Source organism: Diospyros lotus, chromosome 3 (assembly GCF_014633365.1).
Source record: "Diospyros lotus cultivar Yz01 chromosome 3, ASM1463336v1, whole genome shotgun sequence".
In the NCBI taxonomy this organism is placed as follows: domain Eukaryota; kingdom Viridiplantae; phylum Streptophyta; class Magnoliopsida; order Ericales; family Ebenaceae; genus Diospyros; species Diospyros lotus.
Window position 1 is genome coordinate 28,079,622 of NC_068340.1, and position 123,153 is coordinate 28,202,774.

The window sequence follows — 123,153 nt, forward strand, 5'->3', positions numbered from 1 at the left end:
GCAAATACCGGGACAACTCGCCAAATCCATCGGTCACGTCACCCCGTGCCGTCATATCTCAACCTGCTCCTTACCTGAACTGCAAGTCTCAACTGAAACGTTGAATGTTCCAGGGACATAATCCATTAGAAGATGAAACTTTTAGTAAGGGTTCAAAAATATATATATGGATGCATGATATAATAATGTGAACAACTATTTGCCCTAGTATAACTTCCTTGGCCCACAAGTCTAGCATGAAATCCTAAGCAGAATCTTGGCACCTCGGATCAAGATAATCCTAACGTTATTCCATCAATTACCCTCGGAGAATTATGGCTACACTATTGGGCCGACATCCCATTCTCATATACAAATATCAATATGTCAATAATATCGTGCCATGCAACATCATGACCTTCCATGCAATATGACAAAATAATCATAGCATTCATAAATATCATGCATATATAAGCAATCATATCATAAATATAAGTTCTTGGGATAAAACCACTCACCTCAGCATAGACTTTGGGTTACCTCGAAAAATGTGCATAGCCTCGATTTGCGTGCCAACCTCGAAAATAACGGAAATCATCAAGATCCTTGGTCAAATCATTTCCTGACCAATTATTTTCAATGAAAATCGATAATCTAATTTTTATAGACTTTTTCCTATTTTTTCTCTATTTTTCTTCTATTTTCCATAGTCATCAATTCTTCAAACAATTAAAAATAAATATCCAATAAATAAATTTCTTCAATTTTTACTCATAAAAATTCCTAAAATAACATTTATAATCTCCATAAATTTTATGGGAATTTTTTGAAATCTCTTCCTTTTTTTTCTAATTAACTTTCCTTTAACAAATTCTCAATAATTATTTTATCATGAAATTTCCAAAATAAAAATTCATAAACATAAACTATTCATTTTTTATGTATTTCTGGATATTTTTCCAGAATTTTATCCTTCCTATTTTTATTTTTACTCTACTTTCCTTTATTTTCAGTATTTAAAAAGAATAAAAATTATCTCCGGTCATCTTCTTCGGCGCTGGTAGACCAGAAAATTAAACTGACTATACCAAAAGATATCTTACCTTGAGTGGATCACCTTGGCCAAATTTGAGCTTGAAACAACACCCGAAAGACCTCCATCCGAGCAAATATCAGTCTGTTTCCGGCGAGATTCGATTTTTCCGGCGAAACTCTGATCACCCCTCAAATGAACTCCAAAATTCCTCAAAATTTCTAGAAATGATTATAACCTCATGGGCAACAAAAACCCTATGGTTTGGTGCCTCAATTTGTTCAAAAACCAGGTCGATTTGAAGTTCAAATCTTACAAAACCTTCGGCCACTATATCCTTTATTTATAGCCAAATTCAAATCCCAAAACGACAAATCTCGAGCAACCCAAGGCCTCTGATGTCTGCTCTTGCATTTAATGAGTCCAAATCCCATCGAAAGTTGCCTCAAAAATTGATTTTCAGTAGGTAAAAATCTAGTTTCTTTCAATCGAAAGTTTGGCCAATTTCGACCAGGCCAAGGCCAATTGCTGGCCTAGACTCGACCAAAGAGCATCCTAGATTACTTTTCTCGAGTCCTTTGCCATCGAATTTGGTGATAGGAGGTGGTGGAGGAAGCTTGGTTGGCCATGGCAGAATCACTCTTTGTGCAATTTTGCAAAATTGCACTTTGACCCCAACTTCTTCCTATTTTGAACTTTTGATCATTTCATTAAAGCCCTTGAGCTTCCCAATAGTACTATTACGACCTACAAGTTCTATACTTTTCATTGCATCCCCAAAAATTCTAAAAAAATGTCATTTCAACCTCTCTCCAGTAAAATTAAGAAATTGCACTTAGACCCGAATCTTCATTTTTGGCCGTAAATCCTTTTGTTTCATCCTGAAACCACTGAAGGGTTGTTTCTTATGAAAAATCGAAACCCCCTCAAGCTTCCGTTGACTTTCTGGAAGTCGTCTATAACAATTCGGTATTGCAGTCTAATTGGCAGCTGCATTTTAGCTGTACCGAAAACTGTTTCCGATTTCATTTCTTTCGATACCATAAATCATGCCTCAAAATACTCATTACGGCCATATCATTTTCCTTTGGCATCTTGACTCCAGACCACTCCATGTAGTCGATTCGGTCAATTTTTCTGGCTATTTAGATACCAATCTTTCTCAAAATTTTATTTTTCTAATAAAACGCTTATTTTCAAATAATCCTAATTCCTTGGGTATTACATCTATTTCTCTGGTTTTGGAATCAATTTCCAAGTTCCATTGGTCATTAGAGAAGCCATCTCTTCATCCATAGCTTACTGTTACTTGGTGCAGTCCTGGGAGTTGACAGGTTCCTCATAACTGGGTGGCTCACTGTTCCTCATTTCCATTCATGTAACCAAGGCACAAAAAAATAAATCTGCATAAGCATATCTTGCAGGAGGTCTTACAGCTTTCCTACTTTTGTCTTGGGTTAGTTGGTAGTCCCTTAGATCTTGCGAAGAAGAGTCATGATATTCCATCTCAATTTTAGGATCATCATGCTCCTCCTGATCAATTTCACGACTAGAGGTTTGATCTAGGTTGGATGTTGGTAAGGGATCATCTCTTGTGTCAAGTTTTCGAGAGGTGGGAGCAACTGGCAGGTTATCAACTCTTGCTGATTTCTCCACCTCAATTTGAGTACCACATGTTATAACATAATCATCTGGGGTTCTGGGTTTAGTGCCTACATCCATGTTTGTTAATTTGCAAAGAAAGACAACCTCATTAAATAAGATATCCCTGCTTATAATTATCTTGACTCCACCTGAATGTTTATCCCATAGCCTATAACCCTTAGTTCTTTCTTGATAGCTAACAAACACACATTTCATGAATCTAGGCTTTAGCTTTCCCTCAAATTGGTGTGCATAGTCTTTGCATCCAAACACTCTAAGGCAGTTTAGGTTCAGCTTAATTCCTACTTGTCCATTTTTCCTCCAGGCATCTAAGGGTTAAAATTGTTGAGAGGCTTCTATTTACTAAGTGTGCAGCAGTTGGGATAGCCTTTCCCCAAAAAGATTTTGGCATACCAGAGGTAAACAGTAACCACCTAACTTTTTCTAACAATGTTTTATTCATTCTCTTGGCCACCCTATTTTGTTGGGGTGTATTCCCTACTATTTTATATCTAAGTATATTATGAGAATTACAAAACTCATCAAACTCCCTACTGTAAAATTCTAATCCATTGTTTGTAACATCCCAAAAATTGGGAAATAAATAATTAATATTAATTTTGGTGTTTGAAGTCATTATGGAATATTTGAGCAATATAGGGAAAAATAATAATTTATGTTGTTTTGAGGAAATAGGAAATTACGGGTAATTAATTAAATTACTTGGGAATGGTTAATCATTATTAATTATCGTATTTGTGGTGATAATTAAATAATTGTGGGTTAAAAGGAAATATTAATTCATTTGGATATTTGGAGATTTAGGAAAATGTTTATTGATGTTATTTTGAGAAAATAATTAAGTTAATTGGGAGTATTTATGAAAATAGTAAAATAAATTAATTTATTAGATTTTCTAGAATATTTGGGGTACAAGTGTAATAAGGGAAATGGAGTTTGTGGTGTGTGTGGAAGTTTTTGGAAGTTGTGGGTTTAAGTGTAAATTTTCGAAAGTGGCTGAGTCATTTTAAAGTTAATTAAGTGTGTTTTCAAATTGAAGGAAGCAACCAGCCTAGCTGGTCACGTGCGTGCATAGGATGAAGGAGGTCGCGAGTTCGATTCGCTGGGGAAGCCTTCGCGCATTGAAGAAAGAAGAAATTATTTTGGGCAGAGAGGCGACCAAAACGGCGCCGTTTTGGGGCGCCAGTGCTGGCCCATTTGCGTGGCCACGTGACGCGCGTTGGCGCGCCCATGCGGCTGCTCTCCCACGCCTTTAATTTTGCAAATTTTAAGGCCAATTTAACCATGTATTTTAGTTGATTTTTTTTTTTTTTTGTATAATTAGCTGCTATTAAAGGCTTAAATTGAAGCTCAAATAGAAGAGAAACAGTGACCAAATCGGGAGAAGAACAGGGCGCGAAGGCAGCGTGAAGGAAGGAGAAAATAGGAAGAAAATTCAAGAAAATTAATTTTTTTCCGTGCAATTGAAGATTTGAAGGGCGAGGTAGGTTAGTCAGCTTGCCTTAAACACTTTCTACGGATTAAATCTTATTTTTTAAGCTGTATTTTGATTTATTTTAGTATTATTAATATTTTGCAATGCGTGAACATTTAGGGCCAAAAATCTGTGAAACAAGGCAAGTCCTCTTCACTTTTTAATTTTTAGTGACCTCTTATACCCGTAATAGCCTCGATTTTATATGGCTAGGATATTTATATTGCACGGTTAGATTTAATTAATGTGAGTTACGGTTTTATTAATCGCTATTAAACATTTTACTTCGCAGCGGGAATGCGAGAAAGGCAAGAATCAGTCATGTAAAGGCAAACTCATAACCCTCTCCTCATGTTCTTTAATTCTCGTGAGAGACTCCGTGGTTTCTCGTATTTTATCCCCTCCTTTACTCTATTTCAGCGCCTAACATTATTTATTGAGTTATTATTCATTTGTTTTAATTTAAATTAAATCTAGGACTTCAAGAATTTTAATTGTTGAAAGCCTACGGGGGTTTGTACCGCCCCTACTCCTTTTGGGAATGATGTTGAACTCAGCTTGGGGACTAGGTTCCTAGTGGTGCAGATTTATTTATGGTTTTCTCAGGTTTATATATGGTTTGGTTAGAGCTATCGAGCGGTGGGGCAGGGGTCGGCTATTTGGCGATGTGGAGTAGATTATTGTATGACCCTAGAGTGGACCACCAGGCAGACACTCCTAGTCACTGACCGTTGATTGGTGCCGGATACTGTTGATTAACTCTGTCATTATGTGATTTATTGCATGACTCGATATGTTGTATTATCGTTCATGATTTGATATGCACATAGGTACGGGATGCATGTTGGGGTATTCATTCATTGAGTATACTTAGACACAAACATTCTAGTATGGTTAGATTGCATCTGGCACGGGCATATGCATTGCGTATGGTTTACTATGTGGGCAGAGCATGGCCTAATGCCTGGATGTATGAGCGCCAGTGTATCACGTTGATGCTCACTACGCCACTGCATTTTTATGTGCATTGCATGGTTACTGGCAGTTCATAGGTCTCGGACGAGAGGATCATTCCGAGGGAGCTTATGGCTAGGTTATTCTTTAGCTCGGGTGTCGGGAGGACCGACGCGAGCACATGAGTGGCGGGAGCACTGACCCCAGATGACGCGCACAAGTTTGCTGGAGGTATTTGTTGCCTTCCAGGGCAGCGGCAGGTTGGTATGGAACTTGGGTGTCGTGTGTCTTGTGTGGGCCCCAAGGACCGGTATGTGTTTTTATTATGCTATACTGTTGTGTTGTAGTGTGTTATGGCTTGTGTGTGCTTGGGGGTTAGAGTTCTGGGGAGAGTTTATGGATTTATACAGTCTTTAGCCTTTCTTTCCTTTTGCTTGTTGAGTCTCTCGAATTACTTTGCTTTCCATCATTCCAAGTAGGGGCAGCGTGGGTCCGGGCAAAGGAGTCAGCATTAAGCGACAGAGTCGGTATAATGTACAGGTAGTCCTGTCAGTCCTCGTCAGTCCTATCATTCCTCGTATCTCATGTGTGTTGGCATAGGAGTCTGTATTTATTTATTTATCTTGTGACCGTTGTGCTAGCAGAGTCCCCGTAGTGCATGCATGTGTTTAGCTTCGCTTCTGCTGTTCTTATTTTTGAGTATGCATGCTAGGGTAGTTGTTGTCTTGTGTTTCATTCTTTCTCCTTCCGTAAGCGCTCTCGTTCGAGTAGTCCGGGTGGTTGGGATATTCGGGCGGGGTGCCTACATTGTTAGTTTTTAAAATTTTAATTTTCTTATCAGTTTGGTTTTCTACTAAGGTTTTTCAAGTTTTAAATCTTTTTAAAGTCTAATCCTTAGTTTTAAGCAGAAACATCCAAATTTTCTTTGTAAAATCATCAACAATGGATAGAAAATACCTGTTACCACCATGAGTAGGCATTTGTGAAGGACGCCACAGATTTGCATGTAGGTATTCCAAGCATGCCTTCGCTAGGTAAGTTCCTTTATGGAAGCTTAACCTGTGTTGCTTGCCCAGAACACAAGGCTCACAGAAATCCAGGGGTTTTATAGACACTGAACCAAGGTAACCTTGGTTTGATAGAGCTTGTAAACTTTTTTGGTCATATGACCAAGTCTCAAGTGCCATAGCTCTATCTTATTAGATTTAACCACACAAGCAGAAGATGTATTAATAGGAAATTGACAACAACCATTCAAGACATACAAACCATGCTTCTTAGTACCAGTAAGAATCATATCATCATTTTAAATTCATACATAAGGCCATTTTCAACTTTGTAAGAGAAGTCTAATTCATCCAAGGTACCAAGAGAAATTAAATTTCTTTTTAAACCAGGCACATATCTCACACCAGTAAGCATTCTAATTTTATTATCATGCAATTTTAGAGAGAAATCACCCATACCTTGAACACTACAAGAATGATTGTTTTCCATGTACACAGTACCAGTTTCTCTATTATTAAAATTTTGAAACCATTCAATATTTGAACACATATGAAAAGAACATCCAAAATCCATTATCCATTTATTAGTGATAGAGGAACTAGATATAGTACGAACTTTTGCCAAACTATTAGAACTACCAGCAGCTAAAGTCACATTTCCCCCTTGTTTATGTTTTCTTATGAAATCATAGTAATATTTCTTTATATGTCATTCCTTTCCACAATGATAACATTTTCACTTAATTTGTTTATGTTTTCCCTTCTTATATTTCTTTTTACCCTTAGACCCTGACCCACCAAGTTGAGTAATGTTTCTAGCATTACTATTTTTATCATTTTTTCCCTTTACAAACAAATTAGTGCCAGGTTTCTTAGAAGTATTTAGTTCTAATTCCCTAGCCTTAATCCCAAAAATAACAAGCTCTAACCTAAGAACAATACCAGTATATTGTAAAGCATGTTTAACAACATTATAATCCTAAGGTAGAGAATTCAATAATATCATAGCTTCACTAGTATCGCCTAAGGCATAATCAATCAGTACCTCTTAACAGTAAAGTAAGTCTAGTGAATTCATTAATATTTTCATCCATAAACTTAGAAGCATCCATTTTAAAATTAAATAACATTTTTTTAAGATAAACCAGATTAGGAGCAGTCATAACAACATATAAGGATTCAAGTTTATTTTAAAGATCAATAGGGTTATCCATACCATCAACCTTACGTATTACATTGTCACCCCAAATGAAAGAATATGAGATTGAATGCCTCTTTTCTCTTCTTAGCAGTTCTTCAAATCTGCTCCACGGTGCATTTCCTATTATCAAGCTCTAGTGTTATAAGCATCTTGTGATGAGAGAGCAAGACTCATCTTTTTCTTCTAGCTTCCAAAATCGCCTTTACTATCGAATATTTTGATTTCAAATTGGGTAGACCCCATCTTCGCCTTGCATGAAGGTAACCTAACTTTCTAGACATTGATTGAGACTTACATAGTAAAACACCCAACTGATCGAGGTTCACAGTAAACCCTAGAAAATTAGATTGATACTAACAATAAAAGATAACCCAAGATTTGAACAACCCAGATTTAGATTGGACCTAACCCTAAAACACGAACGCCAAAATCATGCTCTGATACCATTGTTAGGATGAGTAATAGGCTCAACCACCTCTAACACTTATACCCAAACAAATCTAAAACATATATTCAAAGGCTGGAAGCACAAATATATGCATACATAAAGCAATAAAGAAAGCGAAAAAGAACATAACAAAATTTTATCGTGGTTCACCCTAAAAAATAGAGCTATATCCATGTTGAGCTCTGGCGAGAAGAGCTCACTGTACTAGTCAAAAAATGTTTAAACCTTCATTGTACAAACTTTCACCCTCACTATACACTAACTAGTTCTCTAACAAAAAATACCCAAAGATTACAAACAAATCAGAAGGCATACCTAAGAAACCAAAGGAAATGAAGATAACATGTACATAAAAATGAGAGGAAGCCCTAAAACACCTTGACTTTTTTTTCTTTCTTGCTTTCACAAATCTCGAGAAATAGAAGGATATAAATAGGTAGGGTATGAGGCAAAGCAATGATGGAGATAGGCGTTGGGAATCAGATCAACGGCTTCCATAACAACAGGTAAAATGACAAAAATGCTACAGGAGAATCAAACATGCAACAAACCGAAACGACAAAGGAGGTTGCCATTTTGGCCATCCAAGCACACTGGCTCCAAAATGACAACGTTTTGGATCAGCTAGTATGTGGTTGCCACCTAGCCTCCAATCCATGGTTCAAAATGACAATGTTTTTGAGTTGATGTTTCACTATATTCAACATGGAGAATGCTAAGTTAGCTTGTGAAGACCACCAGCTGTGTCAATCCAGAGCTCAAGTTTCCGTCGATGTCGGCCATACCAAAGACTATCCCCATCGATTGTCAAGAAATGAGGGGAATGATCCCCAAAATTGCTCCACAAGCAGCTTGAGCGTCGACGAAAAAGAGAATAATGATGGAGACAATGGTGGGAAGTGAGTTGGCTTAGCCGAGAAGGATACAGAAGACCCTCCTAAGTGTTTGGAGGATTTAGAGAGCCCATAACTTGTCCCTCATGCCAAATCTTGGAGAAGCCAAGTTGGAGGTGATTTAGCCGAATGGGTGGGCCACGATGGTTTTGGCAATGTGGAGATTGAGATTGAAAATGTTGCAGGGGAATCCATTTTCAGTCAATTCATTATATACGCATAGAGGCTGGAGGGGTGGACACGTTAATACAAGATTTTAAATAAATTCTAACTTGGAGGAGATACCCTATTTGTTGAAATTAATGGGCCTTAAATGTGTGAATTGGAAGAGTTTCCAAATTGTAAAGTGTCTTTTAATATGGGAAAGTAATCTCACATTGAAAAACACCTTATGGTGTGCTCTAGTCACTAAAGTTGACTTCTAGAAAGGTGGAGTCGACTATCATCGAGTGGGAGTCATCGGTTCAATCTGGTTCTATGTTCTTTTTCCAAACCTCTTTTCATTATACAATTGCATTTATGTTTTATTATTATTGTGCACATTTTCTAATCAAATTCAAATATAAAACAAGAGACCCTTGGGTGTAGATTGTGGAAGAAAGAAATAATTAACCTATCATAAAAGTATGAAATAAATAAGATTCATGTTCTGTAGTTTGTGATAACATCTGAAGTAACTCAAAGAAAACATGAAGCCAACAACCCTAACATAATATGGCGCCAACCAAGCACCAAGAAGGCCATTCTCCAAGCCATGAACGGAGGGGACCCCCAGTTCACTATCACATCATATAGTGTTATTTTGTTTGAAAGCAACTTAGTCATGTAAAGAGATTCTAGTTTAGACCATACCTTTGCGGTAATTTCTTTTTCATTTACTTGCTTGAGGACGTTGTCTGATAGGTTCAAGATCAAGAGGCTGAAAGCTAGCTCGTTCATGTCTTGCTTCTCTTGAGTAGTTATTTTCGCCGATGTCTCCTTATCTTCCTCCTATTCTACCAAGGCCTTCTGTAATACCTCGTTTCGACATAAGATTGCCACGTAATTTAAGAGAAATTAAAATATCAAAAATTAGTTTGATAGTAAAAACAAGTCGCCGAATTGATTACAGGGAGTACCCTAGAGCTTAAATGTTAAAAGAAAAAGGTATGTTAGCAACAAGCATCTCGAGGCGAGATTTATGACACCGAAAGAAATCGAATCGGAAACAGTTTTCAATACAATTATGATTCAACCTGAAAAATCAAATTGTTGTAAAGGACTTTTGGAAAGTCAACGGAACTCTAAAGGGGCTCTGATTTTATGTAAGGATCAACCTTGAAATGGTTTCGGGATAACATAAAAGTCTCGTGAGGACACTAGGCAAAAACATACTTATCGAGTAACTTGGAGTTATTAATCTTGGATTTAAAATATCTCAATGATTATTAATTTGATATTTGAGGATTTTGCAAATTCTAAAATGGGATTATGAAGTTAATTGAGAATAATCATGAAGGTATGGCTTTGGTTAATTATGTAGTGAGGTGAAAGGTGTAGGAAAAAATGAAAGGTATGATGATGAGTAATGAGGTGAGGTGATGTGAGATATGGTGAGTTAGTAAGAGTTATGATTGTGGATTCCAAAGGTTAATCCATTATAGATTTGGATCACTTTGGAGTCCAAGCCTATAAATAGGGCCATGGGGTTGTTCTCAAAATCATTCCATTTGAGAGATTTGAGGTGAGGGATTTGTGCTTGAGAAAGAGGAGAAAAACCGAAAGAAGGAAGGTCGGAGCAAAAATGAGGTTGGGCACAAGAATCGAGGTATTCTGAGTATGTTCAAGGTGAGTAGTTCTACTGAAAATTGGTTTGTTGCATATGAGAGTTTCTACTTCAAACTTGATTTTTGTGAGTGGTTCTACTATCAAAACTTGGCTTGTTTTATACAAATAGTTTTGATTTGTGAAAGTTTCTACTTCAAACTTGGTTTATTGTGAGTGGTTCAACCTTATACTTGATTTTGTTTTATGCAATGGTTTGGTATATGAATGGTTGATTTCATTTGGATGGTTTATTCAAAATGTTTATTTACACGTGCATTGAAATACGTGCATTCAAAAGTTGTTTTATGTAATTCAATATTACATGTTGTGGTTATGGCATTGGCATGTGTGTTGGACATTGGTATTGTTTCGGGATGCTTTTGAGTGGGAACGTAATATCTTACGTGATTGTGATGAGCTGGGTTCCTGCGTTGATATTGACCCTTCCATATCGAGAGTGATAACGATTATTCCTGAGATGTCAGAGAGATGCGTTGATATTGCCTCTCTTAAGCCAGGATTGTGTTATGCCAATGTGTCGATGTGATTATGTGCCTATAGAGAGATTGCTCTTTTCCCGTGGTATGGGTTAAGCGTTGTGTTGGAATCTCTTAGGCAAAAACATGTCAAGATATGTCAGTTTGTTTCATGATCTTGCATACATTCATGAAAATATTTTGAACCCTCACTTAAATGATTCAACATCTAATTTGGACTGTCCTTGGAATATTCAAACATTTCAGGTAAAAGTAGAGGCACTAAAAGAAAGAAAGTTATTAAGATGTAGCTGATAGTTACATATTAGATCTTTTGTAGGTCTTTATTTATGTACGACATATTCAGCTGTAGGTATATTATTTTGATGATGTCATGTTGAACATCGATATGGTATGAATTCTATATTATGAATAAAAGAATTATGGATGTGTATATTCGAGGTTTCGATTCTTTCTTCCGCTGATGTGATGATGTATCTGTTTTAGCTTATTCATTTTAAATTTGATATGCTGAAAATGTAGAACAATATTGTTGGGAAATAATTTATGTGTATTGGATTGATTGTATATACATTAAGTGTATGTTGAAAAAAAAAAAAATTCTCAAATTCCCGGGTTAATGCATGCCGGCCATTACACCTTCGCACATCTATGTTGGACCAGCACTGTCTTCATTTTTTTCTGCCACATATGGAAGTTGTCTCTGCCATCAAATCATTCAAACTCCATCTTCATTGGTCCCATCATCTTTACTTGTTCTTGAAGTGTTCTTCGGAGATCTATTCCAAGCTTTGATACCACTTGTTATTCCTACTGTCAATACATACAACCAAAACCTCGGTTGTACCAAGAACTAAAAGAATTCCAGAACATAATCAAAAGAAACAAAAATACGAACACAATGCACACAAAAACAATGAACATAACATTTACTTGTTCGGATCCGAAATACATCCTACTCACAGCAAGGGTTTTGCCACTAGTCAATCCATTTAAAATGATATCAATAGATTTATAGAGATTTACAGCGATTACAACAAAAAATAAAACCAAGAATTGAATCAAGAAGATGATACAAGTAGAAAATACAACGCTTAAATCAACTAGTGGTTCCTGCACTCTCAAACACAATCATATATATACCTCTCACACACAATTCCATGGAAAAATCGTGAAAGAATAATACCTGATTGTCGATTTAGGGTGGGTTCCAATCGCTTCTGCTTTCTCTCTTGCGTGTTTGGCTTTCTGTTCATGAGAATGATGATTGGAATACACAAGGGCCTTTTATACAAAGGGGGTTTTGATGGTAGCCCTTGGATCAAGGGTTTTAAGGATGATATCAATGGCTTACAAATACACAACAATTTATCATCAAATAAAATATCACATGCCACATGTCACACACATGAAATAAGCTAATAAAATTCATATGAATAAACATCAATTATTTTGAATCAATAAAATAACATATAGCAAAGGCATTATCAGCTGAGTAGCTCCTGCCCCCATTTTCCCCACCCAGCCGCGGCTTCATTCACAACTCCTATGATCTTTCCGCTAAACATGGTGCTCATCCAGTACTGGCATGACACAAAGGTTTCCAAGCAGAGCCCTATCAACCTTACAGCCATATATAAACCCCAGAAGCAGAGGACACAAAAGACATTGACAACACAGCAGGAGCAGAAAAGCACAGTCGTACCTTGGCCCCAGAAGGTCACAAACTGCGCCCATTGCTAGCCTGAGAAGATGCTGCTGGAGCCGGAGGCGACGCCCGCGTTTCGACTTCGGCTTTGGTGAGGTAGAGGTTGTCGCTGATGATGGGGACCAGCGGTGCAGCTGCAAAGAGGAGATGAAGCAAATGAAGAAAGAGGACCAGCAGAGGTGGAAGACTCTCATGTGGGGATTGGATATGGAGAAGATCTGAAAACCTTGGCCTAGTGCTCTGAGTCCACTGGCAATGCAAACCCTAAAGCTGCATCATCAGTCTGCTCTTTGTCCGTGACTCCTTGGATGGAGCTTCCTTCAAAATCACCCATTATAGAAAATAGTAAAATACAGACGAGAATAATGAATCAGCTAAAATTAAAAGTGTGTATACAATAAAGAATCTCTTGTAAATGTTAATCTTGGGAAATAAGGCGTTTATATACATTTCAAGAGTTGAAAAAGTAGTGATGCGTTGTGTTATAGCCTGGAAGGAGCTGATGGAGATTCCAATACTAGCTAGCATTATGCCCTCATGAGATTAAAATATGTTCATGGAATCCATTTCGACGCATCTGAACGTGAAGGGTTAGCTCCATTAGTATATCCCAAAGGATCAAATACTCTGATTCAGAGCTCAGATTCCTATCAATTTCCTTCTATAACCTTGGTCCGTTGAGGTAAATTTATAGACTTTTTCTTGGTTTTCTTGCTTTGCGTTGACTATATCAAAGCAACTTTATTGAACAACGTACTGTTCAATCTACAAGTCCTCATTATATTGTTCAAAAATGGTGATGGAGAGTTTAGGTCAGTACTCTGATTATATAGACTACGCCTGTATCTAAATTTATTTGGGAGTACATTAGAGGGAAATGTCATCCGTGGGAGTACATTAGAGGAAAATGTCACCCGTCCTAAGAATTAGTCGAACGAATCTCAAACAACCCATGTGAATAAAAAAAAAAATGGCCATGTTAATGCTTTATCCTCTTATTGATTGGTAAATAGTTGAGCGATGGGGCCATAGGGGTATTCTTGGTATTTAACATCTCTTTGGATATCACTTGGGGAATCTCAATACATAATCAGGGTTGCTTGATCTAGTTAGGAGGGCAATTAAGAATCAGAAAATGGATTCAGTTTGCTCTGGGGAGTGTAAGAATCGGAGAGATAGTTCCATATCACATAGTTTCCTACCATTAAATTCCTTATTAATTCAATCCAAACCTATATTCTATTTTTGTGTATTGGGTGGCACCGAGAGTGGCCGAATAGCATTACTCTTACACTATTATATCCATGCTTGAGAAGAAAAAATTCCCACAAATAATTTTGGTAACATTTTCTGAACAAAAATTGATAAGAATATTGATTTATAGTGTTAATGAAAATCTATTCAGACAATAGTTTAAATTAACATTGTTGATGCACAGCTTTTATATTAAATCAGCCATCTTCCTGTGATAACTTCTCCCTCAGTCTCTTACTAGTTCCCTTCCCTTCCCACCTTTATATTTCTCTGCACAAAAAGTTGTGCTGTTAATCTTTGCCTGCCAGTCTTTAGACAAACTGTTAGGGTGTTTATGTTTAGAGCCAATTCAGTTAAAGAAATATGCATAATTTGCCAAGGTGGCTTAATGATCTTCACCGTGTGGATTATTCATTCTGAAAAGGCGATGAGCCAGATATCAGTGCAAAAGGATGAACAGAAGCAGCTCCAATTAATATTGATATATGAGCCTGAGAATAAAATGGCCTTTATTCTGTCAGCATTCATGAAGATGGTAACACTGCTTATGCAATTATGTGATGTGATATAAATATATATTGAAGCATACGTGCACAATAAATAAATAGAAGAGCACTGAAAATTCACGAAAACATTGTCAGAAGCAAAGAAATTAGTGCTAAGCATATTGATTCATATTACACTTTAGTATACGCACTTGAAAGACTTGGGAAGTTCTGCAATGACAGGAACATCAGAAAAGAACCTGCAAAGCAAAAAAGCTGCAGACAGTAGTAGAGGAAGAGACTGAAGCCTTTACCAGAGAGAAAGTTATGAGGAGAGGAGCGGGAAGTTAATGACAATAAAAGGAGCAAGCCTTAACCCCCAAGGGTGGTAAAAGACTACAGTGATTCTTTGCACCCAAATTTTCTGTGTACTTACCCTAATGCATGTGATTTGTATACTATTGTGTCTGCCCTGTGAGTTTATTCAATACACACTTGAAGCATATATAGTAGTTGCATATTTCCAATGAGAGCACAAAAAATAAAAGAGGAACAAGCCTTATATATCAAATCTGAACGGTCGTGCTATTAGTATTAGGCCATTTTGCTTTCTTATTATCGCTGCGTACGTACTTTTACTAGATAGTGATCCAAAAGCCAAGCCCTCTCCTTCCAGGTGGGGAGCCCAGCCCTAATTACAATTACAGAAGGAAAAGGCAAAAGGTCAAGAGAGTAGAGAATAGGAATAATTATATATGTATGAGCCGCCGGGACATGAGTAATATGTTAGTGTTAATCTAGTGAATAACGAGTTTGATTTTCGTTATGTGCAAGAGTCAAAGATTTAATTTGTGATTTACCTCCCCTAACGTAATCAAGAGCACGAGCATCAAGGATCGTACAAGGTCAACGATCATCCCAAAGATAATTATGTACGAATAAGATAGCCACATAAAAAATAAGATGAAACGAATACAAGTGATGTGGATGGTCAGGTGGGAAAGAACACATGGGAGGATAGTTTTATCAAAGAATAATAATGATACTAAATTTGATATCATTTACACTTAAAATGTTTATTTATTATTAAATATATATGTTATTAGAAGTATCGGGTGTAATTTGTATATATTATTTTTCATGTGCCAATAACATTATAACTGAAAATAAACTCCCATCAACTCAACTGTTCACCGTTCTTTTCATCAAGATCTTAACCTAGACATTAATACATCTTAAAAAAATTAGGATTCTAAGCGACAAGAAAGAATCAAACAAGACTGGACAGGGGTAGAAATTAAGAAAGGCTAGCCTTCGGGTATGGCTATCTTATTTTAGTTTTCTATTTTCCATTTTTTTTTTCGATTTCTCTTTGGGGGTGATTCAAGCATTAAAAAACTCATCTTCAAGATCATTAAACTTTTTTTATTTTACATAAAAAAAGAGAGAGTTAAAATTACCCAATTCAAGTCAATAAAAATAAAATGATTTAATGAGGAGAAAGTAAATAAAGAAAATAATAACACATAATTGTCTACCGTACGTCTCCTCCAATAAGGAGGTGCTACATCATTAATTGCTAGAATACCATTAATTATATGTATTATCCAATTGCAAGAGATCGTGGACGTTGCTTTCACGATCACGATACCTTAAAGATCAAATTAACATCCTTAATTGTGGGAAGCTTTTCTTGTCTTCCATACTCATATATTATTATTATTATTATTTAATTATTATAGCAAGTAATTGAAGTCTATGATTCAGATTAAACAAATCATCACAGTACTCTAGCTCAGCGGATTAATTTACTGAAAACCTATTGCATTGCGATAAGTGTACAGCAACGAACGAACGAGAACACTGGTCGGTTAAGGGATTGGTTAAGCTGGGTCTGATGTGATAACTACGTTACTCTCAAAACTTAAGTTCATTCTTATCACCTGTTAATTTGACCGAATAATTAATTAATCCAATTAATTAAGCCCAGCTAGCTAGTAAAGTAATTCCTCCCCAAATTAATTTCCAAGTGTTGGATCCGAGTCATATGCTGTTTAGATCAGAACCTGCGCGCATGGTCGGCGGCCGCCCAACGAATCACAAGAGTCAATAAGGGAACAATTTTAATTAATTAATTACTTGAATATTAATTAATTTGATCCCAAATGGATAATTTATATACTTAATTAGCTAGTGAGATAATAATAATCCAACTTTTAATCAAGTCCAAGCGCAGTTCCCATGCATGCATGTGTATTTACGTAATAGCCCTCCGTTCAGTTTGTGTCCAGGGGAGGATTAATTGGGACAAACAATGTCCCATTTGCGCTGCTGTTTCATCAAATTTATTTAAAGGGTTATATATTATTATTACTATATATTATTATATATATTTTATGTTTCTTCCATTTCTGACTGATCTCTGGATCAACAGTCAGCCACGTAGGCCTGGCCTTTTAATTTGAAAGCGATGGGGGATGCCGGATGATGCCCGTGCCCATGATGATGTATGGGTTGTGATGTTTTTTTGTTTTTTTCCCACTTTAAAAAATAATACATACTAAGTGTAACAAACAGACTAACAGTTGTTTCTGAAATCAAAATATATATAAGAGAAGCGAGCGAATCCATTGTCACGAGAGCAGCAAACCCCATGCACGTGATGATCATGAACTATGAAGGAAGTTAATTGTCTTCAGACTGTATGATATTGTACACGTGTATATTATTTTTAATATTTACATGATCTATATATGATTTATTTTGGTATAAAATAAAATAAAATATTTTTGGACAAAGAAAACAAACAAAACAGGTAGGGTCGTGGGTTGGCCATGGGGGGTTCACGTGGCGCGGCCGCACCAGCCACTCGTACGCTCCGAAAGCCTCTCCAATCCTTCCCTCTCACGTGTCGCCCACGTGAACACCCCCGTCTTTTCTCTCTTCCCATTCCACTATATATGCTACTACTCTTTGCTTTCTTTGGATTTAGTATTGCCTGCCTCTTAAAATTCAGCCCAAATAAAAAAATCAACCCCATAAGTACTACCAATATTAATAATTGAAATACGTAAGCAGAATCGGATTTAAATTTTATGTTTTATGAATGAATATAAACGCTTGGCTATTTTTTTTAGTATATATATATATATTAATTAACTGGGAAAAAGGTAAGTGTATAATTGGAAGGGGTGAGTGCATTTTAAATGAAATGAATGGCGATGCCGACGTGGGAGAGGGGAATAATTGGGTGGAAAAGGAGGGAGAGAGAGAGAGAGAGAGAGAAAGAAAATAAAAGAAAATGGGTTGGGCAGAAAGGAAAGGAAAGTGAGAGTTCTGAGGTGGCCACATCAGAATGTACGGAAATGGGCCCTTTCTTGTCAGATGGTTTTCTGATGGAAGCAGCGAGTTCAAGCTCAAGCTCAAGCTCAAGCTCCTTGTCTTCTGCTGTCATCGTCAGATTTCAAAAAGTATCAAAAATATTGTTATATTTCTTATTTTAAACACACACACACACACACACACACACACATATATATATATATGGGGTTGAGTGGGCTTTGGCTGTCTGCTATATGCATCAACTTATTACCTCATCACATCATAAAGTCTTTCTTTATTTTTTATATATATGAATATTTATAATTCTACACATACCCATTAATGTTACATAAAATGGTAAATGATTTTATACTTGAGCATATATATATATATATATATGGAAAAAGTCAATAATGAATGTATAGGACTGTGCAGAGGGAGGGGGGTGGGGATGCATGTGTTCACTGTGCAGAGTGGTGGGCACTTGAAAACAGGAAACAGCAGCCTCGAGAGAGAGCTCAGCCCACCGTAGGGTGGAAATTAAACTTATTCAAATGTCTCATCCAAAGTTTGTCCAAAAAAAAAAAAGGGTTTCAACATACATGCTCCCGGGCGAGGGTCATGCTCAAGTTATTTGAGAGATTTTTTTATTGTGTATGTTGGTGAAATTAAGGTAATAATTTTTGTCTTTTTAATGACAACTATATATGATTTAAATTAAATATTTTTTAATAACAAAAAGCTTTTATAGTAATGCCCAAAAAGATTAGTACTGCACTAATTATCCCACCTCTACATGTTAATTTTGATGTGTGTAATGAATTTAATTCAATTCTTAACTTATGAAAAAACAGTGTTACTCTTAAATCTCAGTACTTAATCACTGCAAATCTCATGCAAAGCACAATAATTTTGTTCTGGTTAAATCTTACTCCCACAAGGCTGTGACTTTTGAGACCAAAGTTTTTGTAATAGCAAATGTATATATGTACGTACACATCAAGAGCTAATGTTGACTGTGGAGATGACATATTAAGATAGTGATTTCAGATTCTTTACTAGCTAGAGGAGATATTTGCCACTAATTAGGATTAACTAAAGAGATGATTCAAAGATTTTTTTTTTTTTTTTTTGATTGATCTCAGTTAATTGTCATCTGATGCGTGTTCCATTGAGAATTTTCTCTGGTAGAGATGTTTGATTTCACAGGATTTATTAAACAAGATACTTTTTTGAAATTACAGATGGCTAAGTGTAACTGCTGTGCTAGCTAGTACAGGACCATACAGCTAGCATCGGCCAATAATTAAATTAAATGGAAAAAAGTGCTAATAAAGCCAAATAACGAAGACCCATTTAAATAATAATAAATCAGGTCATCCATCCAGGTATAAATAAATACCATCTCTATCTCTGCCCCAAACAATCCCTCCTCCTCATCGCTTCCTTTTGTGTGAACTCTCTAATCATCTCTCTCTCTCTCTCTCTCTCTCTCAAAGCCACAAAGTTAGATCTTTGAGGCCTGTTTCTCTAGCCTAGCTCCTGCTTTCTTGCTTTCTATTGTTCATAATAATATCTTGCACCTACTGCTTAACTGTTTCCTATCGGTACTTGGGAAGTTATATCTGCAAATATTAATGTGTGGGCGTGTTCTTTTCTGTTCCTTTTAGCTTGGTTTTAGTCTTGATTTATTGATTTAGCTGATCGTACGTAGCTACCCAGAAATCTGGAAAAGAACTGATTGCGCAGTTTTTTGGCCGGAATCTGACCTGGGTGGCCTTTCTAGTCGCCGGAATATGACCGGAGAGGATCGGATCCAAATGTTAAGAAAAAATAAAAATCTTGTCTTGTTTTTCGGTGGTTCGCAAAACTTTCTTCTTTTTCTTTGAAGAAAGAAAGAAAGAAAGAAAAAGCCGTATGAAACTAATGAAGTTCTTGCTTGTTACCCTAACGTCATTGCTCTATGATCTGTCTACTGGTAATAGGCCACATCAGCTCATGCTAACCAGAATCTCAATTTCTCTCTCGTCTACCTATATTAATTTATACACATATAAATATATATTCATCTTGATTTTGGTGCATTCTAATTCGAGCTCTCCTTGAACCAAATTGCTCAAATGATGGTTTTGATGTGCTTGTGTAGCATCTCTCTCTCTCTCTCTCTCTCTCTCTCTCTCTCAGTCTTTGTCGACGCAGTGCATGGGGTTGAATAACAGTCGTAGTTTGCGGGTGTAGCATCATCAAGATTCACATGCAAATCCGCGGCGTTGATTGAATCTCTCTCTCTCTCTCTCTCTCTCTGTGCCGGGGCTTTTGGAAGGTGAGAATCTTGATGATGCTGCATCGGCAATAAACGACTACCTTACACACAATAGATTCTCCCAACATCGAAGGAACTGGGCACCCTGCCACTTCACATTCCAGCGACGAAATTCTATTTCTTTTAGGTTTCTGTCAGGTGGGTATTCTATTTTCTACCTATCCTTCTTTTTTTTCACAAGTGTGTGTATTATTTCTTGTTATTAGTTCTTTACCCTTTTTATGTGGCTTAAGTCTTTACCCCCTTTTTCTTCCACGATCTTGGAATTAATATGGATGAGCTAATAATCAAAAAGTAAGAATCATAAGTAATGTTCTCTCTGAAAAACATTCAAGGATTTCCAGGCTCTGATGAGTCCTGGACTTGCAGATCTGTGATTATTCTTCTGATATCTGTGCTGCAAAATGGGTTTCTCTTTGCTCAGACGTCTCTCTTGATATATTATCCTTATATATATATATATATAGAGAGAGAGAGAGAGAGAGAGAGAGAGAAATATATATATAGGCAGAATTTACAGCATAGAGGGCAATCTTAAATCTTTTTGATCATTATAATAATAATTCTGATTCTTCTTTCAGGTTTCATAAAAAGATCCACCATTGAACTCATGACAGATCCCTTTTCGTGTCTGATCTCCGGGAACTGGTAAATAGAAGATCATATATATAAGGTGAGAAGAAACTCGAGTCCCAATTAATCTTATGCTTTTGTTCTTATCTGGGGGCTAGTTTGGTTACTAACTCAATATAGCCTATCCACAAGTTTGGGCAATATCTCTCCAGAGGATTGATCATAAAGTAGATTTATCTTTTATTGGACATTCCTCCACGTGGATTTTTTTTCCCTTTCTAGATCTTTGAAAATTGCAACTTTTGAATGAATCAAATTCCTGGTGAGAAATATATATGTCATGTTGTCACTGCCTTAATTTGGTCGCTGTTAACATTTCTCAGCCATCAGTACTCTTCTAGGTGGACTAATACTGAGAGAGAAATGGCTAGCTAGTGGTCTCCTAAGGTACACAGATCTCTCTCTCTCTCTCTCTCTCTCTCTCTGAATGTTCACATATGTATATATCAATGATCGTACTATATATTCATTTTTGGTTCGTTGCTCATATATCGACAGCTAGCTATATATGTGAATCAGTCATTTTGCTACATTTAGAAATCCGTGTGCCTCCGTCACTATCCAAGTCTTGGTTCACCAATTTAATCTGGTTTTTGATGGGGTATGTGCCTTTGTTTTCAAGAATTATATTAGTTAAAGCATATAACTTAGAAGCTTTGTTTTCTACTCTAATTTCCCACAGCTGTGTGCATATGTGCCCATATGTGTCATTGCTTGGATTATGAGTTATATAATTGATTTGATATCATTTGATTCAGGCCTATATATATATGCTTAGTGATTCAATTGATTTTAATATTCATGATTACAACTAGTAATTAAGTGGAGTTACTAGCATCCTGTTAGTGATTCATCATATTTATTAAACTGGAGGGAGATAACAAAGAATTCTTAACGTGTTTTTAATAGCTTCAAGGTAGCCATAATCAAATTGGATCAGTTGCCTATTTTAAACTCATCAACAATTTTCTTTTTGACGAATCTTCAAGCTGTGCAAGTTCAACATGCTGGCATGTGTATCTAATTCATACAATTATAATACAAATAATTAATTAGCTTTTGAATTTTATACGTTAGATACAAAATCCTCTCAACGTTTTGTGTATAATATTATATATATATCCTAGCCAGTGGTGATCAATGATCGATGATCCTGCTGTTAAACTAATTATATATTCCTTGCTAGCTCAGCTCAATTGACCAGTACTTGATTAATGATTTCATTAGGGTATGCCACTTTAACAAAACTGTAAGCATTATTGAGACATGGTTTTTGTGAACTTGATCGATTGTCCTTTTCATGGCCTTTTGCTTTACCACGGTATCACTACACTGGTTGGATCAATTCTCATCATTTTGAAGCTCGATCTTATCTGAAGTTGCTTAATTTGATCAGAGTGTGTGGCTGATTCCTGTCTGATTAACTTCTATATATATTCACAATCTTAATTGATTACTAGTTCTTGTATCTAGCTAGCGCAATGTATAAGACATTTTTATCCTACATGCATGATGCATGCACCCCCTTAATTGCATCCTTATCATCTATCTATATATGTTAATAATTAATGGGTTAATTACAGAAGTTTTATGGAAGTTTCCTAGTCAAAGTTGATTGTGCGTTCACAGCTTCACTAATAATATAATTAATTAGTTTTGCTTAGAAATAAAAAAGAAATAATCTTTGCTTGAAAGCTAGCTAATTAATTAAGTAGGGATTTCATTTCAGACATGTGATAGCTTGGCCATTCTCCTATACATGAATTTGTTTATGCATCATTCTTTATTGACTATATATTCAAAAGCTTGACGAATTGGATTGTTTCACTCATGGCTGAGGGAATGAGAATTAATTGAGGCCATCTTTAATTAGTTGTTAGGTGCACATAGGGTGGTTTCATTTAATTTGAGAATCCATCGAAGTAGGTGAAGGAAGGAAGGAAAGGAGATTAATTAATGTGGGGAAAAGAATGAGTTGATGATATTGGTAATTAAGTCCTGATTTGCAGATGGCATGCATCATTATATATATGTTGAAGTTCTGTTGAGTAATTAATTAATTAATCTTGGGTAACGTATAGTATATATTATTAATTATTTGGTTTGGTTTAGTTTAGTGCGTAGTAATTACAATTTGCTACTAATGAATTTGTTTGTTTGCATATGGCACAGGGAAACCATCACTCATGTAAATCATGCATTAATTAATGCAGGCTACGAATTAATGCACTCAGATCTGAAGGGGATGAAGATGGAATTAGAGTGGGAAATTAATTAATACCCTTTTGTAGATCAATAAATCTTTGCCTCTTTTATCCCGTACGGGTGTGTTTGGATTGGAGAAGTACACAAACTTATAAACTTAATTATCATATATAAACTTATAAATTAACCAAGCAGCCAACTTAACTACATTGAAAATGCCCCTTGAAATGAAGTTCTCATATTACATCTATATATATGCCTCCAATCATGGACGAATGAAGTTTTCAAATTATGTTTTTAATTAACAGCGATCCACAACTTATAATAATAAATACAAATACAAATACTGTAGAAAAATTGTGGTATTGCACTAACTCAAAGATTCCAAGGTACGAAAACTCGCTTTGCTTGAAACTTTGTTTGTCTCAAAACACAATGCACAAGGAATCCAAATAAACTTCCAAGATACAATGGAATCAAGAATAATGTTTGTTGACGAATGTGTAATTTTCAACAATAAACCATAACATACGAAATTAATAACAAACACAAAAAGTTTTATACTCTAATTCTGCAGTAAAAGAATGCAGAGAGTTGGTTTTTGTATGCAGAAAAATTATGAAGTCTTATGTAAGAATATAGGAGAAGAATAAGGAGAGAGAAATCATAAAAATTCTCAAGTGTTTTTATCTAACATCACACCAATCTATTTATAAATAATGTTACAACTCTTCACCAAAGATACAACCATTCAGATGTATTATAATCCTTCACAAAAAGATATAACTAATTCTTGTTTGTTACAATCATTTACCAAAGGTACATCCCTTCACCAAAAGTTATAACCACTTAAATTAAATTAAAATAAGTGAGGTACAATCCTTTACTAAAGGTTACGACAATTCATGTGTGTAAATAGAATTTAAAAGGTTACAACCTCTAGTTCTGTTATACGCCATTCCCGCTTCACTCCTCGTGGGCTGAGCTCAGTCCAATGGGTCGATCCAATCACCAAAAGCCCAGAAAGTCCAGACGACCTCGTCAAAGGAAGTCCATACACCACCGAAGCCCGTAAAGCAAGCACCTTGCGAGTTCTTGGTAAAACCCCCTAGCGAGCTCTCAACGATCGACTAACGAGCTCCCAATAAAACCCTCAGTTAGCTAGACCGCCCAGGTCGCTAACCTAAAATCGCTAGCTCGCATATGTGGTAAAGCTGTTGAGAAGTTAGAGGTAGGGACTATTCACTTTGTCTGCAACAGTCCATGTCCCTCGTAATGAGGATCCCACTCCCGATTTTGTGTAGACGATAAGGGTTGTTTATCCCCCATTATGTAATCATTGTATTTCTATATGTTATCTAAATTATAAAGGCCCCTCAGTATAAATAAGAATCAGAAATATCATGAGGAACAGAGAGAATAATCAGACACCGCCATTCTGAGAAGATAATTAGAGTGTGGTCGTAGAGTAAATATCGTTCTGACCGAATCACGTAAAAATTCTAGTGTCGACTCACATCTGAAATCTCTGTTTTCTTCTTTTTGGTATTTTAGATTTACTCACTATGGCCCAAAACGAATCAGGTTGATTGAAATTGAACGTCAACAAATTGATTGACTTGAATTTCTTTCCAAACAAGTGAAATGTTGCGACCATTCTTTTAAAAATCTCTTCAACAAATACAAATCTCGATGTTAATTAATATTGATCCCTAAATCCATAATTAACGTTAAAATTAAGTAATAAATATAAGTTTCATTATAAATTATTTCTCCTCTTATAAAAAGTTAGATATATATATATATATATAAAAACACATGAATATGTATGAGGAGAAAAATTAGCCACGCGGCTGCGGCTTTTTCTCACGTTTTGGTTTGGGAGATGAAAAGATCCATCGTCTGGTCCAGAGAGAGAGAGAGAGAGAGAGAGAGAGAGATGCATATGGGTGGTGTACTGACGGAACCAAAAATTAATATTGCAGAACCCACATTCTCAATAAAGACGCCACCGCCACGCCTTTGGGTTTTTTTGCCGATCTACAGAATCTCTCGATCGAGTGAAAGCAAGCAGCAAAGGCCGGTCTTTAAACTTTAAAGAGCTGCCATTGAATTTGAAAGCACGCTTCATCTGGCCACAATGTCTCGTGCGTGGTCCCATTTGTATTTATATTTATATATATATATATATAGCTTTCCATTCCTTGGAGTTGTCATCACCAGATTTCGTTATTCAAAACCTAAATTTTAGCGAACAAAAAGCGTGTCTCCAATTCACGAGTTACGCGCGCGCACGCGCCCCACCCATTTTTGTGAGTGTTAAAAGATTGTTTTTTTTAACGAAATTTTTACTGTCATTCTTTGAGGGGAGAATATTTAAATATATAATTTGACAAGTAAAATGGCCAAATAATTCTAAACTGCATGCAGGATGCCCAGTGAACATGTGGGTGGGATCACTTGTAGGGATGGCATATATACAACTGATTTAATTATTTACAAGACAAATAAATATTAGTATGTTTAATGTGTTATTCACGTTTTGTAGTCTTAGAGATCAATATAATAAAAGGGTTCTACATCATTATCAATGAATGAATATAAATATTCTGACTAGTGCCTTAATTTAATGGTAAAAGCAAAACAAGTAAATCTTAAAAACAAGTAAAGTTTTATATATATATATATATATATATGAAATAAGCTTAGTGAATTCTTGCTTAATTTTTATTGAATGCATGTGAAAATATACTCAGGTTACATCCTAGTTTTTCTCCTATAAAGAATGAGAAGATTTAGCTAATCTATCTTTTAAAAACTAGGACGAGTCATCTCTTAAAACTTAGGAGATATACCACACTTTACAACAAACTTTATAACTCAAAATACTTTAAGATTATCTATCTAATTTAAACTATACTTGTGTGCTGATTTATCCTCAACCTCTATCACACTCCTTTTTAACTTTGAATCCTTCTTCATTCAGATCTTTTAATCTCATCCAACACTGCTCCTCTTCAAGTTAGAGAATAGATACAAGTCATTCTCAACTTGCCAATTAAGGATTCAAACATTGGTCTTGCAATAGCTTTTGTGAATTCATCAACTACCTGATTAGTGGAAGGAATATAATATAAACTTATCCCTCCTCCTTTAATCTTCCTTTTTTTGAAACGTCGATCTATTCTCACATGTTTCATCTGGTTATGTTGAATCGAATTTTGCACAATACTGATAGCTGATTTGCTATCACTAAATACTTTTATTGGTTGAGATAAAGGTATCCTCAAGTCTTCCATTAGCCTTTCTAACTAGATTACCTCATAAACTCTTTGAGCTACGGCTTGAAATTTTGCTTTAGCACTACTACGAGCCATTACTGATTGCTTCTTGCTCCTTCATGTAACCACATTTCCCCATACGTTGGTACAATACCCCAAGGTTGATTGGTTGTCCTCTCTAGAACTTGCATAATCTGCATCAACAAAGCCCTCAATTCTTTTTTCTTTTCCAATTTTCTGGAACATTAATCCCTTCGCAAGTGTCCCTTTGAGGTATATTAGGACATTAAACACAGCCTTCATGTGCCTTTGAGTAGGAAAATGCATGTATTGACTGATACACTTACTGCATAGACTATGTTTGGTCTAATAAGTGACAAATAAATCAATCTCCAAGACAATCTTTGGTACCTTTCTTTTTCTACTAGAGTATCATTATCTTTTTCTTCAACTTTCTAGCCTTGTTCTAAGGGAGTCCCAACTAGTCTGTAGGCTAACATTCTTGTATCCTTAAGTAGATCAAGTGCATATTTCCGTTGTGAAATAAATAGGCCTTCTTTGCTCCAAGCCACCTCCATTCCTAAGAAATATCTCATGATTTCTAGGTCTTTTACTTCAAATTCAGTCTTCAATTGTTTCTTCAAGTTTTCAATTTCCTGTAAATTATCCCATGTCACAATGATATCATCAACATATACAATTAATATAGCTTTATTTCCATTTCCAATGAGTTTTATAAACAAAATATAATCGGTTTGTTTTTGTTTATACCCTAATCGGTTGAGGGTCATGCTAAACTTCTTGAACCAAACCCTTGCGGATTGTTTTAATCTGTATAGGGACCTCTTTAGTTTACACATATTTCCACTGCCAACTTCATGCTCAAAACTTGGGGGAATGTTCATATAAATCTCCTCGTCCAAATCACCACTAAGGAAGGCATTCTTAATGTCGAATTGAAATAAAGGCCAATCTAAGTTCACAACAATAGATAGTAACACTCGAATGGAATTCAGCTTGTTAACCGAAGCAAATGTCTCATTATAATCAATCCCATAGGTTTGTATAAAGCCTTAGCAACGAATCTAGCCTTATATCTTTCAACACTTCCATCTGTATTATGTTTTATAGTAAATATCTATTTACATCCAACTAATTTCTTGTTTGGAGGCAATATCACAATCTCCCAAGTCTTATTTCGCACTAGGGCATTCATTTTTTCCATCATAGCAACTCTTCATTTAGGATTACTCATGGCGCTTTGAATATTTTTTGGAACTTCAATGCTATCAATTTTTGTAACACATTGTGTGAACTAGGGAGACAATTTTGCATATGTTAAATGGTTAGAAATAGGGTACTTGACACATGATCTTACATCTTTTCATACAGTTATAGGAACAACCCAATCCAAACCATTTTATAGTATTATTGTTAGTATTGTCTCCTCCTGTAGTAGTCCCCTTAATACTGTGAGCAACAATACGCTCCTTTGATGGACTAGCATCTGGGAGTGATGGTTGACTTTGCCGAGGTTCAAGTTGGCCTTTAGGTCGTCTAGAATAGACAAACAAAGGCTTGTCAACTGTTGTATGTGGGGGAAATGAGGGCTAGAACTTGTTATCTCATGCTTAGAGTAAGAAAGGAATTAGAAGCATAAGAATAAGAGGAATTAGAGGCAATAGGTTCAATAGGTTCTGCCAGTGTGTTGTCACAAGGTGATGCTAAGGATGCTCCCCCTTAAGAGCATACTGGTAGTGTAGGATCAAGAGGAAATACGGAAAGTAAAGGATCATTAGTTACTTCACGAGAAACATGAGAGGGATAAAATGGGAGATCCTCATAGAAAGTGGTATCGGTAGACACAAAGAATTTGTGGTTGGTAGGATAATAGCACTTGTATCCCTTTTGGGAGGGAAAATACCTAATAAATATACACTTGTGAGCCTTGGGGTCTTATTTTGTCTGAGAGAGAGCATTATCGTGAACATACACAATGTATCCAAATAACTTAGAATTAATTGAAGATATATATGGAGCATTTGGATATAGAGCACAAAGGGTGCTAAGGGAAGTTTGGAATTGCAAGGTTTTAGAAGAAAGACGATTGATCAAATAAGTTGCTGTAAGGACTACTTCTCCCCAATAGAAATAACGAACATTTGTAGTAAACATCATAGCTCTAGCCACTTATAGGAGATGTCTATTTTTCCTTTCAACCACCCTATTTTGTTGGGGGTGTATATGGACAAGAGTTTTGATGAAAAATACTATATTTAACCAAGTCAATTCGAAGGATTTGAATAGAAGTTTGGAACATATCCAAAATAAACTTGTGAAATCTTTTGAAAATGCTACTAGCTTTTGATTTTTCCTTCATTAAGTACACCCAACAAACTCTAGAATGATCATCAATGAAGGTTATAAACCATCTAAAACCTGTAATATTAGAACATTTAGAAGGATTCCAAATATCACTATGTATCGAATGAAATGGTTTTGAGGGCTTATATGGTTGAATAGAATGGTGTGATCTAGGCTATTTTGCAAGAGTGCACTGTTCACATAAAAAACTTACTCTTTATTGGTGAAAATTTTTGAATACAAGGATTTTAGATACGAAAAGTTAGGGTGTCCTAAACATTTATGTCATAACAAGACTTTAGCATTGGTTGTCACATTTAGTTTTATTTGAAAAGGTATTTGGGAGATCCCCTACCATATAGTAAAGACTGTCCATTACCTTAGCACTACCAATCATTCTCCCAAATGCTTAATCCTAAAATAAACAATAAGATGATAAAAGATCACACTGCAGTTCATATCCTTGGTAACTCTATGACTAATAGTAAATTGTGTTGCAAACCAAGAACATGTAACACAGATTTGAGCCTTACTTTCGAGATACATATTGTTTCAATTCCCAAGGCAAGGGAGGTTGTGCCATCAGCATTAGACATACATATATCAATAGAGGAGTTACAAGGTGTATACTTAGTCATTAAACATTCAGAATTTGACATATGATCTAATACACCAGTATCAACTATCCACATATTCTTAGGAAGCCTCTTTGAAATTAAGGAATAGTGTTGAGAGTTACCTTGCAAGGCTATAGATATTGTGGACTAAGGATTAGGTGAACTTGATTGGGTTGTACCTTAATTGAGTAGCCTATATAAGGCTTGGATCTGATCTTCGGATAGATTCAAACTTGGGTTGTTTCTGGTTTCATTGGATACCTCTGCAACATAGGTTGATTTTGGGGATTCCTTCTAGATTCGTGGCTTCCAATTTGTTGGTTTACTATGGATTTTTCATCATGTCTCCTTTGTGTGGTAGGGTTTCTTACAATGGTCACACTACTTTTTTTCCTTTTTTTGATTTTTAGATAAAAAAAAAAACTCCATGTTTGATAAAGGCAAGAGCCGAATTTTGATGACTTAAAACATGATCATTTAAGTGTTGGAGCATTACTTTACGCCTGTTTTCCTCCCTTTTGACTTCTACAAACACTTCTCTAATGGATGGTAAGGGCTTTGTGCCCAAACCCTTCCCTTAACTTCATCCAAATCGGGGTTAAGACCATGTAGAAAATAAAAAATACAATAATTTTTTATCGTCTTGTTGTATTTGTTATTGTCAACTGGATATTCCCAGTTGACCGTATAAAACATATCCATCTCATGCCATAATTCCACCAAAATATTAAAATATTCAGTCACACTGTTTATTCCTTGTTTTGTTGTTCTAGTGGCTAATCTGCATTCAAAGCATTGAGAGGAGTTTTCTATGTTAGAATACATTTCTTGAACTGAATCTCAAATCTCGTTTGCTATCTTATAGAATAGGTATGTTCTTCTAATTTTCGGCTCCACAGAGTTAATTAACCATGCTATGATAGTTGAATTTTCTGTCTCCCAAAGGCCATAGGTGGCTACCGTAGTTGGTGGAGTAGGGATTGAACCGGTTATATACCCTGTTTTGCCCTTACCTTTAATCACCGGCATTACCGATTGAAACCACTCTCTAAAATTATTCCAATTTAATTTGTGTTGAGTAATTTGAAAAGAGTGATTATCAATAAGGGTTGTGGAAAAATTTGATGGAGAAGGAGATGGAGGAAGGTGCTCGAAGAGCTTATGATTGAGGCTTCAGCTAGGGTAGGGTTTTGGTGTGTTTCAACTATGATCGAAACAACTAACACGTTATTGTTGTTTATGATTGAAACAGTAACTTTGATACCATAAAACAAGCTTAGGAGAATATGAATGTTTGCTTAATTTCTATTGAATGTGTGTGAGAATAAATATAGATTACATCCTAATTTTTCTCCTATAAAGAAGAAGAAGATTTAGGTAATTTATCTCCTAGAAACTAGGGTGAGTTATTAAGAGATATACCACACTTTACAATAAACTTTATAACTTAAAATATAACTCAAAAAACTTTAAAATTATCTATCTAATTTAAATTATACTTGTGTGCTGATTTATCCTCAACCTCTATCACACTCCTTTTTAACTTTGAATCCTTCTTCATTTGGAACTTCTAATCTCGTCCAACAATATATATATATATATATATATTTGATTATTTACCTTTTTAATTTGCATGCACCATCAGACAGTCCCCCAAAAGTATAAAGAGATTAACTAACTACACACTTCCCGGAGATTATATAACCACAAGTTCAAGTCCTTCCATGTCCAGAAACATGGTTAGATAGCATGAATCAAATTCTCTGTTTTTTGCAGAAACCAGAAACCAGAGATACAGTTATCAAGAACACATTAAAACTTGCGCAGCAAACAAAATTGCAAGCAGAAAGATACAGTCATGCATCAGCACTCTTAAGAATATTATATACAGACACCTGGGAAGGCAAACAACAAAACAAGAATTTTTACACTTATCTCTGGTTCTGATCTTTAGTTACTGACCAATTCTTTCCAAAACCTAATGTACTGTGGCATCTTCTTCTCATTTTCGCACTACCAGGCGATACCACTCTCTTCTCATTCTTCTCCTTTAGGGGAGAAGAATAAGAGCGTCGTAGCTCAGACTGCGATTCACTTCTCGTTTTCAAGGCACGATTAAGAGTAGTATGCCCATCATCCTCATTTCCATATATGCCAGAAACCTCGGATGTTGGTTTCCCTCCCGACACAGGCTCTACCTTATCCTTGATCTCATCTGGCCAGTAGCCGTTCTCTTGGACATCCTGCATTGCAAGATCATCATACTCTTCATCTGATTTAGTTGACTCCTCATCCACAGAGCCCTCCAACTGTCAAGTATAAAGTTTGACATGAGATTCATGCAGTACCATATATATTTATGGTAAAACTGGAATTTGGCATGGCAATTATAGCATACACCTACTAGAAAATTCAGATGCTCATTGTTAAGTGGCACTTGCATCAGCAATGGAGCAATAGAAGTACAGTTTCCAGTAAACATTATCGCCAAGGTTTGGCTACAAATACGTTACCCACTTCTTTCTATTTAAAGATTAACCAAACATCTGCCATGCAGCACAGGAAGTACAATTGTCCATCCGGTTTTGCTATGGAGGCAAAAGGGCAATAGGTAGGTAGATCAATAGTGGAGAACTATTAGTACAAGAGATGATGCATGTAATTATCAAGTGATCATAATCTTACCTCTTCATGGATCCGTTTTTTACCATCATCACTTAGATCCTCATCACTGTCCCCTTCAGGAGGATCATCAACCTCTTCATCACTGCCATGCACAGAAAGCTCCTCCTTGTGCTGAAAGTATGACAAAAACAATCAGAGTAGTACAATAACAACCAAATAAACTGAAAAGAAAGTGTCAGGCTCAGCATCCTTTGCTGTAAATGCCACTTATTAACTTCTAAATAGACCTTAAAAAAAAATTCTAAATAGGCTAAAAATATTTTCAGAATCGTTATAGTTTTGAACTACCTCTTTGGCCAATCCCTCAGGCATCCTGGGCGAGCTGCAGCTGGAAGAATAATGTCTACTGCCATTATCAGAAGTAAATCCCCTCAACTCATCAAAACTGCTGGCATGACTTGTACCACCAGTATCACTAGGCCAAGCACTGATCCCAAAGTGGCCAAACTGAAGATTAACGGGTTCAGCTTTACCAATTTGCAATGGCCCATACATTGGCGTCCCTATCCCATTCTCAGTATGCTGGCCCACTGTTGGCTTGCCATGGCTTTCAATTGACTCAACAGGCCAAGCCTTTGCCACAGAACCATCAGTATTCAGAAGAGCCATCAAATGCCTACTAGAACCCTGTCTTTGAATTAGTTGGAACATATACTTTGAGCCCAATGAATTGGCAGCACACTGATTCCTGTACTCCTCATCAACCACTGAAACTCTGTTAGTAGAAGGATCATAAAGCTGCTCCCCAGCCTCGCGTCTTCTAAGGCAGCTGAAGACAGTTGCATGGATGGCTGCCACACTCTTGTCAACATTAGTATTATTTATTTTGGGGACTAGATGCTTATCAGCTCGCTTGCAGAGATAGTCTTGTATTGTCCTGATGTTTCGAATATATTTCACATACTTGTTTTTAGCAGGGTCTAGGGTCATGTATTTTGCACGAACGGCAAATCTTTCCATGTGTTTGTCCTCATTTGTTATGTATATCATGAATGGTATGATTGAAGGATGTTTCTTCATAAGCCCCATCTGAAAATCATAATATAAGTTTGGATTAGAACTGACACCTAAAAGGACAATGCAAATTTTTCAAAGCAGAAGTAACATATTTCATGCTAGAAATAGACGTGCAGGTCATGATGCAAAACCCAAACTTACCACAAAATTAAGGCTTAAGTGGACACCTTCAACTACAACTGATTCATTCCTTTTTTCCCATGCAGTAATTAACCGATCAAGACTCTCAATGACCATCTCACTTTGTGCCTTGTATCCCTCAACAGCCATCTGCTTTGCGCTGATCAATTCTTCTGGTAGTTGGATATCAGGTTTTCCAACAGCAGAACCATCAGATACATCATCCTTTGGCTGCAAGTCAGCAACACCCGCTAATTTTTTGGCTTTCTTTTTGGCCTTTGCAGCTGCAACAGCCTCTGGATCCAAATATTCCCCCGCATGGTATGTGGAAGCCCAAAGCAAGGGATTTTGTTTTTCATCTACAAAGCTCCGCATCATGTGCCGAATCGAGTCAGTAGATATTACTGTTGTGATACCTAATCTGCTACCCTGAAAGATAAATTTAAGGTTCAACTCCACGGGTACATTTAATGGACAAGCATTAATCTGATATTTTACCAATTTAAAGGACATGCAATGAACCTCAAGTGCAAACATTTACCTTTGAATAATGGTTTCAAGTAAAAATATGCATGATCCTACAGGATTAAAACTTCCATAACAAATGTTGAGGGCCTAAAGACGGTGAGTATGGGGTATCAACGAAAAGGGTCCTTTACATTTGTCACAATGAAGAATTCTAGCTTAAAAGGCTTAAGTCCATACCTCCTATCCCTTCTCAGAGAGAAAAAATGCAATGCTTGTAGTTGGATCTAACTCTTTTCCAATGTTTAAAGTACCTATTGCTATACGGTAGACCTCTAACACACTCCCCTCCCTACTAATGAAAGACAAATTTAAGGTTCATCTCCATGAGTACATTTAATGGACAAGCACTAATCTGATAGTTCACTAATTTTGAAGGACATGCAATGAACCTCTGCTGCAAACATAAGTTACCTTTGAATAATGATTTTCAAGGAAAAACATGCATGATCTTAGAGGATTAGAACTTCCATGACAAATGTTGAGGGCCTAAAGATGGTGAGTATGGGGTATCAACTAAAAAGGTCCCTCAAATTTGTCCCAATGAAGGATTCTAGCTTAAAAGGCTCAAGTCTATACCTCCTAACCCTTCCTAGAGAGAGAGAAAATCTAATGCTTGTAGTGGGACCTAACTATTTTCTAACGTTTAAAGTGCCTATTGCTATACAGTAGAACTCTAATACCCTCCCCTCCCTACTACTAATGCAAGCAATCCAGATACCACCACACCTCTCATTCCAGATAATATGCTTCAACTAATTTAACAAGCTTATATTAATAAATTGTGGATGACTCTTAGTTTTTCAAATTCATTAAGCCATAGATGGGAAATGACACAAAAGTGTCAGATGTCATGTCAGAACACTACACCACACTAAAAATTTCCAAATTACTCCAGCACATTTGCTTCCAGCAATGGCCAGAAACCTAGGCAGCCAAAGTCTCATATTGAACAGATTCTTTAATTGAGATAAACTAAAGAAGACAGTCAAGAGGAAAACCCAGAAATAACAAATAAGCAAGGGTGTTCTTTAGTAAAATTGATAAGCATCACAATCAGCATGGATTATGATTATCTACTGAAAGTGATTCATGAATCATCTACAAAGAAGGCCATTAGTACCCAAATGAGGACACAAGTCAAACCACATACTCGCATTTGTTTTTTTGGCCAAAAAGAAAAAAGAAATGCAAAAAAGAGAGGAAACACAAAATGAGCAAACAAGGTAGAAGAACAACATAATTTCCAAATAATTAAAAGCAAAAAAGAAAGGAAAAGGATTAGCGTAAAATTATGGATTCCCCTAAATGTATTGGTGCATGAGTAAAATGTCTCATTATATATTCTAAATCTGCTGGAACAAAATTTAATGCACCAATTTGCTTTAAAAGCTTTGTTTTGTTCACATGTGCTCACAGGATGATCAAGTTTTAAACCATTTTTGACCATTTCTTGGGCATAAAGTAAAAATTAAACCCATCAAGTTTTACATGCATTCAAGGAAATATTGGTTTCTGGAAAAGAAAAAAAAATAATATATCAATACCAGCAGTGCTGACAATGTAGATTTGCCACAGCCACTGGTCCCACACAACAGCACGGTCACAGATTCCTTCCTTTCCCGGATTCTGGAACAAGATTATTTTCTCAGAGAGAAATGGGAAAAAAGAAAAAAACTGAAGTACAGAGATCAAATTTATTGTGAAACGGAGTTAGTACTTTGAGCCACAAGTCACAAATTCCTTTATATAGGCTACAACAACCAATCAACATCATGTAGAACATATAGCTGAAGCCAGTGCACCTGTCCAAAGAACTGGAGCTGGAATAACTTGCCAATTTATTCTCTTCCTCTCATATAAAAATTTGATGCATTAACCTCTATACAAGAACTCCAACAAGTATGCTACTGGTAGTTATGTGACAATAGATGTATGAAACTAATAGCAAAATCAGAACCCATGATACCATTCCATGAAGTGTCTAAGATACTGCGGAAAAATGACACGCATCATGAATGCAATGAAATATATAGCAACCTCTTCAACAATCTAAAGAATCAAGCAAGACATATCAAAACAAGGCAATAACCTAACTAGAGTACAACAAATATTTTGAGAACGGAGCAATAATCAATAGCTTCTAAGCACAGTGAATATCACTGTAATCAACAACTTGATCTCCCGTGGGGAGAGGGGGGGTTGGGGATTGACCCAACAACAACAACTTGGTCTATAGAGTGTCAAGTAGGCACTTTAACTTTATATCCCATCCTCAAGTAGATGACATGTGCCTTAATCATAACAATATGCAAACAATGTTAACCACAAGACTGCCTATTAAAAGAACATCAAACATAAAATTGAGGAAATAAATCATCCAGATGAAACACTCTACTACAGTCACTGCACATCAATATCAGAACCTCTGGATCTGAATCACAAGCTTTTTCTCCGTCATAGGTTAAAAATAATAGGGCAGTGATACATGTGACAAAAGTGTCGGCTGAATCAGTTGGCTGACACTTTCGTCACTTTTATAATTATCCAGAAATAATATCTTTGTCCAATCCTTATTTGTCTTGCTATGTAACCACAAATATAGCATTTTACAATCATAATGCATATGCAATAAAATCATGTCAGACTTACAATTCCACTTGAGACAGTATTCCACATTTCATGAGGTGATTCAACTAAAACTTCTTTCCATATCAAGAAAAAAATGGTTGAAATAAGAAGCAATTATCAACCTGAGCTAGTTCAATAGGAGATTTCAGGAGCATCAAGAGAATGGAACCATGCCCCATCACAAAAAAGGGAACAAACCCAGGTGCTAAAAAACAGAGCCACTATAGGTTAATTTAGGCCTTTGAACAACATAAATTTCTTTATCTAATAGGGTGCTGAAAATCCAACAGAAATTATTCCTTAATAGACAAAAAATTTTCCACAGTTTGAACCATTTTTACCAATTAAAAAGAGGAAAAAAAAAAGAAAAAAAAACACTTGAATAAACTTCATTCCCCCACCCCTATTTTCGGGTTGAAGAAATTGACTCATCATTTATTTTTCAGCATTATGGTTCATCATGGTTCAATAATTATATTATAAGCACTTCCATCACTTCTTAAATGGAAAAATGTTTTCCAAGAGTTAGACAATTTCCACAAAATTTATCCGAAATATTTGGTAAGCCGTTCGCTACTGAGATCTGAATATAGGGGAAGAGAAAAGAAGAAGCCACATAAAATTGGGATGTCATATTCGTAACTCCCCCACATTATCCCAGGGTTAACATAACATCAACAGGAGCCACTTAATATGGAGTTTCTTTGGTCAGTACATAGCATAGGAGTTAAATTCTGCCGCATAAAACTGCATATTAGACTGACCATACTGCTACCTATGGTTGACTATATGGGGCAAGTGGTAAACAGAGGTCATGCAAAGGTGGATTTTGTTTAAAAGGCAAAATTACTGTTATAGTCTTCATGGATAGGATATAAAAGACTGCATTTTGTTTAAAAGGCAAAATTACTGTTATAGTCTTCATGGATAGGATATAAAAGACTGCCACAATATTAGATAGCCACAACCTGTGGAATTCCCATGGATTAGCTGCTAACTGTTTTAAAGCAACCAATAAAACAACACAAGGGTAACTAAAGGCCATAGGCTATACAAATGCAGAAAAGATTTTGAGTTCAATGAGACTTCCCAGGCTAGGTTTGATGATGAAGTAGGGTCCATTCTAGGGCTATCAACAGAACTCCAGGAAGTTACACAGGTCTTATTTCTCTATTTCAAATTTAGACCAAAACCACAAGAATCTTTTGGTTGGCAAAGAGACAAAAAGGAAATCAAACATACAACGAAGGCCTTGACATATTAGCAGAAAACTTAAAATATATATATGAACAAGGCTAACAAAAAAAACAGTTCAATACCGCACATAATTAGCCAGCTTAAAAAATTGTAAAAATCCCAGATAAACCACATTGCAATTAATCTCAAGAAATTGCGAGAATGTCACTCAAGTTATAAAATTTCTTACTATGTCCTCGGACTTCCACTTTCTTTACGTGTCAACATTTATTTCAAAGAGTCATGTAACATTTTACCTGCAAGCTAAAATCAAATCCGATCTCTGGTTGGGACCCACATACTTGTATTCAGCCAGGGCATCACAGACAACATCTAAGAAAGTCTTCCTTATAACAATCACGGTTGTGCGCCTTTTGTACAACTCGAATGTTTTACTTTTGCCATCTTTCTCTATAATCAAATGCTGACCCCCATTGGATTTATAGGAAGTACGACTAGGAGTGCAATCATTTTCTTCCTGAGCATGCCCTTGTGAAACTTCCAGCTCCGACTTTTCTACCACAGGCAGAGCATGAGCATCCACAGAGCATTCACTTTTCATCAATTCAAATACCCTTTGGCTAATCTGATAAGAAGAAAGAGAGAACTTAAACACTGAAACCCTTGAAACAGGATAGTGTTAAGGAAAACCCAAAAACACCACAAGCTAAGGCAGGAAAATATTCAAGCATAGACATAAGAAATATTGTACTCAGAGTTGCTAACATTTATGCAATCACCTTTCATGCATACAGTTCAAACTTGAATGCCAAATATTAAGCTAACCATGCCATTTTAATATTTTAAATAACAGTGCATTGAATCCCCAACCCCAAAGGACTCAATGATCACATATGGAACCAAGATGGACATGACAAAAATAAAGAATTTCTTCAAAGAAACGGCAGTATCCATCCATAACAAGCTCACATAACAACTAAGAATGAGGGTTGACTGGCGTTTTAATTTCAGCAGAGAGGTGAGAAACAGACAGAAGAAAATACAAAGCAGCATTAATGCAAATAGAAAAAGAAAAAATCTCAGCAATTGCTTTTAGCTAACCAAGATTAAGATTGTAGCCCCTTCTAGCTCAAACACTGCACCATCTGTTTCTAATTCTGCTGGCAAAAAGCCAAAAAAGAAAAAGGAAATGTAATTGAACCAAGATTTTGGATAAAAAAGCCTGATAAGAAATGAACTGAGGCAAAAATTGAATTCAATAAAATCGTATTCCATATTGCAAAACTTGACAACTTTTTGCTTCACGGGATAAAACAAAATTACAGCCCGCACTGCAAACAGTCCAAATGTAAAACTGTCCACAAAGGGGACAACCGAGATCAAAAGGGTGACAATAGAAACAAGATCTAGCCCCTGAGTAATAAAATTCACAGTGGGTTTGACAGAAGGCGATCCAAGAGAAAAATTACCAAACAAGCGAACTTTAACATTCTGATCCATATTTAAAAGTAAAATAGAGGAAATAATCAAATGAAACAAATTTAATTTAGATTAAAAGTAGTACCTTAAACGCATGTCTCGCTTTGCATCCCATAAGCTGCAGAGTGCTTTGAAGAACAGATCGCGTGTACCTAAACGACTCTTTCCCGTTGTCTCTCTTCTCCTCATCATCCACAACAACTATATACAACAGTTTCGTCACCTCCGCCATTTCTCAAAGATAAAGCAGTTTCATGTCAACGAAACAGAAATTACGGAATTCACACGCAAAGCATCATAAATGCGAGTTCCTTTCCGGAGCTTCCTGATATCCTGTTTTCATATTCAAAGACCAGAGTCTTTATACTCGTAGTATAGAAACTCTTACGGAAGCAACTTAACAAAAACGCTATCTGGATTGTTTCGGGAACAGAAAACAGTTTTCTTCTGAAGTATCTTTTATATTTATAGCAGAAAAACTATTTCCAAAAACTATGAAAGCAAAACTGTACAAGTGTGTTCCAAGAACAATTTGCCTGCTATTCACGGATACAGAAGAGGAAAGCAGATTCTCGCAAACAAGCGCGGTCACTTGTGGGATAATGCAAATACGCAGACGTATAGGACTGAATCAGCGAAATTCGATGGTAAAAAGAGTGAAATTACAGGAGATGGAGAGATAGGAAAGAAAAAATGCGAAGACATGAGCAATGTAGGATTGAGATTTGAGAATAACACTTACCGAAAAAGAGGTTTCAGATTATCGTTACAAAATGCAACAGAGAAAAATGAGAGAGAGAGAGAGAGAGAGATTGGCACCTGTTTGAAGATCGAAGTCGAGTTGTTGGAAAGAAGATGCAGTGTTAGGGCTCAAACGGTGTTAGAAGAATTCGACATTTGAAGAGCTTCTTCCGAAGCGATCTCGCCATTCACAATTCACCGGCGCCTGCTTCCAGGCATCCAAGCCTCCGACGCTCCGCGAGTATTTCTCTCTCCCCCTCCATCTCTCTTTGTCTCCTTCTCTAAGCTGAATTGACCGCTTTGGCCTCCGTTTCACACGCGAATTTCAACTGCCACACCCAGCCCTAATGATTATATAGAACCAGGAAGAACCGGGAAAAAGGATCCCGGGTGGCAGATCTGTAATTTCCGGAAAGATGGGGCGCAAAGATATCTCCCTCTCCTTCTACGTTTTATCCGTGTTGGAAGGGAAAGTAATGTTGTAGGTAATGATAACTTCCCCCGACTAAAAAAACCCTTAATCACTGTTCCCTTTCCTTCTTGAAGCGCAGGGACAGAAAAGTAATTCAAAAACTATTTTTATTATTATTTTATCCTGGTTATTTGGTTACTGTTTTTCTTAGTGTTCATACGACTTTGTAGTTTGAATGCGTCGAAATCAACACAGAATCTTGATAGCTCCAACGTGGGACGTTAACGCCAATCGCACGGCGGGCTTCTTATAACAAACAAGCAAGCAATGGTTTACCAATTAAAACGACGTCGATGGAGCATTCAGATATGTAATTTTTAATTAAGATTTTGATGTATTTTCTAATTAACTTTTATCGCCTTAATTAATTTTTGTTAAAACATAAGTTATACGTACCTTAGAATTTAATATGACAAAAAAAAAATAGTTAAATAAGAGAATATATTAAAATTCGTGCTTTAACAGAAATTAGTGTCAAAAACGTGAAGTAATGTAAAAAATAATTAAAAATTATATTTAGGGCTGGTATTAACTAAGTCAATAAATAATTCAATAGACTTTATCAAATAACAATTAACATTATGCATGGACTTTACTTATCCTCGTTTAAAAAATTCTTTTTACTTAACATAAAAGTGTTTAAGTAAGTCAACAATTTGCATTATTTATTTAAGGGAAGGATCTCTTATCTATTAGATTAAGTTTAATTTTACAAGGTTGGTTGGTGTTAATTCTCTTTCACCATGTATGGGGGTGAGGTTTATGAAATTGATAATATTCTTTAGTCTTTATTAAATTTTAATTGAGACATCGTTAATTATTTTTTATCTTTAAATTTAAAATGAAGTCTCTATGGGGGGCAACCTATCAAACTACGAGAGAGAGAGAGAGAGAGAGAGAGAGAGAGAGAGAGAGAGAGAGAGAGCAATCGTAAAGAGACGGGAACTGGAGATTTTCCTCAATTACTTTGGGCGGTTTTAGTAGTACAACTTGAACATGCCTTCCCTGCAAAGGAATTCTATTGACCAACCCAAAGTTTCAAACCTTCAATAAATCAATTTGACTTGGATCTGCATCATATTCATGATCCATTATTTTTTTAGATGAATTGGGCAACAGGAGGCGCCGAGGAGGGGTTTGAGTGGGATTGGGGATTCCTTGACGCGTTAACAAATAACAATTAACGAATCGAAAATTCTATCCCCAGTCTAGTAATAAATTGCCCTTCACATTTCAATTCTCATCAAATTCTTTAATAATTTTAAAATATCTATTTTACCCCTACACACACAACCCACTCTCCCCTTCGATCACCCTTGAAGACCGGCTACCGCCTCACGTCTCCCTTTCTCTCCTACACCATATACATATACATACACAAACACATATACATATATATACACGTCATTGTTGGATTAGCCACACACACAGATATATATATACACACACTCACACACTTGTATATATATATATATATATATATACACACGAAAACGGGTTGTGGCCATGGGACTAACTCGACTGCCAGTTGGGGAGACGATGGGGTTCCCCAATTACTGATTTTCATGGCTACGATCATGCATGTGTATGTATATATATATATAGTTGTGTTTGTGTGTAGATATATATATCTGTGTGCAAGTCCAGCAATGGCATTAATATATATATATATATATATATTTATGTATATGTTTGTGAGTGTGTATATGTGTATATGGTGTGGGAAAGAAAGAGACGTGAGATGACAGCCGACGATTAGGGGTGATCGGAAGAGAGACATTTCCAAGGTGGATACGCCATGGCGGCCGACCTACATCGATCATCGCACCAAGCCGGTGCCTGGTGCGATCGTGACTACCACCATCGTGGTTGATGGCGGCTGCGATGCCACTATCATCACCAAGGGGACGAATCTTGGGGTTTGGATGGTCCTCGAACCCTATCACGCCACGGTGGGTCAAACGTCATGGCGACCCACCTTAGCAATGGCTGTGGGTTGGTCGTTATTGTCGACTCAATAATGGTCGTCGCACAAAGAGAGTGTGTGTGGGTTGACCATGGCATCTCATAGAGAAAAAGAGAAATAGTGTGTGTGGGTCAGCTATAGTGTTGCACAAAGAGAAAGAGAGTGTGTGAGTTAGTCGACATGACCTGCGGCCGAGGGTGGTCTAAGAGAGAGAGAGAGAATGGCCGTGGGTTATGTAGGGTAAAACAGAAATTTTTAAATTATTGGAGGATTTGGCGGGGACGTGGGATGAGTGGAATTCGGGTTTCCTGGACGCGTTAACAAATAACAATTAACAAATGTTGCCCGGCAAATCAGGTTGACGCCCACGTGCGAGGGCGATGGTCCGACAGTCTTTGACACGTTCTCAAATCAAATGCAGGACCGGCACGCTGTTTTAAGGCCCGGAACATCATCATTTAATAATAATACATGATATTTAAGATTAAGATTCTAGAATACCATTCCACTAAATTATCAATTGAAATTTTATAAATTTTAATAATGTATGATATTTAATAAATCAATCAAAAATTAATACTGAATCAAGCAGGACAGTCTTGCCTTGGTTTTCTGTTTTGGATGTGGGACCATGAAATTCAACGATGCATCTTCAATCAATTTTGTGCGCTATTATTTATGAGGTCAACTTTTGGGCACTGCTATAATATTTTTGGCATTTACCAATTATTATTCTCTTATATATTTATTTATATATATATTACCTTACATAATAAAAAAATATATTATATAACAAAAAATAAAATGCACAATAAAAAACATAGTATATATTTTTTATATTATATAAAATAACAAAAAATGTATTTAATATAATAACATTTCTCATCACAATTTCAACGTTTGCAGGGAGCGGGAGCGGGAGCGGACCCTGATGAAGATATTTCAAGAAATTGCCATCACCAACTACGTCCCAAATATTGATTCTAAGAATTTAATGCAATAGGACTGACTGACTGACTGTTTTCACGGGGCGATGTCATTTACTCATTTCTTTTTCAATCCTTTTTCCTTCCACATATCAGCACTCCCATTTTGGGGGTATAAATAATTGCGACGTGATGTTATGATTATTCAAAACAAATATTAAAAATAAGTCACAAAAATTTAATTTCAAAGACATTAAACTATAAAAATATATATATATAATTTATTCTTACTATTATTACATAAAGAATATTCTCTCTCTCTCCCTAACCTCACTCTTCAAATATAGGGGACATGCCCGCATGGACAATTCAGTTGGTCAAGAAGGGAGGCACAAAGTGCCTTTCATGGTAAATTTTGGATCAAAACCGAAGATCGAGTCTCGCAAGCAATAGTGTGGGGTATCTCTCTCTAAAGTGAGAAGGGCTCATTGTGCGCAGTGAACTCAAGTCTAGCCACTGTATCCGGCTGAATCACCATAATTAATCCCCACGTCCTATCGGGCCGGGTGTGGGGGACGCCCAGGATGAACGATTTCACTTTTTGGACCAAATATAAGGGACATGTATAATATATAAGTAAAAAAAAACTAATTTTTTTAATTAAATGAGATGTACTGATCTATCACGATTGGTTTAAAATTTTATTTCTTTTACTATAATTTACAAATCTTAATCTTCCTTTATTCTAAATTTCAATCATCTAAATGTAAAAGCATATGTAACTGAAAGAAAAATATTTCTAGTAAATTAAAAAAATAAACTAATAAGTAATCTTAATTTTTAAATAAACAAATCTATATATATCACATCAACGACGGATGGATTGGTCGGAGGAACCCATTTAAAGTGCGATTTTGTTCACTCTCTTTAATGAAGGTGAACGTAACCCACAGTGCTTTGGAGGTTAAGGGATCTCTCTCTGTTATTTTTAACTCCCTTTCTGTTATTTGTAACCCCCAAAGCATTGGGGGTTACATTCACCCTCGTTAAAGAGGGCGAATAAAATTTGATGACAACATTTGACAGCAGGATATTAGAACTTAATCCAGCACCGTCACCTGAGCGAGCACACTAACAGAACGAGATTGGAACAAATGGTGGCTGTGGTTGTTGGTCTAAATAAAAACAAATAAACACCATCTTTAATTTTTTTTTAGTTTAAGATAATTAAAAAAATAATGAAAGAAGATATTTTATTTTATTTTTTTTATTAAAGTGACTTTAAAGATCTAGGTATCAACTAGGCGCGGATGCATGTGTGAGCTGTCTTGGGCTTCAGCCCACGGCAAAAATTAAGGTTACGTTCTCTTTTTTGTTTTCAAATCATTTTTAGTTTTTAATTTTTTAAAATAATGAAAACGCGTTCTCTTTATTGTTTTTAAAAATATATTTTTGAAAATAAAAAAAATTATATAGAAAACTCAAAACAACAAAAAGTTGTTTTGAGTGTTTTCAACCAAAACAAACTTAAAACTCAAAACACATTTATTTATTTATTTATTCATATTTTATTATTATAATGAAAAAAAATATTATAAAATTCATTAACTTTAAAATATATATATTTTTAATAATATATTAACATTAAATATTTTTAACTTATTGAATAATCAAATTTATTGAATAAAATATAATTAAAAACTTATTTTCAAAATTTCAAAGAAAACACGTTTTCTAATTTTCTGTTTTGAGAAATAGTTTTTTAAAATGACAAATAAAACGTATTTTTAATTTTCTAAAAATAAACTAGCAAAACAAAAAATTTAAAATGAATTCAAAACTCAAAATAACAAAAAGTTATTTTGAGTGTTTTCAACCAAAACAAACTTAAAGCTCAAAACACATTTATTTATTTATTTATTCATATTTTATTATTGTAATGAAAAAATATTATAAAATTCATTTACTTTAAAATATATATATATTTTTAATAATATATTAACATTAAATATTTTTAATTTATTGAATAATCAAATTTATTGAATAAAATATAATTAAAAACTTATTTTCAAAATTTCAAAAAAAACACGTTTTCTAATTTTCTGTTTTGAGAAATAATTTTTCAAAATGACAAATAAAACGCGTTTTCAATTTTCTAAAAATAGGCTAACAAAACAAAAAACTGAAGATGAATTCAAAACTCAAAATAACAAAAAATTATTTTGAGTGTTTTCAACCAAAACAAACTTAAAACTCAAAACACATTTATTTATTTATTTATTCATATTTTATTATTATAATGGAAAAAATATTATAAAATTCATTTACTTTAAAATATATATATTTTTAATAATATATTAACATTAAATATTTTTAATTTATTGAATAATCAAATTTATTGAATAAAATATAATTAAAAACTTATTTTCAAATTTCAAATAAAACACGTTTTCTAATTTTCTGTTTTGAGAAATAGTTTTTCAAAATGACAAAGAGAACGCGTTTTCAATTTTCTAAAATTAGACTACCAAAATAGAAAACTGAAAATGAATTCAAAACTCAAAACTGAAAATTGAAAAACAAAGAGAACGCAGCCTAAATTGCTAGAGTAAATTTTTTTGATTATTTAGTTTTAGCCCAGCCCAAACTCAGTCCAGCCCACTCTAATTTTTCCCAGCCCAGCCCACTTGCCTGCAAACCCTTCTCATCTTCTTCCTCTGTCGAACTCGCTCTCGCTCAGGGCTCACCATTCGCTGCCTCTTGCTCTTTGCCTCCTCTTCTCTTGCTCGTCCGCTCGTGCTTAGCCTCGCTCTCTGGCTCTCTCTTGCTCTTGCTCGTCCTCGCTGGCTCTCTCTTGCTCTTGCTTGGGCTCGACCTCGGCCCTTCTTGCTCTCGTTCACCCTCGCTGCTTCTCGCCCTTGCTCTTTGCCTCTCTTTCTCTCGCTTAGCCTCAGCCTCTGCCTCGACCCTTTTCGCTGCCTCTCGCCCTCGATCTCTGCCTCTCTTGCTCTCGCTCGGCCTCAGCCCTTCTCGCTGCCTCTCGCCCTCGCTCTCTGCCTCTCTTACTCTCGCTCGCCCTTACCTCTACGTTCGCTTGGCCAGTCGGGTTCGCCCTCTCGCTCACCCTCCGACTCTCGCCTCGCTGCCTCTCACCCTCGATCTTTGCCTCTCTTGCTCTCGCTCGACCTCGGCCCTTCTCGTTGCCTCTCACCCTCGCTCTCTACCTCTCTTGCTCGCCCCCACGCTTGCTCAGCCAGTCGAGTTTGCCCTCTTGCTCGCTGCCATCTGATTTAGGTCTTCGTGTCCCCCCCTTCCCAACCCAAATTTACTTTATTTGAACCCAGGTATGTTTTATCTCGTTCAGTTCTTTGATTCTCTCGATTAACAAATAAATCTAAATAGTTTTTCTATTTTTCGCCCATCTTTTTTTCCTTGTTTGTGCTTAATTTGTTGTTAAAATCTCAATATTTTTCAACATTCTTAAGTGATTTTTTGCTAATTTTGTGTTTACTTGCCTATTTTACTACTGTATTTAGTTAAGAACTTAGAAACTAACTTAAGAACTGACGTGGCTAAAAATTTGAAATTTGTTATTATAAATCTATTATTAAATGTTTGAATTGAATATTTGCATCGACTATACTTTTGTCTTCTTACTCTAGAAATACAGTTATTGTATTACCTTGCATATGACTCAAATTTTGAGTTAAATATTTTAGTTGTTTAATTATTAAATTATGTTATTTTTTTGTTTATATATCTTAAAATTTAAAAGGAAACTTTTGATTAAGAAAGAAAAAACATTATTATTTTTTTTCAAAAAGAGAGATTATCACACTAATAAAAATACTTTAATTCATAATGAATAAAATCAATCTATCAATCTAGCACAAGTTTAATGAATTTTTTGTTTCAAAATTTCGTCGAACACAAGTTTAGTAAAAATTTATTATACTAATTTTTTGGTTACATAAAATTTTTATTTCATTAACTTTTTAAATTTCAGCCCCCCAAACTAAAGTTAATTTCAGCCCCCCCAAACTAAATTCCTGGATCCGCCCCCCTGGTGTCAACAGTGTCCAATCTAAAAGAAAACCGTAAAGCCGCAGCAGAAAACTAGCTTAGCTCACAAATTGACACCACGAGAAACTGAGAGAGCAAGTTGTTTACAAGAACTCACCTGCCAGAAAATTTGCACAGCTAACGTTATGCGAAGTGCTTTCCCTCCCTAAAAGATTTCTGTGGCAACAACAATTTGGTAGTACAAACTTCATGCCTTTACTACTACATTTGTCTTTTCCTCGATCACCACGTTCAGGCGCCAATCATTTTCTCTAACCATCCAGCAAGTTACAACAGAACAAGAGTTATTAAATAGTGAGGCCTTGAGGAGGAGCAGCCGCCGGTGCCTTTGGCTTAGGCTTTTCCACCACAATGGCTTGAGTTGTGAGGACCATTCCTGCAACTGAAGCTGAATTCTGCAATGCACATCTCGTCACCTTTGCCGGGTCAATTATTCCAGCTTCCACCAAGTTCTCGTATTTGTCCGTCATCGCATTGTAGCCGATCTCCCATTCGCTATCCTTCACCTTCTCCACAACCACCTCACCTTCAATCCCAGCATTCTGAGCTATCAAGGATGCTGGTGCGACCAGTGCCTATATTCAGCAAAACAATAATGAAACTCTTTCATTCATTAGAACATAAATAAACATACCACACCCTCACAGACAAAGAAACAACATATCCTACACTCCGGTCTTTTCTAAAATTGTATGCAATATGACCACAAAATTCATTTTTATTGGCAGTGCTACTCATCGTACATCTCCAAACCATATCGTGATCACAGCAAGTCATTTGTCATGACGTCTGCACATTATTGTTCTGCATCTGGAAAAAAGAGAAATCTTCCCATCCCGTGCAGTTTTACTTGCAAACACCATGACTTTGTGGTTTACCCATATCCTAATCAGATTTTAGTTGGGCAACAAGGCAGGATTCAGAAACAATGGATGACCAAAATTAAAAAAATGAAGAGATTAATAAAATCTAATTACATCTAATCAGATTTTAGATGGTAAGTGAATTACCAACAATAAAATTAAAAATATAAGCTTAGTAAAAATGTAAGTGCGGAAGATGATATGGTGACGGTGACACACAAGAATATATCATCCCAATTCAAATATCTCGGATAGACCATCCAAAAAATGAAGAGATTAGAAAAGGATGTTTCCCATATAACTAAGGAATGATAGCTGAAATGAAGAAGTGTGTCATGTACAAAATATGAATGTAACAGATACTGAGAAATGAGAATGATCGATAGACATGTGGCCGGCCATATCCACACACAAAAAAAGAAAAGAAAGAAAAGAAAAAGGCTTTTAAAAATAAAGTTATTCGTAATAAACTTGGTGAAAACTGTTAAGTATGATATGGATTATAAGGGCCAATAAAAGATGTGCCCATAAGTAAAAAAACTAGTAAGCTAGAATTCATGTAGCTAATCCCACCTGGTGGGATTAAAGCCTGATATGTTGTGAGGTTAAGTTAATTACTAAATAAGTATAAAAACCTTCTTAGAAGACAGCAGCAGTAACTTGATGACATAAAAACTAGTGCATTTCATACCTTCTGCACAATATCAGCACCAATCCTTTCATCTGCATCTTCAAGTTTGTCCTTAATAGCAGGTACACAAGTTGACAGATGAACCAATGCTGCACCGCCACCAGGAACAATCCCTTCCTCTATGGCAGCAAAAGTTGCATTCTTGGCATCCTCAATTCGTAACTTCCGGTCCTCAAGCTCAGTTTCCGTTGCAGCACCAACCTTTATAACAGCAACCCCTCCAGATAACTTGGCTATTCTCTCAGCAAGTTTCGCAGAGTCGTAGATAGAATCTGTCTCAGCCAACTCCTTTTTAATCTGTGCAATCCTAGCCTGGATCTCATCCTTGGTTGCAGCATCAGCTATAATAGTAGTGGAGTCCTTTTTAATGGTCACTTTCCTTGCTATGCCAAGCTGCTCAACTGAGGTATTCTCAACTAGCAAACCAAGATCACTTGCTTGGTACTCAGCCCCTGGGGAATCAATAGAAATATAAGATGTAGTCTTGTTCAAGCATGAATAAAAATGACTTCATGTTTCTACTAACAATATCAATTAAGATTAGCTTGTTTGTTAAAAAATAAAACTGACAAATAGGCATAACTAAAGGATATAATACTCCATTCAATGATAATGCACCAAACAGCATTGGCATTTGCTACAATTCCATCAGGTATGGAGGAGGAACTTAACAGATAAATAACATCATAACATTTTTCAATATTGTTTTCAAGTTCATTATTTGTAATACCTGTCAAAATTGCAATATCCTGAAGAAGAGCTTTTCTTCTTTCGCCAAAACCAGGTGCTTTGATGGCAGCAACATTAATGATGCCCCTCAGCTTGTTCACAACAAGAGTAGCAAGAGCCTCACCAGATACATCCTCAGCAATAATAAGCAACGGGGCTCGCAATTGAGTGGTCTTCTCTAGCAAAGGAATTATATCCTTTATTGCTGAGATTTTTTGATCTGTAATCAGTACTCGTGCATTCTCAAATTCAACAATTAACTTCTCGGGATTGGTAACAAATTGAGGAGAGATATAACCCCTGTCAATCTGCAAACAAGGGCATACTAAAGAGGTCAGCATGCAACATTCAGGACCAAGAACCTTAAAGAAAATGAGGGGGAAAAGAAACACAGAACAAGAAGCAAAACTTTTAAGACAACACACAAAAACTCCACAAGAAGACAGACCTCCATCCCTTCTTCCACATCAACAGTAGTCTCAAAGGAGGAGGATGACTCAATAGATAGGACACCATCAGGTCCAACCTTGTCAATTGCATCAGCAACCATGGTCCCAATAGTATCATCATTTCCAGCAGAAATAGAAGCAATGGCTGCAAAGGGCAAAGCTATATCAAGAAAAGGAGAACATACAAGCATACTAGACGAAATTGTGGACTTGCATATACTACCTTTAATATCATCTCGGCCTTTGACAGGTCTGGCTCTCTTCTCTAGCTCCTCTACCAATCCCTGAACAGTTTTATCAATCCCCTTCTTTACTGAAACTGGATTTGCACCAGATGTCACACTTAACAAGCCCAATTTAATAATTTCACGTGCAAGGACCGATGCAGTCGTAGTTCCATCACCAGCAGAGTCATTAGTCTTGCTTGCAACCTTCACGATAGCAGTAAGCATATTAAATAGATGAAGAAAATGAACCACCACTCCACAAAGCATTTCAAGTGATAAAGACAATAGGGCCATGTTCAGGTTCAAAAGGGGAAGGACGAACCTCCCTGATAAGAGCAGCCCCAGCATTCTCCATTGGATTTGCTAGCTCAATAGCTCTAGCAATTGTCACCCCGTCATTAACCACTTTAGGGGCCCCAAACTCATCTAGAACAACATTTCTCCCTTGAAATAGGAAGAAATAATTAGTTGATGGTCAGTGCAGTAACTAGGATCCAAAAGGCTGGGAAACTGCATGATACAATTTCTAGAAAGAAGGAAAAGAGAGTTGGTAGAAAAAATTAATAATACATAAAAACAGTAAAAGCACAAAAATTCATCTTTTAGTTCAGTTGTCCACAAAAATATTTCATATTTCATTTTCCATTGCCTGGAATAACACCCTAGTGCAACATAGCATTAGTTCTCATTGACTCTTATAAATTAATAGCACAAAACAAAATGGCTCAAAGGCGAAAGCAGTAAAGAACCAAAAAAGAGGAGGGGGGAGAGGCCTTTTGAGATATGGAAAACAAAAAAAACACCAACTTAGCTCCAAAATGTCCAACGGTTCAAGTCCAACGTCCAATTCAATGGTTCAGCACAATGACGGTTTACCAAATTAAATTGACAACTTCTTGCGTGCATGGCGCATCACCCACTACTACGTTGCCATAACAACGCTCTGGCGAAGAATTCCAGGTTTTAAAATTAGCGTAATGATTCTTTGAAAACAAATTAGTTGAATATCCTCTGTTCTTTCAGAAGGATTTAACAAGTTTTGACTTTCAGAATACATCCTTGTTCCATAGAAAAGAAAAACAAAAGAAGACATCCATAAGATTCATGAAGTTTAAAGTAGTTTTCACCCCGACAGAAGTATAAGCCTCACCAATGAACTTCAAATACAGCCATCCATCAAACCACAAACCATGAGCAAGTATTTTCTTGCACGCAAGAGCCAAGAATTAAACTCCGTATATCATGGGCATACCATAGTAAGCCCTTCGCTGTGAAGGTACGTGGATTCAACGAAACCACGCAAAGGTTTTCGTATGCAAAACTGAATTATAAAAATGACATGGATTCATCATAAATTGCCTCAAAAGTAAAAAAATAAATAAATAAATAAATAACAAAAAAAAAGTAAAAAGAAAAAGAAAAGAAGCAGCAAATAAAGAAGAAGAAATGGAAATAATACCTCTGGGACCAAGAGTGAGGCCAACGGCGTCGGCGAGCTTGTCGATGCCGGCCTGAAGAGCTCTCCTCGAGCTCTGATCGAAGGCAATTTCCTTGGCAGAAGCTCGAACCACAAACCGCCTACTCGACGTCCTGTTGCTGTAATTCAGCTTCTTCTGACCCTGCAACTGGCTGGCCCTCCGATTCCTCAAACTCCCCTGCATCCACCGCCATTTTCAACAAAACCAATCAGCACATACACGCAAACAAACAGCGGCAGGCAAAGCATAGCATCGGTGAAATTAGAAGTACCTGTTTGGGAGAAGAGAGAATGGAGGCGGTGGAGATGGCATTAGCAGACGCCATGCGTTCGTGGAAATGCCTCTGTAGAGAAGAGTATTCAGGCGCGGCCTATGTCTCCGGATAAGGAAGTGATTGCGAGGTTTTGCAGAATTAGGGCTTTGGCGATGCTGCTTGGTATATAAAAGACGGAGGTACTACTTCGAGAAGGTTCTTGTGATTCGAGAGCCGTTGAGAGAGAAGAGAAGCCGCTTGTATGTTTCGGCTGGTGACTCATTGGGCTGGGCTTTGTTAGGCCCGGCGGAGATTCTGGAGCAATGGCCCCTCACATACGTTATACATCTGGATAAAATTTTAATTAAATCAAAATATTATAAATGGTTCACCTGTTGTCTGCTGAAATGTAAAATATTTTACATCAAAAAACTAAAAAAAAAAAATTATAATAACCATCCCTAATGCTTGTCTTATTTGCAGAGACACCCATTAATTTTCACAATGATCTCCCTTTTTATTAGTAATTGAATAAAAATAATTATTTTACCCCTACTCTATCTTTACACAAAATATATTTTTAATTAGAGAAATATACTAGTAATTGAATAAAAATAATTCTTTTACCCCTACTCTATCTTTACATAAAATATATTTTTAATTAGAGAAATATTTTTCTAATTACAAAAATATATTTTTTTCAAAATGTATGTATAATCTAAAAATAAGTACATTTATTTATAAATTAAATATAAGAGAAATACTACACTAATCAATAAGTTTGACAAATCATCCTCACAATTAATGTGACACACACAAAATTTATATTAATTATACACAAAGTTCATAATGATTTTATTTAAAATTAATAATAATTTATTGTATTGAATAAATTTATTGTTAATTTTTTATAGAAATTTTATTTCTAATTTTGGTAAAATTATTATAAATTTATGTATGACTATTATAAATTTGTATATATTACATCAATTTGTAAAAATTATTTATCAAATTTATTTATAGATATAACATTAATCATTGGTAATGAGATTTTAAAATATTGAAATCTGGAAACCAATGAGTTTGGCAAATGAGTTTGACCATAGCAAACCTTATAAGTTTCACCACGAGAGAGAAAAAGATAAAAAGATTTTTAAAAAATAAGCTTTAACCTTTACCAGTGCATTGCTTAATTGGATTCTACTGAGATTAAAAGTTGATCGTAAACACTTAGTTATTTGTGTCAATTTAATCAATGAACACGATTATGACATAATACTATTGAAATATTATTGATGTTGACAAATATTGTGGCATCTCTTCGCTAGATCTTAATCAATAATGTTTATTAATGATGTGTAGCAAGTCATCCATTTGGATAATGTGGCAAAAGAAATAGAAATTAAAAAAGAGGTTTGCGAACATAGTAGGGTTTTAGCGACGACACCACTCTTTCAACAACTTTCACGCGATCTCGGCCTTCTTTATTAACGAGATAGACTCTACAAGGTAGACTACAATCTTGGGAAGCCTTGGTTGGTGTTGTTAAACATCAATCGAGGTCTAGATCTAGGATTCCCAATGTGGGTTTGGTACAGGATGAACATGTCGATGAGGGCTTTCATGTGATCTCATCATGCAACGATTCTAGAATGGTTTTGATGCAAGCTTGGAAGGTTTTGACGCAATCCAAAATCAAAACAAAGCCTTCTGAGAGGATGTCTAAGCAATCGAATATTGTAGCCTAAAAGCAAGATCGACAGTTTGAAACAAGGGAAAAAGAACCTAGGTCGATAGTGCGGACTTGGGGTTCATCGCTAGATTTGATTGTCGCTCGAGACTTGTCATTAATCAGGATCGACAACCCCATGTTTGATGAAAGTGATGGTAAGGAGTTAAACTAGAACACTTGGAGTATGTCCAGTTCGTCTGAACTACCTCTATTCGTAGGGCCACCATTCGAGAAGTAGGTCTCGGCCAAGACTAGAATTTTAATCAATAACCTTGGGCGATCATTACAGCCTATAGAGATGGAGAGGCCAAGTGATTGATTAGCCATTGACGATCGAGATCGAGGGACCGAATTACCTATTAATCACGAGATTAACAGTATGGTCGAGAAGGGGTATCAATCAACTATGACAAATGAGCAGGTTTTTAGGAATCATAGGTAAAGGCAAAATCTCAATCAAAATATGGATAATTGAGATAATATCAGGTATGTTGTTGATTCCAGATATAAGAATGGGGCTTTGAATCAAAATCTACCAAATAATCAAGTTGTATGGGGGCTTAATTGAGTATTACTACAGGCTTCTCACCTTAATCAAATTAATAGTTGATTACAATTTGGTTATACTCGTGTGAATTGGGATTTTGGTAAAATTTGAGCAAAGAAAAATTAGACGAAAAGAAGGTTTGGTGAGAATGATGCTCGACAGAATAGTATGATGAAAATGCAAAAAATAATAAGGGGAATGGGTCTAAGAAGTCTTGGGCAAGCATTCGAGATAATAGTAGTTTGAGAGTTCAGTAAAGATTGGAATACTTCCTTTCAAGAGTTAAAGCTGACGACAATTTGCTACACCAAGGATGTCATTGAAAAGGGCTTTGACTATTGGAAGAGCACCTAGGTGGGTTACTTCATAGAAAAAAGACTTCATTTCCAAGTGGTCCAATTTATTGCGAGGAAGTTATTAGTTATGGCAAAGGCATGGCCTTGTTGAGATATTATTGAAAAACGCTGATTTTTAGTTTTTTAAATTCAATATTAAGATAACATGTTGAAAGTATTTGATGTTGGCCCATGGAATTTCACAGGCCGCCCATTATTTTTTAGATGTTGGGAACCAAGAATGGATTTGTTAAAAGATTTCTATTCATCGATTCTTATATGGGTTAAGATTTTTTGTGTCCCTATTAATGTTGTGTGCCCTTATGCTAAATTTGGATGATATCTAGCGAGCTTGTTTGTAATACATTAATTGTATTTTTTTATACATCTATAAAAGGTAAGGTTTTCTTCATTCATATTTTTTTCAATTAATTATATAAATGAGTCCTTAGATCTTCTATGTGAGAATCTTATTTTTAAGGTGTTAAAACTGTGTGACAAGATTCTCTGGTAACAGAACTTCTTAAACTATTCCTAGTCCATAGATTCTTTGGATGGAGACTCTAATTAATTGAGTATGGATTAGCACAAGAGTTACTACCTCGTTCGATATGGGGATACCGATGGGAAGATGGTGGGTCACGTGCCATATGACATGAGATGTCGTTAATAAACCTGTGGGTGGTCGTTGGAGAATGATCAGCTGCATGTGGCGTCGATGATTGACCACATGGCCTAGTAGATAATGGTCATGTCATCAGGTTATGATGGTGTGTTGATCCTTAGACTTAAACTGATACAGTTGTTTTTGTGTATTGGTATGCAGGATTTGTTAATGAACTAAATCTTCTAATTGGGAGGTAGGAACATTCATTTATGTGGTTTCGTATTACTAGTATACGGAGATAAGTGTTGGGAATATGATCTATTGCCCTCGTCGGTATTTGATGGGGTGAACGTCCTATGTGATCTACTATTGATGTGAAGGGACAGTTCCTGGCCAGGGCAGATTGAAATTCAGGAAAGGTATTTCCTAAGGTGTCATATGGTCACATTAATAAGATCTGACACATAGTTAATAAGTTTGTGAGTTTGTCACTCCATGATTCTCGCTCAATTGGGACGTTAGGTGATGAAATGATTACAGTACATGGTAGTCGTCAACTATAATAGGTTCACTTGAAGTGAGACTTTACTGTCACATATTCTGTTCTGAATCACCGCTAAACGCTATTCATGAACTCTCAAAACATCGTTGGGATTTAAAGGAGTTCCGATGATGGATCAAGAGGTTGACCGATACTGAAAAAGGTTTCAATGTTATTTGATTGCTAGTGGATAGTAAATCTAGAAAGTCACACACCATATAGTGTTACGTTTGGTATTGACATTGTGTGCTCGAAATGTCTTTGCAAATTGTTCGTCAAAAGTTGACCCTTGGTCCCCTTACCAATAATGCATAATACATAGTGTGAAATCAATTATTGATTACATAGTGGATTGGTGGCAGATTGCAAATAATGCATAGTGAAATCAATTACTGATTGCACAGTAATCAAGGAAGGTTGCGCAGACGTGAAACTGAATTCAATTCGAGAATGAAGAAAAGGAAAAAATGGGAGAGGGTTGATTATTAAAAAAAGTAAAGGGCCTTTGCTTTTCTTTCTCCTTTCTTCCGATATTGCTCTTTTCTTCTTCTTTTTCTTTATGCTTCCTTTGAAAAATATCATAAAAATTATACGTATAATTGTTACGCATATAATTTTAAGATGTGAGCACCGGTGATACACAGATCCTCTGTATCTAGCACGGGAAAAGGTGACCAAAACGGGACCTACCATAGTAGATGTGGATGACTGCACTCTCACCCTGCAATTAAAACATAATAAGAACAAATCATAATAAAACTTTTATATTTTTTTTATTTTAGTGAGAGGTTTATACTCGCCAGTGTACAAGTGCAGTTGTAGTCCAAATTTAAATTTATATTTTCTGGATGAATCCAGGTCGTCCACTGAGAGATTTATTTATGGCAAAAGAAAAAGAATGTTACACACACGCACACGCATTTGGACAAATTGGCAACAAGGTTTTTTTATGAGTTTTTTTTAGACAACAGATACTAGAAAATAAAGTAAGGCAGAAATTGAAATAAACATTAAACGTAAAAATATGAATTTGGATAGTGCTTGAGTTAAGACAATTTCAGTACCAACCCGTTGATTCCCAAATTTTAGCATAAAAAATTAGCAACACTAATTTAATTTCAGATATGAGGGTTTGTTATTAAATGTAATTAGAGATGATGATAGTTCTAGGTTAAGCAATCCCCATACATGATATGCGAGATTCTAATTTAAGCAACCACTATAAATCCAATTGCAATTAATACACAAAACAACTAAATTAATCATCTGGGTTTAGGTATGATAGCGTTTCCAGTTCTAGTAACTCTCATACATGGCATGAAAGCTCTAAGTTAAGCTTACGCTCCAATCCAAACCTAGTGATTTTTTAATAATTAATACACACTCATACTGAAATTTAAATTAATGTTACTTATTTAAAGCGCAGCTTTCTTTGGGAATCATTGGCTTTGGACACTGTCCTTGGCTTAACCCAAGATTAGATTTAACTACTCATTTTTATTTGAAAGTTAATTGACAGAAATTTAAATGACGTAATTTAAATAACAGAATTTAAATGACAAGAAATTTAAAGGCATAAACTAACCGGCCATTTAGGCGGTGGATAATTAAATGACAAGAATTAAAATTGCAGAAATTTAAAGGCATAAACTAACCGGCCATTTAGGCGGTGAATAATTAAATGACAAGAATTAAAATTGCAGAAATTTAAAGGCACAAATTAACCGGCCATTTAGGCGGTGAATAATAAAGTAATAATAAATGACATAAGAATTTAAAAGAAGAAAGAAAAAAAGTAAGATTATAAGAGAAAGTACTAAAGAAAATGAGAAAGAACAAGAACAAATTCTCAAAGAGAGAATTATAAGGAAACAACTAAACTTTTATTCAAGAATAATAATCACACTTACAAATGCAATCAAGCGATCTATTTATAGGCCACAAGATGCAATACAAACCACACAATTTCAATTATTCAACTAGACATAATTATATCTAATGGGCACTCACACACTTAAAGTTAAATGGATTTTAGCTATAATACACACCTAATATTAAATGGATTTTAGCTAAAATACATACCTAATAAAGCACTCATAAAGTTAAATGGATTTTAGCTATAATATCCACCTAATAATTAAATGGATTTTAGCTAAAAAACACACCTAATAAAGCTCTCACATAAAAAATAAAAATAGATTTCTATAAATTGGTTTTTAATCTTTATTAGGATTAAAAATAATCCTTGGGCCTTCTCCAAATAATATCTTCCATGGGTTGCTCAAATTGGGCCTTAATTCTTCATGGGTTTGAATTCTTCATGGACTTTAATTTTTCATGGGTTTGATTTCTTCATAGGTTTGATTTCTTCATGGACTTGAATTCTTCATGGACTTGATTTCTTCATGGACTTTAAGTCTTCATGGGCTTGAATTCTTCATGCTTAAAAAAAAATAAAAATAATTTAATGTTATTAATAAATTATATATTATATATATGTATTACACATGGCACATATATATATTAGATTATATTATATATATATTACATGCATGCATATAATGATATATATGTATTATATATAATTTTATATATTATTATTATTTACTTTAGAACTTCATTTCATTCATCTTTCAATTTAAATTTGCATATAACCATAAAATATATATTAATATCTAATTTAAACCATTTTTAAGATCAAAAGAAGGGTATAATTATAACAAATTTTTTATAAAATTAACCACTAATCATACCCCCCAACTTAAACATTGCTAGTCCCTTAGCAATCAGACTATACACATGCCAAGCTTTAATAACTGTATGAATGTAAAATTTTCAAATTCGAAACCGAAATGCATAAAATTGAATAAATAATTTAGCATTCTAAATCAGATTTTTGGTTAAAGGTCATATAATCTCAGGAATGGAAATTAGGATGACCAACACACAGACTTACTCCCTCGAAGTTTTGACTTCAAATCTTACTATGGATTTTCTCTCCAATAAAAAGGATTCCTCAGGTGTACACACAAGGGGGTGCACCGTTATAAGAGTAAATGCAGAACAAGTTCAAAACTCGGTGCCATCCCAAATACAAGGAACGTATTTTCATGAAAGAACAAGGAAATTGACATAGCTTCATGATTGGAATAATGCTCTAGATGAGTAACTTCTGAATTTAAACATGATTCCCTACTCCAAACTCGAATTCTGAGATCAAATGATTTATAGCATCAACAGGGACCAGACTGGGTTGTAATGGGGCTATAAGGTTAATACGGATTGTCAAAGAAAATGTAGAGTGTGCAAAGGGTATGTCGGGATTTTTTTTTTTTTTTAGCATTTATTTTGAAACAGTTATGCTGAATAGCTAAGAGAATTTGCCCCCCCTTTTTTTTTTTCTTTTTCTTCTTCTTTTTTTTTTTTCTTTTTTTTTTCTTTTTCTCTTTAAATATGAAAATAGAAAGACAGATTAATTCCCAAAATCACACCAGGTTGGATAAAATTCATATGGTTATGGGTTAACTAAGAGTATCGAAAGAAATTGTACTACAAATGGCTCAAATGAGATAGCAAGGGAGGTTAATTTAAAGAAAGAAAAAGGTTTAATAGGCTCAAACTGAAAGAAATTGATCCCCCTATCATGCTTCTCAGTCATCTAAGTCGAAGTTTGAAACCAGTCAAATTCATCTGCTATCATACTAGACATTCAAAGCGAATTGATATTTTGAAGCCATTGAAAAGATAAGATAAACAAGAGAGCATATTTAGAGTAAGTGTTATTTCACTCAGAATTAATGGTTATTAGGCTCAAACACTTACTTGGGTAATAGTCTCCACTTCTGTTGAGGGATCATACAATGTACTAATCAGCTAATTACTGTTACCTTTGACTTTATGACCGATAACCAATTTTTAAATTTTGAATCCCCGATGAATGCAAATTACTTATTCTAATGCACATACGTTTTCAAATAAGAAATCAATGCATCCATGTTTCGTATTGCAAACTTAACCGGCTATCAGTGCATAACTTCAAAACTTTAGGAATAGCATTATTTAAAACACAATTTTTTTTTTTTAATAAGAGCAGATAAAGATAATCAATTCACACAAGACAACAAACTAGCAATAGCAAACTCACAGTTAAATATGAACCAAATAATTCATAACTAAACCTTACACCCCCCAACTTGAATTGCAGTAATAAATTAGGGTTGTTAAGAATACCTGTAACTCCACAAGTCCATAGATTTGCTGTGAACTGCTAAAACTTAAACAACAAATGAGCACACCATATATATATATATATATATTTATATTTTCACACAAAAATAAAAATTTCATGCAAGTCATAAGATAAGCAAAATGCGTCTCAAGAGTACAAAAAGTACTCCTTACTCAACCACCTTATCAAAGACTTTGCTAACAACATTCCACAGTTTTATTTATTTTTTTAAAGAACACAACCAAGAAAAATCTTGCAAGGTGTACAATAACTAGATGCGTCTCAAGAGTACAAAAAGTACTCCTTACTCAGCCATCTTAATAAAGAGCATTTCTCACAGTGATAAATCTAAATTAATTGGACCCCTTTGGCGCTTGTTACTAATTGCCTTAGACCAGTCTATCCGAGGCTCATGAGGATCGTACTGTGGAACATAAGCATGTAATTTCTCTAGCAGCTTATCAATGGTGGATGCAGAAATGAGAATCTTTCTTGCTGAACGAGAAATGAACTGTTGGTCCACAGCCTAATCAAGAAAAGAGAGTAACCCATCGAAAAAATGGTTAACATTTAAAAGTCCAATGGGTTTGGTATGGAGATTACTCTTGGCCCAGGAGATTATACAAAAGATTTCTTCAAGTGTTCCAAAACCTCCTGGTAAAGCAATGAAGGCATCTGACTGATAAATCTTACAAGCCATGCGCTCAGACATAGAAGTCGTTTCTATAAGTTGACCGCGTGTAATCCCAAAAATATGTGGTTCAGCTAAAGGGATTGGCATTACACCTACCACAGATGAATTTCCAAGATGTACAGCTTGTGAAACATAACCATTCAATCCACGACTTCCCCCTCCATATACCAAATTAATTTTATTTTCTCCTAGTTTTTTACCAAGTTCGCTCGCTGCAAGTGCGTAACAAATATCGCTCCCAAGTTGAGAGCCACAAAGTACACATATGGTATTGATTCGACGAACTAACTGGCCTTCCATGTTTGTTCCTTTTGTATGTCCTGAAAAGAAGTTTGGCGATCAAAAGTAGCTATACAACAATTCAACAAGAAATAAATACAAACAAAAATCACGCGTATGTATAAGTAGTTGTGATTGTGGCTCACATCTTCCTCTGGTTTTACGTCCAGAAACGGCTTAAACACTTTCTATGAAGCGGGGATAAGCTTCCCATCCAATTTTCTTATAGATTGGCAAACATGGTCGTTTTTAGTCAGATTCCCAAGACTATAGCGTTGGTGGTCACTTCTGAACTGGGTCCATAAAGCAAGAAGTTCTCTTTGCACTATTCCACATGGATGCGTCTCAAGAGTCAATCGGATATCATCCAAAGACTCCTTACTCAGTCCATCCTTTATGAAACTAATTTTATCTTCTCGATTTATGGACGTAAACCCCACAGATTTGCATCGTGTGTTACAGGTCCATCGAGCACATTTATAACAACCATTCACTCTTTTCGCTCTTCTTTTCTTCGCAAAACTACTCTTCCCTAAGCCTGAAAAATGCTTAAAACTAGGTGAAGTTTCACCAGCTAATCGAACTTTTGTTTCGATTAGCCAACGAATATCTTCAGGGATGTTATTACGCATCAACAGCCAAAGTCTTTCACACCTAGCAGCATAAATTTTTTTCAAATCATTCTGCGGGAGAGATGGATAGTACTTGTGAATTTTTGAGAGATAAAGATCCATTTTTTTTTTTTTAAAAAAAAATTATACTAAGAAGAAAGTAAACTTTACAGAAGGGATGAGAGTACCTGATCGGAGAATAACACAAAGGAGAGAAGATTGAGCTCAAGAGGGGTGACTTGCCTCATACAGATATGGAGTCTCTTATAGAGCAATGGGCATCACTATTCTACACTCGACTCAAGGCATGCCATAATTGTACCGTCAGACTTGACGTCGTTTAGCGTCTCATTTTTCAACATTTGGCAGTGTGCCTTTTTTTTTTCAACGCTCGGCGCCTCTATTTTCAACATTTGGCAGTGTGCCTTCTTTCTTTATAGGGCAGTGTGATTGCACTGCCCAAGAAAAGATGGCTACCACCAGCGTCAATTCTGTCTCTCTCAATTCAAATTTTTTTTAATTAATTTTGTTTTAATTTTTGTTTTTTTTTTAGGTAAAATTTTGTAGACACCTTACCCCCAAACTTAAATTGCACATTGTCCTCAATTGACAATAAAAGGATAGAAGATAGGCATACCTGGCGGTCTTCAATACATAAACTCGTATGGAGAAATTTTATTTAGACGATTTTATCAAGAAATGCTTATTCTTTTATTTATTTTTTATTTTTTTCTTTTTGTTTTTGCCTTAATCTCCCCGGCAACGGTGCCAAAATTTGACGGCACTCTCACCCTGCAATTAAAACATAATAAGAACAAATCATAATAAAACTTTTATATTTTTTTTATTTTAGTGAGAGGTTTATACTCGCCAGTGTACAAGTGCAGTTGTAGTCCAAATTTAAATTTATATTTTCTGGATGAATCCAAGTCGTCCACTGAGAGATTTATTTATGGCAAAAGAAAAAGAATGTCATACACACGCACACGCATTTGGACAAATTGGCAACAAGGTTTTTTTATGAGTTTTTTTTAGACAACAGATACTAGAAAATAAAGTAAGGCAGAAATTGAAATAAACATTAAACGTAAAAATATGAATTTGGATAGTGCTTGAGTTAAGACAATTTCAGTACCAACCCGTTGATTCCCAAATTTTAGCATAAAAAATTAGCAACACTAATTTAATTTCAGATATGAGGGTTTGTTATTAAATGTAATTAGAGATGATGATAGTTCTAGGTTAAGCAATCCCCATACATGATATGCGAGATTCTAATTTAAGCAACCACCATAAATCCAATTGCAATTAATACACAAAACAACTAAATTAATCATCTGGGTTTAGGTATGATAGCGTTTCCAGTTCTAGTAACTCTCATACATGGCATGAAAGCTCTAAGTTAAGCTTACGCTCCAATCCAAACCTAGTGATTTTTTAATAATTAATACACACTCATACTGAAATTTAAATTAATGTTACTTATTTAAAGCGCAGCTTTCTTTGGGAATCATTGGCGTTGGACACTGTCCTTGGCTTAACCCAAGATTAGATTTAACTACTCATTTTTATTTGAAAGTTAATTGACAGAAATTTAAATAACGTAATTTAAATAACAGAATTTAAATGACAAGAAATTTAAAGGCATAAACTAACCGGCCATTTAGGCGGTGGATAATTAAATGACAAGAATTAAAATTGCAGAAATTTAAAGGCATAAACTAACCGGCCATTTAGGCGGTGAATAATTAAATGACAAGAATTAAAATTACAGAAATTTAAAGGCACAAATTAACCGGTCATTTAGGCGGTGAATAATAAAGTAATAATAAATGACATAAGAATTTAAAAGAAGAAAGAAAAAAAGTAAGATTATAAGAGAAAGTACTAAAGAAAATGAGAAAGAACAAGAACAAATTCTCAAAGAGAGAATTATAAGGAAACAACTAAACTTTTATTCAAGAATAATAATCACACTTACAAATGCAATCAAGTGATCTATTTATAGGCCACAAGATGCAATACAAACCACACAATTTCAATTATTCAACTAGACATAATTATATCTAATGGGCACTCACACACTTAAAGTTAAATGGATTTTAGCTATAATACACACCTAATATTAAATGGATTTTAACTAAAATACATACCTAATAAAACACTCATAAAGTTAAATGGATTTTAGCTATAATATCCACCTAATAGTTAAATGGATTTTAGCTAAAAAACACACCTAATAAAGCTCTCACATAAAAAATAAAAATAGATTTCTATAAATTGGTTTTTAATCTTTATTAGGATTAAAAATAATCCTTGGGCCTTCTCCAAATAATATCTTCCATGGGTTGCTCAAATTGGGCCTTAATTCTTCATGGGCTTGAATTCTTCATGGACTTTAATTTTTCATGGGTTTGATTTCTTCATGGACTTGAATTCTTCATGGACTTGATTTCTTCATGGACTTTAAGTCTTCATGGGCTTGAATTCTTCATGCCTAAAAAAAAATAAAAATAATTTAATGTTATTAATAAATTATATATTATATATATGTATTACACATGGCACATATATATATTAGATTATATTATATATATATTACATGCATGCATATAATGATATATATGTATTATATATAATTTTATATATTATTATTATTTACTTTAGAACTTCATTTCATTCATCTTTCAATTTAAATTTGCATATAACCATAAAATATATATTAATATCTAATTTAAACCATTTTTAAGATCAAAAGAAGGGTATAATTATAACAAATTTTTTATAAAATTAACCACTAATCAGTGGACAGACTAGAACCACTACAACGTGAGGTGGACACGGTCTCACTACAAAAATTATTTCTATAACCCAACCGTACATTAGGCAACAAATATGCATTTATTTATGTATTCAATTGTTGAATATATGTGTTACTTAAATATCCAAGCTATATATGACGTGTATATTATATTCCGTTGCGTGTATCTGATACACGATACAAATTTTATTTTTGCATGTACCATCGTACTAGTGATTCTTTTCAGTCCCCCTAGAAGGTTAAAATATGAAAGGTTTCTCTATTTTTGCTAGTGCTTTAGGTCACACAATGCACGCTAATCCAATGGCTGGAGATAAGTTGCGATTGGACTTTGTTAGTGTAAGGCCTAATTTTTGGGCATTATACTGAAAGGGCCTAAGGAGGGTAAGCCAAGCCCATATAGCCAAATAAAAGCCTTAGGGCTCCAACCTCCCCCCCCATTTTCTTCTTCTTCTTTGTCGTTTCTAGCAACGAGCTCTCTCTCTCTCTCTCTTTCTCTCTCTCATTTTATTTTCCAACCAATTTTTGTGCAATCTAATCGTTGGATCCTAGATCCAACCATATTTTCACTGTGAAAGCAATCTCGATTTACAAAAAGGTAAGTTCTTTAGCTTCATCATCCTTATGTTTAGCATAAAATCGTGATATATGTATGTATACACGCATGGGTTGGGTTGGCCGAAACTTTGAACTTATATCTAAAAAGATATAGCCGTTGGATCTTGTTGGTTTTTGGGTATGTTAGTCAATGGGGTTAAGGGTGTTGAATGGTTGCCTCAGATTTTCGGAAAGCGTCGGTCACGGTGGCCAACGGCGACTGGCAGTGAGTTTTTAAAATCTAGCCAAAAACTAAAAGTTAGATATACAAAAATTCAGCCATTAGATTTAGCCTATTTTTATATATATTAACCCCCTTGTCTAGGCGTTTCAAATGGTGGATTTTGATCGTTGGAATCTTAGGCCGACGATGGTCACCAGTGGCTACTAGCAGCGACGGTAGTGTGGTTAGTTAGGCTATTTTATTTTTTTGGGGTTTTGGGCCCGTTGTGAAAGCCAATGGGTTGGTCCAAAAGTTGGGTGATTTGATGTTTATATTTATATAATTCTCATGTAATTTGATGATTTTGTTAGGTGACTTTGGCATGCCCCAGTCGAGAGGCGTTTGAGGGAATCCTGTGTCTTCCATAACACTGTGAGTGGGTAAATCGTATTATGGTGGTATTTGTTCCATTCATATCTCTTGTTATTCTAGTATTCTATATATGCTATTCATGATTTCGTTCATAAATTGCATACGAGAAAATTGGAATCCATATTGATTGTTTTGCGCATATTGACACATGTGATTGATTGCATTCCTGTTAATGTGGACTAGTTGGTGATACTTGTATGAGATTTATTACATATGTCCTTGATAATACTAAATGTTGGTATGAAATGCGTATTAAATAGAGTAATCGTTAGAACCTTGTATCGCTAACCACAGTAAGAGTTAGTCGTTAGTGCACCATGTATGTGTTAGGGTGTGAGATAGTCCACCATTGTTGGGCGTGAGATAGTCTTTCATCCATGTTTATATCCGATGTGAGATAGTCCGCCGAAGTGGATCTTGGCGACATAGAGATAATCAGCACCAAGGAAATGATATGTGTGAATTTTGGTTCTAAATGGTGTACTCTCAATGTGCATATTTATTCATCATCTCCCATTCGGTATTATATATTACTTGAAATGTCATGGCATGATGATCTATATTCGTTGCATTGATTCTATATTTCCCCCTATTATAATGCGTTCTACCCCTCATTAAGCCAGTGTCAGGCATACCCCTTAATATTTCAGATTTTGTAGGTTGTCATACATTTTGACGGTATAACTTAGTCACGCTCCGATATAGCATATATACATCATTTCACGGGGTTGTGCATGGGAAGGTTTAAGTTCTTCTTGTTGCGAATTGGTAACTTGTGATTTCTGTAAATACATGCTTAGTATTGAGCCGATAGCACCTTAATTTATGTGTACATGTTTTGGTAGTATTTATGTAAGTGAAATTAATGTTTATATGTTAGAGGAATATGTGTATTGCAAGCTTGCTATTTCTTATCGGAGTCTTCGGCTTCTTAGGGGGTAGTACCGGTCATGGTCGTTGGATTTTGGGTCGTGACAGTTAAAGTGTGAGTGGAGGTTCAAGCTTCTTCCATGTTCCCAATATTCATTGATCTTTACCAGCACTTTGATGAATTTATGGGGAAGCCTAAAATATTGAGAATGCCAATAAAGTACCAATGGGTGTCATTTATTTGCAGTTATTACAAAGCGGTTGGCCATTCTTTGTCTAATTGCCCACACCAAGCTCGTCAAGATGTAGGGGAGAAGACGAATAAGGTCGTAGGTAAAAGGGTAAAAAAGCAGAGACCCAAAGGAAATGTGAGGAAAATAAGTGGAGACAAAGGTAATAATAAGAGGAAGTAGGAATCCTCAGGTAGAGTTAAGAAAGAGACAATCCCTCTTCCCATTATTGATATTCTTGAGGGAGCGACTAAGATTGTACTAAGTAGGCCAATAAAGGTAAAGGAGTTGATGGCTAACCAATTTTGTACTTTAGCTTAGGAGGATGAGGATAGTCCTTCTTCGAGGTATGTGAATATACCTAGCAATGCAACATAAGATGATGATATGGATATGTGTTTTGAGTGGAATAACATAGAGGAAGAAGAGGAAGACAATGAGTCTGATCCTGATAAGATAGATAGCTTGACCTCAAGTGAGGTCCCAAAAATATCAAATTCACAATCAAATAGAGCTTGAAAGAAAAAATGGAAGTGGGGAAGAGAAAGATAGGCTCTAATAGTAAGATCCCAAATGATCCTTCATGATGCAGCTTGCATTATGGAATGTAAGGGGTCTTAATCAGGCCTCAAAACAATGGAAGGTTCGGTCCCTCATTGCTTAACATAAAATATGTATAGTGGCTGTCTTGGAGATTCGTGTCCAAGAGAATTAGGCGAGAGAGATTTCTCGCTTGATTATGTTGCACTAGGAATGGGAGAATAATTATAATTGCTGTGAAGGAGGTTGTATCTGGGTAGGATATAACTCCTCAGCAATTAATTTAGTTTGTATAGGTAAATCAGACAAGTTCATTCATTTTCAAGTGTCGAGTTAGTTTGTTTCTGCCTCTTTTTTCCTTGTTTATATGTCGGGAATGAAGAGATGGATCAGGAGAGGTTGTGGAATTCCTTAAGGAGAGTGGGTATGTTAGTTTCTACTGATCTCTTGCTCCTTATGAGAGATTTTAACGTATATCGTCATGTGTTAGAGATAAGATGTAGTAACACCTCTGTTACTTTGGGCATGTGCAGATTTAACCATTTTTAATCTGCTTTCTTACTTCAGGATTTGGTGTACAATGGTCCAACCCTGACATGGAATAATAAAAGGTCAGGAGAGGATGGCATTTTTCGTAAGTTGGATAAAACACTTGTTAACAATGAATGGCTTTTTAAGTATCCTGATAACAAGGCTTTATTCATGCAGTCGAGGATTTCTAACCATAGTTCTGTAATGGCTAATTTGATCGAAGGTTTTAGAAATAATTGGGACCTTTTTCGTTTCCTAAACCACTTAATAGACTATTATTTGCTTCTAAATAAAGTGGATGCTAGTTGGGATTTGAGGATAAGTGGGTATCCTATGTTTAGACTGGTATGGAAGCTCAAGGCAGTTAAAAGTGCCATGAAGCATCTCAATAGCACCAGGGTTATGTCTCTGAGAGCATCATAGATCTCAGAGATAGGTTAGCAGTAACATCCTGCATTGAGCGATAGAAAGGACTGGAATAACTTACCCTGATGGGTTTACGCGAACTTCCTAGGGAGTCACCCATTTCTGAGCTTCCCCAGCTCAAGTATGCTTAATCCGAGACTTTTTGCCTATATTCAGCCCAAAAGGTATCCAACTAGTGTTGTTTTTTCCTTACTTATCATCGATATGTACTACTCTTCTCTAGCTTTTGGAGTATTACATTCTCCCCCCCTTGAGCACATAACTTCCTCATTATGCGACCATACAACTGGTCCCAACTTTTCCCTATCCAGTGTCCCCAATCCAGTACCCCCAGCCTTGGGCTAATACACGATCCCCAATCTAGTACCCCCAATCTTTGGCTAGTATACGGCCTGGGTTGGCTCTGATACCACCTATAACATCCCGCATCGAGCGATAGGAATGACCGGAACAATTTACCCTGATGGGCCTACGCGAACTTTCCAGGGGGGTAACCCATCCTTGAGCTTCCCCAGCTCAAACACGCTTAACCCGAGAGTTCTTTGCCTACATTCAACCCAAAAGATATTCAACTGGTGTTGTTTCCTTCCTTACTTATCCTCGGTATACACTGCTCTTCTCTGGGCTCTTGGAGTATTATATTGGCCAATGTGCATCAAGATATCATAAATAACCCTCAAGATTCTACTCTCCGACAGAGAGAACTGTAATTGAGTAAGGACTATATTACTACCTTAGCCCATGAATCAATTTTTTTTTCGTATTCTAGTGTGAGTCAAGTGATCGATGGAGGAAGATTAGTGCTCCTGTTTCTTCTTCCAAACCATGATGGCTTGAGGTAATAATCATCATGCTCTTAGTATCCATATGATAGATGGCTCAACTACGGAATCTAAGGAAGAGGTAGTTGACATTATTGTGTCCTATTGCTAACAACTCCTAGGAAGTAGTTCTTGCTTGACAAGTTTGCAACTTGAGGAAGTTGATCCATTTTGAGGATAGACAATTGTATCAAGATCAATGGCTAGGGCTTACTATTGTTGTGATGATAAAGTCAAGCAGTGTTTATTTGGTATGAGGGATGATAAAGCACCTAGGTCTGATGGTTTTACCGTCAAATTCTTTAAAAAGGCTTGGGATGTGGTAGGTTCTAATATGATTAAGGCTATTCAGAGTTTTTTTTCCACGAGGTGTCTCTTAGGGAAAGTTAATGTTACCATGATTAGTCTTATCCCGAAAGTTCCCTACCTAGAGACGTCTAACTAGTTTAAACTGTTATCTTGTTGTAATGTTCTTTATAAGATCATTACCAAGATTCTGACTAATAGGCTTTAGAATGGTGCTCTCAAGGTTGGTGGATGAGTCTTAGACTACTTTTGTGCCAAACAAATAGATTAGAAATAATGTCTTGCTAGTGCAAGAGTTGGTCAGTACCACTTTCATAAGGTCTCTCCTCATTGTGTTATGAAAGTTGACCTTGGAAAGACTTATGATTTTGTGAAATGAGATTTTTTTCTTACGGTTCTCCATTTAATGAATTTCCCTCCTCAATTTTATGGTTGGGTTAAGCAATGCATTATAATTCCTTAATATTCTGTTAAGATTAATGGGCAATTGCATGGCTTATTTCTTGGAGGTCGAGGTTTATGGTAGGGTGACCCTTTGTCACCTTACTTATTTGTGTTAGTGATGCAAGCCTTACAAGACAATATGCGTTAGTATATTAAGTCTGCTAATTTCTAGTTTCATTGGATATGTAAGCAAAAGCATATGACAATGCTCATGTTCGTGGATGACTTGTTATTGTTCTTTCATGGGGTCTCTTCCTTTGTCAGCATTTAGAAGTCCTACTTGGAGAGATTTTTTTTCTTTGTCAATCCTTCATGCTAATCCCTTGAAGAGTATTTGTTTTGTTTTGTGTGGGATGAGACTTTGAGGGAAGAGTTTTATCTTGTTTCAAGTTTCAAGAGGGAATCATTACCCATGAGATATTTGGGGGTTTCTTTTTTATCCACCAAGTTGTCCTATGGGGATTGTAAGCCCATAATAGAAAAGGTAAGGAATAGTGTGTTCGTGACTCAGTCGATTGCTACCATTTGGTAATCAACTTCAACTTACACATTTTGTTCTTACCATTATTTATTTATATTAGGCTTCTGTCTTTATTTTGCCAAAGCTTGTGATTAAAGAGATTGAATAATTAATATAAAACTTCCTATGGAGTGGAAATAAGGCAAATTCCCATAAGACGAAAGTTGATTGGAGAGATGTATGCTAACCAAATGAGTAGGGGGGACTAGGGATCAAACCTTTATATGTTTGGTACCAAGTCCTTGTTGATAAGTTAATTTGGTGGTTGCTCTCAAGCAACAAGGAGTCTTTTAATACCATACTATCGTGTAAAATAGGTCAAATGGGTTCATATTATTGTGTAAATGATAGGTGATTTTGGTTGCTTTCAGTACCATATTTGTGCCCTTGGTATTGGAGAAAATTATTATCTATCCACAATGTAGTGATAATCCACTTTGGCTAGCAAATAAGTGATAGGATGCTAACCTTCTTGCAGCATGATTAGTGGCATCCCCTTGGGGTGCTCATTGATAGATTGTCTCGCTAATTGCCTTGGCAATTAGGTATATCTATCACATCTCATGCTCAGAGATCATAACCGATGGTTCTTGGATATGGCCTAAGATGGTGCCATCGCCATCTCTAGACGTTATTTAAGACCATATGCCTAGTCCTCATTGGGTCAGGTATAGGGATGAACTAAGATGGTTACCTGCTTCGGATGGTTTGTCTTTTATTCGTTCTGCCTTGCAGAGTTTATTGGTGCATCGTCCTCATGTCCCTTATTATCAGTTGGTATGGTATGGATTTGATATCTCTTCTCATTCTTTTATATTTTAGTTAGGAATTAAAGGCAGTAGAGTGCCACGGCCATATATTTTTCAATTGCTACTATTTTTATCAAGTGCTATATTTTTTTGTCTTTTGAATAAATTTGGATGGCCTTAACGCAGATGGGAGACAAACGTGTTATGGGCAGCAACAAGGTAGCGAGGCAAGGGTCCCTAGCAGATTGCTAACTAGTTGGTTTCACAAGTTATGGTTTATTTTATTTGGAGAAAAGGCAACAATTATTGCTTCCAGGAGTAGGAGCGCTCTGTGTCTCAACTGGCGCATCAAATCAAATGTGTTGTTTGGATATGGTTGTCCATTATCTCTTTCTCGCAGACACTTCAGAGTTGTGCATTGCAACATTATTGGTGACTTCTAGCTAGCCAAACTTCTACTACTTTGCTTATTTGAACTACTTAGTAATTGAGAGTTGACATCACAATTATTAATACTCACATCAAAAGCCCTAATAATGCTTAGGGAAATTTATGAATTGACGGTCCACAAATTATGCTCATTGTCTACCATTTGTTTTAAGCCACTTACTAATTGGGAGTTGACATCACAAATGTCAATTTTTATGTCAAACAATGGTTTCAAATTATGAGTATACTTTGTACCCTAAGTGCTATTTGTGGTAAATAATCAGAGATTGACAACACAACTGTTAATACTCATATCAAAAGACCAAACAATACTTAGGGATGTGGTATACTAGATGGATTCAAATAGTAAAGTTAATGAAGATCTCACCTAACAATTATACATATTTATTATTAATGTTAGGTAAACTGTATATATACATATATATATATATATATATCAATAGATTAAATCATCACTTGCTTTTTTTTTCTTTTGTTATGAAGATTGGGGTATTCCGTACCTTTAAATTGCAGTTGTTTATTGATTTTTTTTCAATAAAATTCTATTTTATAGAAAAAATGTTTATTAAGTAATCTCAAAACTTATTTAAGTGATAAATGAATGACAAAAAAAATAAAGAGAGAGAATAAAAGATTAGGGAGAGAGAAGATAAGCGACATGTTAGTCTTGGTATTTTGATAAATTATCTTAATCTCCTTTAATAATAAAGATGTTAAGTAATATAAATTTTAAATATTAAAAAATATTTTTAAGATGGAAGATTGCCAAAATATTGCGTACCCTCGGGAATGCAATGTGATTTATATATGCTAGAAGGATAATTTGTGTTATGTATCTATAAACAATAAAAAATATTAAATAAAAATTAAATTTACTTTGAAAATTAATATTTTTATTTTTTGAATTTACAATAGAGTTAATTTTTATTTTCAAATAAAATACGCAAAAAATATTTTATTAAAGTTTTTTATAATACTAAAATATAATATTTACTTATATAATGGGGAATGATTATATTTTGTTTTTCTAAAAATATGGTATGTCGAGCATCGAGTATCGACTGGAAGCAAGCGGCGTCGTTCGAGCGACATTTCCATGCTCAACCGCCATTCCATTCTTTTAGAGCGACTTTCGAATTGCAATCAACGGTACAAAAACTGCAGCTCTGAGGCAGTCATCTTGCCTATTAATAATATATCTCCACCTCTCTCTTCCTAATTCGCCTCTCTGCCATTCCTTCTTGGAAGAACAAAAGTCCTCTTCTTCCCAACCTAACTGTAACCTGATCCCAACACCTCATACATACAAATTTCGATGAAATCACTCATAATCTGGTGAATCTTGGGGAATTTCGCAACGCGTCGACGTTTCGGCGATCGAAATGAGCAGAGAGAAGGTCATCAACGCGCCTCGCATTCTCTCTGTCGCAGTTCTAATCGTAATCATCGCGTCGAATTTCCCGGCTCGAGTGGTTTGCGCCGATGAGGATGAGGATGCGGATGCGGATGTGGATGTTGAGTTGAATCAACCGACTAGTCCTGCCGCGCTTCAGCTTTTCACGCAGGTGATCTTTAAGGAATTCAACAATCTCAGCAGGTTCCTTAGCGCCGATATCCTCGAAAGTTTGGATTTCTGCATCCAAAACGTGTAAGTCAGATTGTTACAAAATGTATGTATTTACTTGTAAGGAGTTGGGGATTATTCGAATACTGGTGAGGTTTTTGAATTGTATTGTGCAGGGATGCTGAGTGGAATTCAGCGTTTAACTTCTCGTCCGATTTGGCATTCTTGACCTCCTGCATACAAAAGACGAAAGGTATTGATTGCCAGGCATTTGGAGAGGTTTATTTAGATTTGAAGTTCAATTCAAGGAGATGGAATGCAATTTGTCGGTAAATGTTGCGCAAACAGAGAGCAACCCAAACACATACACACACACTTTGAATCACTGAAAATAGCTTTTCTAACATTCAACAGAGTCTAAATCGAAAACCAACATTCACCGCAAACAAATACGAATAACAAATGGAAAGCAGAATCAACACGAGAGATTTACCGTGGTTCACCCGAAAGGGCTACGTCCACGTTGAGCTCCGGTAAAGGAGAGCTCGCTGCACTATCGGAGTTAAAAATAGGATTTACAAACACACTGAATACAAGCCTCACAATCACACTTATTTATAGAGACTGATTCTCAATCAAAAACGACTCAAAATCATAACAAGAAATAGATTAGAGGGATACTCTATTCGAACCAGAGAGAAGACTAGAAGGAATCGAAGAGAGTCTGAATCAAGAATGAGAAAGACCCCTCAAGCCCTAGCGTCTACACACTCTCTTTCTCTCTCGAATCTGTCAATTACACATCCCGATGCACAGTAAATAAATAGGGGTTGCATGATGCATTTGAAGGGCTTGGATTGCACCAGATAAAAGGCAGCATCGATGGTTAGGATTGCACAAGGACAAGACAAGAAGCATGATCGAGATGAAGGACGCCCGGGCGGTTGCCAAGCTGCCCTCCACTGCCACATGGCAATGGTTACAGCTAACCCTCCTGCCTGAGTCCTTAAGTAAAAAATGGTGTCGTTGTGTGCTTCACAGCCAACAGTAAATAATTATTAAGTTTTGATCTTAGGTACTCTTTTAATGCATTTGACATACCATTAGACATGGCATATACATAACACTCGAATAGAAACATTTTTCCACTTTGTTTCAACCTTAGGCGCGTTTCATTCCCAGCGACAGTTCCCAAGAAGCAAAATGATTGGTTTTTAAAAAGCATGAAGAGAAGTGGCATCTGAAATTCTGAATCCATAGACTAACTCCTGACCAGGTTTTATGCTTGTGAAATTAGTTGTTCAGCATGCTTTACATGTTGGAAGCCATGAGTTAAGTGATATATTGGGTAAAATTTATGTGAAGAAGCAGCTAAAGATGGAGAATTTTTGGACTGCTAAAAAGAGTTAACGAGGAACAAATATGGGTCCGACTGGTTTGGTTTCAGTATTCCCAACCCCAAGGGGCAGTCTACAACCATTGTTCATTTTTTGGTGTAGTGGAGTAATCTTACAGGCAACAGAGTTACAAACACATACTACTAATACCACTGCCACTACCACTACCACTAATGCTAGTATTCTACCGCTACTGTTTGCTTTGATAATGAGAGTATGCAAGAAACAGAAAAGCAATGTTTAGTGATCCTAAATTTTGGACCAAGTTTTCTACAATTTAGTTTATTCGCTTCCTTGACATTTCTTCATTGTATTTGTGGTTGGTCTATGATTTAATTCTCGTGTTCCCTGTTTCTCCTATTTAGCTTTTTGGCATTAGGCAATTGAACTACTGCTACCACTCTCCATGGTTGAGGGATTAGTGATAGTAACTGAAAAAAGAAGTGGTTCTGGGTAAAAAAAAGTGTATATCACCTCCCATGACCTTTTGACAGGGGACCAGATTTTGTAATTTGTAAACTCACATAGTCCTGCTGGTCTGTTGCTATAAAGTTAGGGCACTATGCATGAGCTGAATAGATTACCAACAAAGTTTGTCTCAATTATTGATCTCTGTTTATTTGATTTTAACAACTAAGTTTGAATTGCGTCTATTTGCTCAGAGTAACTATTTAGTGTTTCTGATGGTTGGTCGGTCAATTGACAGGAGATATTACGCAGCGCTTATGCACAGCAGCAGAAATAAAGTTTTATTTCAGTAGTTTCTTTGAAGGCGGGTCAAAGAAAGAAAACTACTTGAAACCTAATAGGAACTGTAATTTATCGTCATGGGTTCCAGGATGTGAGCCAGGATGGGCTTGCAGTGCTGGAAAAGGTAAAAAAGTAGACCTCAGGAATTCAAAGGAGGTGCCAGTTAGAACTCTTGATTGTCAGCCCTGTTGTGAGGGTTTCTTCTGCCCTCACGGTATTACCTGCATGATACGTAAGTATTTGCTTCTCCGAAATAATGATGGTAGTCATTTAATATTTTTGATTTCCATTGCTTGATGATTTTTCAACACCCCTCTACTACCCTCAATAGTATCCTTCATTGTTATCATGCTATTGCCAAATATTAGTCCATACCTCTTGTTCCTTATACACAGTTTCTGCTCAGATAAAGTCATTCGATTTTCATACTTACCATATGTCATGGACTTAGATGATGGGGTATGGATATTGTTACGAAATTGGATCGACAATAAACCACAATCAAACCAATCAACCACACACGAACACGGATTTTAACGTGGAAAACCCAAATCGGAAAAAATCACGGGCAGAAAGAACAAAATATTACTGACCAAATATTAGTAATACAAAAGTGATACAACTGCAACTAATTCTAGAACATGGGACACCTATTTATAGACCTAAAATATCTGTAGATATACACAGAAAACCATATCCTGATCAGAAGATAATTCATGAGGATATTTCTCTAGATGAGATAAATCTCACTTAAAATCGAATTTGACAACATCATAATCACAGTTAAATTCGAAGTCATAATCACGGTCAAATTAAGAGAATCAAGATATTCCGGTCAAATTCGAAGTCATAATCACGGTCAAATTAGGAGAATCAAGATAGTCTGCATTTATCAATATAAATCCCCATTGATAACTCCACATTCATCTAAATCCATCCGTCCAAAATTGCACGCATCTTAACCTGCAATAGTGAGAATCAAGATATTCTGATCCAATAATGGAATATCATACTTCAAGGTAGCCAATACAAAGATCAAATAACTCCAAATAATGCCAAACGATCGATAAACAAAATCCCAATAGAAAACAAACCAAAATATTGGATCTAGGCAAAAACATATCTAAATTTGGGTTGGCAGATTGGCTGGTCAGATATGGCCTAATAGGTTAACCTTGGGCTGACCAAATCTGAAGTGGGTCTGGACCTAGTGGTTTGGATCTAACTAGATCTGGATAAGGATCTGGGTGTGCTGAAACAATGGTCTTTTATAATGGAGAAACCCAATCGATAATGGTGGCTGTGTTGATGGATGACAAGCAATAAGAACAACCGATGGCCGACCGTAGAGGAGCAAGGCGATGAAGGCTGGCCGATAATCGATGGTGGAAGAGATAGCATATTGGTAACAAAAAGCTCAACAACGACCGGTGATGTTCCAATCAAAGAAAGGGCAAACAGTGAAAGGCAAACGGCCGCTGAAGTGGAGAAAGATGACCGGATCTAAAGCGACGGTGAGGGCAAAGGCGGTCGACGGTGAAGGCGGGGTTGTCGAAGATTGATGAGGAGGAAAACATGCGGTGGCGACGGAGGCTAAACGTGCTGGGCAACCTGAAACTAGCTGATGTAGATGATGATGATGCGGATCCAACGATTGAGATCTGTCAAATGTTGATGGTTTGATCCAACGGCTCTAATACCACTTTGTTATGAAATTGAATCGATAACAAACTACAATCAACCACACATGAACACAAATTTTAAGGTGAAAAACCCAAATCGAAAAAAACCACAGGCAGAAAGAATAAAATATCACGAACCAAATATTGGTAATACTAAAGTGATATAGCTGCAACTAATTCCAGAACATTGAGCACCTATTTATAGATCTAAAATCATCTGTAGATGTACACAAGAAACCATATCCTAATCAGAAGATGATTCATGATAATATTCCTCCAGATGAGATAAATCTCACTTAAAATCGAATTTGATAACATCATAATCATAGTCAAATTCGAAATCATAATCACGGTCAAATTAGGAGTCCCAATCTTAGTCAAATTTGAAACTAGATTCCTTATACTGGAATTATTTTTCTTACTGTTTATCCCCTCAGGATCACTAATTTTATTTAATTCCACAATTAGAGTTCTAAAAATATACTTTAATAGCACATTTTTAAAAGATGGTCACTAAAATACAAAAAGATTACTGAATTTAATTTGTAACTAAAAAGTCACTGAACTTCAATTTAATATCCAATTTCATAACTTTCGACAATTGTTGTTAAAAGAGGCTAACGAGATGTTGACGTGGCTAACAACGTGGATGGTTAAAAGGCACAAATAGTCACTGGACTTTACACAAAAATACAAAAAAGTCACTGAACTTTGCACTAAAGTTTAAAAAAATCACTAAACTTTGCACTAAAATATAAAAATGTCAGCATTTCGTTAGTCTCTTTTAACAACAATTAACAGTAGTTATAGAATTGTATACTAAATTAATGTCCAATGACCTTTTTGTACGTTAGAGTAAAGTTCAGTTACCACTTATGTAGTTTACTCTCTTTAAAATGTTATTCTAATTTTTTTTGATTATTTTATTCAAAATCATACATAAGATTACATGATATAATTTCTTGTAATGAATATACCTTAAATTATTTTTATTGTCTCAGGATGTTGACAAATGAAAAGTTATAAAATATGTACCAACTTATAATCTACAAAAATTAAAATTAATACACTAAAATAATTTATATGTTAAATTATACTTCAATATATTCATTTATAATTATCAATTTAAATACACACACTTATTTATTGGGTCTATGGGTTGACTGCTGTGTTGGGCCATAGGGTTGTAGGCCCTAGACATTTTGGCCCACCCGTAGCACTGTCCAAGTGGACAGCTTAACCCTTTCTTCGCATCATCAACAGTAGCACACAATTATCAAAGTAATCGCATGAAATGAGAGTGGGTGTACAAACATCTTATGTAGAATAAGAGGGAAAGAAGTAAATGATAGAGAAGACAGAGAAGCATTATGAAATGCAATAGATAAAGAAAATCATCCAAAACCCTACCACATTATGCTGGCATGTTATCATAGAATCAAGATTATATCTTCTATATAAGGTTTGAGGGTAGGTACATGAAATGAAATTTTGTTATTAAGAATTAAATGAGGTGAACCCAATCTATCAATCTATTTAAATGGTTTTAACTTTTAATGGATAAACATACAAAAATATAAGAAGGAAATTCTATATCACACTAAAAGAATCTAAAAAGATTTGTCCTCGTTACAAAACTGATTCCAAAGAAACTTCAAAATCTTTGTAATTCTCTGACACAATCTACATTATACTGGAATCCTTATATGACTTTAAACTAACTTTAGAAAAATCCTTGTCCTGATAGAAAACTTAAAAGACTTTTGACTTTGGAAACTTATTTGTAACACCACTAGTTCAGACCCAAAATAACTAGTTGAAGTTGACTTATGGGTTCACAGGACCAACTAATATACCCAAGACCTCTCTAGTAAACTACCAGTGTAGAATTAGGTTATTTTATTATTTACAACCATGCAAGACTCATAGTAAAATCCAATTTTATAGCTTCACTAGCAATGTGCCCCATGGATACCTGTAAATAATCCATGTTTAAAAATAATTTTGACTCACAATACATCCTTAACCCATAAAACTTAATAACTTATACTTGAAACGTTCTGAAGCTTTACTAACCATAAAGTAGACATAAGCAAAAAATATACCAAGATCAAGAGTACAACGGGGAAAGTTCTCAAGTCAATCTATTTTGTAACATGTCGATTCTCGAACCTTGTTGGTTCTTTGTTTTTTTTTTTTTTTTCTTTTCTTGTGTTATAAAAATAACACCTGATTAGAGCAGAATCGCAACTAATAATTTGAGAAAAATAATAATAACGAAGAAAATTGGACACACAAATTTTACGTGGAAAACCTCCAAACAAATCAGGATAAAAACCACGGGTAAGGATAAAAGAATTCACTACGAAAAATAATAGGAGTTACAATTTTTCCTTTAAATCACAAGGAGATAACAACAACGATCTCTCTTGAAAATAGGAGAAAACACTCTCAATAATTCTCTCTATTTTACTCTCTACAAATGGGATATTGGAATGGAAAACAATTGAGCTGGGAGGCCTATGATAGGCCACCCTTACGAGTTGAAAACGCATTTGGCGCCGCTTGAAATTTCAGCTGCTTTAATTGCGGTTACTCTACGAAATGCGGCTGCCAGCTTCTTCTTTCTTCCTTCAATTTCAATGTTTATAATATTATATGTGTGTAGCCGCAACTTTTAACATTTGGGCACAACAATCTCCCACTTGAAGATTTGATTGAAAATCAATCAATCTTCACACCATTCCCTATTGCTTATGTTTATACTAGGTCACTAGAGGATCGACACCAAATAAACTTGTTAGTATTGATCGCTTTTGTCAATGAAATTTGCTAGGTTGTCTTTTGTATGAATTTTCTGCATATCCACAATTCCTTCTTCCACTTTCTCATGAACGAAGTGGTACTGAACTCGAATGTGCTTTGTCTTTGAATGAAAGGCTGGATTCCTTGCAAGATGCAAGGCACTCTGACTGTCACAGAATAGAAAAATCTTTTCTTATTCGTATCTGAGTTCCTCCAATACTATCTTCAACCATACTGCTTCTTTACTGGCTTGTGTAGCTGCTACATATTTTGCTTCTGTTGTTGACGTGTCCACAACTGACTACACTTTTGAAACCTGGCTTACAGCTCCGCCAACAAGTGCAAACACATATCCCGTGGTGAATTTGCTTTTGTTAAGATCATCTGCATAATCTGAGTTAACATATCCTTTGACAACAAATTTTGATTCCCCATAACACAATGCAACATCTATGGTCCCCTTAATGTATCTCAAGACCCTTTTCATAGCATTCCAATGCTCTCTACTAGGATTCACCATATACCAACTACCACTCCCACTACATGTGCAATGTCTGGTCTCGTACAAATCATAGCGAACATTAAACTTTCTACTACTGATGCATATGGTACTCAAGACATTTCCATCCTCTCTACTTCACTGTTAGGACTCATATTAGAGGACAACTTGAAATTAATAGGAAGTGGGGTAGAAATTGACTTATAGTCTTGCATGTTGAAGCGCCGCAAAACCTTCTTCAAATAATTTTTTTGAGAAAGCCAAATCTTCCTATTATTTCTATCTCAGTGAATTTGCATCCCTAGAATCTTGTTTGCTGGTCCCAAGTCCTTCATTTCAAACTTCCTAGCCAACTATGCCTTCAATCCTTTAATATGATCTTTGTTGGGGCTTGCTACCAACATGTCATCTACATACAACAGCAAAATAATGTAATCATTTTTACCAAATCTCTTGAAATATGCACAAGGGTCTGCATTAAGTCTGTTGTATCCAAGGCTCATGATGAAAGAATCAAATCTCTTATACCAACATCTCGGCGCCTATTTGAAACCGTATGGAGATTTGTTCAACCTATAAACCAAGTTCTCTTTTCCTTTTTCTTCAAAACCATATGGTTGGAGTATATATATTTCTTCTTCAAGATTTTCATGAAGAAAAGCTGTCTTCACATCTAGCTGCTCTAGATGTAGGTCAAATGTAGCACACATTGTCATGACTACTCGAACTGTGGTAATTTGAACAACAGGAGAAAATATCTCATTAAAATCAATCCCTTATTTCTGAGCATATCCTTTTACCGCCAGTCTTGCATGATATCGCTCCACTTAATCATCGCTATTACGCTTGATTTACACCCATTTGTTACCAATAGGCTTTCTTTCTTGTGGTAACGACACAAGTTCCCAAGTCTTGTTTTTATGAAGAGTTTCAATTTCTTCTTGCATTACTACCATCAGTGTTCAAAAACGCGCTAGGCGCTAGTTGGGCGCCAGGCTGGGGCCTAGCGCCTAGGTGCGGCCTAGGCGGCGACTAGGAAAAATGATTTTTTTTTTTTTTCTAAAAACCTTTTGATGTAATTTGATATTATTTTCAGGTAAATCAAAGTTGAAAAGACAAGTGAAATAATGGAATTAAGACTCAGAAAATAAATTATTATATTAGTTATAAGTTCAAGAAGGTAGAAGTAGCAATAATACAACATAAACCATATCCGAAGAATCTAAGTCTAACTATCTAATTGGTCTTCTTCCTCTCCATATTCTTCCAATACACGATCTTCATCGGACTCAAAATCAAATTCATTGATTTCTTGCTCATCTTCTTCTTCTGATTGAAAATCATCTTCATGAAGCTCTCTCATCCTAGAACTTCTTCGAGCTTGAAGCATCTCGTTTGCTCACGATGCTTCACCAACCACTTCCCAAGTGAGCCTGTACCAGGCTCAACTTCTTCATCATCTTCTCCATCAACGATCCATCCTTGTGCATTACTAGCATCACTAGCAAGTAGCACATCAACATTCCTTTCCTTCTCCCTTTTGTGCTTGCTCATCAATTTCGCATTAAATTGAACATAGACTAGATTGTTCAATTGATCCACGTCTAGTCTATTTCTTTTCTTCGAATGTATCTACATAAATAAAATAAAAGCAATATCAATATAAATGATAACTGAATAAGGATAACTAATTGATAGTAAATAAATATAATTCATATATACACTAACCCCTTCAAAAGTGCTCCAGTTACTTTCACAACCGAATGAACTAGTGGTTAACGAGAGAATCTTTCACGCCATTCGTTGCAAGTTTGGAGTTTGATTTCCATAAGTCACCCACCATGTAACTACATAGGTCAAGCAAGTATAAAGTAAACAAATTTAATTTATACACTAATACACAATAGAAAGAATTAAAGGAATTTTATACCTGGATTATAATTGTCATCATTTTTCGCACACCCTTGAGTTGCCCACGATTTTCCAAAAGCTCCATCTTTACGAGTATACTTTGGCAACTCAACATTTATAACATGGCCTTGCAATTCACCATCATAATGATAAAACATCTCCACACAGTTAAAAAGCCCATCCATCACTTCATTATCAAGTTGTATATCCATATCCTTGAAAAAGTAGTAGGGATTCAAAAGATAAGCTGCAAAATGTAGTGGACTATCTAGCCTATCTTTTACCCTTGCTTCAATAATCTCCATAATAGGCTTATAGTTCTTTTCAAGATTATTTAAGGCCTCCTTAATATCTTCCTTTGCTTGCTTAATCTCTCCACATAAAAAGCCCATAGAAGGCTTTCTATCCGCATCAACAATTCGAAGCACCTTCACCAAAGGTGCAAAAACTTTAAGGCATATAGTCACACCATTCCAAAAAGCAATGCTCATCACAGTAGCATAGGCTGCTTTCCCTTTAACAATCTTTGACCATTTGCACTCCTCCCATTCAGAGCTGGTAAACATTGCCCTCAATTGGGCCTTTTTCTCTATCAAACTCTGTAAAGTCAAGAAAGCAGAAGCGAATCTAGTAACTCCTGGTCTCACTATATCCCTCTTCTTCGTAAATGACCTCATTAAGGACAAGGTCTTATGGTGTGCATAAATGAAGATTGTGAAACTCTTGGCCTGATCAATGACTTTCTTATACTTCGGCAGTTTTTCAATACTTTCAAGCATCAAATTGATGGTGTGAGTAGCACATGAGGTCCAAAAGATATTTGGCCTCTTCACCTTCAATAATTTTGCCGCTCCCATATTATTGGCAGCATTGTCGGTTACTACTTGGATGACGTTTTGTGGCCCAACTTGCTCAATGCATTTATCCACATACTCAAAGATAAGTTCACTCGTATGTGCTTCATCTGAAGACTCTCTAGAAGAAAGGAAAGCAGTACCTGCATTAGAATTAACACATAGGTTCATGATGCTCCTCCTTTTTCTATCTGTCCAAGCATCTGTCATAATGGAGCACCCAGTTCGTGCCCACTCTTCTTTATGCTTCTTCAATAACTCTTTTATTCTGTCAACTTCCCCCTTTAATAGCAGTTCCTTCAATTGGTATTGACTGGGAGGTTTGAAGCCCGGCCCAAATTGACCAACCGCCTTAACAAACAATTTGAAGCTATCATTGTCAATCGCATTGAAAGGTATACCAGCTTCATACACCCATCTAGCACAATATTCACGAACAGACTGTGTTCTCTCTTTAAATAGTGCTTCACTAATAGTTTGTTGCCTTTGGGTCATTCTCGCACTCAAACAAGTTTCAGGGCTGATGGAGCTTGCAAACTTATCCATAGGGCCAAGAGTACGGGACGTTTTTCTGCTACCTAACTCTTGCAATTCATCTTCATCATCCCCTTCCACTCTTTCAGAGATATTAACAGTTGATCTCATCAAATCTTCCTCCTTCTTCTTATTTTTCCTCTTATTCTTTGCCTCGGCAATAACATTCTTACATTTGGCTTGATCAGTTGGAGAAGATTTTGGACATGCAGAAACATTTCCAGAAATGTGGCCAATGTGTTCTTTTACTCTATAAACACCTCCAGACATAATTTTACCACACAACTTACATTTAATTTTATCCACATTCTTCGGATCAATTAACATTCCATACTCCCATCCGACATCATTTGACTTCCTTTTAAGAATTGAGGAGGCCTCGGACGATGCTCCCGTACTTCCAGTCCTATCCGAATCATTCATTTCACTTCCTATTTTTTCCTGAGTATTGAATAATATACATTAAAATTTAATTAAAACTCATCTAATGAAATCAACAGCTGCTGCTTGAAGCAGCAAGCTTGCGTTGCTGCTTCAACAAGCAGCAAGCAAGCAATATGCAAGCTCGCTGCTTCAAGCAGCTTTGCGTTGCTGCTTGCTGCTGAGTTGCTGCAGAAAGGAAAGCTTGTGTTGGCGGAGGAAGATGGATAGTTGGATACATAGCGCAGCAAGACGCGATCGACGACGAGAGAGAATGACCAACAGGCAACAGGTGAGGTCGGCAGCAAGGTCGGAAGCAATGAGATAGCAAGACCAAGAGAAGAGATCAATGGCGGCGACGAACAACCAAGAGGAGATCGAAGGGGAGAGAGGGAGAGAGAGGAGCCGCGATGAACACAACCAGAGAGAGAAAGGGAAAGGGGATCGGGAAATAGAGAAAGGGAGGGGGAAAAAAGGCCGGCCCAAGACGCGCACGACCTAGGTGGCCCAAGTCGTGCGCGACCCAGGCGGTTAGGCGCCGCCTGGTCCGCTTAGGCGGCGCCGCGGCCCGATTAGTCGGCCATGGCGCATAGGGCTACCGAGTAGCCCTAAATCGCTGCTGCCAGTTGCCGCTCAGCACCTAGGCGGTCACCTAGGCCGAATTTTTGAACACTGGCTGCCATCCACTGAGATGCATTTGAATTGTTCATTGCTTCTTGAAGAGTTGTTGGCTCCCATCCTCTATTAGAAGACAGTATGCAACATTGCTCTCCATAACATAATCCAAGTGCCAACCTAGTCTTTTTGTCAAGCGACCTAACCGACGAATTTTTGGTGCCTCGAACACAACTGGTTCTTATTCCTCATGCTCTGGTGCTACTTCAAAAGAATCCTTTTGTTCAGATTCCTTTTCTACCTGTACCACTATAGTCTCTGGATTTTATTTCTATGAGAAGTTAGAGGTAGAACTCCAACTTGAAAAGCTAGCTTAACAGGTGGAGGGATCAGCTTCCTTATATATAGCCCAGGTCTCCCTTGCTGGGGTGATGTGGGATTCTCACACTCCCCCCCATGTCGAAGCTTCTCCAGTAACTGATACATGCCTAGGTGATCAGGCAGGGTACTGGTCCATTACCACGACTGAGGGCAGTCCCCCAGCCAAGGGTTGGCCCTGATACCATTATGTAATGGTCGGGGTCCACATAGTAACGTATTGTCCGGTTCAGGTCGCAACCAATCCCCGGTTTTGTCGCTCTGAGATTTAATCCCAAAACGAGCGTCACTATGTAGAACACCATTCGCACTTATATGCCCAGTTTCCCCCATTTGCATGGCCGATGTGGGATTTGCTTAAGGTGCTTACACGCACCCTCCCTTGGGACTCATTGTCCTCGCTGAGGTTTGCCCCACCACTGCGTTCAGAGGCTCGGGGGTCGGCTCGAATACCATTATGAGAAGTTAGAGGTAGAACTCCAACCTGAAAAGCTAGCTTAACAGGTGGAGGGATCATCTTCCTTATATATAGCCCAGGTTTCCCTTGCTGAGGCGGTGTGGGATTCTCACAATTTCACCGTGCTATCATCGCCTTCTTGTCTTTGTAGTTTATCTTTTACAAAGATAACATCCATGCTGACTATGATCTTGTGGGTAGTGGGATCCTACAGGCAATACCCCTTAACTCCGTCAATGTACCCCAAGAAAAGCATTTACTGGATTTTGGATCTAGCTTTGTAGTTTCTTGGGCATTGTACATCACGTACACTGGACTTCCAAATATATGGAGGTTTGAACAACCAACTTTCTTCCCAGTCCACATCTTTATCAGTGTCTTCAACTCAATTGCATTTGATGGGGCCTGATTTATCACATAACAAGCGGTATTAATTGCTTCTGCCTAGAAAGACTTTTTCTAAGCCTGCAGCCCCCTACATTGCTCTTATTCTTTCTAACAAAGTTCTATTCATCCGCTCTACCACTTCATTTTATTGAGGAGTGTATGCCGTAGTGAACTGTCTTTTGATGCCTTCCTAATTACAGAATTCAGTAAACTCATTGCCAGTATATTCTCCTCCATTATCTGACCTCAAACACTTGATTTTCTTTCCAGATTCAAGTTCCACCCGTGCTTTGTATACTTTGAAGACTGGAAACCCATCTGTCTTCCTTTTGATAGGATACACCCAACATCTCCTTGAATAGTCATCTATGAATGACACAAAGTACTTTGCTCCTCCTAGAGACATAACCGATGCTTGCCATACATCAGAGTGAACCAATTCTAGAATTTCTTTGCTTCTAGAATTTGATGTGTTGAATTTCGACCTGTGCTGCTTACCTGTAACACAATGCTCACAAAAGGGCAAGGATACCTTTGTGAGACTCAAAAGTAGATTCTGTTCCACAAGGATTTTCATTCCTTGTCAGACATATGTCCAAGTTTCTGATGCCATACTATTGTAGATCTTTCACTTGGATTATATAAAGCAACTAATGCTTCTTGTTCCAGTAAAGTCTCTCCATTCAACATCTATAACCTCGCAGTCACCTTTTCTGCCTTCATAAGTCGTCGTTGCTTCATAACATAGTGCATCACCTTCACCTGAGATACTTGCTACATTTCCTTGAGGACTAGAATTGTTCTTGTTCAAATTTTAGCAATCCTTCTTCCAAGTGTCCTTTTTTGCCACAGTGGTAGCATTTCAGGTTCTTCTTACTTCTTGACTTTGACCTACCATGATTTTGACTCCCATTTGAGTCATGTTCCGTTGATCTCCCTCTCACCACTGTTAGTGCCTCCGCTTGTTGTGAACTGGCCAACCTGTCTTCTTTGTTTTTGCGTTGATTTTCTTCTTCTAGAATAGCAGCTGCAATATCATCAAAGACTAGGATTTTCGTAGTGGAAGTATTTGTCAAATTGATGATGAGTTGATCATACGAATCTGGTAGACTTTGAAATAAAAGTTCAGCACATTCATTTGTCTCTATTTTATAACCCAAAGATGTGAGTTGAGAAAATAGAGTATTCAAAGTGTTGATGTGCTCCCTCACCGAAATAGATTCTGACATCCATAAAGTATACAATTTCCTCCTAAGGAAAATTTTGTTGTGAAGTGTTTTGGCCTTGTACAATTTTGTAAGATGATCCCAAATATCATTTGCCATTTTCTTCTCTTCTATGCTAGACAATATTTCATCTGCTAGTGCCAGATGAAGATTTGCAACAGCATTCCCGTCCATCTCATTCCACTTGTCATTATTTGTGAAGTCCTTCGGCTTATCACTGATGGCCGCTAGGCAATTATATTTTCTCAAGATAGCCTTCATCTTCAACTTCCACAGTGAGAAATTTCTCCCGTTGAACTTTTCAATCTCAAATTTTCCCGCCATTGCTTCTATCACGAACTACTTTGAGCACAAGATTAGCTCCCACTATTTCACGTGAATAGTAACCATACATGTGAATAGTACCCCTGTATACGTGAATAATACCCATTACCTTCCAAAAGAGTGATTAATAATATAACTTATTTTTTTGACGTGGAGGATCCACTTTTATAGTGGCAACCACATAGCATACAATAAGTAGATATATAAACACCCCAATGTAGGCTCTGATACCACTTGTTGTAAAAATAACACTAGATTAGAGCAAGGTCGCAGTTAATAATTTGAGAAAATAATAATAACAAAGAAAATTGGACACACAGATTTTTGTGGAAAACCCCCAAACAAATCAGGGTAAAAACCATGGGCAAAGAGAAAAGAATTCACTATGAAAAATAATAGGAGTTACAACTTTCTCTATAAATCACAAAGAGATAACAACAACAATCTCTCTTGAAAATAGGAGAAAACATTCTCAATAATTCTCTCTAACTCTCTACTTTACTCTCTACAAATGGGATATTGGAATGGAAAACAATTTATAGGCCTCCCTTATGCATTAAAAACGCGTTTGGCGCCGCCTGAAATTTCAGCTGCTTTAATTGCAACTGCTGTACGAAATGCGACTGCCAGCATCTTCTTTCTTCCTTTAATTTCAATGTTTATAATATTATATGTGTGCAGCCGCAACTTTTGACATTTGGGCACAACATTTTGATCATCTTATGGTTGACTTCATTCATGAAGTATGGATTGGTAGCAACTTCATCCCATGCATATTGGCAGGGTTTGTTAGTTGCTAATCACATTACCTAGTTAGAAATTGCCTTGTATCATTTGACATGCTGTATGAGCCTAATCCTGTACTCAGAAAACTACATTTTACTGGAAGCATTTTACCCAGAACATTTGTGAGTTTGAATATTTTGGACTTAATACAATTTTATTATATTTTGTATTTATAATGCTTCGTTCATGACAGAGAATATTCTTTCTAACTTTTCCCTTGTGGGGTTGCAATCTTCTTTTTGTCATTGTAGCTTGCCCACTGGGTTCTTATTGCCCCCTTGCTAAACTCAATAAAACTACCGGTGTATGTGATCCGTAAGTTTGATTCTTCTTCTTATGATTGTGTCCTTCCTTTTGTATTTAAAATGCTTTAGATAAGATTCTAATGTTTGGGAAACACAAATACTGCAGCTACCGGTACCAACTGCCTCCTGGACAGCCAAACCATACCTGCGGTGCAGCAGATATTTGGGCTGATGTTTTGAGTAGTACTGAGGTATTCTGTTCAGCAGGATCATACTGTCCGAGTACTGTCAAAAAAAATCCTTGCAGTAGTGGGTATTGATTATTATCTCAGAACTTGTTGCAGTTGTGCATAATAACTTTGTTTCTTGTAGTTGGATGCTCTGGAAATTGGCAGCCAAAATTTCTTTAGTTTCTCTTTTAGAGCATTTAAGTTGCAGATAAAAGATCTATGATGTGTTCTTTCTATTGCTGATCACAGTGTTCTTCATGTTGCAGACATTTCTGCAGGACTGGCTCCACATCACAAGTGGGTAAGTAATTTTTTTCTATTCCTTTTTTGTGTGTTTCATTACTGGAAATCCTTATTTTCTCACCTAATGGTTCTCAGAATCAGAGAAAAATGAATATTTTGGTAATGACACATAATTAAGTGTTGAAGTGTGATATTAATGAAAGAAGAACATGAATTCAAATATGAAGTGCAACACTGATCTAGTTTTCCAACTTACACTGTAAAAGAATCTCATTTTAGGGAGATGGTATACAAAATGTCATGAATTTTATGGGTTAGGATTCCAGTGAGGAAAGGATGCTGAATAGGAGTGTCTTCTTGTGGAGGGAAAAAAAACAGAAGCAGATAGCTTCCCTTAAATTCAGGCATAAATTGGCAGGTTATATTTTGACAACTCCACTGGGTATTTTATTTGTTTAAAAAGGCCTGTTGCTTTCAATGATGTTATCAATAATATGAAGTTCATGTTAATGTTCAAATAGTTATTGCTTAGTTAGAGCTTAATGTGACCATGACCATCTTCGTCTTCTGGTACTTCTGAAATTAGATGGAAGTGTTTTTTCATGAACTTTAATGTGAGTGGCAAGTATAAGAGCTACATAAAGTTGTCAAATACTGCTCAATATTTAATTATTTCTTATCCTTATATTTGGGTGAGATAGGCTATGAATTCTAGATCTCCAATTAACTCTATCCATGGCCATATCTTCTGCAAGGCCATTATATATTATCTTAAGGGTTTCTGACCAAGTTCTCTTTGGTCTCCCTCTCCCTCTCCTCCTCCCTCTTTTGATACAAAATTTGCCCATTTCATCCATTTGCCGCATAGGTGTTTCTATCAACCTTCTTCTCAATGTCCAAATCATCTTAATCATGACTCCCTCATCTAATTTTCATATAGGCACCACTTCAACCTTATTAGTATGATCTCATTTCATATTTCTTCTTTTCATGTATGGTCACACATGAACTATAAGATTCTCATCTTAGATACACTCTTAGTTTGTTACATGTTGGTGCTTAACCGTCCAACATTTAGAGTCATACAACAAAGATGGACTTGTACTTGTACAATAAAATTTCCCTTTTAGCTTTAAAGGGATATTATAATTGCATAAAATGTTAAATGCACTTCTTTGCTTTAAGCATCATGAGTTAATTGTACAAGTAATATCCTCCATAATCTCCCCTTCTTTTTGAACAACTGATCCAAGATTTCCAAATTCAAAATAACTTTATCATCAAGGTTCTTAGTAATATCATATGCACTTACATTAAAAATACCCAAATTTTGGATTCCAAGGTGTTTCTCCATTATTCAAGTTCATTCACACCTTTTTTTTTCATCTATCGAGGCAATATCATCTACAAATAAATGATACCAAGACACTTCTTTTTGGAGGTTTTTTGTGAGTTCATCCATAGCAAGAGCAAATAAGTGTGGGTTCAATGCAAACCCTTGATGTGATCCAAATTTAATTGGGAAAGCCTTAGTATCTTCTCCAAAAACCCTAATATGCATTTATGCTTGATGATATATGTCCTTAATAAGTATATATAAGCAACTCATACTTCTTTCTTCTCCAACACCTTCCACAAGACTTCTTGAGGCATTGTCATAGGTTTTTTCCAAGTTTATAAATACCACATGCAAATCTTTATCTTTGGATCTTTCCATTAAGCATCTTAGTAAGTAGATCAAGTATAAAACCAATTGTAGAAAACTGTCTTGGTTTTGATTTTTTTTTTTAAATACCTCTTGTTCTACCAGCAAGATTCTTTTTGGATGGTAACTTTTCCCTTCAACTCTCTTAGAAATGTTTTTTTCCATATTTCAAATAGTAGCAACCTTCTCAATCTACATTTACTCACTTTTTTCTTATATGGTTCAATATCTTCTATGACGTACTTTTCCCTAAAAATAACTTGTTTTTTCACCTTTTAAACTCCGCCATATGATTATTGGGATTCATTGGTATCATTCACCCACCTCCATTTTTCGGTGGTTGAGTTTTTGCGCCGTCCTGTGACCATGGGTGGTGTCGTAAATATAGAAAGTAGACAGAATATTCAAAACTTGATTTTAGGATCTGATTTAGTAGAGCTTGATCATAGGGTCTAATTTAGGATTAGTAGATTGTATATATCTCTTGTATAATGTAATTTTGGAGTGTGTGAGATTGAAGAGAATACTTCTTTTCCCAACATGGTATCAGAGTCCTAGGGTTCCTGTGTTCTTGGTGCGGCCCTATTGAGTCTTGAGTTCTCTGTCTCTGTGTTCTTTTCCAGAACGAGATCTAAACGTGGCCTAATGGAGTCATCGTCCTCTCTATTTTGTGTTTTGGTCTAGTTGAGTCATTGTCTTTTCTATCTTGTGTTTCTGTTTCCAATTGGTCTTGAATATTCGAAACTCCTAGTGTGAAGTGTGATGGCAGACAAAATAACAGAATCGACCAAAACAGTAGAAAGGGTTGATACCAAAAGTGATATGAAGACTATGATTTATGACGTTGTTCTAAGAACAAAAATCGCAGAACATAGGCTCAATGATCGAAACTACTTAGATTGGAGTAAAACTGTGCGGCTATATCTTTGGAGTATAAAAAGGGATGATCACCTTATTGATGAGCCTCCATTTGATGCTACTGCAAAGCCTGGTTGTGAGAGCATGCCAAAATCTTCCTGCAGATCCAAAATTCTATTGACACGGAGGTAATCGATTTGGTGAATCACTGTGAATTTGTCAAAGAACTTATGGATTATCATTCTTGTATTCTATAAAAGGAAATATTTCTCACATATATGATGTATGCAAGGAGTTTTATCGACTCAAAAAACAAAACAGGACTCTCACTGAATATTTTATGGATTTTAAACGGGTGTATGAAGAGCTGAACACTCATCTTCCTTTTAGCCGTGATGTAAAGGTTCAACAATCTCAACATGAGCAGATGGTTGTTATGAGTTTTCTTGTAGGCCTGCTGTCTAAGTTTGATGCTGCCCGACCACAGATTCTGTCAAGTTCAGAGATTGCATCTCTTCGTGATACCTTCACTCAAGTATTATGAGCAAAGGTGTCTCAGCCTTCTCCTCCTAGTAATAATACTGAACTTGTAAGTCAAAGAATGTGGAATGAAACAGGAAATCATGGTGGTAAGAGTAGCTGGAATGGACATGGTGGCAGGAATGGTGGTGATACCAATAGGAATGGATGTTGTGGACAGGATAACAATAGCAGGCTAACATCCTCTCATTGTGGTGAAATTGGTTGCACAAAATATGCCTGTCGAAAACTCCACGAGAAACCACCGCAGCAGCACGTTACTAACTTCGCTACTCATGAAACTAGTCCTTTGTCTACTGGTAAGACTGTCTTAATTTCTGCTGATAAGTGTGCTCGTTTTACTCAATACCAAGCTTCAAAAACAGTCTATCAATGCTCCAACAACCATGGTTGATAATTCAGGTAATCCCACTACATGTCTTGTGTCATCCTCTTCCAAATGGGTCATTGATTCAGGTGCCATAGATCATATGACTGGTGATGCAGGTATTCTTTCTTCCTTTACTTCTCAAAAACATCTACCAACTCTACTGACAGTTACTTTGGCTGATGGATCCACTGCTTCTATAGTGGGTTTTGGCATTGCCAATCCTACTACATCGCTTTCACTGTCATCTATCCTATGTTTGCCTGATTTTTTATTCAACTTACTATCTGTTAGAAAATCAATTGGATTCTTAATTGTCGTCTCATTCTTTCCTGACCATTGTGTATTTCAGTTCAGGATCTTATAAAAAAGCAAATTATTGGTAGAGGATGTGAATCAAGTGGTTTTTATTTACTTGAACCTACTCTTATGACAATACCAAGACCAATTGCTTGTTCAAGTGTCCTATCTCCTCTTGATCTTCATTGTTGTTTGGGGCATCCTTCCTCGTCTACATTGAAGAAGTTATTTCCTCGTCTTCAACATTTATCTCATTTCAATTGTGAGTCATGTCAATTTGTAAACCATCATCGTGTGTCCAATTTACTTAGAATTAACAAACGGACTTCATCCCCCTTTGAGTTAGTCCATTTGGATGTTTGGGGTCCGTGTCCAATGGTCTCAAAGTTTAGTTTTTGATACTTTGTAACCTTTGCTAATGACTATTCTCGTGCTACTTGGTTATACTTAATGAATAATCGTTCTGAGTAGTTTTCTACATTTTGTGCCTTTTTTGGCTGAGGTTCAAACACAATTTCATACTTCTGTGCATGTTTTACGCAGTGAAAATGCCTCTGAGTATTTTTCTACTCCTTTTAATTCCTTTTTATCCCAACATGGTATTATTCATGAATTGTCATATGTTGATACACCACCCCAAAATGGTGTTGTCAAACGAAAGAACAAACATTTGTTAGAAGTTGCCCAAGCCTTATTTTTCACATGCAGGTAACTAAGCCATTTTGGGCAAATGTTGTTTGCATCACTTGTTTTTTTATCAATCGAATGTCCTCATTTGTCCTTGCAGGTGATATTCCCTACTCTATCTTGTTACCCTCCCAGTCTTTATTTCCTATTGAACCTCGTATTTTTGGTTGTACTTGTTTTGTTTGTGATCCTCATGTATCTAAGTTGGATCCAAAATCCCTAAAGTGTGTTTTTGTAGGGTACTCTCCGACCCAGAAAGGATACCCATGCTATTCTCTTGATTTAGGTCGATATTTGGTGTCTCTTGATGTTACCTTCTTTGAGACTACCTCATTCTTTCCTCGTTCACCTAATTCTACTCATGGTAGTAGGGACGGTACTTTTTTGGTATGTACCGTGACAACTTGTGTTGATCCTCCTATGTCTTACCCTCCACCTATTATTTAAGTTTACTCTCATCACTCTCATAATCTTGCGTCACATCCTCCACCGGCTCCTTTGTCTACAAATTCGTCTCCCTCTATCCCAATCCTAGTTCTTTCTTCTATAGATTTTAGTCTTGATCTTCCTATTGCACTTTGCAAAGGAAAACGACAATGTTCTCATCGTATCTCTTCATTTTCCTCTTATGAACATTTGTCTCCTTCACTGCAATGCTTTATTTTTTTAGATTCTATTTTTGTGCCTAAAACGTTACCTGGAGCTTTATCTCATCCTAGCTGGTGAGCAGTTATGATTGATGTGATGCGTGCCCTCAATGAGAATGGTACTTGGGAACTTATCCCCATCCCTACTGATAAGAAGGCTATTAGTTGTAAATGGGTGTTTGTCATCAAGGTTAATCCTAATGGTTCCCCTATCTCAAAGCCCATCTTGTTGCTAAAGGGTATTCTCAAACCTATGGTGTTGATTATTCGAATATATTTTCTTCGGTGGCTAAACTTGCTTATGTTCGCCTATTTATCTCCCTTGCTGCTACTAATGATTGGTCTTTGTGCCAGTTAGATGTCAAAATTGCTTTTCTTCATGGTGATTTATAGGAGGAGGTGTATATGGAGCAACCACTTGGGTTTGTTGCTCTTAGGGGGAATCGGGTAAGGTTTGTAGACTTCGAAAATCCTTATATGGGTTAAAACATAGTCCTTGTGCTTGGTTTGGGCGATTCAATGAAATAGTTCAAGAGTTTGGGATGAAGAAGAGTTCTTGTGATCATTTTTGTATTCTATCAACAATTTGAGGCTAATATTGTATTGTTAGTTGTATATGTTGATGATATTGTGATCACAGGTAGCAACAGTACTTGTATTATATCACTAAAATCCTTCCTATAGAAGCATTTCCAGACCAAAGACTTGGGACAGTTAAAATATTGGAAAATGCTATTGGTACACCTTGAGCTACACCTTGGGCTACATAAAGGTGTATCAATGACAAAAAAATCCTCATGAGGCGCGTGAGGCGAGGGGTATTTTAGTAATAATACCCCCTTATGTAGCCCAAGATGTACAAAAGTGATGTACATCTAGCATGATTCTAAAATATTTCTTAGGCAACGAAGTTACAAGATCTAAAAAGGATATCTTTCTCTCCCAAAGAAACAAGGAAATTGGGCACTAAACCATGTAGCACGCCAATGATTATGAACTTGCAACTTATAGCAGAGGATGGAGAATTGTTTGACAATCCTGTGTGCCGATGATTATGAACCTGCAACTTACAGCAAAGGATGGAGAATCATTTGATAATCTTGAGATGTTAAAGGTTGGTTGGAAAATTGAATTATTTGACAGTGACTTGCCTTGATATTGCCTACCACGTTAGCTTTGTGAGTCAGTTGATGTCCTCTCCGAGAACTTCTCATTGGAGTGCCCTAGAACAGATTTTATGTTACCTTAAAGGTTCTCCAGGACATGGCATATTATATGGTAATCATGGTCATTTACGTATTGATTGTTTCATAGATGCAGATTGGGCATCTTCTAAGGTTGACAGCAGATTAACAATGGGATACCGTGTCTTTGTTGGAGGTAACTTGGTATCATGGAAGAGTTAGAAACAAAGTATAGTGTCTCGGTTAAGTGCAGAATTAGAATATAGAGCCATGGCACAATCAATGTGTGAACTCATGTGGATATACCAATTGATGAGTGAAATTGGTCTTGGTAACTCTCTACCTATGAAACTATGGTGTGACAATCAAGCTACTCTACATATTGGATCAAATCCAGTTTTCCATGAGAGAACTAAACATATTTAGATCGATTGTGATTCCATATTCAGCAAGGTCTCACATCAACTAGTCATGTCAAACCAACGAACAATTAGGCAACATTTTCACGAAAGCTTTGAATGGTCCTAAGATTGTCTATATCTGCAACAAGCTGGGCATGATTAACATCTATGCTCCAACTTGAGGAGGAGTGTTGTAAATAAGACAAACAGCTAGAATATTCAATACATTGTAAATATAGAAAGTAGACAGGATATTATTCAGAACGAGATTTTAGGATCTGATTTAGTAGAGCTTGATCATAGGATCTAATTTGTGATCAGTAGACTATATATATCTCTTGTATAATGTAATTTTGGAGTATGTGAGATTGAAGAGAATACTTCTTTTCCCAACAGTCGGATTTTGTTGAGCTTTGTGCTTGTGTAGGTTGTTGAATGAGGGTATTGGGGCTGTTTCTTACCAATTGGTTATGGTGAGTTTTATCACCTTTTCTGTTGGGAGGGTAGTGTTGCTGTGCCCATTTAATGGCATGGGGTCATAGACAGTCAGGTGGTTTGGATCATGGTAGAATCTGTGTTGGATGGTGGTTGTCCATATAGATGACAGTAAGGTGTTTTGCAGTACCCGTGGTGGTGGAAGTGTGTGATTTGGGGTGGTTAGGTTGCAAGTGTAGGAGGGTGAGAGGGATAAGAGAGTGAAAGGGTAGGGAAGAATAATAAAACACCTAATGACTTGATAAACTAATTAGTAATTTGCATTAAATTGACGACGCCTACAAATTAAAATTTTCAAAGTTAATCGTGATTAATCCTGGATAATAATTTATGTCAGTATACAACATTATGTTGAAATCCATTATTTTTTTAATTATTATTAGTTTTGGATTGGGTAAAATACATGATTTGGAATAATTATTTGATGTGGTATCTATATTTTCTATGGCCAATTGATGGTAAGTAATAAAGAGGGTGAGTTGTTATGGGATACTTGAGAAATAAGGGATGCCGTTATAGTCTCAAATGTCGAGGGGAATGCACTAGCCCTGTACCATTTTGGGGGAGGGAAGGGGTTCTGGATATAATTTGCCCCATTTTTTTTGCATAATTTCAAGATTAACTTGCACACTTAAGTTGGAATGTTCAATAATTATGACATCGTGGACAAAATTGCAGGGTGCTTTGAGTTGGCAACTTGTGAAGAAAAAACTGCAAATCAGAACATTACTGCATATGGCATCCTTCTTTTTGTAAGTGATCAGCTTATTCTTAGATAATATGTAAGAGGAAGATTTGAATGTATTTTCTTTATATCAGATTTAATTGTTAATTTCAGATTTGCTGTGGGTATATAGATTCACTTGACACAATTGTACATAATTTATATTTGGTTGTAGTACTAGGACAATATTGAAATGTTTCATCAAGTTAATGACTATTTTGATTCCAAGGTACTGCCTCAAGTGGGCTAGCCTAACATCCTTTCAGGTAGAAAGGCGGGCCAGCAGAAAATGGGACAGAAAAGTAGGGGATTATTTGTGTCCGTTGATGTCCTTTTTTTCCATTTACAATCTATTTTAAGGTAGCCACAGTCAGTGTTATGTTTTTCCACACATGTTCACAATCTGTAATAACTTAATGAACGTCTTTGACTTTGAAAGACCCAGTCACAAGAAGCACAAATTTTCCAGGGAATAAGTTTACAAGTTTATTGATCCATATATTGTATTTCATTTCTGGGCTCTGACTGAGTTTGATGTTATCTTGCAAAAACAGTTTGGAAGCTCAAAACTTTCATTTTCTATGCAGGTTGGTTTGTCACTTATACTTCTTATTATCTATAACTGTTCTGATCAAGTTATCAGTACTAAAGAAAAAAAGCAAGCAAAATCCAGAGAAGCAGCTGCAAGAAGTGCCAGAGAGACTGCTCAGGCACATGCAAGATGGAAATCAGCAAAGGATGTTGCTAAGAAGCATGCAATTGGATTTTCAACCCAGTTATCACGGACATTTTCTCGTAAGAAGTCTACCTTACCACCAATGCCAAAAGGAAGTAAAAATGATCAAAGCAACCTTACAAAGATGATGCAGGAGCTTGAGGAAGACCCTGACAGTCATGAAGGATTTAATATGGAGATTGGAGATAATAATTTTAAAAAGAACATGCCTAAGGGTAAGCAGTTGCATACTCGCAGCCAAATTTTCAAGTATGCTTACGGTCAAATTGAAAAGGAAAAAGCTATGCAGGAGCAAAACAAGAACTTGACTTTCTCGGGGGTCATTTCAATGGCTACTGATATTGACATCAGAACTAGGCCTACAATTGAGGTTGCTTTCAAGGATTTAACACTCACTTTGAAAGGGAAAAACAAGAATCTATTAAGGTGTGTGACTGGGAAAATTATACCTGGCCATGTTACCGCTGTCATGGGCCCATCTGGGGCTGGAAAAACAACATTTCTTTCTGCTTTAGCTGGAAAAGCAACTGGGTGCATGATGAGTGGTATGGTTATCATAAATGGGAAGGTAGAATCAATTCGTTCATACAAGAAAATTATCGGGTTTGTCCCACAAGATGATATAGTACATGGAAACTTGACAGTAGAGGAGAATCTGTGGTTTAGCGCTAGGTGCAGGTATGCCAATTCAGTGTTATGATGCACCCCACTTGTAACTTGATTTGTTTTCCTTTTTTAACCATGAAAATTTTATCCTGAAACTTCATTGCCTTATTATATATACATAACTAGTTACGGGTTGTGTAGTTATTCAATCTTCCCTTCAGAGCCACATCATTTTGCTGATTAAATTGATGGATTAGTAACTGCTCATTCATATAGACCAGTGCTTTTCTGCAACAGTCATACTCAATGACTTGAATTGTTTGTCTTGCTTCTTGCTGTTTCCTCTATGTTTAGCTTCTTTATTCACCTGTTGGATATAAATTTACTAAATATCAATTATGTTTTTGTTTTTGTAGGCTATCAGCTGATCTGCCTAAACCCGAGAAAGTTCTAGTTGTTGAAAGAGTCATTGAGTCCTTGGGACTGCAGCATGTGCGGGATTCCCTAGTTGGGACTGTGGAGAAGCGAGGCATCTCTGGAGGTCAAAGAAAGAGAGTAAATGTTGGGTTGGAAATGGTCATGGAACCTTCCCTGTTGATCTTAGATGAACCTACTTCTGGTTTGGACAGTTCTTCTTCACAGTTATTACTTAGAGCACTACGCCGTGAAGCTTTAGAAGGAGTAAACATTTGCATGGTGGTTCACCAACCCAGGTGATTTTAACCTTTTATAAAACCCTTCTTATTAGGTCATGCTCCATGATATTTCTGTAATGTCTTCCCCTGCCTGGATAAAGCGAACATTAAGCTGAACTGAGTGCATTTCTCTTGCTTATTTTGCTTGTTTTCTCATTATGCGGCCTCTGTGTGCTGTAGATTATGAAAGCCACTTGCTAAATTCCAAATATTTTGATGTTAGCTTGTATTGGTGCATTTATTTTATACCACTGTCATCTGCTCCAGAAAATTAACCCAAAGTAGCTCTAGTAGTCCTGCTTTCAATGTAAGGATGAGTTTATCACTGGGACAGCAGAAAAATAAATACTAAATTAAACACTCTTTTTGACAGTTCGAGCTTGAAGATAAGGTGGTGTTCAAAAATTCACATAACATAGAATTTACCGTTATATTAAGTGTGGTTTCTTTTGGTATGCTCTTTCATAGGATAGGAGTGCTAGAATATTCCCTTGTTGGCAGCTAAGGAATGGCTAGAGTCCCTTATGGTACAATTTTGTTTGAATTCTATCCTGGTAAGGGCACCAAGGACTAGACAAGAAGAGAGTGTCATAATCCAATCTCACATCAGACAAGTAAGGTATTATTTGATTCTAATAGTTAAAAAAAAAATAATCTGACATTTGTGGGATATGCTCAGAGTATCACATCCCACAAAAAAGAAAAATACTTCTGAAGTGCAATTCTAGAAGCTTGAGCAAGCTTCTAGAATTGCACTTCGGAAGACCCCAACCTTGACAAATGATGAGTATTGTTCCCATCACTTTTTCTTATTTCAAGTTGACAAATGATGGATCCAACAGACAAGATCCAACAGTAACTCTTGGAAGGCATGGAAGTCTTTTGTTATGGAATATTCAAACTCATAATATATGAAATAATCTGGTTCTTTAAGAAATTCTCATAAATTGGAACAGAATTCTATCTGAAAACTAGTTCAGTGAATTTTAAAGATAGAAGCTCGAGGAAAAGTTGCAATTGATAAATGCATCTGGCAGCTTTTTATATGCATAACCTTGAACATAAACTGAATGGCAACACTACGGAGTCACTTGATGAAATATTGGACAAAAAATGAGATGTAATACTTGCTTCTCAAACTTAGTGACAAACGCAGTGTAAACAGTACAAAGCAACTTCATGAAAATATTGGAAGACATATGACATAAGTTAATGCCTAGCTCCTCAAACTTAGGCACTTTTGGTAATTCATCTTTTTTAAATCATGTTGATGAAGCATCAAACTCTCCTTATTGTCCCAGTTACTAGAAATTTTAGTGCCATCTTATTGCCGATCAAATGTAATCATCTAACTATAGAGATTGTGCTATTCTGCTTCAGCTACACCTTGTTCAAGATGTTTGATGACTTGATACTTCTAGCTAAAGGTGGTCTTACCGCATATCATGGATCAGTGAAGAAAGTTGAAGAATACTTTGCAGGCCTTGGGATCCAAGTTCCTGAGCGTGTTAATCCTCCAGATTACTTCATTGACATCCTTGAGGGAATTGAAAAACCAAGCACAAACTCAGGCATAAACTATAAAGAACTTCCTCTCAGATGGATGCTTCATAATGGATACGCTGTGCCCCCAGATATGCTAAATTCTACTGCTGGGGTATCATCCTCAGCAGGGGAAGATTCAGCTCATGGATCAAAATCTGTTGCTGATGGCTCTGTTGGACAATCTTTTGCTGGAGACCTGTGGCAGGATATGAAGTTCCATGTCGTCTTGAAGGGTGACCTTTTACAGCATAACTTCCTAAATGCAAAGGACTTATCCAACCGAAAAACTCCTGGCATTTTGCTGCAATATAAATATTTTCTTGGGAGGTAATTAATTTTCTCTCTTACCCCCTCCACGCCTTTTTATTACAGAATTTCCATAAAATTCTCAGGTTCTAACTTCTTTGCAGACCCTTATTTTCCCAGAAGAACCAACTTGATTACTAACAACAAAAAACAGCACCAATCACAAGCCTTAATCCCACCTGTGAATTCAGCTACATGAATTCTAGATCTCCAATCTGCTCAATCCATGACCATATCCCAAATTGACTACTACACTAAAAAAATGGTTTTCTTCAGATATGTATTAAGTTAGTACAAAGATTGAAGCATTCACAAGATTTCTCAAATCTTATTTGCTGTTCTAATTTCATTATAAAAAATTCCAACCGCTGTAAAAATGATTAGAAGGTATGGAGAAATTGGTCGCTAATGCTATCGTGTCCAATCTGGCATCTCTCCTGAGCATGATATGTTGGAAATTTCTGAGGTTCAAGCTATAAGTTGCCAAAGAAATAAACCTTCATCCATCAAGTCTGTAATTTTCGTGATGATTGAGATCTGAATTGTGTAATTTCTCATTTCTTTCAGGGTTGGCAGGCAACGTCTGCGAGAAGCTAGAATGCAAGCTGTTGATTTTCTGATCTTATTGATAGCCGGAATATGTCTGGGAACACTTGCTAAAGTAAGCGATGAAACCTTTGGGGCACTTGGGTACACTTACACGGTCATTGCAGTTTGTAAGTAAAAGGCATTAACGTTCTTTGCTTTATCATGATCCTACATTCCTACTGCATTTGGTTTGAATATGCAAAGCTCAGGTTTAGAAATTTATGGGTTGCAATTATTTATGGATTAAGATCTTATTTTTCAGGTGTCTATCATCTTATAAGCCTATTTTTTCTGATCATACATCTCCTCTGTTAATATTTCCCTGTGATAAGGCATCTATTGTTTCAAAAGCTAATTTCATAACTTTTTCCTCAAGAAACAAACATATATGCAAAGTTGATCTGATAATCAATGGAATTTTGGGGATGATGTATGATTTTTGTATCCTCCTTAAATGTTCTACTTCTGAACCTTCTTTCTCATGACTTTATAAAGTAAGTGAAATACCAATTCTGATATGCCCAAATATTTTATGATTTGTCAGCTCTTCTCAGTAAAATTGCGGCTTTGAGAGCTTTTTCTCTGGATAAGGTATACTACTGGAGAGAGAGCGCTTCCGGCATAAGCAGCTTGGCCTACTTTATGGCAAAGGATACAATCGACCATTTCAATACACTTATAAAACCTCTCGTCTATCTCTCAATGTTCTATTTCTTCAACAACCCCAGATCTTCTTTCTTAGATAATTACATTGTTTTGGTTTGTCTGGTTTACTGTGTTACTGGTGTCGCTTATGCCTTCGCCATCTACCTTGAACCTGGTCCAGCACAACTGGTGCGTTATTTTATTTTTTCCAAATCAATGTGGAATAGTTGATATGATATAACTGTTGCAATAACAGCTATTCTTGTTTCCTGTAGTGGTCAGTGATTGTTCCAGTTGTTTTGACCCTCATTGCAAACCAGAATTACCAAGGAGGAATTTTGAAAACAATAGAGAACTTGTGCTACACAAAGTGGGCTCTGGAAGCTTTTGTGGTGGCAAACGCTCAAATGTATGCATAGACTGCACCTTTCTTTATCTCCAATTTTAGTGTCATTTCGTTAATTGGCTTCATAAACTTGTGGCACAAAATTGGGTACATACACGCCCCTATTAGAAAGACTTGATGTCTCCAGTTATGGAGCAAAACTAGAAAGATCTGCTGCCTATCCAGGACAAATGCTAGTGCATCAGCTGTAAAAACATATCAGGACAGGAAGTCCTGGCTCTTTATCATTGCTAGGTAATACCAAGAAAAGTTTATTCATTGACACGCCCCGAGGAAGGGGGTGGGAACATTGGGAACCCTTAATTGTTGGACAACACAAAATCCTACACTGGATTACAAACAAATCCAGGAGTCTTACTAGTTTACACAAGCTCCAAAATTATTGTCAAGTGTTTTTTGGAAAACCTTCATCAAATAATTGTGCTTAAAATTTATTCTTCCTTTCCTCGTAGAAACTCATCTTGCCTTTTTGCGAGGAAAAGTTTGTCCAATAGGATTTCTCAAGTTATTAGTTTCCCACCCTTCTAAATTGCTTGTGATCCTTGTTGGAAAGATTTCAGATTTTAGACTGTTGGAGACACTAGTCTCCAGATCTATTTTCTTTCTAAATTTAAACATCTGCAAGGCAAGAATGACATTTGGTATATATCTGCATCATTAGGTATTCTGGGGTGTGGCTGATAACAAGATGTGGTTCACTTATGAAAAGCAACTACAAGCTCAATGATTGGATTCCTTGCTTGATATACCTTGTCATCGCCGGTATACTTAGTCGTGGCGTGGCCTTCTTTTGCTTGGTAACCTTCCAAAAGAAATAGATTGCCTCAGCTATGACATCATAGCCAGCCTCTTTTGCTCGGCAGCCTTCCAGAAGAGTAGGTCCGTAGGTTACGCTTATTCTACCCCATACATAAAGGTGGAAGACTCTTTGAAGCGTTGGTACCGTACCCCTCAGGGTCCAGTAGATACAGAATTTTGTATACGACAAAGCCAAACAAAGCTCCAGGAAGGAAAAGCTTTTGGAGGAAAAACAGACAAAGACATACCTGTATGTAAATTGTAGATGTAGCTCAGCAGGATACAGCCATTTTATTAATTTTTGTGTTTGTGTTTCCACCTGAAAGCTTGTGTTACCTCTCATGTCCATTACTAATTGTAACATTTATACGTTGTATGTGTATCCATAGATAGAGGTTGTTTGGTTCAACAACTTTGTCAAATTTCCCCATCCTTGGAGCCATATGCATATTTTTGCTTATTATAGATCAAGGATTCCTTTTTCTTCTGCGGAGATTAGTTTATTTTGGTTTGCCATGGTCCTTGTCAGCCCTCCTTACCCTAAATCTGCCTCTGTTTGTAATCCAAGACAATACATTCAAGTCCGTGTAAACTTCTTTGTAATAAAGTAAGGAAAATGTCAAATAGATTCTCTCTGCAACCTTTTTTTTAAGTAGAGAATTTTGTAAATGTATTTTTTATGTTTTGTGATATAGACTTTAATTTTAAAGAGTAATTTAATATTTTATGTTTTTAGATGATAATATTTGATTATTTTCAGCCCAATTTGTATTTTTTTTTTATAATTTGAGTTATTAAATGTTTTAAATATCCTTAACAACTTTTTGTTTTTGTATATTTTATTAAAGAGCATTTAAAACATTTCATAACCAATTTATTGCAAAATTTTGTTTAAGTTGTGGGTTGGTAAGAATTTTTCCCTTATATTTACACTTATTTCTTATATATTTAAAAAATCAATTCAGCTAAATATAATTTACAATTAAATGAAGTATGCTTCCATTAAAAATTTAGAAACCTCTAGACATTATCTTTTTAACCATGAATGGCTCTCTATTCACACAAACATGAAAATATACTCATATATTATCATTCTACATCTATTTAATTGTGCATCATATTGAATCGTTTGTATTTTGATATAAGTAATAGTGAAGTTTAAATTTAATCTTATAAATAGATTTTAAAAGTCATTTTATGAAAAACTTTTATAATATTTGGTTTATTAATGTAATTTTTTTTTTTTTGAAAATGTTAGAAACCAAAAACTTAATAAAAAATGTTCTCGTAAACCCAAAAAATGAGTTGATTTTCACATATTAGAAAACAATATCAACAATAAAACCCCCCCCAAAAAAATCCATATCAAGCAAAGGCTAATATAGTTATGTGCTTCAATATGACATATTTGATCTTTCTCAAACATTCTTTCTTTCTCATGCAACCCACTAGCTTAATAAAATTTAAATTTATAATATCTAAATAATAATTAATTTATCAAATAACTTTAGTATTACATTAAGGGTTATTTTGTTTGAAATTTTAATTAAAAAAATTAAAAATAAACTATAATTGTCAGACGTTACTTTATGAACTTTATTGAAATTTTAGAGCCAATTCTCAAATTATTTTGAATGAAAACAAGTCATACCCTATAATTGAACTGATATTTATGCTTCTTGTTAATGATTTACGGACAATAAAATAAATTTAATAATTTTGATAAAATAACACAAAAATACTTAACTTTTGTTTTAAAAAAATCACTTTTTCCTTCTCACCACATAAATAAATTATTAAAATGTCGTTTTGAAATACGAATACAATTAATTTTATGCATAGTACTTATTTTTGCAAATAAAATAAAAGTAAATTGATAAAAAAAATGATTATATTAGTTAATTGCGATTATACAAATAAGATTGCCACATGAAATTTTTTATAAAAATATAATCTTTCATTGTATAAATATATAAGTAAAAGGCTAATACTTTAATTGTGTAATCTTTACAGTCCAACATGAACTATCAAAATCATAGGCACTTAATGGAAACATCTTTGTCTTGTATTTACTTTTGAATTTCACCTTTTTGAAAATACTAATACTAATAGCAATTAATAACTTTTTTTGCTTTTTAAAAATAGAAACATAAACAAAAAAGGACAAATATAGAAACGGGCTTTTACGGCCGGCACGCCGGGCCAGCTAACTCCATCGAATGATGGGCCAAGGCAGGAATATTAAATGGGCTAAGGAAGAGGGCCGGCCCAACCAATAATAATATGAAGCGGCGTCGGTCAATGGTCATCCGTTTCTGTGAGGTGATGGGGAGTTGGGGCATCTCACCTCCCAAACAAAAGCAAGAAGCCGAAGAAGAAAGCAAAGATCTTTGGCTTGGATTTGGCTGTAAGTTCATGCCGGGCAGCCGAGGAGAAAATCTTCTTCTGGCCGATTACGTTTGCCTAAAATGGGTCTCTTTTCATTTCAATCAGCCCCCATTTGTAGGCCATTTTTACATAAAATCCGAACCCAGCTGCTACCTGGTCAAACTCAAGCCCCCACCTAACCACCCACCCCCCACCACCCACTTCAGCCATGCCCTACGATGAGGAACACGACATCTGATCCAAACAAGTTTTCCAAGCCTCGTCATCATGTTTCTCCTTCTTCATCGTCATATATACTATAGATTTAAGCAAACCCTCTCTCGTACATCTATCTATCTATCTATACATATGATTGCATTCCAGACAACGACAATGTTTTTGCAGAAATGAGTTTTGATGACATTTTCTTTTATGGTTCGTGAATTATTGAGATCGACGCATGAGAGAATAGTAACAAAGATATATTCTTTCTTTTATCCAACAACAACAATAATAATTTGAGGGACCCCACCTTGATGGAGATTGCAGGAGTCTCGATCGCATGTCCGTATAATCAATCAGATGAATGGTCATGGTGACTGGAAATTGAACCTTACCATATATGGCGGCCGTGGAGTTTTATCGTCTTCTCAAGCTTTAAGTTCCAAACCAACCCGATGTCCCGCCCTAACTAGAAAGTGAACAAGAAATGCCCCCTTTGAAACAATGGTTATTACCTCTTACCTTTTTAAAAAAGAAATAATGGTTATTGATTACGTGGGTTTTAGGTCTATGGTAAGTAATAAGTGTTTCGAGTTTGATTTTTTAGTTTTTAAGTATTGGAAGTTTTAAATATTTCATCTTAATTCTATGTAACTCCTTGTTATACGTAAATGAGGGGATGAGAAAATACCGTATAGACACTAAAAATATATTTATAATATGTATAAATGCAAATATTGTCTAATTTAACCTGCCATCTAGCACGCAAATAAATTCATATAAATCAATATAAAAGTATGACTTTGTATATCTATAAAATATATTAAAAAAATGTTTTTTTCGTATATCCTCTCTAATATACTCTCTAATATATAAATATTAACCAATGAATGACTTAAAAAAGCAAATGAATGCATTATCTCACACTTAGCCAAAAAAACAGAGAAGATGAAGAATTCATTAATTCACTCCATATATATATATATGTATATGTATATACAATACATATACATATAGCATGGATAGCCAAGCCACCTCCTTCCTCCACCCAGCAATGATTGTTTTGCATAGGCTCCAAAGCATATGATTCTGAATAATTAACAATAAGAACTTTGGGGATGCACAAGTCAAGTCAAGTCAATGGGACAGTTAATTAGAATGAACTTCTAATTAAGGCAAAGAAAAAAGTTTGCTTTTGTTTAATTATTATATAATCTTGCGGCTCTTCTGAAAGGTCACCTCGGCAATGCAATTATCAAATTGAAAACTTGAACATTGAATCAGCATGGAGAAGTCATTAACTAGACAGAAGCATGTTAATGCGATCGATGCCCTTTAATTAATTAATTAATTAACTAATGCCTCCAATTGAACAACTTTCGAGTTTTGAACTTTAAAACAATCGGACGCCCAAACACTTGGACCCACCAGCAAAGGTTGGGGCCTTTTCTCCGTTCTTTTCGTCCTGAGAATATTATATAGGAGTTTCATATAAAATAATATTATTTATCTGTTATGTAATTAGTTAGTCTTTGCATGATATACGAATTAGTATAATTATATATAATTGTAGTTATGATTTTGTTTATACAATATGGTTGAAGAAATCCTAAGAAAAGCGAAAGAAATAATGCACTTTTCCAAGTGACTTCTACTACTTGTACAGCTGCTTCCGAGGCTTTTGCTAACCCTGCATTAATTGAATTCTTAAAATATCGGTAACAGAACTAAGAAGAATAAGATTCTCTTCGTCGGGCCAGGTTGATCTGATGGACTGATTGGATAAAGTATTAATCACTATATTAGAAAAAGTAAATAAATAAATAATCGGGTCCATAATATTTTACATATGAATTATTTGAAGGAATGCTTCGGCTAGTAGACCATTGGTCCAAACAATAAATCAATAGATTAGTACTCAATCGATTTAGTCACCCATTTAATTTTAATAGATATATACATAAACAAAATTTAATCAATTCATCATATAATTTGATTATTATATTTTTTTATGGGTATAAAATAAATTCCAATCTTTAATCAATTGCACATCAATCACTCAAATAAAACTAACAATAGATTATAGAAAGCCCTAAAAAGATTATATACTCAATGAGTTGAACTGGAAACCAAATGATTCAAGACATCTGCCTTACCCCTTAAACAAAGCTTCACTACGCTGCAAATTTAATTATATTTTAACTTCAAGTAATTAATTATTAATTTTCCCTTTAATTAATTAAATGTATATACATACGCATACGTCAATTTCATGAGCCACCTTTTTCAAACTCAAATTGAAAGCGAACAACCAGTGCCAATTAAATTGACCCACCTTGCAGTACGGTCTTCCTTCCTGGACTGATGCATGCCCTACTTCTTTTATTATGGCCTATAAACAATAATTTATAATTAATATATAAAAAATTATCAGGACATTAAGTTGAAGAAGTCTCGTATTTTTATGGAAGATGCTAATTGTATTTGTAGTTTATATATATCTTTCATGGAAGGAAAGGGAAAAAAATAGAGTACATAATTACACACATGAAACAAGATGGATGTGACAGCCATAGGCCATATGTGTAACGAAGGATAATTAATGACAGAGAAAAGCAAACGGGGAAACAGTTTTGTATGCTCGGTGGGTAGGGGGAGAAGAGTGAGAAAGAAGAAGAAGAAGCCGCACTCCAGCTCCTCTCTCTCTCTCTCTCTCTCCCTCTCTCTCTCTCTCTCTCTCTCTATATATATATAATAGCTTTATTTGAATTCCTTATAAAATACTACAAAAATTGTGGAGAAAAGCAAAGTTTTTTAATATTCTTGCAAAATAATTATGAGGTGGCTATCATACATAGCGGGGGCACTATATAGAAGTAGGGTTCTGTGGTGACGATAAAGCATTGCGTCATCTTCCTAGGGCTTGCGTCCCGCCTGCGCCGTGATTGTTCTTTCTGCCTTTCCTTGTAGTTGAGTTGCAGAACATAACATATACGTACGTACACGTATTTATACGTCTACGTAAACGATTCAAAACTTTATATATACATATATATGCGTGTATGATGGAAGCAGCTGCAGTACGGAGAAATATTCTGTACAATCAATCAGGCGATCGAAGGCAAACCCAGATTTGACGAAGGATAAGCAAGATGGCCAACGTCAATGATGATCGATCCATAGCGACCTGAGCTCCGTGATCTTGATGATGATTGATGATATATATACACGTACGTTGCGGGATCGAATCATTTCTTATTCCTCCGATTTTACACTTTAATAAGCTAAATTAATTAAAATAAGACTCGGGGATGAATGTATAATTATGTATGTAAATGTAAAACTATTATAAGTACGACGTAATTTGACGCCACGTGGCGGACATATAACTACGTACAGCCACAACCACGTGGGTTACCCCAGCTCCAGTGACAGCTTCTCTCTCTCTCTCTCTATCTACATCAATTTGATTGGACTACTGTTACCCAGAGAAAGACTGATAGAGAGGCACCAATCTCTACGGCAGCCAGCCCTCCCTCCGATCGAGATCTGACGGGCTTCAAATCTATGTTGGGGTCACAGTACTCACAGAGACCCGTCCAGAGGAGAGAATATATCCTCACCGCTCGCTGCCCTTGGATGGCCATCCAACGGCGGAGGAAGGCGGCTGAGTGGGAAGAGAATCAAAGAAAGAAAGATTGAAAGAGATGAACAGTTGCAGTACAAATATGTTGAATTGAAAAGAGGGGAGGGGGGGTTTGAAGTAGAAGTTATCGTGAGTTGGAACTGAGAGTTGTGGGTGTTTGAGAGAAAGGGAAGAATTTACAGCTTCGGGAATCGGTGAGTTTATGGACGAGAAGAGAAGAACCTCTGGCTACAAGCAAAAGATCTCTGGCGGTGAACAAAAGCTATAATATTAGTCAGAGAAGCCAGCCAGCCCTCCCAATGCGATCGAGGGCGCTCTGCCCTAGGATATAAGAACCGCCGGTGACGCAATCACCCCTCCAATCTGACTCCATCACCGTAACAATTCTCTTTTTAAGACTGAAGATTTTGAGGGGCTCTTTCATTAAAACATGTTTAATTTAAGTAATAATTATTACTAAAATAGTAACCCACGCCACGCCTTCGTTGTTCACCTCTACTAGTCTCTACACAACAAGAAGAACAACCCCCGCAGCGTCGCTGTAGATTTTGTTGGGTCACTAAAAATGTTACAATTGTCACAATATTTGTCAAAATAATTTTTTATTTTAATTTAATTGCGTCATTTGGCCTTTACCTTGATCATATTAATATTATTGTGATTTGGACCGGTCAAATCCGTGCAATGTGATCCTCTTCAATCATAAATGCGGTGTATATTTTAATTTTAATTTTTTATTTTTCTCCCAGATTCATTAATTATAAGACTTTGATAGAATGCATTTTTTTATAATTAAAAGGTTTAATATATCCCTGATTTATTACAAAATATGACATTGAGTCCCTTACTTAAAAAATCTTAAGATTCGGCCTTTAAGCAATTAAAAAGATATATTTTTAATTCTTGCCGTTTATATCTGTTTGTGTGTGACAACACGCACCATTTAAGGCGCGTGGCATTGCAAGTGATTTAAAATGATAGTGATTCAAAATGATTTTATATTATTATTTTATGTGCATTTTGACCTGGTTTATGTCGCCTGCTCAAATCCACCCCTTCCCATGGCCATCACCTTCTCCCACCGTGGCCATGGTTCTCTCTTATACTGCACAGTGCACAGACCCACCCCTTCCCATGGCTGCGACCTTCTCTCTCTCTGCATAGACCTACCCCCTCCCATGGCTGCGACTTTCTCTTTCTCTCTCTATATATATACATATATATTGCACAGTGCACAGACCCACCCCCTCTCTCTCTTTATATATATATATATTGCACAGACCCACCCTCTCTCATAGCCGCGACCCCTCTCTCTCTTTCTCTCTCTCTCTATATATATAGTTGTCATATGTGTGTGTGTGTGTTTGTGTATATTGATGGTGGGTGATGGTTGGGGGGATGGGTGATGGCTGCGATCATGGTGGCTGGCGGTGACCGCCATGGCCGCGGCCCTTTGTGTATATGTGTATATATATGTATATAGAATCGGGTGTATATGTAGGTTTGGGACAAATATAACGGAGCCGTTTACTAGCATTGACGGCAAGGACTAAAAAGATATATTTTTAATTGTTTAAAGATCGAATCTTGAGATTTTTTAGGTAAGGGACTCAATGTCATATTTTGTAATAATTGAGGGACTTTAAGATGTATTAAGCCTAATTAAAATGATGCATAGCTAATACTATAAAACTTTAATTATATAATTTCTTTCTTTATTGGTGATGGAAATATGATATTATACATGTGCATATTAAAATGATGGTATAGTGTTAAAAGGTATCATATTTTAATAAAAAATTTAAGTACCTAACGCATGGCGATGGGATGGAAATAGAATACTTTGACAATACTCTAAACCAAGTCCTTTCAGTATATATATATATATATATATATGCTGGACAAAACGCTATAAAATAATGTAACATCAGCTCCATGCAAGTATTTTTCTTCATCTTCTAGCAATTAGCAAATCAAACAAAACCCAGACTTCGTGTGTAAGACAAGAAACTAGACCTTGTATCTTATGAAAGGTATAAGACATTTCCACTCTCCCCACGTCGGGTCCGAGTTAATATTATTATATATATAGACAGAGATATATATAAAATAATCAACATATGTGGGGTTCATTGACACTAAAACTTTTCTTCTTTTTTTTTTTCTTTTAATTGAAGGAATAATGAGTTTAGATTTAGTACAACTGGGCACATACGTTATCTATATTGGATTTAGTACCACAAAGATCTATCACAATTGTTTAGTTTGTTTTCAATACGTCAAAGTTATATTTTATTTGAAGAGATACTTCAACTTCAACATCTTCTTGTTATAATATAGCTTCGTCTTTATATTATTCATGAAATAAAATTGGCTTTGAAGTATAGATGGTAATTTGTAATTAATGCTACTCGATTTCTTTTTTCAAAAATTTAGTTATATATCATTTTAAACTACCTTTACATTTATTTATTGTAAAGAAATTAAAAATTTTAGCTCGTCATAACCTTTCATTAATCATATTTATCAAAATATTAATTTCTAACATAATGTTAATCCTATTATTTTAAAAAAATGTGTTTACTACTCTTGAGATTTATAGTAATTGCAAATGGTACCATTGATGCTTGAAAAAATATATGAAATATTTTTGTACTTTAATATCACATTGCACTTTTTCTTATAGTTAACCATACTTAAATATTTCAAATGAGCAAAATACCACTACACATTAAAAACCCTTATTCTTGTTTCTATTTTTTGCTCTTTCCCTCTTATTCCTTCTTTCTCTTTTTATATCATTGGCGACAACTTCTTTTTTCACTTTCATTTTCAATGGAGCACCAACGATAAACTCTCGTTTGTTTTTTATTAAGCGTACCAGTAGTGGATTATCTTTCCTTCGTCTTTTTTTTTTTTATTTCTCTTATTTTTTTTCTATTTTAAAACACAACACTTTATTTTCTCAATGACTATAAATTTGATTGATATCGATATTGTTCATTCACCACCATTGACTTTTTTTTTATTGTTGACCACCATTATCTTAGCGTATCTCTATCTTTGTCTCAGTCTTACTTTTCGTATTTTGAATTCTACAAAATCCAAATAAACTCAAAGATTCAAATGTTGTCAAATCTATATGTATTTGGGCTAAACGATCTCCCCTTCATTTTCTTTTGATTTTGGGTTCATCAAACCTATGCATTTAGATTCAACAATCTTTCCCCATCCCTCATTTGTTCTAGATTTGTTGAACCCATGTGCATTTGAATTAAATGATATCTCCTTCATATCTATTTTTTATTAGATGAAACCCATATGCATTTAGCTTTCATTGTTTGACAATTTCTTTCTCTTCTTCTCTCTATTTGAGTTTTCTTATCTCCTTTTTCTCTCATTTCTTTCTCTTTCTTGCTCTTATATCTTATTATGTAAAGCCCAGCAATTGATGGGGTTAAATCGTAAAACCCTAGGGATTCTATGGAGTTTCAATAACCATAGATTGTAGTAGATTGTTGCCAACTATAGCTACTATCATTGTTTTTTTTTTTTTTTTATAACAATTTAAAGTCATGGACATTTTTACTGTTTGATCTTTCTCCTGACGTCTAACTAGATGGAGGAATGCTTATCATTATTTCTAAAATTTCATAAATGTCTTTTTAATTAAACCAAACATGAGGAGTCATTTTTGTAAATTATTATATTATTTTTATGACTTAATATTCTTGGACTATTAAGAAATATAATTTTTAACCTCTCAATTAAAATTTTAACATGTTCCTTCATTTAACCATTTTTGTTCGTTATCTAATTAAGTCTTTTAGTTAACAGTTTAATTAATGATAACAAGTAAAATTAAATCTTTCTAATACTTTAAATTAACTTATATATGTCAAATTAAATATTTATATATCATCATTTATAACCACACACACAAAAATTTCCTATATTGTTGGTGACTGCGATAGTGGCGGTGGTTGTTGTAGTCGACCTAAGATGAGTTATGGTGATTGTGATGATTTCATTTTTTAAGTAATAGAGAGATAAAAATATGATGGTTGAAAGTAAAAAAAGGAAAGAAAGAAGAAGTTGCTAATTTTTTTGGTGAAATTTAAGTTTTAGTTATAGCAACAATAATAATTAAAAATAGTTAATATTGTTAGGGAAGTATTCATAAAGATAAATCGAGAGTAGTTGATGTTAAGAAAGTATTCGTAGAGGTAAACTCGCGCACACGGGGGTGGGGGGGAAGGGGGCGGTTAGAATGGCGGCAATGACAAGTGATGGATAAAATTATAGATTTGAGACTTTTAAGTTTTTTTTAAAAAGAATTTAATCTACATTATTTAAAATTTCTTTATCTGTTTGTTCTCCATCCCTTCAATATATTTGTAATGTATGTGTAATTTGCACTTTAATAGAAATTGATATCAAAATTAAAAGTTACAAAAAAAATAATTAAAAAATATATTAAATTTTAATAAAAAATTAAAAATCACATTTTTTAAATTTTCTAGTGTTCTTTTAGGTGTATGAAAGCCTATCTTTATTCGTTGAAAGGTCATTGTCTATGTAATTCTTTACAATAATATACTTGGCGACGTACATCCTAGCACTTGACCCGCAGCGGAGCGAAGTGGTAGTTTCGTAATTAAGCCGCAATTAAGGCCTGAAATCCGAAGCCCCATGGCCGCGGTCGTGGCCTTTATGAGGGAAAAATTCACTTCTGAAGATTCACGAGACAGACGCCGCGAACACGAGCAGAGCAGCTCACACATTCGCCGTCAAATCTAACGGCGCCACGCCGTTATCTCCCCCACCCAGAAAAAGAAGGCGACTTCCTAAGTGCGTCGAACCTAACGGCCAACGATTCGCATTTTTTTTGGTCTCTCCCAATTATTGTCCTTCCTCAAACCTCTCCGAAGCTAGCGGTAGTTCCTCTCATCGCCTCGTAGCCGGGGCAAAATCAAGATCTACCCTCCGGTTGCCGCCACTCGTCACCGGTAAAGATGAACTAGCTAGTCCGGCTTTTGTTTTTACTGCAAGAAAACAGTAGTTCTAGATCTTTCTCCCAAGAGTAGAAGGTCAAGAACTACTGTTGTTCTTCTTGATTGTTACACGCTTCTTGTTGTGGGTTTCGGCAGCTTTTGCGAATTCATGTCTCTTTTTTTAATATTTATGTACAAGTATGTATACACATACGTACATATATATGTATATATGGGGCTCTTTAGTACTGTTTAAGCTGAATCCTAGTTCAAAGGACGCGTTCATGGAGGCGGCGGGGTCTTCATGTCTGTTCTTGAGGTTCATCAGGTGGATCCATTGCTGGGTCTTCTCAGATCCTTTTGTTAAGCTAAGTTGGCGGGGATTTAAAGGCTCGTGCTTTCGAATTAGGGTTTCGTTGGGTAGCATGGAGTATATATTGTGTAGACTGTACAGTTATGTTTGGTTTGGTTTCTTTCTTTGCGTTTGGTTTTGTCCGCTGATTTTGGTTTTACTTTTCGGTGAAAGAGATTTGTACGTTTGCGCGGCCCAAGCTACATGTATTCACTGTTGTGGAAAGTTTCGAGGAAAAATAGTAAGCTTGGAACTGTATTTCTTGGCTGGAAAACATCTGTAGAGGTTTAAGAGGACGAATAGGCAATCAAAATGGTAGCTTGTACAAGCAAAGTCTCTCTCTCTCTCTCTCTCTCTCTCTCTGTCTGTCTCTCTCTCTTGTGGCCTTGCTTTCTGTATTGTCACTCAACTGTTGAGGTCACAGGCGAATTCTTGTTCATCATTTATTTCTCATGACTTTCCTACTATCACATCTTTCTCTCTTTCTGCATAATGCCTTGCCTTGAAATTTTGTCAGTGTACTATTGAGGCCACTGTTGATTTCTTGCTCACTCCGTTGTTTTTTATCGTCGTTTTGCTGCTTTGGTGAGATCTTACTGTGCATTGCTTGCGTTTGGGATATATGGATTTGTCTTGCATTTGAATGAATTTGATTCGTAGCTGAAGAACACTGTAGAAAAAGCTATACATTTTTACTATCTTGTTGACATTACGATTTTATGTTTCCTGATCGTAGGAATGTACGTGCCAAATTATACGGGTCGGTCTGTTTGACCTAGTCTTCTCTTGGAAGCATGACTAGGAAGATGTATTGATTGAGGGTTTCTGGAATAATAAGGGAATTGTTTGATGGAGTTGGGAAACTTCAGGCCTGAATCTCATGTGGCGCAGCAAAGCAGGCGAGATAAATTGAGAGTCCAGCAAAGTTCTTCATCCGCGCAAGGGCAGCATTTGGAGGAGTACCCTAGCAATCTGGAGCAATTGTCTGTCCATCCGGGTCTAAACCCAGATGTTATTCAGGTTTCTGGTGTTCGATACGGCAATCTATGTTATAATCAGTCTATATTTCCCCCGGAAATGCTCAATTTTTCTGCAAGTTCCCAAGTTTTGGTACATCAAGAACCGGCTGCTACTGGACCTGTTAGGCAGGTTGATGACGAAAATGGTTCTTTTGATAACTCATCCCATCGAATTTTGCCTGTGTTTAACGCCGCATCCAAAGTGAGCGATCTTCCTGTCCCACAAAATTGTGGCACCTGGAAAAGTATTGGTTCACAACAAAGCTGTGACTGGATTTTGAATTATTCGAGTGGATTCACGGGCAGTGAAGGCTTGATGAATTCTGTGAAAGCGAGCGGTATTTCATCATCTGCTCTCTATTTGAAGCCTAGTTTTAACGGGAATCATCATTTACAGTCCTCTTTAACCAATCCATCCAGTGATGTTTCCAGTCAAACTAGCCAAAAGCAATATGAGGAAATGCATTTTAATCCTCCAGAACTTTACCAAAATGCTCCATTGGCAGTGGTTCCTGTTAATGCGGGCACGGAAGGATTAGAATTGGCTTCCCTTGTGGAGCAAAATGCCTGCCGGGATAATGGCCGGGCTTCTTGGACTGAAGATGGCGGGAACGAACTTCTCCTTCTTCCAAGTTATGGTGATCAAGCCCATCCACTACGCCATAGCAACAATTCTCCATGGATGACTAGGCCCGATGAGGGTTGTCATCGTTGGAGCGGCGAAATGGGCTTTCCAGAAAATAAGGGTAGTAGAGACTTGAGGACAGTGGCCAGTGATTCGAATACACAAGGTCTATCTCTATCTCTTTCATCAGTTTTGCCGTCTACAACAAATGCAAATCGGTTTGGAGAAAATGTGCACTCTGGAACTAGTGTTTTCAATCTTCACAATTCAAAAACATCAAAAACTGACTATTTGTCTGCAAAAGCATCCATTGGTAGCACAAAAGTCTTGGGAAATGCTTGTCAAGACATGGTAGGGCCATCTAGCTTAACTCATCGGAATACCGGTCCCTTGGGGCCTTTCACAGGTTATGCTACTATATTGAAGGGTTCAAAGTTTTTGAAGCCTGCACAGCAGCTGCTCGATGAAATTTGTAATGTAAATGCTCCACAACTCATCAAGACATATGATAAATTACATCATTCGGTGGAGGGTTCTATAGATGCTGTCAATGTGGCTGAATCTGTGGTTGGAGCTAGAGGTGGTGACTCAGGTGTTTCATCGTCAACATTTTACAGTTCAAATGAAATTAGTGGGGAAGCTGGCGTCCGAAGCAGCTCTGGTGAATCTTATCGGCCCGAATATCAACAAAAGAAAGCAAAGTTATTATTTATGCAGGAGGAGGTTGGTGCGATATCTTCTGTTATTTATTATTCATTGACTATGCTATTCCTTGTGTTTGAATGATGGAGAATATATTGTTAAAAATAAGTCATTGACATGTTTGCAAAAACATTTCGGAGGCATAAGGTTATAAATTGCATTAGAACTCCCTTCCAGGAAATCAAGTGCAATGGTAACTGTGTCTTCAATTTCATATTCAGACTGGCGTAATAGAGCTTTTAGCTTCATGGATTAACGCATTCAGTTTGGAAGTGCTTCAATTCTACAAATAATGCATTGTAAACTGTAAAGTTTTAACATTTAGGAACTATGAGAATGTATATATTTTAGTAGATGGGGGGAACATGACATTTTATTTATCACATTCTATCCAATAGTGGAGCTGTGGTTTCGAATTTTATAGAATTAACTATGTCATTTAGTTTGCCTCTAAAAGGGGTTCAAATATGTAATGGTAATGATACATTAGGATGGAATGACCTTTTAGCGTTGACTTGAATTATTCGGCTTCATGGAAGCCCTACTGGTGCTCTGTTGAATCCCTTTCCCCATATTGGTGCTATTTATGATGTTCCGGACGCCATTTCACAATTTACCCTATAGGATTAGCTAACTCTGTCCTGTCGGATTACCAGAAGTTGTTCCTAGTTCAGGATGGAAATACGGTTGTGGTAAACCCTATTTGAAAAGGACAAAGTTGTAAAAAGAAAGAGCACTGCAATACCATCCATCTAGGTATTGAAATCTTATGTTGGCAATTTATGGCCATCACTATTTTTACTGAGGTGAAAATTGCCATATTCTAGTATAATCTATATTCTCATGTGTTCTTTCTACCTTAATGAGTATATGTTTCTGGTACAATTTTTGGTAAGCTAAGCATTTTCCAAACAAGAACAATCTAGGCATTTAACTGAGATGAATGTATCAAAAAGGGGAAAAAACAGATTAGATGAATGGACGCATTTCCTCCTAAGACAAATTGTTTTCTGTCACATCAATGGAGTAGGCCTAGGTGCTGCCAAATAAGACGGCCAGTATTGTCGTATCTTGTTCATTATCATGAAGTGATGGGAAGATTGCAAAAGTTGCAAAAGAAGGTTGATCCATTTTGGCACAGATGTCGACAAAATGTCTCGTGTCTGACAATGATTAACAAGTCAGTCAAAATATAGACCATGAGAATCTGGATTAGCTTTCTTTGTGAGAAATTCATTAATATGGTTATAACTTGAGCAGCTTACCAGTAAGTTCAACCAGCAAGGAGTGAGTGAAAGTATTCAAGGCAGTGCTAAGCCAGACAACTATGGCAGGATGAGCCGTAGTTGTGGGTGGATGGCCATCAAGTTTTGAATGGAATTATGTTGCATAAGTTGTGTTTTAATTGGGCTTACATTTGCTGGACTTAAATTATCTTGACCTCCATTTTTAGGATTCTAAGAGACGCATCTTGTAGTCTTCATACCGTCATAGCATCGAATGTACTTCTAAGTGACCATCTCATTGAGTCAATATCTATCTTCATGAACAGGAACTTATGAACTAAATTCTTGTTTGTACAGTTGGTATCCTTAACCTGGAATAAAAATTGGGTTGCTAAAGATAATTGGTTAGGCTTTTGTGAACCAATGTGTGGGTATATGTGTGTCCTTGGTTAAGGAACTTAATGGTCACAAAAAAGTAAGAAATTAAGCATGGAATTTCTAATGAAAATGGTGTGCTAAAAAAACCCTTCTACTCTCTCTGTTTCTTATTCTACCCTGTCATGCAAAATTTATGAAAACTTTACCCTTATCTTCCATGGAAAGCAAGGGATCTATTCCCTTCATAGTAGTTAATATGAATCATTTTTGCCATGGCATTGGCTAGCAAAGGTGCTCCTTCGTTACTATCTGTAGGGTAGCTCCCCCTACTTTTTAGGGGTTCTTTCTGGAAATACAGAACAATTAGATGAGAGTCCATGTCCCTATTATAATGAATTTAAATATTATTATAAAATCTGATATTGTATGCTGAATGTAGGATGAGGCCTGGTTTTTAATTGTGCATATCAATACCAAGAGGACACTGGAACTTTCTAGCTTGCTCTGCTCAAAAACTTGGCCAGTGTGTTGGACATTAAGCACTCTTTCTTGTATACAGTTCTACTTATTCGTTGACAAAACTTGGTTTTAGTTTTGGGTTTTATTAGTATCTTTTGCTTAAGAGTTTGATTATTCTGAGTGGCTTCAAATTATTTTAGTTTTTATAACTAAAAATCAGTTTTAATTTATCACCAAGAGACTGCAAACTTGAATGTTTACCTCCCGTATATTCCAATTCTGTGCTGGCTGTTTATTTATATATTTTTCCTTGGTGCAACTGTTAACCAAGTAACTAGAGGTCTACAAATATTCCAGTTTCTAATATCATCCTGTGAGATTTTCATTTTCTCTTTCAAATTTCATTGGTGGGTACTTTTATATTGAAGGTCTTTGCAGATAGAAGTTTCTTTCTTGTGTTAGTAATGAATTTAAATTTGGAATAATGCAAATGCCAATAATTAACTTCTAAGTTAGACTTAAGAGTTGTTTTTCATGGGGATTAGTCAGGCCGAAAGCCCCGATACCCCATGTTACCAAAAAAAAAGAAGTGGCACTATTGACGACCTACTCTTTGTCATTTAGACCTGTTGGTGGTGTTGGATTCTTCACGTGCTGTATTTCCCTTTTTTCCTAACAATGTTTAATAGACAAATAAAGAGGTGCTTACATTATGGAACATAAAGACAATGTGATTTAACCAAGTGATATACAGCATGCCTTTCCATTCACTTTATTAAAGCCAAATTCAAATCCCAGTAAGTAGCCATCTGGCACTGTTGATGGGTCCATTATGGGTGAAAAGGAACTGTCTATATGATTCGAGGGTTTGCCGACATCACTTAAATTGCAAGATTTATCCTTCTATTTTCTTACTGTTATTTTCCTAGTTTAATGTATCTTGTTAATTGCCTGTAGTAATGAAAAAACAGAACAGTTGTACTTCAAGTCATTACATGATTAATTTGACCAATCAAAAACCTACTCTCTTTTGTAAAGATCAACATACTGAAATGAAAAACATTGGAACATGTATTCAAAAACCGTGTGACTTTCTTTCCTAAAGTTTGCTCATCAGCCATCAGAAGAGTTTCTGGTGCGATCCCTCCTTACTAATAATCAAGGAATGATGTGCCTTGGCAGTGGCCTTTCTGTTATTACAACTGATTGATGGTAATGAATTCTATTTGAGCTATCATGCATAAATTCAGCATTTTATCAAGTTTGTCAACTTAACTATTTCGCTGCCTATTATTTTCTAACCAATCACAAAAAAAAAAAAATCCAAATTATTGAAGTTCTTATTGCTGCATAAAAAGAATTGTGGTTAAATACACGTTATTTGGCCAGTTGGCATGTATTGCCTTGAATGCTACAGCCTTCCATGTGACATTTCCATTGGAGTCTTACCAAGTTGATGACTTAACTTTTTTCTGTGCTATTGAAAGATTTCCAGAAGGTACAAACAATATCATCAGCAGATGAAAATGGTGGTTTCCTCGTTCGAATCGGTGGCTGGTCTTAGTACCGCAACCCCCTACATTTCTTTGGCGCTCAGAACAGTTTCAAGGCACTTCCAATGCCTAAAGAATGCCATATCCGACCAACTGAAGCACATAAGAAATGCCTTAGGGGAGGAATTGCCATCTCCCATTACTGGTGCAAGCAGTTGTAGAGGTGACACGAGCACATCAAGGTTAAAATTCATTGACCATGGCTTTATGAAGCAAAAGTTCGGTGGGGGAAACCTGGGCTTTTATGAAACCCAGCAGCATGTCTGGAGGCCCCAGAGAGGCCTGCCAGAACGCGCAGTAGCCATTCTTAGAGCCTGGCTATTCGAACACTTCCTTCATCCGTGAGTCTCTCTCCTTTTTGGTCATTTTAAATTTCTTGAGCTTGCAAGGGCAGGCGTGCCATTGATATTTTGATTTATATTACATTTGATGTGCGTAGGTATCCAACTGACACGGATAAGCATATGTTGGCCACTCAAACCGGATTATCTCGAAACCAGGTATTGTATAGAAGAATTTAATTTCAATTATGTGTCATCCGTCAGATTATTATTATTTTTTTATTTTTTTGATTGGAGCAATTAATATATGTAGGTGTCAAATTGGTTCATCAATGCTCGAGTCCGGGTGTGGAAACCCATGGTTGAAGAAATACACATGCTTGAAACCAAAGGTTCTGCAGAAGCCAACTCAAACGCAAACAAAAATGATGGAGACCCTCCCGAAGGCACCAGCCAGCCAAATGGCGATCAATCTTCCGACAAGGTCGTTGGTGCAGCAAGCAAGCAAGTCGAGATTGGAGCTAATACCGAGCAATGGATTCAGGAGAAGCGGTCAAGAGTGGAGTGCCAAATCCCGTCCAGCATGGATGGATCTTTGATGGGATTCATGCCGTACCAGCCGAGCAGGCTCGAGATCGGTGGACTGGGAGCCGTGTCTCTGACGTTGGGCCTGAGGCAAAGTGCCGAGAGCGCGCAGCCCCAACAAGAACATCAACTTAGCCAGCATTTTGGAGTGCATATTATTCACGATTTTGTTGGTTAACTCAACTGGCAACTATATATCTCCCGTTAGAATCGCTTTCTCCGGAGAAATAAAAGGTGAAAAGGCTGCTTGCTACTAGCTCCTTTTGCTCTCAGTAACAATTATATGGTGGACGTAGGAATATTGAAGATGTGGGTCATAGATAGCGTTCGCCATTAGGTGGAAGATCATGGATAAAGATTGGTTGATGTATGACATGATATAGCGGCTAGGTGAACCAAGGGCCAGTCAATCTCCAAAAATATATATGGTATTTGCTAAGATGCATGCTATACAATCTTAAAAATGAAATCCAAGTGAAAGGATCCAAGAAAGAAAGCTCTCTCTTTCTGCACGCTGTTGATGTTTATTGATACAGATTCCCGAGAAAATATCTCCAAAGAAATTAACATCTCAGAGTTCAAGTATATATATTAATTATGGATAATAATATTTCCCAGAAAGCTCTTGTTTCTCTTTCTATGTTGTTTAGCTGGATCCTGGCATGGAGCTGATCTTGAGTCTGGTAATTTCCAATCCTACAAACAGCTTCCTCTCGGCATGCTGGATCCATGAATGGATCCTTTTGCGCATGGCCATGCATAAATTTGTTTCGATGTATATTGAACTATAAAAATGGTTTAGTTGAAGTACACATGGCCAATTGTAGTGCAAATCTATAATTCGACACACTAAATAAAGCCCAAATTGCTTGGGCGGGCAATTGGACTAGCGATAGCATGAAGGAATGCTTGTTTAATCCAGCTAAGCTATGAATGGGGCAAAATTCCTCAAAGGCTTAATCAACATTTAACCTCTTTAATGTCGCAAATTTTTTGAGATGGGCTTTACAGTTTTATAAAATTAGGTTCCATGGATTTAACCCTCTAAATCATAGGCGTGCTTAGGAAAGGGATAGCCATAGTTAATATCACGAATTGAGAATGTTAAAAGTTAATGATTTTGTTTGTTTTTAACAAAAAAAATTAATTATTTTATTGACACATTTATATTATACTTAACCTTTTTCAAGTTAAAAACCTGTAATTTTAAATTTATAACTCCTTTTTTTTTTAATTCAAAGAACCTTTATTCTATGAATTTTAAGAAAGTACCATAACCCTTTTCAATGTTAAAAGTTATATGGATATTGTAGTTTCATCATTTCATTTAATGGTATTAATTTCCAATATCACTCTCAGATATTACAGTAATTAGGAGTAGATGTTATTTTTCTATAATTCAATAAGTTTATTTATTTTTAGCAAATATATATCATCTATTTTATATACTAGAAACTTATGTCTAGTAGCCCAAATAATTGGCATGCGACACTACTATTTTTCTCTCTCAAACTTTGTAAGTGCCAACCTTTTTTTCCAATTTGACAGAACAACAAAAAAAGTAAAATTTATATGTATTCTTAGGATTTCATTAATGTTTAAAAATTTCACTATACTTTAAAATTAATCTTAAAAATTCTTGTACTTTTAGATCTTTACAAATACATTCATTTGGTCAACTTTAAATTTTGATATTATCAATCATGGATCAAAATGACATTTTGTGACAAATAGTATACCTTTCTGGCCAATAAAAAACTTCTTATCAATGAATGATCCATCGATAATCAATTCCAAAGAATGGACATAAAAAAAAAGAAAGAGAAAATAGATCGAATATAAAAAAGAAGATAGATTGAAGAACAAAAAAAGAAAAAGAATCAATCTAAAATGAACCATCTACCCAATATGAGGGGTTTGAATAACCAACTTGAACAAACCCACCTAGATTGGTGTGTTTTGGGTTCAAACTAGAACAAACCATCTAAGTTCATTATGGTTCAAATGAATCCAAATAAGTTTGATTTGAACATCAAATTGATCTAAGTTT

At 36.0% G+C, this 123,153-nt stretch overlaps 4 protein-coding genes and 2 pseudogenes across 7 annotated transcripts; 3 read left to right on the top strand and 3 right to left on the bottom strand.

The window, feature by feature from the left end:
- Nucleotides 1-11,565: 11,565 nt before the first annotated feature.
- LOC127797934 (high-affinity nitrate transporter 2.1-like) lies at nt 11,566-12,999 on the bottom strand (annotated as a pseudogene).
- A 17,985-nt stretch (nt 13,000-30,984) lies between these two features.
- Nucleotides 30,985-39,987, bottom strand: LOC127798242 (P-loop NTPase domain-containing protein LPA1 homolog 2-like). Of its 2 annotated transcripts, XM_052331681.1 has the most exons (8): nt 39,622-39,987; nt 38,888-39,135; nt 37,620-37,948; nt 35,043-35,124; nt 32,992-33,399; nt 32,122-32,862; nt 31,834-31,944; nt 30,985-31,457 (listed from the first exon to the last, which is right to left on the bottom strand). In XM_052331681.1, the coding sequence occupies exons 2-8, from the start codon at nt 39,032-39,034 to the stop codon at nt 31,080-31,082; spliced, it is 2,196 nt and encodes a 731-aa protein (XP_052187641.1). In that variant the 5' UTR covers nt 39,035-39,135; nt 39,622-39,987; the 3' UTR covers nt 30,985-31,079. The 2 variants fall into 2 exon arrangements, with proteins under 2 accessions (XP_052187641.1, XP_052187642.1); XM_052331682.1 differs by lacking the exons at nt 35,043-35,124; nt 38,888-39,135; nt 39,622-39,987 and having other exon boundaries at nt 37,620-37,748.
- A 7,005-nt stretch (nt 39,988-46,992) lies between these two features.
- On the bottom strand, nt 46,993-51,894 carry LOC127797607 (ruBisCO large subunit-binding protein subunit alpha). Its single transcript, XM_052330646.1, has 8 exons — nt 51,699-51,894; nt 51,409-51,604; nt 50,272-50,393; nt 49,946-50,153; nt 49,722-49,867; nt 49,275-49,581; nt 48,545-48,996; nt 46,993-47,565 (listed from the first exon to the last, which is right to left on the bottom strand). Exons 1-8 carry the CDS (start codon nt 51,750-51,752, stop codon nt 47,278-47,280), a joined length of 1,773 nt encoding a protein of 590 aa, XP_052186606.1. The 5' UTR covers nt 51,753-51,894; the 3' UTR covers nt 46,993-47,277.
- Nucleotides 51,895-72,379: 20,485 nt separating this feature from the next.
- LOC127796313 (ABC transporter G family member 28-like) lies at nt 72,380-103,322 on the top strand. 2 transcript variants are annotated; one of them, XM_052328395.1, is made up of 14 exons: nt 72,380-72,802; nt 72,895-72,971; nt 74,822-75,097; nt 87,995-88,058; nt 88,155-88,301; nt 88,485-88,519; nt 96,324-96,397; nt 96,957-97,783; nt 98,128-98,424; nt 99,787-100,278; nt 100,825-100,973; nt 101,390-101,679; nt 101,766-101,899; nt 102,558-103,322. In XM_052328395.1, exons 1-14 carry the CDS (start codon nt 72,537-72,539, stop codon nt 102,712-102,714), a joined length of 3,285 nt encoding a protein of 1,094 aa, XP_052184355.1. In that variant the 5' UTR covers nt 72,380-72,536; the 3' UTR covers nt 102,715-103,322. The 2 variants fall into 2 exon arrangements, with proteins under 2 accessions (XP_052184355.1, XP_052184356.1); XM_052328396.1 differs by lacking the exons at nt 72,380-72,802; nt 72,895-72,971; nt 74,822-75,097; ... (1 more) ...; nt 88,155-88,301; nt 88,485-88,519 and adding exons at nt 91,387-91,863; nt 91,967-92,050.
- LOC127796314 (uncharacterized) lies at nt 90,620-91,568 on the top strand (annotated as a pseudogene).
- Nucleotides 103,323-113,666: 10,344 nt separating the features above from the next.
- LOC127798377 (BEL1-like homeodomain protein 8) lies at nt 113,667-121,659 on the top strand. Of its 2 annotated transcripts, XM_052331910.1 has the most exons (6): nt 113,667-113,938; nt 115,012-116,085; nt 116,326-116,642; nt 120,172-120,578; nt 120,677-120,737; nt 120,832-121,659. In XM_052331910.1, the coding sequence occupies exons 2-6, from the start codon at nt 115,125-115,127 to the stop codon at nt 121,279-121,281; spliced, it is 2,196 nt and encodes a 731-aa protein (XP_052187870.1). In that variant the 5' UTR covers nt 113,667-113,938; nt 115,012-115,124; the 3' UTR covers nt 121,282-121,659. The 2 variants fall into 2 exon arrangements, with proteins under 2 accessions (XP_052187870.1, XP_052187869.1); XM_052331909.1 differs by having other exon boundaries at nt 115,012-116,642; nt 120,832-121,657.
- Nucleotides 121,660-123,153: the final 1,494 nt, after the last annotated feature.

Coding starts and splice junctions, on each gene's coding strand:
- LOC127798242 (XM_052331681.1), bottom strand. CDS start 39,034: ATGGCGGAGGTGACGAAACTGTTGTATATAGTTGTTGTGGATGATGAG. Junction 37,949..38,887: donor AAGCGAGACATGCGTTTAAG/GTACTACTTTTA, acceptor TCTTCTTATCAG/ATTAGCCAAAGGGTATTTGA. Junction 31,945..32,121: donor CTGAGGGATTGGCCAAAGAG/GTAGTTCAAAAC, acceptor TCATACTTTCAG/CACAAGGAGGAGCTTTCTGT.
- LOC127797607 (XM_052330646.1), bottom strand. CDS start 51,752: ATGGCGTCTGCTAATGCCATCTCCACCGCCTCCATTCTCTCTTCTCCC. Junction 50,394..51,408: donor CCTCACTCTTGGTCCCAGAG/GTATTATTTCCA, acceptor TCCTATTTCAAG/GGAGAAATGTTGTTCTAGAT. Junction 49,582..49,721: donor ATGTGGAAGAAGGGATGGAG/GTCTGTCTTCTT, acceptor CCTTGTTTGCAG/ATTGACAGGGGTTATATCTC.
- LOC127796313 (XM_052328395.1), top strand. CDS start 72,537: ATGAGCAGAGAGAAGGTCATCAACGCGCCTCGCATTCTCTCTGTCGCA. Junction 75,098..87,994: donor CGGTATTACCTGCATGATAC/GTAAGTATTTGC, acceptor TTGTCATTGTAG/CTTGCCCACTGGGTTCTTAT. Junction 88,302..88,484: donor AAAAATCCTTGCAGTAGTGG/GTATTGATTATT, acceptor TTCATGTTGCAG/ACATTTCTGCAGGACTGGCT.
- LOC127798377 (XM_052331909.1), top strand. CDS start 115,125: ATGGAGTTGGGAAACTTCAGGCCTGAATCTCATGTGGCGCAGCAAAGC. Junction 120,579..120,676: donor TTCGAACACTTCCTTCATCC/GTGAGTCTCTCT, acceptor TGATGTGCGTAG/GTATCCAACTGACACGGATA. Junction 120,738..120,831: donor CCGGATTATCTCGAAACCAG/GTATTGTATAGA, acceptor TAATATATGTAG/GTGTCAAATTGGTTCATCAA.